Source organism: Triturus cristatus, chromosome 8, assembly GCF_964204655.1.
Source record: "Triturus cristatus chromosome 8, aTriCri1.1, whole genome shotgun sequence".
In the NCBI taxonomy this organism is placed as follows: domain Eukaryota; kingdom Metazoa; phylum Chordata; class Amphibia; order Caudata; family Salamandridae; genus Triturus; species Triturus cristatus.
In genome coordinates this window covers 1,552,567,153-1,552,711,331 of record NC_140591.1, presented here as the reverse complement: position 1 = coordinate 1,552,711,331, position 144,179 = coordinate 1,552,567,153, and the positions used below count along the sequence as shown (strand labels likewise).

At 47.0% G+C, this 144,179-nt stretch overlaps 1 protein-coding gene across 1 annotated transcript; it reads right to left on the bottom strand.

Annotated features, from left to right (window-relative positions):
• Positions 1 to 70,679: 70,679 nt before the first annotated feature.
• Positions 70,680 to 117,021, bottom strand: TAF10 (TATA-box binding protein associated factor 10). The gene is made up of 5 exons (XM_085623461.1): positions 116,632 to 117,021; positions 87,996 to 88,153; positions 87,488 to 87,552; positions 72,139 to 72,253; positions 70,680 to 71,492 (listed from the first exon to the last, which is right to left on the bottom strand). Exons 1-5 carry the CDS (start codon positions 116,870 to 116,872, stop codon positions 71,403 to 71,405), a joined length of 669 nt encoding a protein of 222 aa, XP_085479587.1. The 5' UTR covers positions 116,873 to 117,021; the 3' UTR covers positions 70,680 to 71,402.
• Between the last annotated feature and the right edge of the window lie 27,158 nt (positions 117,022 to 144,179).

Here is a 144,179-nt window from a genome sequence, read left to right as displayed (position 1 = left end):
GATCGGGCAAGGATGCCTTGGGGAGAGTGTATCGGTCCAATCTGTTCTGCTGCACGGGTTTGTTGCCTCTAGTGGATGACATAGTGCCTCGTTCAACTGTCTCAGGCACGTTGGTAATGAAAGGAAGTGACAATGCCAGTTCTCTGCACTCCCTCTGGGCGGCGGTGAAAATGGTTCCACCCTGCGCGGGGCTGCAGATGATGTCGTAGGGCTAATCGCGTCTTCCAGGAAGATGCCAGGCAGGCGACTGTGCTTGAGTCTCGCACGTCACGTACCTCCTGGTCTTTAGTGTAGGTTGCTGTGACTCTCACCTGAGGAGGTCTGGATTGTCGTAACAATATGACGTTGTACTGGAGGTGAAGTTATTGATCTCACCAGTGTAGTAAAGCCGAGCGTTCTTTAACTCCGGGTAGTCACGGGCCACTCTTTGCTCCAGCCCAGCAGCCCGTGAACAGCACTAGCAGACTATGCACTCCGGGATGTTGTGGCTATTTGGGTCTCACACCACACACAGCGTCCGTGTATCCGCGGCAGGCCTGGGGTTTTAGCCTACCGCATCATCTCCATTCCTATTGCCGTGTGATGCAGGGTGTAGCGGGTGCCTCCGTCCTCGTTGTGAGGCCACGTGGCCTCTGCCCCCCAGGCCTATTCTCAGTTGGTGACCTGTACTCGGGTATAACTTGGTGCAGAGCAGTGCGATGGACCCGGGATCCGTGACACGGCCAGCCGGAGCACGTGAGCACGTATGCCGCCTACGCTTCTACGCAAGGTCCCGGCGCACGCTCCCTCAATAGGCCACAGTCTTGGCATGCCGTTATCTGGGCCACTGAGCACTCTGCATAAACCGCCGTTTTGGGAGTAGGTGCCAGATGCCCTCCGGTAGATAAATTCTTTTTCTAGCTATGCAGACCCGGGGTTTGTGGCTCAGCCAGCCGGAGTACGTGGGCACACACGCCGCCTCTGCTTCCACGCGAGGTCCCGGCACACCCACCCTCAGTAGGCCGCAGTCTAGACGTGCCGTTATATCCGGGCAATCCGCAGAACCCGCCGTTTCGGGAGTAGGTACCGGATGCCTTCCGGTAGATGGATTCCCTTTCTGGGCTACGGATGAGTGTGTCGGATAGGCGGGGTAGGGTCGAGAGTAACAGAGCCTCGCTAGGCAGCGGCCATCGCGCTTCGCAGCTCAGCCATGCCCCCCCGAGCCAAACATTTTTGTCTACAATTTGTAGTCACCATTTGTAAGTGTGATTGAAAGACAGTTTTGAGGAGTTGGTGATATTTACCATTTTTAGGGGGAAGAATGATAACGCCTTTGATGAAGTAACCTGTTACTTCTGCGGAAGTTGATAGGTTCATGAAACGAGTGAGTACTATAGGAAAACTAACACCCAGAAGAATTCCAGCAGGAGACCATCTGATAATGACACTTTGGCTCTTGCCATATCTGCCAATGAAACAGGACTCTTCTTAAGGATATTTGGGGCAGCAAGTGGAGCAGGAGTGTTTGATAGGAAGTGATCCGAAAAATTCCTCTAACTTGAAAGTGGAAGAAGCATCTTCACTCTTGTATATGGACTTCACAGAATTCACTATTTGCATTCAGAATGGTTCTGTTTTCCAGCTGTTGCAATATATGCTTGTTTAATGGCAGATATTTTGCATCTATCATTCCTGGCATTCAAGTAATTTGCTCATACCGTCCCTGAGCAGTTCCCACCTTTGTAGTTCTCATCCTTGGTTTTCAGTAGAGCGTAGTCCACAACCCATGCACACTTTTGTTGAATTCCATTCTGGGATGTAGGAGTTCTTGTAATATGTAGGGTGACTTGCCTCAGCACAGACGTTCTCAATGTTATAAAAATCTTGAGTTGTGTTTCTTTTTTGGGACAATTTCTTTTGGCGGGCACAAAGGGGATAATTTACTCCGAAGGCTAGGCTCCGGAATGGACATGTCAGAGGGATCAACGAAACCAAAGAAATTACGAACAGTCAAAATTATACACCCAGACCTAAAAAAGTACTTAGGAGCCTCCTAGAAGATACCCTTAATTTACTAACCTGCTCCTGGTCTTTCCTCCCGAGTGTTCGGGAACCTAACCACAGCACCTGACCCCCGCGATATCAATAGACATTTCAATTGAATTTGCTTCAAAGCGATCAACATATTTTGTAGTAAGCATGGGAGCAGGGCACACCTAAAGATATTTTGGCAGTTTTTGAGTTAAAGACTGGGAATTGAGGGGCCAACTATGGAAGGTTGGATCAATACAGCCCTTTGGAGAAGGAGCTTCGAGGGCAGCTTTGTGATGGTAGTGCAGATGGAATCAGTTCAACAAGACAAAGCTCATCTGTCATTCCTGCCTTGACACTTCTGTCCATTCAGAATTGTTGTTCCATCCTGTGTCCAGTTCTTGCAAGGACAGCTGAGTCCACCAACAGTCAACGACGGCGAATCAACAGCGAGATTTATTTTTAATGTCTTCGTTGAGGTTTTCAAGAAACATCACTCATTTAACAGATCCATATTCAAAAAGAGCCCTCACACAATATGACACTAATGTTACATTAATATACTATACCTACGAGCAAGAATCAAAAACACGTTCTACTCTTACTTCATACTACACCAACGGCGCACACCAGACACAAATTCTGGAATGATCAACGACAAATCAATGCTCTAAGCCAAAAAGCTGGGGAAGGCTTTGAAACCTCAACAGCACATCCATCACCAGGGGCACTCCTACTTAAAATTACAGCTCCTTTTACACATTACAAAACTCTTGATCCCATCATTCACACACCACCACTACAGGCCATACAAATGACTGAGGGCCTGATCAAGATCCCGGCAGACGGGTTACTCCCTCACAACCATGATGGATATCCCATCCGTCAAAATAGAAATCCCATAGAATATAACGGTATTTACATTTCGGCGGATGGGATATGCGACCCTGTTGTGACTGGGTAACCCGTCCGCCAAGATCTACATCAGGCGCCAAGTGTTTGCAACTTCACCGTGGCATCTATATTTACGCACCAATCTATCCATGAGATATTAACTTAACACTTACCACATCCACAAACACACAGAATGGCATCACAGCCACATCATGAGAAAAGATGCCTCAAAACATAACAGCTATCCAAAGCCAAGAAACTGACAACCATACACCCAAGCAGAGTAAAGCAAACTGCAATGTCCTTTGGCACACACATCCATGAATGTAATGCCTTACATACATTCATAAAACTGTCTAGGAAGACACCATTCAACATAATGTACACTAAACTATACTGATGTCACAGAGCACTAGCAAGTATGACTTGCATCCAAACATTGCAAAACACACCCAAATGCAGTTTCATCAAACCTATCTGGATCTGGTGAACAATTACCCAGAACTGGGAGGAACGCAAAGATTTTGCATGCATTACAGCATCTTACAAATGTTAGTAAACAATGGCGTAGCATGGGTGCCATGTGCCCAGTACACCAAACACAGAAAAGGTGATGCGGGTAATGCTTGCAATAAGACTAGTCACTGGCAATCGCCTGGGTAGGACTCCAACCCATTGTTCTTTTGCCCCCCCCCCCCCGTGCCATCTCAGATTGGACCGAACCATATGCAAATCAGACTTAACCCTGTCCCAATGGGAACAATCCATCCTGAACTGCCAACCCAGATCCTCCCTGAACCGGAGCACACGCAACCAGAGACCAGGTTTGCACTGATTTGGGCTCCTCAATCAGATGTAGCTTGGTTCCAGTGGCACGGTGAGCCCGGGACCCAAGTCTGGGCATTCTCTTGGCCAGTTAGGGAGCTACATCAAACACACAAAAGATGATGGAAGGAATGCTTGCAATACGCCTAACCACATGCAATTGCACAGAGTAGCATTCTAACCCATCGTTCTTTTACACCCATGCCGCATCAGTTTAGACCCAGCCATATGCAAATCAGCCTTGACCCTCTTCCACTTGGAACAGTCCAGCCCAAACTCCCAGGCCACGTCCTCCTCCACCCGGAACACAAGCAATCCAAGACTGGTTTTGGCCTAAATGGTTCCAGTTTAGGGAAGATCTGGTCTTGCAGTTCGGGCTGGACTATTCCCGTTGAAGCAGGGTCAAGACTGATTTGCATATGGCTGGGTCCAAACTGAGTTGGCATGGTGTGCAAATGAATGATGGACTGGTATACCGGCCGAGTAATTACCAGTGGCTGAGTTTAATACAAGCTTTCCATCCGTCACTTTTGAGGTCGAGCCTGGGCAACGCATGCGCTGCTCTGCCAGGCATGCTGGATTAAGAGTATGGACTTGAGGCTCCGCCTACTCACCACCTATATTTTGAATTGGCTTATGTCATTGTCCTTGGTAAATGCTAACTTCTGATTCGTTAATAGTGGTGGTATTTACAGCCTGAGAGCACTATTTTCTTTAATGAGTTTCTCCTACTGCAGGCATCACACGCTTTCCTGCAACGGCGCCCGCTTTGCTTGCACAACTCACGGGACGCTGCGTGTTTCCTTTTGCTTCTGGAGGCAGCATGGGAAGGCTCTGCGGTCGCACAGCTGCGCCCCCTGGCTTTCGACTTCAAGCGCATTGAAAACAGGCCTGTAAAGAGCGCGATTGACCACACGCCTCTAAATCTCCGCTCTGTATCTCCGAGCGCCGCATTACTTATTTATATTTTTGTCCCGCTTTTATTATTGACTGCGTTTGATGGGCCATTCGTAAGTAGCTCATCTAGTGCAGCTTTTCACTGTGCATTCTGGGACTTGAAGTCCTGATTTTAGAATGGGATAATTAAGACTAAAAGTACCACAAAGAACAGCAAAAACCTCGTCTGGATGACCAACTCAAGATAATTTAGATCGTCTAAGAAATTAGATTAGAGGGTATGTCTCTGCTTCTAGTTGCTACTTTAGTCGCTTGTGTATTTTTAATACTGACAATATGTATGTTTGTTTTGCGTAAATATCACTCCCCCCTCTCCTCGGCACCCCCAAGTGACCCGCGTTCTATTGGGCTGAAGTTCGTTTCCCACCGTGACCCTGCAACATATTCATAGAGTCAAATGCACTCAAAATGTATTTAAAATAGATTAGCACGGACGATCAGCAGCACACATTTGACTGTAAATTATTATTTCTGGATTTATAGACAATCTTGGTTATTGAAAATAGGCATTCTCAGTACAAGGAGTGAAAACTAGATGCAAAGTGATGCAACGCTGCCACCCAGTGGCCTGCTTTAAAAATGGAACTCTCTCTTGGTAAGTATTTTTTTTAATCAAAAGTAAAAACTAAAATATTCATAAACCGGCTGCAAATGGTCTCGCATTTTCAAAACTTTGACCTATTGGTATTGAATATGACAATGCCTTTTAGTATTGCAGGTTTCCTAAACAAATAAAGGGCATTGTCATTTACAATGCCAATAGCTCAAAATCTCGCAAATGCGAGACCTATTGCATTGCAAATGCTTGTTTGTACAGTTCAATGGGCACTAATATAAGCATGTGAAATGCACCCTCCGATCTCCCTGTTGCTTAGTTCAAGCCTCAATAATTGGGGTGCAAATTCCCCAAACCCCTTGGCCTGGAGCCATTGCACCTACTGTACCACCAATAGCCATGCCCTGTTAGTAAGCACTATACACATGCATATAACACTTACTTATCCCTGCAGTTTCCCATCTCCTCACACCTTTTGCTGAGGAGCATCACCTTAGTTTCCATCCCCTCTACCTCTCATTCCCTGAGTGACATAACTTTGGTTTCTATCTCCTCTACTTCTCTTTTCTTAAGCAACATTTCATTGGTTTCCATCACCTCTATCTCTCCGTCTCTGAGAGATATCATGTTGATTTCCATCCCCTCTACCTCTTATTTCCCGAGTCACATCACTTTGGTTTCCATTATCTCTACCTCATATTCTCTGATTCCAAACACTTTAGTTTCCTTTACCTCTCCTCTACCAGTTTCTTACATTCATCTTGCAGCTTCTTCATTCAAGCTGCCACTTTAATGCATCTTCATTTTGCTCTTACTTTATCTTTCCCAGTTTCCTTTTCAGCTCACTTAAGTTTATTTCTTTCCCCTCCACTCTCTTTTTATTTCACAGATTTATGCCACTTATCCACCACTCTACCAGCTCTTTCCCATCACTAGACACCCTTTCTCACCTTCTTACCCACTTTGCACTGGGTAGTTCCATCACACTTCCCCTTTATTGTTTATCTCCTGCTCTCACATGGTTGCTCTGTTGTGGTTTCCATCACGTGCTCGTGTTCCTTTCTCAGGTTTTCTTATTCACTCTCTCAACCCTTCTAGCCCTCACTTCCTTTCCATGGTCTTTGTTCTGTTTAGTTGTTACTTCTTTTCTGTTTGTGTGTTTTCCTAGCTTTTTCCATTCTTTTTGTATTCAACATCTTGTTTTTCTTTGTTCCTTTGTCTCACTCTTTCACCCTTGCTGTTATACAGTTTTTAGTCTATGTACCACTTTATTTCTGTTACCTCTTCCTAACAGTTATTCCCATCCCTACCCTCCACCTTGTAGTTCTCGTCCATTAATTTACCTTTCCTCTCCATTTCACTTTTATTTCTTGCTCCTTCTATCTCAACTTTCTTTTTTATACCCTTTAATCATTTCCCTGCCCTCAATTGTCGTATGTTCTCTCTTCCTTTACCTGCATGCTCCCTTCTGTTTTTTTTATTCTTTGCCACCATGTTGATTTATTTGCTCCCATTCATCCTCATCAGGTCAAGTTATATAAGGTTGCATATGTTACCTCAACATTTGCAACACGTTGTATGTAGCAGCAAAGTAATAAATGGCACAGATTTCTGAGGGAATGCATACAGCACAGTCAGCAGCAGTGTATGTGTCAGAATTCCTTTCACAGTGCCTCAGGGCATGCAGGGGTTTCTGGGCACAACCATGAGGGTTGAGGCATTTTATCCCTAATGTCCTGGGGACCAACTTACAATGAATTCCAACTTGGCCAAATACCCCTTCTGCACTTAACTCTTAGGGTTGCGTGGTCTGAGCAGTCCAAAACTCCCTCAGGGTGGAGGTGTGGATACAGGGGGGTGAACACAGGCTCACAACTCAAAATGCCCGCACCAACAGCAATAAATCATTGTCCAGCCAAATACTCACTTTTATGAAAAAAAGGAAGCCTTTTATTTTCTACTGAAAATATATGACACTCCCAAACAATCACACAGTTCCCCCTGAGGTCAGGGCTCTAGTGTTTCTCTTGTGATTCCCTGTCCCGCTCCCTCTTCGTGTTAATGATCGTGGTTATTCCCCATTCACTATTAGTAACATCTAGGGTATGCCCCACTAGCAGACTGAGTATCAAGAGACCATTTTGACTCTATGTTACAGTCAACAGTGTTCCAGGGCAGCAGCGCTACTAGCAGCAAGTTCCCCTGGGGCCGCCAGGCCCGCAATCAGTCTTATCCGCACTGGCAGGCATGAAGGGTCTGAGGATCCACGGCGTGCCCTGTCGGCGGGCGCTCGAGTTTGTGTATGTCAGAAGTGAAAAGGCCCAAGAGGTTTGGTTGCTAAGAGGCATAAAAAGTGCTGCAAGTTAAGAAACATGATACCAAAGGGGATGATGGACGGAGCATTTGAGCAAATCAGACACTCACCCCCAGTCAACTGATCTGGGTTTAATCCATCATCATTCTTTAGCAAGTTAAGCCACATGGCATTCAGTAAATACGCTCCATGTCAACCGAATTTGCATGAATTCACAAACAAGCACAGGCAGCAGTAATGTAACCTCCTCTCACACAAAACAGGTTCCATATAGGCAGAAGCTGGGTCGGAGCTATCAGCTGTGCAGTAGGTGCAGTGGCACAGGGATGTAAGGGGACCACCGGACCCTGATTGCTAGATTTTCCTCCTCTACCAGCAGTCGGGCCATTTTCGTTACATGTACTAGAGCACATGGGGCCCTTGGAACACAGGGGCGCAGAAGCACCACAACCTTCCTTCACATAGAACCAGAACACCACACAAGGCAGCACTATAGGCCTCCCAGCACCCTCACACACGTCCTTCATGCACACAGAAGGGACACCATAGAGAGCAGCACTGCATGATCTCCAAACACAGGAAAAGGACAGCAAGATGTAATATGCCATGTCTTTAATAAAAGGGGGGACAGTACAAATAAAAATAAAGTAGAAAAATGATACACTTACGGTTAGGCTCCTAAGGAAGAGTTGTGTTAAAGCGCTATCTGGACCATTTGGTGAAGTCGCAGGTAATATCCACAGGAGATTAAAACTGGGTTGTGATCCAAAATGATGGCGGTAGATCCCCTTTGTACACTCACCAGAGTTCAGCAATTGTTTGCGTCGGAGCAGATACTAAGTCCTCATGTGAAGTTAGTGTGCGACAGTAAAAGGCCAATTTTCTGAAGTCCGAGTAGCCACGGCATCAGTGGTCCAGGAGAGCTTGGTTGTTCCTACTTCTGCAGAAGACATTTGGCCTTTATGAGACATCTTATGCCTGGGATGTTCTGCCAATTAGAGCCACATATGAATTACAGCCCCCTTAGGCAATGAAGTGCTCCTGAGGTAAGTCTGCAGTTGTCATTCACCTCCTTCCAGAGGAGTGGTTTTGTGAGGGTGTGCAAATGCTAAGGAGGATGAAGTATCGATCCTTTAGGTTGATCATCGCTCTGCCCTTCATCGCCCATCAGATGGGCACAGGGAGAAGAATTATTGTTCCATTGCTTTTCCCACTAGCCGCTGACCAGATCTAATTACCCCCTGCTTTGGCTTAAGCTTAGCAGAATAATAATTGAAGTGGTTCTTGTAAAAATGCAACATCTCACAATTTCTGAAGGTGTTTTTGAATTTCATGGCTCTTCTTTGGGTGACTGACCCCTTCAGATAGAACGCAAGAGACCTGTAAAATAGCAACCAGCCTCCTACCTCTAGGAGCGGGTGTTGGGACACGAGAAACTGATGCAGCAGCCATAAACTGGTTGACCCTCTTCCAAAAGACTTTAGAAAACCACAGAGGAAATCTCCCAGCATAAACTGGGCACAGTACAAACATGTATGATTACTCCTATAATCTGGACTCTCTCAGTCATAATGATACCTGAAACAGTTCATACCGTTTCAGGAAGCGTTGGCAAGCAATGCTGGATTCCTGAGCATGTGAAGAAGGTAAAGTGATATCACACAAGACATGGAGAGGCACAAGAGAAGGCAAACATGGAAGAAGAGATGGTACACAAGATAATGGAGACTACATTTCCCAGATTCAGAGCTGTAGCCCCAGCCACTGGAAGATCAACAAACCCAGATACACTTCCGGGTTAGAGTGAGCACAGAGTATTTATGTGTGAGTACCTCTAAGCTCCCTTATCTGGCAACAGTGGTTATAGTTATTCATAGTTACTTGAATTAGTGGACATATTCCTTCCCCTTTGTTGCTTTACACTCTTCACTTCTGCACAGAGCTCCTGTTTCCTCGCCTTTTGCGAGCCATCATCTGCCTCTTCACCTTTTGTGTTAGTTTTTCTTTCCCGCCCAGACTTCATCCCGCTGCTGCCGGGCTCTTTGGTTAAGACAGTTAAAGCACACCATCTGCTTGCACTGGGTGAGCCCCGATCTGTGGTATTTACATGTCATTTCTTCCTGCTGTGTGACCTCTTTAGTAATCCATGTTCTCTCACTCTTGGGTAGAGGCTTATCTTTGATAACTTGGACCTGAGATGCTGTGCATCAGGGCCCCACTTCAGATCTTCCAGTACCAACCTGGAGGAGTGTCTCTCTCCCTCTCACCTACTTCACCCTCTTTTTCCCTTGGCAGGGGTTTTCATCACCATCTAGAATTATTTATCTTGCAGTCATCTGATGTCTGCAACTTTTCAGATCCTGTCCAACATCAAATCAATATGCTCCCCTTCTGGAGAAGCTGCAATGCCTGGAGGGGGGGAGGGTGTGTGTATGTATATATAACATTAGTTATGTGCATCTTCCTCACTCACACTCATTCAACTGGTGTAACGCGTGCATACATTAACTAACTGTTGTTTGTGTAAACTAGGTTAGTGAACACGCCCTCACGATCTATGTTTGTCATTGTTCCCGTACAAAACATTCCTAAATGAAAGGCTACTGTCACTGGTGTGTGCCCGGAAAGGGCCACGTACAGGAGATTTCCTAAGTTTCAAAAGGAAATTATGACCTTTATGGAGAAAAGAAAAACTGGCATTGGTCTTTCACTGAGGTACCCTCGTATGGATAGAAGTGTGAGGAGAGTATCTTGTGAGAGATTTCTCATCTGCAGGTAACCTTCCATGGGCCCCATCTCAACCCCATAATCGGTAAACACACAAGCATTGGGGCTTTACAGTAAACATATTATTTATTCGTACTGTCCTCTACAAAACCTGGGAGTGAGGACTACCATATGGATCACCGATACTTCAGTGAACAAAATGGTTACTAGAGTGAAGGCAAAACACAACCCATTTATATTTCATCACATACCCCCAAATAATTCATCTAAAACCTACCTAATTTACTAATAGATAGCTACAGCTATGATTTTGCTGTAGCTATAGGCAATGTATAGTCACCGAATACCTTTATGCCTGAAGTCTGAGAATCGCCGGTGAGCATCCTTGTAGTAATCGCTACATATTTCCCAATAACCATTTCATACCTTTTTAATGCGAGCCTTGGCTGCACATGCGCAGCTCTGCGAGGCATGCGGAGTATGGACTTGAAGCCCCGCCCACTCTCTGCCCATATTTGTTATTGGCTTGTGTCATTGTCCTTCGTAAATGCTGGCTTCTGATTCATTAATTGGCTTGTTAGTCCCCTCCATAGTACTGCCTTGTCTTCATTTGTGACCTCCCACGAGGACTGGCCCTTTTACTTCGGTTGTTACATGATACGTCTTATTTAGTCTGTAGGCACTATTTTCTTTAATGAGTTTCTCCTCCTGCAGGCACAACCTGCAACATTCAGCACGCCATGCACGCTTTCACGGGCGCTTTTACAAAACAAGCATTAAAAATGCAATAGGTCTCACCCTCGTTTAAGTTAAAGCAATTCTGTTAGTAATTAGGTGGCTTTTTAGTTTTGCTTTTATTAGATTTTTTCAAACTGTCATGTACATAACATGCATATGTATGCATATATATGTATGCATGCATTTATATTTGTATTTATATAGACATGCAGATATATATATGTTTATATATGTATGTATATAAATATACACATATATATATATATAGCCACTCGCAATAGTGTGTTCTGCCTGAACTGACACCGTCACGCTACAGGAGTAGCTTCAACCACCTATTCTGTGCCCTGGGAGCCGCTGGGACGCCGGAATCAGCTGTGCAACAGCAGAGGAGGGAGAGGCGCAGGCCCCGGGACTGCGAGGACCAGCATCCAACTGCTCCAGCTGGTCCTCTTCCCGCGTGAGCCGCGCCCCCTCACACCGCCACGCCCCCAGCCAAAATCCTTCAACAACTCGCGGCACCCGCTTCGCGGGTGCCACTCGCAATAGTGTGTTCTGCCTGAACTGACACCGTCACGCTACAGGAGTAGCTTCAACCACCTATTCTGTGCCCTGGGAGCCGCTGGGACGCCGGAATCAGCTGTGCAACAGCAGAGGAGGGAGAGGCGCAGGCCCCGGGACTGCGAGGACCAGCATCCAACTGCTCCAGCTGGTCCTCTTCCCGCGTGAGCCGCGCCCCCTCACACCGCCACGCCCCCAGCCAAAATCCTTCAACAACTCGCGGCACCCGCTTCGCGGGTGCCACTCGCAATAGTGTGTTCTGCCTGAACTGACACCGTCACGCTACAGGAGTAGCTTCAACCACCTATTCTGTGCCCTGGGAGCCGCTGGGACGCCGGAATCAGCTGTGCAACAGCAGAGGAGGGAGAGGCGCAGGCCCCGGGACTGCGAGGACCAGCATCCAACTGCTCCAGCTGGTCCTCTTCCCGCGTGAGCCGCGCCCCCTCACACCGCCACGCCCCCAGCCAAAATCCTTCAACAACTCGCGGCACCCGCTTCGCGGGTGCCACTCGCAATAGTGTGTTCTGCCTGAACTGACACCGTCACGCTACAGGAGTAGCTTCAACCACCTATTCTGTGCCCTGGGAGCCGCTGGGACGCCGGAATCAGCTGTGCAACAGCAGAGGAGGGAGAGGCGCAGGCCCCGGGACTGCGAGGACCAGCATCCAACTGCTCCAGCTGGTCCTCTTCCCGCGTGAGCCGCGCCCCCTCACACCGCCACGCCCCCAGCCAAAATCCTTCAACAACTCGCGGCACCCGCTTCGCGGGTGCCACTCGCAATAGTGTGTTCTGCCTGAACTGACACCGTCACGCTACAGGAGTAGCTTCAACCACCTATTCTGTGCCCTGGGAGCCGCTGGGACGCCGGAATCAGCTGTGCAACAGCAGAGGAGGGAGAGGCGCAGGCCCCGGGACTGCGAGGACCAGCATCCAACTGCTCCAGCTGGTCCTCTTCCCGCGTGAGCCGCGCCCCCTCACACCGCCACGCCCCCAGCCAAAATCCTTCAACAACTCGCGGCACCCGCTTCGCGGGTGCCACTCGCAATAGTGTGTTCTGCCTGAACTGACACCGTCACGCTACAGGAGTAGCTTCAACCACCTATTCTGTGCCCTGGGAGCCGCTGGGACGCCGGAATCAGCTGTGCAACAGCAGAGGAGGGAGAGGCGCAGGCCCCGGGACTGCGAGGACCAGCATCCAACTGCTCCAGCTGGTCCTCTTCCCGCGTGAGCCGCGCCCCCTCACACCGCCACGCCCCCAGCCAAAATCCTTCAACAACTCGCGGCACCCGCTTCGCGGGTGCCACTCGCAATAGTGTGTTCTGCCTGAACTGACACCGTCACGCTACAGGAGTAGCTTCAACCACCTATTCTGTGCCCTGGGAGCCGCTGGGACGCCGGAATCAGCTGTGCAACAGCAGAGGAGGGAGAGGCGCAGGCCCCGGGACTGCGAGGACCAGCATCCAACTGCTCCAGCTGGTCCTCTTCCCGCGTGAGCCGCGCCCCCTCACACCGCCACGCCCCCAGCCAAAATCCTTCAACAACTCGCGGCACCCGCTTCGCGGGTGCCACTCGCAATAGTGTGTTCTGCCTGAACTGACACCGTCACGCTACAGGAGTAGCTTCAACCACCTATTCTGTGCCCTGGGAGCCGCTGGGACGCCGGAATCAGCTGTGCAACAGCAGAGGAGGGAGAGGCGCAGGCCCCGGGACTGCGAGGACCAGCATCCAACTGCTCCAGCTGGTCCTCTTCCCGCGTGAGCCGCGCCCCCTCACACCGCCACGCCCCCACAATTTACCATCCTTCAAAGAGCGCGCTCCGGACCGCGTAACGCGGGACGCGCGCGGGACGCAGCCCGGGGCGAAGACCGGGCAAAGAGCGGGCCGTTTGAGGCCGTTCGAGAACGTGAGAGCCCGGCCCGGCCCATCCTCCAAATCTTTGTTATCGAGAGCATCACATTGCAGGTACTTACTACTTCCGTGTCTTGCTTCTGCTAATTCTATAGCTGTCTCAGAAAACATCCCTTGTTCCTATCCCGGCAAAAATGAATACGAGATCCAGCAAGCATAAAAAATCAAAAAAAAACGGTATAGGAGAGAAATTGCTAGGCCCAATGGATGACTTTCTCGCAAAAGCCAATACATTCATAGACCAAAGTTTAAGTTTAATTGAGGGGAGGGTCTCAACAGAACTTGCAATGGCGCGCCGATCCTCAATGGGTCTATTGGCAAATGTGAGATCTCCGGTCATACAGCCTCGGATACCTCAAAGGGATACAGCTGCAAACAGACCTAGCCTCCCTAACACTGTAGACCTATCAGCCTCTCAACTCAGTATATCCCTTGCAGAAAGTGATCTAGAAAAAACCCCAAACATTTTTCTCGATCCAACCCCCGAAGAAGTAAGGCAAAAGAGAGGGAGGAGGGAGGGGGCTATAAAGAAAAGAACCGTTAGGAAAAACTTAAACCAAACTGAAAAAACCAAGCCAACCGATCATCCAACTTTGGTCGGAGATACAGATTCTCTCGAATTGCCCCATGATTCTGTCTCCTTAAATAAAAACGTGATAGAAATTCACCAGCCACCACATGCCCTCCAAGATATTACTACGCCAGATTCCCTAACCCCACCCCATCAAGGCAAAGAAAGAGACTTATCGAAACTAACTAAAGAAATAGCTTCCCTCTTAAATTCCTATATTCGTCCATTAGAAAGCAGACTGACCAACATCGAGAGTCAATTAATAAAGATCTCTGGCTCTATCAAATCTATATCCTCTCAAGCCCTTCTAAAACCAGCTTTAAATCCCACGACTGCTCCTCCGACACCTAATCAACCTGCAACTCTATCCCTTCCACACCCCAAAAAACAACCTTCACTAATACCCCCAATAGTACCAAACATCCGTAATCCACAAAACCCAATTCCCAAACCCTTGAATATTCCCACACAAAATAATCCCCAGGTTCTGTCATCGCCAAAAACGCCAAGCATTAGTATATCTGCCCCCAAAAATCTAGCTACAACAAATACGCAGCCATTAAAAATCAAAGGACCCCTGAAAGGGACCACTGAACAAAGACCCAACCTAAACATGCCACCTGAGGCGTGTCCATATGTGGTAGTCATGACAGGGGTTCCGGAGATTACAGGTGAGGGGACCGAACCAAACTGGTCATTGAAAAACAAGGTCCAGTATTGGTTGAATACAAATCGTCCGGTTCCCCCACCTTGGAAAGCAAGAATAGTTTCAGTCACTAGGACCTCGTGGGTGGGCCACAGAAAAAAAACTATTCGGGGAGACTGTGTCGTAATTACATTTGAGGACCCCACAATAGCTGAGTACATCTGCTCCTGGGAACATAGTAACACCACAGGGGTGATCACTATAAGATCGTTGTCTTACTTTTACCCAAAAAGACCTAGTAACAATAACATCTTACACGACACCGATAATATCTGGCGGAAACCCATTCCACAGCCCTGGGAATTAGAGTTCATCGGTCCAAATCTACCGCTACGACATTGTGACCCTCTCAACTCCTGGTGGCCTGTAAATCAGAATCTCCAGCAAAGAGAAGCCCCATGGCAGACTATGGGCCCACAAAATAGACCCAGAAATTGGGAGCAGTGGGAGAGACCGCCCCACCAATTACATGGACTTAACTACAGAGATACCATCAAGGGGCAAAACTGGTTAGGCATTCCGACCACGAATCGCTTCAGCGGTCTGGAAATGGTCGATTGACTAACGACTAATTCCTCGGAGTCCTCACAAATAACCCCGGCACCATCTATCCCTATTATAGCGGCTGCACAAACAGAAGCTATCGTTCCAGATTGTACCTCTTCACAGCTTTCTGTGATCTTTTGGAATGTGGCGGGTCTCCGAAACAAAATAGAGGACGGCTCTGCAGCAGATTTTTTGAAGGAGACACAAATCATCTGCTTACAAGAAACCTGGTCAACTACACCTATACATTTCGAGGGATACAAAACATTTACATCGCCTGCCCTCCCTAGTACTTCAGGTAGACCTAAAGGGGGATTGGCCATTTATCTAGCAAACACAATCTCTGACCTGAAGATTTCCAAGATAGACCTTCTTTCAAACTTTCAGCTCCTTACGCTCAAAATAGGGAAAAAGCTCTCCGTAATACTAATTAACATCTACAATAATCTAACGGATGACAACTTTTTGATTGTTCTTTCCCAAATACAAGGAAAAATAAATGAACATAGGCATCCCAACCAAATCAATGAATATGCTAACATAATTTGGGGTGGTGATTTTAACCTACATCCCTGCACCAAAAACGATATTTGTGGAATAGTGGATGAATTCGAGAACCCTTTACCCCACTTTATTCACTCAAGCGTGGGATCAGCCATGAATAAATTATTTTCCGAACTGGATTTGCAAATTATAAATCCCATGCATCAATCAAACAACAAAATGGAACCTACCTACAGAGGAAGGGGCTACAACACCACCGTTGACTACATAATAGCAACTGAATGCCTCAAAGAACAAATTAACAACTTTAAAATCCTGGAAAACACCTTGAGCGATCATTCCGCTTTGAAAATAAATTTTCAAACAAACCACCTAAGAACACATATGGCAAATATAGCAAAATCCTTAACACAGAACAGGATTGAATTGGGGAAAAAAAACGGATTTACCATAAAATGGGAAAAACTGGACCCCAATACCATTACAAAACAGTTAGTAGAATCCACTTACAACAACATCTTGATCTGCCTCGATCCACATGCAGGGATGCATGAAATCATCGAAAACTACAAGATAATAATAGAGCAAGTGAGAAAGCTACTAACCAAAACACCTAAACGAAACACCATAAGCTCTACAGGCTGGTTCAACCAAGATTGTACCAAGGCACATACCAAGCTGAAAAAAGCTCTCGGAAATCCACTCAGAGATATTACTAATATCCAATCTCTTCGACGGGAGTATAACATCGCCAGAAAAATCAGAAAAAAAGAATTGAAACAATCTTTGTGGAAGGCTTTGCACAAAAGTGCATTCCAGAAAAACAGCCAGGCATTCTGGAAAATAGTCAAATCCCCTCTGTTAATGGAAAACAATGGCCCAAAAATAGATGTGGCCATTGAAGAGGATGTGTGGGTAAATCATTTTTCAAAAATCTTTAAACTGACATCTACGAGCAAAGAACACCATTCCATTATCAACCCAGTTGTATATCCAATCTTAATGGAGGTAGAGCTCCAGGACATTGATACGGCCCTATCATTAAGTAAGAGTGGGAAAGCTCCAGGTCCTGATGGGGTCCCAGTAGATCTATTTAAACATCTTCCAGATCTCTGGGTACCAATTCTCACCAGAGTTTGCCTTGCAACAATGAAACTTGGGCTGTTAGAGTCATGGTCATCCTCTATCATGGTCCCAATCTTTAAGAAGGGGGACCGACAAGACCCTAAGTGTTACAGACCAATTTCGCTCCTTGACTCTGTGGGCAAACTGGTTGGCAGAGTCCTTCTCGAAAAGCTACAGCAATGGGTAGAAGACAAAAACATTCTATCAGACTTACAGTTCGGGTTCAGGGAGGGCTTTGGAACCGTCGAACAAGCCCTAAATCTAAGCCTGTTAATTTCAAAATATACCCATGCAAAACCTGGTTCCATCTATATGGTTTATGTGGACCTGTCCTCCGCATTCGACTGCGTCTCGCATGCAAGGCTCTGGTCACTGTTGAGAGAAATGGGGGTAGATCCCCCGCTTTTGGACTTTCTGAGAGAGCTATACAGTGAAGCCACGGCGAGAGTGAGGTATGGGACACAAGGAGAACTGACATCGCCCTTTAGGGTAGAGCGGGGTGTGAGACAAGGCTGCGTTCTTGCCCCCTTCCTCTTCTCTCTGTACACCAACGGCCTAGAAAAATCTATGCTGAGAGGAGGGAGAGACCTTCCAAGAGCAAAAGGTCGCCCGATCCCCGCTCTGCTCTACGCGGACGATGCAGTTATCCTAGCACGTACCCCCATTGAACTGCAGAAATCTCTATCAAAATATGCAGACTTCATGGGTGCCCTGGACCTCCATATAAATGTTAAAAAAACTTTTGTTATGGTAGTTGGCGGGTCAAGAAAAACAACAAAGCCCATCCTCTTAAAGGAACAAAGAATCGAAAAGACCTCACAGTACCCTTACCTAGGCATTATGATCGACGACTCCCTGAATTGGAAAGCGGCAGTTGAGGCCAGGAGACATCTTTTTAAACTAGCAATTATGACATTGATGAAATTCTCCAACAAACTGGGCAAAAGACCATCGGTAGAATTGTTACAGATCTATGTTGCAAAATGTCAAGCCACTGCTCTATATGGCGCAGGGCTCTGGGGACATGTACCCACCGGCCCTGTCCAAAAAGAGGAGAACATCTTCATGAGGTTCCTTTTATCAACTCCAAGAGGCACTTCCATCTATGCCTCACACATAGAACTTGGAATCCCATATATCGAAGACTTAATAAAAATCCAACCTATTTTGCTCTGGAGGCGAGTATGGGTATCAGAAAAAAATAGTCTGACTAAAACCATCTTACGCGACACTATGGATCTGGACCATGCTCACAAAATAGCCTGGCTCTCCTACGTAAGAGACTTTTTCTGCGATTTGGGCCTAGAAAAATACTACCAAATGCCGGAAAAAGTGAAGGAAATATCCAAAAGGGAATTGAAACTAGCTGCTTTGAGTCACCTGGAATCCCTTAGACTGACAACAGTGATTGCGAAAAAATCAGCCACTCATGCAATAATGACACAGCAGTCTCTGAAGATCCAGCTATATTTGACCATGGAGCTTACAACTTATGAAAAGATGCTCCTAACAAGGTTCAGAATGAATCTTTTTTTCAGACTAGTTACATTCCCGGAGAAAAACAACTGGAAAACCCAGATGGAACCATGTCCATGTGACGATCTTTCACAACAGTCTAATCTGCATACACTACTGTTTTGCAAATTCTTTCATTCCCATCGAAAAATTTGGTTATTTCCTTTATTAAAGAAATGGGGCTATAGACAATGTCGTCCTGCTATGCTGGCTCTTCAAACTTTGGACTCTGAATGTACAGTGTATCATGTATTGAATTTTTTAAAGTGTATTATGAGGCACAGAAAAAACTTGTAAAATAGTGAAATCATTTTTTACCTAACTTTTTACATGTTCTTTTTTTTTAACTGTTTTTCCAAACATATTTTTCTTAACAAATTTTATTGCGAACACTTGTTTGTCATGATATCTTTTATGGTTTTATAATGTCAAAAACCGAATAAAGATTATTATTATTATTATGTTCTCTCACTCTTGGGTAGAGGCTTATCTTTGATAACCTGGACCTGAGATGCTGTGCATCAGGGCCCCACTTCAGATCTTCCAGTACCAACCTGGAGGAGTGTCTCTCTCCCTCTCACCTACTTCACCCTCTTTTTCCCTTGGCAGGGGTTTTCATCACCATCTAGAATTATTTATCTTGCAGTCATCGGATGTCTGCAACTTTTCAGATCCTGTCCAACATCAAATCAATATGCTCCCCTTCTGGAGAAGCTGCAATGCCTGGAGGGGGGGAGGGTGTGTGTATGTATATATAACATTAGTTATGTGCATCTTCCTCACTCACACTCATTCAACTGGTGTAACGCGTGCATACATTAACTAACTGTTGTTTGTGTAAACTAGGTTAGTGAACACGCCCTCACGATCTAGGTTTGTCATTGTTCCCGTACAAAACATTCCTAAATGAAAGGCTACTGTCACTGGTGTGTGCCCGGAAAGGGCCACGTACAGGAGATTTCCCTAGTTTCAAAAGGAAATTATGACCTTTATGGAGAAAAGAAAAACTGGCATTGGTCTTTCACTGAGGTACCCTCGTATGGATAGAAGTGTGAGGAGAGTATCTTGTGAGAGATTTCTCATCTGCAGGTAACCTTCCATGGGCCCCATCTCAACCCCATAATCGGTAAACACACAAGCATTGGGGCTTTACAGTAAACATATTATTTATTCGTACTGTCCTCTACAAAACCTGGGAGTGAGGACTACCATATGGATCACCGATACTTCAGTGAACAAAATGGTTACTAGAGTGAAGGCAAAACACAACCCATTTATATTTCATCACATACCCCCAAATAATTCATCTAAAACCTACCTAATTTACTAATAGATAGCTACAGCTATGATTTTGCTGTAGCTATAGGCAATGTATAGTCACCGAATACCTTTATGCCTGAAGTCTGAGAATCGCCGGTGAGCATCCTTGTAGTAATCGCTACATATTTCCCAATAACCATTTCATACCTTTTTAATGCGAGCCTTGGCTGCACATGCGCAGCTCTGCGAGGCATGCGGAGTATGGACTTGAAGCCCCGCCCACTCTCTGCCCATATTTGTTATTGGCTTGTGTCATTGTCCTTCGTAAATGCTGGCTTCTGATTCATTAATTGGCTTGTTAGTCCCCTCCATAGTACTGCCTTGTCTTCATTTGTGACCTCCCACGAGGACTGGCCCTTTTACTTCGGTTGTTACATGATACGTCTTATTTAGTCTGTAGGCACTATTTTCTTTAATGAGTTTCTCCTCCTGCAGGCACAACCTGCAACATTCAGCACGCCATGCACGCTTTCACGGGCGCTTTTACAAAACAAGCATTAAAAATGCAATAGGTCTCACCCTCGTTTAAGTTAAAGCAATTCTGTTAGTAATTAGGTGGCTTTTTAGTTTTGCTTTTATTAGATTTTTTCAAACTGTCATGTACATAACATGCATATGTATGCATATATATGTATGCATGCATTTATATTTGTATTTATATAGACATGCAGATATATATATGTATGTATATAAATATACACATATATATATATATTCACTGAAAAAACCATAGGTTTCACACATGTTATAGTTAGCTGGACATTTTACTGATAAAAAACCAATGAAATTCCCCCGTTATAGTTAGTGCAGGCAACTATAACTCACGCGACCGCAATCCTCTGCTGATGCTAATACTGTATTTAGACACTTATTTGCCCATGTCTTCTTCCATTAAATTTTAGCTATACATATATTACAAATATTTTTTTTTTCATAACACACATATGTCATCAGCAGAGGATTGCGGTCGCGTGAGTTATAGTTGCCTGCACTAACTATAACGGGGGAATTTCATTGTTTTTTTATCAGTAAAATGTCCAGCTAACTATAACATGTGTGAAACCTATGTTTTTTTCAGTGAATTTGCAAGGTTTTTTAAATGCTAATTCCTAACTATAACGTGTGTGAAACCTATGGTTTTTTCAGTGAATTTGTACGGTTTTTTAAATGCTAAGTTACTTTACGCCATTCGTGGCGTGCGCGCCCACTTAACGCAGTTCGTTCCGTTCGCGCACCGTGCGCGCACAGTGAGCCCGCGGTGCGCATCACGCGCACCGCGCGCCCACTTTACGCAGTTAGTGCCATGCACGCTCGGTGGGCACGCGGTGCGCTACGCACACCGCGTGCCCACGTTACGCTGGATGTGCCATGTACGCACGATGCGCTTCGCGCACCGTGCGCACATGGAGGACATATTATGCGCTTAGTTGGAACAGGGATTCTTTTATTTTTCCTATATAGGTTATAAATGCCATGCACAAATGGTGCCCTTCGGCCACCATTTGCACACGGGGTGGGGAGACTGTGGATAATTATTTTTTTTAAAATAATTTTTACCGTACGCGTACGGTAAGCGTAATCGGGGATTTAAAAAAAAAAAAACAATTGCATTTTTGGCCTTGGGAGATCTTTGGGGACACCTTCATCAAGGCTAGATGGTTAGGAGCTGTCTAAACCGCCCCTTTACATGTTTTTTGCCTTTGTTTTTCCTCCCCCCCCCTCAGAGTGCGAGAGAGAAAATGGCGGCCGCCGCTTCCTGGTTTCGACCGATTCGAATGTTTACTAAGATCTAACAGCCAATCAGAATCGCGCTCGCGCACGTCACCGTACGCGTACGGTAAGCTTACCGTAAGCGCACTGTAAGCTGCCACAGATATATATATTGATTTAAATGCTATTTTCTCAGGAACTACTGAACAGATTTACACCAGACCTACAAAAGACACTTCCTTGACCTGAGGACTACCTCTCTGCCAAATTTCAAGTAACTCTGTTCAGCCGTTCGGGCTGTAGCTGTGTCTAAAGGTCCTATGGAAAAATGCATGGGAAAAACGCGTTTTGGGACCCCCCTTTTTTCTCAGCCCCCGCTTGACGAATCCCCCCGAGACTTTCAGGGTAGGAGCAGAGCGTAGCGCCCCACCTATTTTGAAAATTTCGCGAGGATTCGTCGACCAGCGCCAAAGTTATTCCAAATAGAATGTTGCGGATTTCCTATGGAAACAGGGTCCTAACTATAACTACCTACTGGCGACCGCCAGTAGGTAATATATAAATGCATATGCAGGCGCATATATGTGTATATATATATATGTGCATATGTGTGCACGTAGAGAGGTAGCGAGAGGTAGAGAGTAGTAGCGAGAGGTAGAGAGTAGTAGCGAGAGGTAGAGAGTAGTAGCGAGAGGTAGAGAGTAGTAGAGAGAGGAAGAGAGTAGTAGAGAGAGGAAGAGAGTAGAGGAAGAGAGTAGAGAGTGAGTATTAGAGAGTGAGTATTAGAGAGTGAGTATTAGAGAGTGAGTATTAGAGAGTGGAGTAGTAGAGAGAGGAGTAGAGAGAGAGGAGTAGAGAGTGAGGAGTAGAGAGTGAGGAGTAGAGAGTGAGGAGTAGAGAGTGAGGATTAGAGAGTGAGGAGTAGAGAGTGAGGAGTAGAGTGGTAGAGAGTGAGTGGTAGAGAGTGAGTGGTAGAGAGTGAGTGGTAGAGTGAGTAGTAGAGAGAGTAGAGTGTGAGTAGTAGCGCGTGAGTAGTAGCGCGTGAGTAGTAGCATGAGGAGTAGAGCATAGAGAGTAGTAGAGAGAGAGTAGTAGAGAGAGAGTAGTAGAGAGAGAGTAGTAGAGAGAGAGTAGTAGAGAGAGAGTAGTAGTAGAGGTAGATAGAGAGAGAAAGGCTCTGAAGATGAAACCACGCCTCTGTCTCCGAGGGACATCTGTGTCACTGCCCTAGGGTAGCAGCTCTAAAAGAAAAGAGCGGAAGTTAAAGCACAGCGAGGCCAAAAAAGGGAGGGGTAGGGCTGCTTAATGGATCGGGGAGGAGATGGGGGGGGGCTATTGTTTCACTGAGCACAACTGTGCCTTGGCTGTGGTTTAAATGATGCTGCTCGAGAGTAAACACAAAAGAAAAAAACGGGAGGAAGAGGGAGTAAAGATAACACAGACAACCGGAAGGGCGGGAGTAAAGACAACACGGAAAACGCGAGGGGTAGAGGGGTACAGGAGTAAAGACAAGACAAACAACAGGAAGGGGCGGGAAGAAATTGAACAGGGACAATGGGAGGTGGGGGTCTGTAAAGGCAACACAAACTACTACGGGGAGAGGGCCGGAGCAAAGTGAACACGGATAACGGGAGGGAGCAAAGTAAATGGGGACAGATAGCGCAACAGGAAAGTTACAATGCAAGCTGAGGCATGATGCAATTTAGCTGTGACCCGGAAGCATGTTAAAGGTCCAGCCAGGTGGTGAAGTCAACATCTAGCAAACGATTTTCTCAGTGCGCCCCTCTGAAGCAAGGTGCCCTGTGCCGGGGCCCAGCTTGCACATGGCCAGACACGTCTCTTGTGTCACACTTGCCATGGGACCCTTGCCAGCTGTTCAGGGGTGCATTCCTGCTCAGGCCGAGACCTAAAAATCCCCTTGAGGGTGAGGACAGAAATGGAGACCCCGACCCGCTTAAGGCCCTAGGTGCAGGTAGTAAAAAGTGCAAGCAGCAGCTCTAAAAGAAAAGAGCGGAAGTGAAAGCACAGCGAGGCCAAAAAAGGGAGGGGCAGGGCTGCTTAATGGATCGTGGAGGAGATGGGGGGGGGCTATTCTTTCACTGAGCATAACTGAAGAGCAAGAGTTATTTTCTGTAACCTTTGGGAAGTGGTGGTGCTGCCTGTACACAATATAATTGCACCTTTGCTGAGCGGCGCACACAGAGCATTTAACATGCACGTGTGTTGGTAAAGTTTCGCAGCCCCTTACCTCTGTTGGCGTCCTGGCGACTTCGAGCTGGGCTGGAGGGGGAAAGGAGCTCGCGAGGTAACGGAGCACCTCTAAACCCACCAGAAAGACGGTGCTTTGCGTACACCTGTTTCCGTAAGCCGCCCGCGTCCTCCCACGGCACGGGGTGCTTTGGAGATTGAGTCTCTGCCACTGCTCCTTGTATGAGCACCAGTAGCCCCCCCACCCGAGCCCCAGCACTAAAAAAAAAACAAGCATCGCGGCACAGACGTTTTACTTTTAATGTTAAAAGTAAAGCGCGGGTGCCGCGATTATACCCAAAGTAAAAAAAAATAAAAAGGGCCTGTCCAAGACTAGGTTCGTGATTTAGCGGAAAGCTGGGAGGACACAGACAACAAAAGAATCACTCCAGTAGCAGTTTATAGGACGCCGATCTCCCGACAGTAAACACAAACACAAACACAGGATATCCTGGCCTGGGCAGCAGCCGGCTCCTGTCATGAGCTCGGGCGGGTGGGCGAGAGCCTTTCATTTGCCGTCGGAAGATGAGTAACAAACAGGAAGGGCCCAACGACAACAATGGGTTAACTAGTATATTCGCTCGTTAATGACTGTCCTACTTTCTGATTCACACGCCTCCTTTCCCTATCTGAACTGAAGCCTATGGAGTCCGGAGTCCAGTACTGAGAACCCCATTCTCTGCCTCCGGAAGTGCACCGTCGCAGGGTGCACTTCCGCTGCAGGCGCATCTTCAGCCTGCCGTACTTGTAGTGCCTCAGTGTTATCCACGACTTCTGTTCTAAATCGCTTCCTTTTCAGTCTTAAATAGTCCCCATTTGCGTACGCAGATAACTATCGCCCCGTATTCTCTCACACACAGTCATGCAGTGGTGGTGAGTAATACAACAAAAATGCGCCATGATTCATTGTTGCGCGTTCATTAGTCCATACATCACATCCTTTGTGTGCTTAATTCTTGGCAGTAAAGGTGCGCCTAACTCGTCTTCAGCTGGAAAATTAGCAAGCCTTCAATAGAGGTTTTTTTTTCTGAAATCTGCATTTCTTTTGTATTGCCAAATAATTGTCGTCTTACTTGAAAAGGAATCCTACTGTCTCTTATTTTCACTATTTCACACGGCCCCCCATACATGCAGCAATCAGAAGTACAGTATCGCACTACTCTGGAGGTGGTTAAAAACAAGTCTGTAAGCGCTCGCCAGGCAGGCGCGGTTGACGTAGACTTTTCTCTTTTTCTGCAGTCCCACTTGGACGGCCTGCTTTCCTTCTGTAGTTAAAGGTTTCTTATCTTTATGGGGGCATGTGTTTGGCCCCATAAAGATAAGAAACCTTTTACTTCAGAAGGAAAGCAGGAGAGGCCGTCCAAGTGGGACGGCAGAAAAAGCCAAAAGTAAACGTCACAGAATGCTCTTTCCCAATGGCTGGCCACCGTTTAGCATAAACGGTGAAGCCAGCCAATGGGAAAGAGGGGCGGGGCTTAAAGCCCGTTACTGAAAGGTCATTAAAAACATAAAATCTCGCCAGCGAGACTGCGCTTGTGCGCAGCCCACGCAGGCGAGACCGAAAAAAACACATTTGTTTGTCAACTTCACAAGCAAATGCTTTTTTTGGTAAAAGCACCGCATACCACGCTTTCACTTTAATAGCGGCTGTGGAGTTTTCTTTAGATACAGCTCATCTAAAGGAAGGGGCGTGGCCGCTTAACGTGAAAGCGCAGCAGGGGGTGCTTGTAAACAAGCATTTGCAATGCAATAGGTCTTGCATTTTAGAAACTTTGACCTATTGGTATTGTAAATGACAATGCCTTTTATTATGGCGGGTTTTTTAAACACATACATAAAAAGGCAGTGTCATTTACAATGCCAATAGCTCAAAATCTCGCAATTGCGATGCCTAATGCATTGTAAAGGCTCGTTAATACATAGTGTCCTATAGAGTGGGGAGGGCCTCTCTGCTTGGCCCCTGTACGTATTACGCAGACGTAGACAGTGTCTATGTAATAGTTTCAGGAAGCACCTGGAAGTTGCCACTTAAGTATATGTTTGGGTTCTGTATCAGTGGAACTACAGAAGGTCATTTTATACCGATGCAGTTTCCTTGCAAATGTGTAATACTAAACGCTGCAGAGTGGGAAATTCCTTTCCCTGGCCTAATATGAGCAACAGAAAGACGTACAAATCAAGCACATTTGATTTTGTAAATTTGCATTATTCTACTAAACTCATGTTGCCACAGGCCTGTCTTCATGCCTACACGTTTATTCCAGTGTTTAACCCCTTCAGCGCTGGGCGAATTCCGCCGCGGTGCTGAAGGGTTCGAGCGCGGGCGGGCTCATGACGGAACGGTTCCGTCATGAGCACAGCTCAACCGTGGCTCATGACGGAACCGTTCCGTCATGAGCATGGAAGGGGTTAAAACAGGATCAGGTTAACATACAGCAAGGCCTGTTTTGTATGTAACATTATCAAAATAGATCAAAAGTATGACACACGTCACTGCTAAATAAATGAATAAATCTAAACGCAGCCAGCAGAATAGCAGCCCGGGAGCTGTCCTATTTCCATGATAACAGCTGTGCAGGGCTGATTAATCCTCTTACATTGCACAATCTCCATCAAGTTCTCCTACTTCTGATAAAATCCTGGAACCATTTCTGAACTGCGGCTGCACACTCTAACCATGAAAACGTCTTGGTGACGCAGCACTGGACTATCATTGAAACAAGGAGCATCAGTCGAATAATCTGCCCTTTTTTGACCAGCTTCCTGAAACTGCCCCTTAAACCACACAACCCAGGAAACAGTTTGAAGATTCCATGTTGTATTGGGACACTGCGACTAGCATAATGTGGATTTGTAAAGCGCGTGTTCACCCGTAGGCATCTTGGCTCTGAATAACAGATGTTTATTGTTACCCAATTCAATGGTACTCATTTTATCGACCTCAGAAACATGAAAGGCTGAGTGGACACGCGGGGATTTGAACCTGAGACCATGAGGTCAAACACAAGCCCCTGTAGTGGACCATTAGTCCAGTAAGCACCCGATCCCGGCTAGAATAATTAAATCACCTGTTTACTGCGGGGCGCCTGAGCAGTATCCCATGACATGAGTTTTCAGAACAAAAACAAATATAATCAAATAACAGGAGAAGAGTGTGAAGACTCTCCCAAACTCCACACTCTGGGAGACAACCAAGCGATGCTGGGGCAGTAGAAGTCACACCAGTAGCAATGTTGCTCTAAAGTAACATGAAAGTAGAGTTCAGATTGCCATGGTTTGTTGCTTGAAAATATACAACATACATTGACTTTATCAAAAGGAAAAATAGCCATTCCTGGCAGCCAAAAATCCATCGCAATGAGTCACATTTAATACTGTACAGGAATTCCTCGTTGCATACAGCTACTTCTCATATAGTAACACTTCCTTTACCTCTTGGAACATCACCAGTATCCCCTTCCTTGTTTTTGAGTCCACTGCTGCTGATAAACCACATGGGACTGTCGTAGAGAACAGAGTGAGTGCCTCTGCTGAAGATAAAGATTCTGCTTTGTTCTGCCATGGGGTATCCCAGATGGATAACTGGGGTACAGTAACGGTGTCTGGAAATAGGACCCGAAGTAGGTCTACACAGAGGGAAGCAGGCAAGAACCAGAAGACATCGCCAAACATACAGATCCCTGGGACCTGGAGTTTCTGCAGAGCACCCCTAGCATGGAAACCGGTGCAGAGGAGAGCACGGAAGGCTCCCTCTGGGAAAAGAGCCAACGGAAGGCTTCACGGCAGCTTTTTAAAGAGAAGTTTGCCCACTGCTATCCCCCCTTCTAAAACCCTATAAAACACCCCGTCCTCTACAAGCACACTCACCCCAACAACCTGCAAATCAGTTATAACCGTAATCCCCAGGGCAGGCAAGGACCCCACCAATTGTCCATCGTACCGCCTCATAACACCGTTTAATATTAATGTATACATCTTTACAGACTATTAGCATGCCGCCTAGGCCCCCACATGCAAGGATTGGAGGACACAGATCAAACAGGCTTTACCATTGAGAGGGGATGTTGTGATAAAACTAAATGCAAAATACATATCATCGATAAAGCAGACTAGTAAGGCACCCGTGTTCTTGTTCTCTGTCGAGGGTGAGACCGCCTTTGACCAGGATTATTGGTTGTTTCTGGTGGGTGCACTGGATAAATTAGGTTTTGGTCCTAGATTTCAAACCTGGATATTAAGCCGCTACTCCGGCTCGGTGGCGATGGTCAGAGTCAATGGCACCTTGTCATGATCATTTAATGCTCATAGGGGTGTCCGTTGACTCTACTTGCCCTATATCTGGTACCAATGCCAGAGATTATGACTAAATCCTAAAGATTACGGGGATACAAATAGAGAAGATACTAAAATTTACGCTTTATTGGTGTCGTACCACTTGACCATCATCACCGCTCCCATACACAAACGAGACCTGTTTGGTAGCATCTCTGGATTCAAAATGAATACTCAAAAAACCACAAATTTTAAGCATCAACACCACTCGGAGATTGGGAGATACTACACAGAAATTATTTACCCTTTCCTGGACACAAAACCACATCCACTATCTCTGCATAAAATGTGCCCCAGTACGGATAAGTTTTTCAAGTTTAAGTTTATTATGTTTTTGGCTCTCAAATGAGGGCCACATAAAATAAACACACAATTATACAACATTAATTACAATAAAATCACAAAAAAGACAGAAAAAAGGTAATACTTCATATTCACTGGTCGAACAGTCGTCTAACATTTCTCTATGTATCATTAATAAATATCTAAAAACCCTTTAAAAAAGTTAAAAATTCTGAAACAGAACATTTCATTTGGCGGACAATAAAGTGCATGGAAAAAAGTTTTTACATTTAAACTTCCTAATTGTAGACAAATAGGTTTTAACCATTAATAGCGCAATGAGCGTAGTGCGGGACAAATAAACAAGACATGATTACGATCCTGTACAGTATTATAACAAAGATTACATATTGGAGATACACCATACCATTTTGCAAAAAGGAGATTTAGTGGGAGCAAATCTTGTCTTAAAAGGTACCATAACCTACGGACTCTGTGGGGGATATTCCAGGTAAGGTATTGTTGTGCCAGCTTTGGTGTGTATGTGTTTAGGAGTAATTGCCTTTCTTTTTTTCCTTGTTGGGCAATCATATCCAATTTATAACTGAGTTCCCAAGATGCACTTTTTAATTTAGACTTTAGTTCAGAGGGAGTAAGTAAAAACAAAGTGCTTACATCCAACTCTAACAAAGTTACTGCTTTTCTAAAGTTTTTTTACTAACAGGGAAAACTCGTTAAAATTGCCCAGGAGCTCATTTTTAATGGCTTCCCGTAAGGAATCCGATTTACCTCTAGCTAAGCAAGCTACCCTCCTTACGAGGGCAATCAACCCCTGTACCCAACAACTTCGGAGTCCGAATTCCAGCCTGCATGAAGATACAGTGCAAGCTGTGTTAAAAGAAGAAATTCTTCTTAGTACCTTTCCTTCCATTTTATGCAAGAATCCCCAGTGTTTTAACTCCACTAATTCTAATCCGTACAGTAGAGTTGCAGGGATCTTTGCTCTAAATACATCCAAAAATAGTGTGAAATGTCTCTTCCCTGTAGCATTGTACAAGGAACATAACCCCATACCATGAGCCGATGCTTTACGCGAATTATGCTCAATGTGAGGTTTCTCACTTAGGTTTGCTGAAATTATTTTACCTAAGAAGATGTAGGTTTTAACCACCTCTAGTTTCTGTCCTCCTATGGCCCATCTATAGTTTTCAGACCTACATTTTTTCTTTCCAAAAATGCACATAATTTTACTTTTCGAAGCGTTAATCTTCATGTAATGTGCTTCTGCAAATTGATTTAATGTATGTAGGCGGTTAGACAAGCCCTTCGGGGTTAAATCTAATATGAGGATATCATCTGCATACATTAAAACAGATATTGATGATCCTCCAATTATCGGGGCTATCCCACCACACACTGAAATGGAAGTAGGTAGGTCTACCGTATATAGTGAAAACAATATAGGGGCCAGTATGCACCCTTGTTTCAACCCGTTCGGAGAAGGGATAGATTGAGAAAGACCCCTTTCTCCGCCTTGTAGTACCTTACACCATGTGTTCGAGTGAAGAGATTTTACAAGTTCAAGTAACTGTATTGGCATGCCTAATGTAGCAAGCTTTCTCCACAGCGTTGGACGATCTACCTTGTCGAACGCTGTGGAGAAATCGATAAATGCCGCATATATTCCACCACCTCGAACACGTACGTATTTATCAACGATCACCTGTAATGCTATTAAATTATCAACTGTAGCATGCTCTTTGCGAAATCCAGTTTGTTCCAAGGGTAAAATATCATTTAATTCTATCCATTCAGTAATTAAAATCAAAAGACATTTAGCAAAGATTTTTCCTATAGAGTCCAATAGAGCTATTAGACGATAATTCGCAGGATTATCCCGCTCTCCCTTTTTAAATATGGGAATTAATATACTTCCCCTCCAAGAGTTAGGGACTGATCTCGATAGGAAGCATGCATGAAACACTGGGAGAAGAATCCTACTCCAGGAAGTGACATCTTGCTTTATTATTGACATGGGCAACTCGTCTGGACCCATAGCTCCGGAAGCGCGCATACTCTTTATCACCGAAGCTATGGTTTTCTCGTCGGAAGCTCTATATTAGGCTCACTATTCGGGGCTAGGTCCCAGTTATCACCCTCAACACTGTTAGATGCGTACAAACTAGATATAAATAGTATCCAGACATCTTCAGCGATAGAGATGGGGATGGGGGAAGTTCTTGCACCACATCCCTTGCCTATTATGGACCAGAATTCTCTAGATTTATTAAAGGCCAATGCCTCTCTTAACCTAATCCAGAGAGAATCTTCTTTTTCTCTTTTTAATGTTGTTCTAAGTCTGGCCCTCCTTCTTCTTAGTAAGGCTAACTTATGCTCATTTTCCCTAGATCTACTAAGGTACTGTTGCCTCACAAGTTTATTTATTTCCTTATTTAAAGGTAGTAATATACTAGGAGGGAAGTGTAACTTCTTAGGGTTTCTTGATTTCTTAGCTGTCATGGTAAGCTTCTTCTTAAAAATTTCAAAGTGTGAGAATTCCCTACCCTGCCATTCATCTAATTCAAATAAAGTTTGGGCAAGAATATTTTGTACATCTTTCATAGTGGAAGGGTCTCAGAAGCACCTTCCAGACTTACAATGAATAGAAACACCTTTATTGATTAAAGACCAAGAGTCAGTATCTGGAGGTTGTAATGAGACAGTTATATTAATCACATTATGGTCGCTCAAGGAGGATTGAGAGATCATTATGTCTCGAATATAAGAGAATGTATCATAGTCCGTAATTACATAATCCAGGATGGATTCACCCCTAAATGACTTATGTGTAAATTTAGCGGGAATGTCAGAAGGCATCCTACCATTTACGATTAGCCCCTCTAAATAACTAAGTTCTTCAAGTAATATCTTTCCTCTTATATTAGTTTTTATTTTACTAGGAAAGATTGCTTGGGGTATATTATATGCTTCTTCCTTAAATTTGTTTGTAAACATATCTATACTTGAAGTGGACACTTTGCTATTTAAGTCACCCATGAGTAAGATATATGGGGGCTGATCAAGCTCTAATAATTGTTTTACATAGGAAAACATTCGCTTCAAGACAATGTTAAAAATATCTTCAGGTGGTATGTATGCATTTAAAATTACAAGAGAAGTCCGTCTACCTACAGACGCTAGATTATTGATAGTTATTGATTGAAAGAGATTACTAGTGTCCTTATAATGGGAAAATTGCCATTGTAATGAATTAGATAAAAAACAGGCAATTCCACCTTTCGCATGACCTTTTTTTGAGGGTATAGCGGCGGCCTCGAAGACAAAATAATCTTTCCCCCCATATAGGATATTTTTACACCATGTTTCCTGAATACATAGCACATCTGCGTTCAAGGAGAATAGATAATCAAGCTTCTCTGGGCAATTATATAATCCTGCTGCATTCCAAGATATGACTTTTAATTGTCTGTTAAAGATGTTGAAACAGTCTTGGATTATTCGATGTGTTATTAGATAAGACTCCTGGTAGCCAATTCCAATGTTGATTATCTTCTGTTAGAGGAATATCCGAATTCTCAGGGGGTGGGAGTACCTGAGAAACCATGCGTTTACCTCTAGAGACCCAGATCTTTAGATCTTTAATGTGGATGGACGGGTCTTCCTGCCGAAAACCCAACTTTGAAACTCCTTCTCTGGAGAAAATACGCTTTCCATTATTAAAAAAGGGTAACACGTCAATCCCTCTACGTTGGAATGTTTCCGCTTGTTGGAGGACAAGATTAGCAATTATTTTTTAACAGAATTTTACCCTTGCTCGTTGCCCATTTTCAAACCTTATTACTGAAACCAAATCAATATCACTTGACAAAATAAGTTTTAAGCTTTCAATATCCTTAAAGCAATTGAGCAACCATGATCTGTTCAAATTTAGGTCTGAATCAAATAAGGGAAGAAAATCCAGTGACAAGGTATCCACACATGGATTAAATTTTTTTAGAGGTGCAATAGTTAAATTTGTGGTCACATCAGCTGGGAGCCGAAAAATAGGTGCCGATGGATTAAGTACCCTTGTTACAGTAGGCATATTTCTTGTAACTTCATCCATTGGTGCCGGAGGCTCTATCTCATTAACCTCAGAACATAGGACTCCCCCATTCATAGTGCTGTCATCAAGGGGACCTTCTGCTATAGGGTTAGTGAAACAACCAGCAGCCTCATTAGAGGAAGTATCCAATAATAAACTATCTGGAGTTTCTATAACATCAAGTGCTTCTGTATTTACGTGCTTTTGAAAAATAATTTGCCTCTGTCTTTTCTTCTTATATTTGCGAACAGGTTTCCTATTTTTCCCTTTGTTCTTTCTACTTTTTTCTTTTACTATCCCCTTAGTCACTACGGTTCCTTCAGGTTCTTTTTTATCCTGATTAAAAATGGGAAAAAGTTCATTTCCAGCGGTTTGATTAACCTCTACCAAACTTTCTTCCTTCAAAGTCGGTTCCAAATCTTTCCTCCAATTTAAAGAGAATGGAGTAGGAGTCTTAGAGGGCTCATGAATATCTACTTTTAATGACATCCCCACTGGTACATTTTTTCTCAATGAATTATTGCTGTCAGGAACACTCTGGACAACAGGTTCAATAGGGGAAATAGACCCATTCTCAGCATTTTTAGCAATTAATACTTTCAATATCTCAGTAACTGAGCCCAAAATGCAGTCAGAACTCCCAACAAATTTACCCAATAAACATAATATGGAAGCCAATAAATGTTCAAGTGCTATCAGAGAATCAGAAATTGGTTTATCATTTTTTGAATATCCAGATGCAGTGAGAGAGCAGATACCTGATAAATTGAATTGCGGAGATTTCAAATCACTCTGCATTGAGGGAATATCATTGGATGTTATAGAAGGAGTGCTACTATATAACAGTAATCCTGATGGCGTTGCTCCATTTGGAGTTTTACTAGGTTCAGGCTGTTTCAAGATTCTCTCGTCCATATAGCGACCACACAATTCAAGATCGATACTGGATGGAATAGAGATTTCTTTTATATCCACCTCCTGATTTTCTGTGTCCTTAAGAGTATTAAGCTGAAGAACTTTCGAATTTGCTTTCATAAGATCAGAGTTGTCTCCTTTGGATAAACATACTGGGAGGTCTACATCTTTAGTCAGAGACCGGGTGGGCAAGTTTTTTTCCGTAGTTAGCACAGGATTAGTATCGTTCACTACTTCTAACTGCGGTTCCGTCATTGTTATCATCTCATCGTCAGTGATTATTGGAACTTCCATATATTTGTTCACTGGTTTTTCCCATAATTTCAACAACTGCATCTGTCCCTTAAGTTGTACGCTATTTTCATATTTATTCCTCAAGGGGTTGGATCTGGTTTTTATACATGACCTCCCCCCTAGGACTCTTCCAGAGCGTAATTTCTTTGCTGTCATTTTGTGTGGAAAATGACTAACCAAGCAGCAAGTTTTTTTTTATTTTTATTTTTTTTAAACGGAATATGTGAATGTTTTTAAATTTATATGAATAAAGAAACAGTTAATAAGATATGAATCCACGGAGAAAAAGAAGTAAATATGCGGCCAGTCAATAGATATATCTCCTTCACAGTTTACTCGCCTTCGATCACTGTCAGGACTTACTTAAAAAAATAAAAATAAATAACAGGGCCCTGCCCGGCCTACCTCGGCCACTGAGGGCCACAGAGGGCCCGCCCTTTGCCCGGGCTTCGCCCGGCGTCCCGCTCGCGTCCCGCAAGACGGTGGTGATGCTGCTTTTGAGCGCCTCCTGGCGCTAGCACATGACGCGGCAGGGCGCTGGGGCTTCTGGGGATTGTAGTGCAGTCCTCGCTCGTCTCCGCTCGGCGGCCCCGCTCAGTTGTCAGGCGAGCGAAGGGCGGCGGAAGACAAGCGGTAGGAGGTCCACGGGCAGAGAAATTATCCCCAGGCAGTAAGTGCACGAAAAATGGCAACACACGCTTCTACTGTTCAGCAGTCAGAAAAGTTTCCACCCACTCGATCGTGGTAATGCTGCTTGTGAGCGCCTCCTGGCGCTAGCACATGACGCGGCAGGGCGCTGGGGCTTCTGGGGATTGTAGTGCAGTCCTCGCTCGTCTCCGCTCGGCGGCCCCGCTTAGTTGTCAGGAGAGTGAAGGGCGGCGGAAGACAAGCGGTAGGAGGTCCACGGGCAGAGAAATTATCCCCAGGCAGTAAGTGCACGAAAAATGGCAACACACGCTTCTACTGTTCAGCAGTCAGAAAAGTTTCCACCCACTCGATCGTGGTAATGCTGCTTTTGAGCGCCTCCTGGCGCTAGCACATGACGCGGCAGGGCGCTGGGGCTTCTGGGGATTGTAGTGCAGTCCTCGCTCGTCTCCGCTCGGCGGCCCCGCTCAGTTGTCAGGAGAGCGAAGGGCGGCGGAAGACAAGCGGTAGGAGGTCCACGGGCAGAGAAATTATCCCCAGGCAGTAAGTGCACGAAAAATGGCAACACACGCTTCTACTGTTCAGCAGTCAGAAAAGTTTCCACCCACTCGATCGTGGTAATGCTGCTTTTGAGCGCCTCCTGACGCTAGCACATGACGCGGCAGGGCGCTGGGGCTTCTGGGGATTGTAGTGCAGTCCTCGCTCGTCTCCGCTCGGCGGCCCCGCTCAGTTGTCAGGAGAGCAAAGGGCGGCGGAAGACAAGCGGTAGGAGGTCCACGGGCAGAGAAATTATCCCCAGGCAGTAAGTGCACGAAAAATGGCAACACACGCTTCTACTGTTCAGCAGTCAGAAAAGTTTCCACCCACTCGATCGTGGTAATGCTGCTTTTGAGCGCCTCCTGGCGCTAGCACATGACGCGGCAGGGCGCTGGGGCTTCTGGGGATTGTAGTGCAGTCCTCGCTCGTCTCCGCTCGGCGGCCCCGCTCAGTTGTAGGGAGAGCGAAGGGCGGCGGAAGACAAGCGGTAGGAGGTCCACGGGCAGAGAAATTATCCCCAGGCAGTAAGTGCACGAAAAATGGCAACACACGCTTCTACTGTTCAGCAGTCAGAAAAGTTTCCACCCACTCGATCGTGGTAATGCTGCTTTTGAGCGCCTCCTGGCGCTAGCACATGACGCGGCAGGGCGCTGGGGCTTCTGGGGATTGTAGTGCAGTCCTCGCTCGTCTCCGCTCGTCGGCCCCGCTCAGTTGTCAGGAGAGCGAAGGGCGGCGGAAGACAAGCGGTAGGAGGTCCACGGGCAGAGAAAATATCCCCAGGCAGTAAGTGCACGAAAAATGGCAACACACGCTTCTACTGTTCAGCAGTCAGAAAAGTTTCCACCCACTCGATCGTGGTAATGCTGCTTTTGAGCGCCTCCTGGTGCTAGCACATGACGCGGCAGGGCGCTGGGGCTTCTGGGGATTGTAGTGCAGTCCTCGCTCGTCTCCGCTCGGCGGCCCCGCTCAGTTGTCAGGAGAGCGAAGGGCGGCGGAAGACAAGCGGTAGGAGGTCCACGGGCAGAGAAATTATCCCCAGGCAGTAAGTGCACGAAAAATGGCAACACACGCTTCTACTGTTCAGCAGTCAGAAAAGTTTCCACCCACTCGATCGTGGTAATGCTGCTTTTGAGCGCCTCCTGGCGCTAGCACATGACGCGGCAGGGCGCTGGGGCTTCTGGGGATTGTAGTGCAGTCCTCGCTCGTCTCCGCTCGGCGGCCCCGCTCAGTTGTCAGGAGAGCGAAGGGCGGCGGAAGACAAGCGGTAGGAGGTCCACGGGCAGAGAAATTATCCCCAGGCAGTAAGTGCACGAAAAATGGCAACACGCGCTTCTACTGTTCAGCAGTCAGAAAAGTTTCCACCCACTCGATCGTGGTAATGCTGCTTTTGAGCGCCTCCTGGCGCTAGCACATGACGCGGCAGGGCGCTGGGGCTTCTGGGGATTGTAGTGCAGTCCTCGCTCGTCTCCGCTCGGCGGCCCCGCTCAGTTGTCAGGAGAGCGAAGAGCGGCGGAAGACAAGCGGTAGGAGGTCCACGGGCAGAGAAATTATCCCCAGGCAGTAAGTGCACGAAAAATGGCAACACACGCTTCTACTGTTCAGCAGTCAGGAAAGTTTCCTGACTGCTGACAGTACGGATAAGATATCCTCTCAAAATTATGCAGAACTACTAGGGACAGCCCGCAGAGATCAAGAGAGCTGGCAAATGGGGGGGTATTGATCCGGCTGGGCTGCGTCGAGGCGGTCAAGATGACCTTGCTGGGGAGGGTGGTTTGGGGATTTCCCGCTTGATGCATTATTTCCTGGCACTAGAACTCTGACACATAGTAGATATCAGAGACGCACAGGTGCATTATGGACCAGGCACTTACAGGAGGGAATGTGTGCGAAGTCCAGGGACCTAACAACTTTTCCATCACTGATGATTCCTAGAACAGGCAATCCCAACCTCTCACCAACTAAGGAAAGGGTCTGCGTTACTGGGATGGCATGAAGCCAATTGCAAATGAGTGGGGGACTTCTATACTACAGAAGGCATCCAATCTTTTGAGCAACTAAAACACAACTGTGGCTTTCCAGAGAAAGAGCGTCTGCATTATTCCCAAATAAGGCACTGGATCATTCACCCATCAATCAAGAGCACAGCTAACAGACCTTTACCACAATTCGAAAAATGGGTCATTACAAAACATGATGACAAACAGCAGCTCTCTGGCAGTTATATGTTTCTACAGAAAGCGAGCCCTCAGCAAAAGCAAGCGGCTCAAAAGAGGTGAGAGGTGGAATAGGACCGTCCCTCTCAGAAAGAGTGCGAGGATCTCTATACCAGAGCACGGGTGTCCGCCGCAAGCCGCTCTTGTAAAGGAGTCCTACTGACAATGGTACTCTATTGGTACTACAAGCCAGAACAGGCTCACAATGGTCTCATGCAGACTGCTGGAGGGATGTGAAGATGTGGTCACGCTTCTGCCCTTACTGTGGAGGTGTTCCAAGCTGCACTGCTACCAGCAGGTGGTATTTTCGATCATCGGCGCCAAGTTGGACACAGATATCCCCCAGTTCCCTGCTTACATTCGATTGGGTGTTCCAAAAAGGCAGACGTTTCCCTTGAGGTCTTCAAGGGGCAGTGCTGTCACCAGGGCATTACTCGCTGCCAGACAATGCGGCATTGTTGGGGAAAGAGTAGGCATCAGAAAATGGGAGCTGGCTCCGTAGGCTTTGGGTATTGCTTGGGATGGGGAAAGCTCATGGCGGCTTTGGACTAGCGGGAGGCTCAGTTTGAAGGATCCTGGGGCGCTGCATTGAATTCCTATTGGCAGAGTTTAGAGCTCACCTGCCCCAGCTAGCTCATGATCCTCTGCATTAGTTTGTTTCCAAACATTTTCTAATAGAAATTTCTAGTGCTGAACGAGCATCCTCTGCATTGTGCAATCCCATCCTACTCATTAGGAAACCTACATATGAATCAGATAAGGCGGATGAAATGAAACCAAGGGACCAACAACTAAAGGCGAAACAAGGAGAATAATACAGGAGACAGATAACCAATCAGATGGGGGTGGAGCGAATATTCTGGGGTTATGCTGCTGCTTTCTTGTGATTCGAGGTTTATTCCTAATGAATCCAAGGTAGGCAGCAACACCCCACTGGTCAGTGGATGTAGGTGGGTGTATGTGATATTGCAACTCAATAATCAATAAAAAGATTTAAACCACAAAGAAGAGCACCGAGAGGGGCAAACAGCAGAGCAGGAACAAGCACTCTGAGATGCACAGAGGTCCATCTCAGGACTTCATTTTGTAGAACAGTTGTCCAGATTCATCTTGAAGGGCAAAGTAGTCATAAGGAACAATAGTGCAAGAGAGAGTACTCCATTAAAGGTCGGAAAGTACTTCAGTGGTTTGTATCATGCTCTCACTCATATAAAAACCTGGAAAGGAAGGAACCGTCCTTTGAAGAAAAGGACCACAGAAGAAAAGAATAGGAGTTCAATACTGCCTGAAGAAGCATCCAAGAGTCAAACTGCCAAGGACTGGATTCCCTAAGCCGGTCAGGTTTCCTTCTTAATTGCCCAAAGGGCGACTTTTTCCAGGAGTCACTGGTAAAACTGCAAATAATAGTACATGTGAAAGGTGTTGGATGTCTCCTTAAGATGGCCCCAGTTAGAAGGAAGAGGTCAGAAAGGCACACAAAAAAACTGCTTGGCAATCTTGTGGTTCTTGTTTGAAGATGAAGACTTTGTATATAAGTGGGTAAGCAAGGCAACAAACTCTCCCTGACATCACAGAAGAGGAAAGAGCCAAGCAAAGGCATCCAGCAGAAGAGTCAAAGGTGATTCAGGCTGAAGGGGAACATCAGAGACAAAAAAGTAGCACTTTGGCGATGAATGAGACAAAAAAACAACCACAGTGCTGCGATGTATCCATTACTCGATTATGTCTCCTTTAAATATGATTTAATCAGGAACTGACATCACAGGTGTTAGAAATGGCGATTTCTGGCTGGCTAAGGCGTGCGCCAAAGCCAGGCAGAAACCACCACTCTAGTCAGGGCAAGGAAGTTACAAGCTGTCAGGCCTATCCCAGAGGCAATGTGTAAAGCATTTGCGCACGCACACAGCAACAACATACCAGGCCCACCACAAAAGAAACTCCACACAAGGTTATATATAAAAATAGCCTTTGTATTATAACACATTAGAATAGTAAGCACATATTATACAGGGTGCCCCCTGGCACTAGGTCATATTTACAAGGGATTATTTACACCGACAGGGCCCACTGGACCACTGTCAGTACCATTACAAAGTGAACTTAGTAAATGTAGAACTTATCATAAACATAGAACACCACCAGTGACTACTGGTAATCACTGTACTTAGCATTGGCCTGTAACATAAACTACATTATGCACAGCATCACACCAGGCGCAAATTACCTTCTGCACCAGCCTCACCCTCATAAACACATGAGGAAATCATCTCACCAGTCTAAACGCATTGGACCCTAACCTCCTAAGTATAACTACATTAGGGAATAACTCACTAGCATAAACCATAATATGCGAACCAACCTCATAATCATAAAACACATTTAGAGGTATCAACACAGGTGCGTAAATCATTCTACAGGAATCACATTTTCTAGCACCCAAAATCACAGTAGGGCCTGGTGCCGTATAAACCTAACAATCCCCCTGGCCAACTGGCCATCCCAAAGGGGGGGGGGGGGGACTCTCCTGCCCTCTGTCCAAAAGTCAGGGCTGCTGCCAATGCAGCAACAGTCAAGGGTGCGCACATCGCTCAGGCCTAAACGTAGCAGCTGGCACTAATTGTTGCGCAGCTGGGGAAGACCTGGCACCTCTGTGCCACTTCTGTCCTTTTAAGGATTTGCGCCTAAACGGTGCAGCTGCCCACTACTTGCTGGGCAGCTGTGAACGTTATCAATGAGGCAGGGGCTCTCAATGGCCTGTGAAACACATTATGCCCCACGTGGGAGCCACATGGGGCTCTGTAGAGAAATTATGCCAAACGATGGAGCTACGCACGGGCTCTAAAAATAACTATATACCTAAGAACGTGGCAGCTGCCCTCTAGCAAGCGGGGCAGCTGAAATGGCCAGGTTGGAGCCACACACAGGCTTTTTAAACAAATAATCCCCCCAAGGGTTGGAGCCACACGAGGCTCTAAAATTATGCCGCATTGTTGGAGCGTCCTGCAATGGCGGGCCCGCTCAGAAAATGCTGTGGACATGTCCCCCCGCCCTGCCCTCACTCACTCACCGGGCTCCGGCGAAGGGGGACTCCTCCTCTTCTGTTGGCCCCATTCGGGCCTTTCAATGCGGCGGGACCAGCAGCACTCTTCTTACGGCACGGGGCTTCCCTCTTACTCCTGGGAGCCCCGCGCTGCCATCGGCGGCTTCTGCCGCCTTCCTACTTCACCCAGGCCCCACCTGGGACCCGGGACCTCTGCCGCGGTGCTCGGGGAGGCGGGGTAATGTAATGTAATGTAATGTAAAAGAGCATTTGTAGAGCGCAAACTGTCACTCCGCAAGGAGCCTCCTGGCGCTAAAAGGACTGAGTGAAGAAACTGAAATGGGAAGAATACCAGGGAAAACTAGATTAGTGCAAAGCAGAGGTCATCTGGACATTTGTAAACCCAGGTTTTAAGTGCTTTCCTGAACGACGTCTCTGATTGTTGCATACGTAGGTCAGACGGGAGTACGTTCCAAGCCTTAGAGCCAAGATAGGCGATCGTTTTTCCTCCTTTGGTGGCAAGTCTGAAGTGGGGTGGTCTTAGTAAATTGGCCGAAGAGGATCTGAGGGTCCTGGTAGTAATGTAGGGTGCGAAACGAGCAGCAAGATATCTGGGGCCTGTCCGGCGAGTGGCTTTAAAAGTGATCAGAAGCATCTTGAAGAGAATCCTTTTATGAATAGGGAGCCAATGCAAAGTGTTTAGAGCCGAGGATGCTGATGAAGTACGTGGGAGCCTGAGAACCAGGCGGGCCGCAGCGTTTTGTGTTATTTGTAGTCTTTTGATTGTGGATTTGTTAGCCCCGGCCAGCAGGCTGTTGCAATAGTCCAAGCGTGAGAGGACTAGGGCAACAGTTACAGATTTCCTGGCCGCCAAAGGGATCAGATCAAAGAATTTCTTCAAGGATCTTATTACACTGAAGCAAGTGCCTGCCGTGCCTAGAGCATGGGGGAGGAAGGATAAGAAAGAGTCAAACTTGACCCCCAAGTTTCTGGCCACCTTAACTGTATCTGGTGGGGGTGAAGTACCTTCCGGCCACCACTTGTTAGGGATGAAAGTAACATTCGTGCCAATGGGTAGAATTTCTGTTTTATCGGTGTTACATTGTAAATGATTGTTCTTCATCCACAGAATGACTTGAGAAAGGCATGATTGGAAATTGCTTTCGGCTTCATTATTGTTTTTGTCCAGGGAGACGATCATTTGAGTATCGTCGGCGTAAGAGGTGACTTCAATTCCGAATGATTTTATCAGGAATATGAGGGGGGCCATATAAACGTTAAACAACAGAGGGCTCAGGGAGGAGCCCTGAGGGACCCCTGTGGTGATAGTCTTCTCTGTGGAAAGGAAGGGACCTAGTGACACGGTTTGTCTGCGATTGGTGAGGAAGGATCTAATCCATGCCAGTACAGATCCCGTGATACCGCCGCGTTCGAGTCTAGCCAGAAGGATGTCGTGGGAAATGGTATCGAACGCGGCGGAAAGGTCCAGGAGGATTAGTACTGCTTTTTTTCCAGAGTCAGCAAGGGTCTTTAACACCTCTGTAATTTCTAGGAGGGCAGACTCCGTTGAGTGCCTAGGGCGAAAGCCAGATTGCTGAGAGTGGAGGATGTTATTTGATTCAAAGTGGAGGATGTAGGCTCCCGTCCTCCCCTCGGTCTCGGCTTCTTCCGGTCCCTCTTCTGGGACCGGGGCTTTGGCCAGCACCGTATGTCTCGCTCTTCCCCCGGGGCTCCCGAGGCTCTCAGCCGCTCAAGGGAGCTCCGCTGGGACGCGACGCAACTTCCTGCCACCGGCGAGGCACTGCCCCGGTCCGGGCGTCTCTTGCCTGGCTTCCGGATTTGCCGCGGCGGTGATTCCTTTGCAGCAATGCGGGGTGAGCACCCGCCAAAAATAGCATGAGAGCGGGGTGGGCACCCGCAGAAATTGAAGTAAAAGCGGGGTGAGCACCCGCATGAAATTAAAATAATCGTGGCATCAAGCGGGGTGGGCTCCCGCTACAGGCAGGATGTGGGAATCCCTACGCTGGGGATTCCCTCTGGAAACAAGGACGGCAGCTCGGCGCTGTGAAGCCCACGCTCTCCCTCAGCTGGGCAAGGCTTAAAAAGCAGAATAAAGTGCTCCTCAGGCGCTGGAAGACTATAGCAAGCCTTGGCAAAAGTAAAAATAAAGAGCAACTGGACCCAGCAGTCCTGGGCATCAAAGATGGAGCAAAACCACTCCCAGCAAAGGAAAGTCCTCCAGGCATCTAGGGGCAGGTCAGGGCCCCTGAGCCCCAGCAGCAGCACGCCCCTGGAAGTTTCAAGTCCAAAAACAAGAACATTTTCATGGGGTCACAGCCCCTTCTTTTATACAGCATTTTCCTTTGTTCTGCAACTATAGGGCAAGGGGAGAACCAGATACAACTGGTTCAGGAGCACTTTGTTTTGCTCAGCTCCCCTCTCTATTCACAGGACAGGCCAGGGACATCAGACGCACCACAGGAGGTGGAGCCAGCATTGTGAAGAGAAGGCCCAGCCCCATTCAGGTCCCAGGTGCAACTCCTCCCTCCCATCTACATGCAGATCTCTCCATTCACCACCAGGCAGACTCGCCCTGGCTCCTGGAATTTCCCAGCCCTCTCAGCTCCTGTCAGTCACAAGCCAGACAGGCAATTCACATTACACAGCACACAGAAATGCCAACTTCTAGAAGTGCCACTTCTCCACCAGTCACACTAAATCTGCGCACACCATTGCACAGCATTTATTCTCACAAGTTCTCACATACCAAATTCGCCCTTGCACTCCTCTCACATCAGGAACTACCATGGACACACATATCCTCCATGCATTCCTATGGGAGGGCAGGCCAGTCTCACTAAATGTAACACAGAGCGCACACACTTTACACTGGGATACAGTGCTAAAGTGCCTAGAGGCCTAAAACTACTAACAAAACATAGGGAAAAGGCCAGGATAAATGCAAAAAGTTTAGGGGTGAACCTGCCAAAAGGGCCAGGTCCAACACGACCCCCTTCCAGCCAAAACGCAGGATAGACCAATCATTCCCTTGATGGGCTTCCCTGCTTCAGGCGAGAAAACATGGACGCGGGCCCGCACTGCAGGGACACCCTCCGGTTCTATGCCACTCTGAATTCACGTTGTATGCTCTAATTAATAAAACAAAACAACAATAAAATAAAATAAAATTTAAAAAAATTAAAATTCGGGCCCAACTAGGCTACCCCACTGGTACTCCCTAGTTGTCCACGGCCAGGACCAGGCCCTAGGCCACCCAGATACCACTGGTCCTTGCCAAACCAGAGTGGGGGGCAGTAACCCCTGGCATACAATAAACATTCTCCACTCTCCCTCTCAGTGTAGTTCCAAACTACCACTGATCCTTCAACCTAGGGTCCGCACCCTCAGGCTGACCAGAGGTCACGGGCAAGAATACCCTACCTCTACTTCTGGGGTTCCGCACCCTCCCAGGGAAGTACCCACCAGAACACAACTATCCCACCAGTCCAGGACCTCTCTCCCTCAACTGGTCTACCACCTGGGATCCACAGCCACCGGATGCACTGGGGTCAGAGGCGAGGACTCCCTCCCTCTGCACCCCATTCCACTGTAGAGCAGGGTCTCTTCACTTAAGATGGACCCCACCTGCTCTCAGGACTACAGCTGCCCTCACGTCCAGATCCAGAAACACTGGCTACTGGCTCCCCAACCGAGGGACGTACCCTTTGGTCAGAACCAGGACTTCCTGAGGGTGACACATGCCTAGCGTGTCGTGTGACAGTCTGCCTGGTGCAGAGCTCATGACCTCCTGTCCCTCTGACAGTGCGCGAAGATGCCCCAGGACAGAAGTGGTGTCACCATGGTCACTCATTGGTGGCTCAGCCCTTCTGGCCGGCCCCTGACCCACTGGTTCCCACTGGGGACCCTCTCCCCCTCTCACCCCTCAAAACTGAACCTCTGCACACTCCACCTAGGAGTGGCACTGCTAGACACCAAAACTGATGGAGGCCTGACTTACAGACACTCCCTAAAACAAGCTCCAAAGACTCAAAAAGAATTTACACACTCCAGGTGTTGGTGCGACTTCGGAAAACAATTACTGGGACATTCTCCCCCAGTCAAGAGATCTGGGTTAAATCCATCGTTCTTTTGCCCACTACCCCACCCCAGTTTAGACATGGCCATATGCAAATCAGTCTTGACCCTGTGCCTCATGGGAACAGTCCAGCCCGAACTGCCAAGCCATGTCTTCCCTGGACCGGAATCAAGCATCCTACGACCGGTTTCTGGCTATCAGCCGTCATCAGCCAGGATAGCTTGACTCCAGTGGCGTAGTGAGCACGGGTCCCACGTCTGGGAATACCCATCCCACTTAGGGCGAAAAGCGTTACAACAAACAATTGATGGACGGAATGCTGACCATGCAGACATTCTCCCCCAGTCAAGAGATCTGGGTTAAATCCATCGTTCTTTTGCCCACTACCCCACCCCAGTTTAGACATGGCCATATGCAAATCAGTCTTGACCCTGTGCCTCATGGGAACAGTCCAGCCCGAACTGCCAAGCCAGGTCTTCCCTGGACCGGAATCAAGCATCCTAGGACCGGTTTCTGGCTATCAGCCGTCATCAGCCAGGATAGCTTGACTCCAGTGGCGTAGTGAGCAAGGGTCCCACGTCTGGGAAAACCCATCCCACTTAGGGCGAAAAGCGTTACAACAAACAATTGATGGACGGAATGCTGACAATGCAGACATTCTCCCCCAGTCAAGAGATCTGGGTTAAATCCATCGTTCTTTTGCCCACTACCCCACCCCAGTTTAGACATGGCCATATGCAAATCAGTCTTGACCCTGTGCCTCATGGGAACAGTCCAGCCCGAACTGCCAAGCCATGTCTTCCCTGGACCGGAATCAAGCATCCTAGGACCGGTTTCTGGCTATCAGCCGTCATCAGCCAGGATAGCTTGACTCCAGTGGCGTAGTGAGCACGGGTCCCACGTCTGGGAAAACCCATCCCACTTAGGGCGAAAAGCGTTACAACAGACTGAAGAACCTTTTAACACCATTTAACACTCAATCATCCAGTGCAACACAACATTCATTCACACTCCCCCCCCCCCCCCCCCCAATACTGGTGAGACAGCATCTTACTGCCCCTGAAACACAACCTGCACCTCACTCAACTGGCAACCAGGTAGTATACTCTGGGAACTGGGAATGGGACTTCTTGCACTGGACTACAAATTGCTGCCACCACTGGATCCCTACCCTCTTGGGGATACCAGAAAACTAAATTTTAAAAAAACTGCACTTTGGGGATAATCTACCCTCCCTAGCTAGTTACTCCGTGCCAATTAGGTTACCACTGTAGGCCAACCCCATAAATACCTATCTGCACAAGGGTAGTACAATACTCCTTCAGATTCTCTGGTTTCTGTCCTTGGCAGGACACCCAACTCATAGTGCAACAAGAAACACATTTCTAAAGAAATGACACTTAAAACAAACTTAGAACAATATTCTCTTTCCATGTGACTAAAATGCAGAGATTTGTAATGCAGCCAGTTGTCGCTGTGGTACTGCGCAAATGCAAGTCCTAATCCCACCGGGCTCTCCTGCCCTCTGTCCAAAAGTCAGGGCTGCTGCCAATGCAGCGACAGTCAAGGGTGCGCACTTGGCGCAGGCCTAAACGTAGCAGCTGGCACTAATTGCTGCGCAGCTGGGGAAGGCCTGGCACCTCTGTGCCACTTCTGTCCTTCTAAGGATTTGCGCCTAAACGGTGCAGCTGCCCACTACTTGCTGGGCAGCTGTGAAAGTTATCAATGAGGCAGGGGCTCTCGATGGCCTGTGAAACACATTATGCCCCACGTGGGAGCCACATGGGGCTCTGTAGAGAAATTATGCCAAACGATGGAGCTACGCACGGGCTCTAAAAATAACTATATCCCTAAAAACGTGGCAGCTGCCCTCTAGCAAGCGGGGCAGCTGAAATGGCAAGGTTAGAGCCACACACAGGCTTTTTGAACAAATAATGCCCCAAGGGTTGGAGCCACACGAGGCTCAAATTATGCCGCATGGTGGTGGAGTCGCTCTATGTGATCCTCCAGAAACTGGGAACTTTTCAGTACTTTCCAACTGTCCATGAGCCCCCTTGCGGGCTTGGATTTCTGCAGTGGAGGGAGTGGTGCCCCCTTAGTGCACTCTGGGGCTAAGGATGCTCTCCCATCTCACGAATCAGGGAACACGACTCTATAGTATTCAACACGCGCCTCAGTAAGGTAAATGCACACATTCATTTTGTGATTTTAAGCCAGCACACACCACGGGAAAGAACAAAAATATAAATTCAAGAACTGCAAGCATCATTGGCTTAAACCCCAGGGCCAGATGTAAATATTGCACAAGACCTGGGCTTCCAGGCAGTTCTGCTTATTCATTTCTGCAAATTAATAAAGAGACCTGAGCCAGATGTTGGCTTGGAACAAAGAGCCAAAGCTGAGTAATCGAACTATGTGGTCTGCTAATCATTCAATAAACATTATTTAAAAATTCAATAATAAAGACTTTTAAAAATAAAATACTATACATTAGTAATGGTTTGTTTCGAAACTCAAACTCCCCATACACTAACCACAATGTCATTGTGGAACACACCACACCGCGGTCCACAGATTTTCTCCGGAGGATACACAGGTGATAAGCGCTCGGTTGAACCCCTGCATTCACTTTCAGCAGAGTGTCGAGCACACTCGAGTACTATTCTGAAAGGGGGGGGGGGGGTCGGACCATTTTGAATTGGCCGCCAGTTTTAATCACTGCCATTGCAGCAGCGATTGAATATTGACGAGACACCCTTGACGAAGGGCTACTGTTACAGCCCGAAACGCATTGGGGCCTCCCCTAAAGCTGGTTTCGAAAGAACGTCAAGACTAGCTGACAAACAGAAACTAATGGACAAGAATCACGTCCTTGAAATTAAAGCGACTTCATCAAACACAGCACTACGCATGTTACATTATACAGGATTTCTGTTTTTAACACGATGTTTATGGATGATTGACATTCATTTTTTGAAGCTCATCTATTGTTCTAGGTACTTTTTAGGTCGAGGACTACCGGTCTGCCGAAGGCAGAACCGGAAGTCGAGATTTAATGTTTCCTAGAGTGGCTCCTTAGCCCGCCTCTCTTTTTGCCTCTCCTCCATTGGCTGGCTTCCTAAACGGAGGCCAGCCATTGGAGGAGAGAGCCGTCCCTCCAAATAGGCTCCGTCTTTTTCAGATTCGGGGGCGTGTTTTTTGCTGTTCTTTCCACTTTTTAGCCACGCCCTTTTCCGAACAGCAGGAACACGCCCTCGAATCCGAAAAAGTTTCGGAGCTTCCATCCGCCATTTTTTAGCAATCAACTGATCCTGCGCCGCCACTCTATGCCTGCTGTGCGGGGGCATCGGGAGATTGAAAGCGTGGAAATTATATCTTTCAATTGGAAATTTTAGTACCAAGGCAGGATTCGAACCCATAATCAAGGGTAAGACGGTAGTTCTTCCTAAGGCCACGTCGTCTAGTTACGTGGGGAAACGTAAGCTTAGACGCAAATAGCAGCAGCAACACCAACCAATTGGTGGCTGCCCGGGTAATTAGCATTCTCTTTCTTCACCGGTTTGCGACAGCCGCTTTAAACAAATTCTAGCAGCAGCAGTTCGGCTCGTTACTCCCTCTCCGAGTGTGGCTAGAAATGGAAGGTGAATGAGTAAAATCATAAACGAGTGAGAACGGACGATCGAGCGCGTTGTACTGTGAAAGGTCAGGGTGGGTGATGCATAGGTTGTCTGGCTGTGCAGGGCTCACATCAGGGGCATGTCCTGCGCTGCTGCACACTGTGTTGACGTCTACACGTGTCTGTGTGCACTCCAGTGGCGGATGCAATATACTGCATTCCACTCTATTTATGTTAGCGAACCGAGATAGCACATATGGTCGGTATTTATTTCAAACACCCGTGGCAACCGAAATGGCAGCGCAGCCTTGCACAACCCTGGTACGCAGGGCTTCTAAGAGCTGTATTAGCAGAGAAGTGGAAAGGGCGGAGGTCTCATCACGGCCCTGGAGGTGTGTAGAGGTGGCCCACTCTTAAGACTCCTCCTTGTGGGCCTCCTGGTTTGTCACTTTATACGCGGTGATGGCTCACAGTACGTTCTAACCAGAACCACACGCCGAGGCTGCCTCCTCCATGGGGACTATCTGCATTTTTAACGCATTCAGTGCCAAGCGACGTACATCGCCAGGTCACCAGGCACAGTGGCATGTTTAATAAGAAGTTGTCACAAGCAGGCGTGCCTGAGCAGTGTTGATGCCCATTATTGCCCAGATATGCTTGCTAGGGGCTCTAACTCTGAGAAATGTGCTGCTGCCTTCGGCCCTTGGCTTCTGCTGCGGTGTGGTGAAAGCAAAGGAATGCGGCAAGGGATGTACGGCTAGACGGGGGCCCACTGCTGTTAGTTAGGCACTTGTCTTGTCGCGACACCGGTTCTAATATTTGAGTAACGCCACGAAGCTGAAGTGTTTGGTTTTTAGGAGCTGTGTAAAACCGCAGTAGATTTTTTGTATGCGTTTGAAGAAGTTCGGACAGAAAGTTAGGTGCGAGGAAGTTTTCTAGCGCTCCCGCAGCTCCCCCATGTGGTAGTTTAAAAAATGGCCACATAACGGGCGAGTGAGCGTTCAACTACAGTCAAAAAGCCAAGCCAAGCTCAACGATGTAACCGTCACAAATCACTTCCATCGCTCTCTGGAGGCACATCGGCATTCAGTTTTCACTCATCATCTCTTTCACCCACCATTTCAGCAGTGGGTAATTGTCTAGTCGGCTTTTATCCAGCAAAAATACTCTTTCAAGTGGGGGCATCTGCTCCTTGGGCGTGATTAGAAAATGAAAGGCGCCTCCGTCTCTCCAGGACATAGCACTCAGAGGCGCCCTCGTGTTGCAAAGCTTATTGTACATTTCATTTTTCATCTTATTCGAAATTCGTGCCCTGTGGTTTCTCCCTCTCTGTATTCCTCCCACTTAAATGTGATGCACTCACACCGCATGCAGTGCAGGGACACGGCCCGAAGGTGCCTTCGCACAAACAAGGAACCGGTCAGATCGAGGGATGGGGGCACACCACAGCCCCACGGAAGGCCACTACAGAACTGGCTCTCTGCTCCAGGAGCGCCCTCAGCTCTGCGCCCCCCCTGCAGACTCCCTTTTACAGCTGGGAGCGCCATGGACTTCAGAGCCCGCGCCGTCAGCACAGCATCGCACTGAAGGCACGGGCGGGGCATTAACCCCCCTCTCCCAGGCGAGCCTGCGCCTCCCTTGTGTGAGGCCACCCTCCCATCCACTCCTGAAGCCTTGGTTGGAACTAGGCAAGGACCCTGCATCACGCCACTGCAGGTGTGTGCGTTTCTGGGGATGGGAAGCAGCACAGTAACACCATGCACAATGTGAACATGCCATTATGCAAATATAAATAACACCCCAACAACATGAATTTCAGCCTGCCACCCCATCAATGGTTAATATTCACAGCCGGGTGTATTTACTGCCTTCATAAATCCGAGTTAGTGAATATAGCCCCAATACTCACCCCGCCCCAAAAAACAGCAGAAACAGTCCTTGGCACCCAAGCAGTCCCCAATATCCTAGCAATTTACTATTCGGAAGGCCACCGTCAGCGTAATCGAATTTAAAAAGTTTGTGGGCACACGTCATTATATTTCAGATTTCATAATGTTTTCGAAAATTCTAATTCGCCATCACACTGTTTCGCTACCTCACTCTCTTTCACTACATAACTCTCTCTACCTCACTACTCCACTCTATCTCACTACCTCCCTATCTCACAACTTCTCTCTCAAAACATCACTACCTCACTCTCTAGCTCGCAACCTCACAACTTCACTCTCTCACTCACTACCTCAATCACTCTCTATCTCACTACCTCACTCTTTCTATCTCACTAACTCACTTTCACTCTCTCTTTCACTACCTCTCTCTCTATCTCACTACATCACAACATCACTCTTTGCTTATATATCACTACCTCACAACATCCCTCTCCCTCACTACCTCACTCTATCTCACTACCACACTCTCTATCTACCTCACTCTCTATCTACCTCACTCTCTCTCTCACTACCTCACTCTCTATTTCAATACCTCACTCTCTCTCTCTATCTCACTACCTCACTCTCTCTCTGCTAATGCAATAGGTATCACATATGCAAACAAAAAGCTAATGCCAATAGAAATGACTGCCATTTATTTAGGGATACAAAAATGATAAAAAAAATAATGAGCAATACCAATAGCTCTACCTATAATATTGCCGAGACCATTGCATTGTAAATGCTTGTTTTTACTTCAAACCGGGGACGTGGGTGAAGCCGCCTCACAAAGTGCACACAAAACTTAGCAAACTAGTTGACTATTGTTTACATTCGAATATTACTTACTCACAATATATTAGAGTGCAATACAACGCTTCATCTTTAACTTAGAGACAGAGGCAAGTCCGTTTGTCACCTGCTCTACTCAAACGGCCATTCAATATTTTTGGCTCGAGCCTAGAGTCAGCGCGCATGCGTTGCTCTGCGAGACTTGTAGTAGAGTATGAAATAAAATCCCTGCCCACTCTTTGCCTATATTGGTCATTGGCCTTCGTAAATGCTGGCTTCCGATTCGTACATAGGCTTGTTAGTCTCTCCTTAGTACCGCCTTGTTTTTACTTGTAACCTCCCATGACGACTGGCGCTTTTACTTCAGTTGTTACACGGTACGTGTTCTTAAGTCTTTAAGCACTATTTTCTTTATTGAGTTTCTCCTAACGCAGACACAATGAGCTCCTGGGGGTGGCACTCGCAGATTGTCCACCCCTGGGCAGCTTCGGGCGATTGGTATGCCCTGGACAGGTGGCGCGCATTCAGATTGGCCAGTGCCAGCGGCGCGAGCACCAAGAGCGCGAAATAACCGTTGCGCACTTGCTCCTGAGGGCGTTGAGGTAGGGGGTTTGTGAATTTGGCGTTTATATTGTGGTGTTCCTCGTTATTACTTCTTAGCGTTTACGAGCATGGAGGCAGCCACTTCCGTGTGTGAAGCGCTGCGCGTTGTGTGAGGCCGGGAGGGAAGACCTTATTGTACCCGGTGTTCTAGCTCAGGCTTGAGTAGGAATGGAGCGTAGGACGCGCAGGGCTGCAGGCGGCGTGTCGGTGGCAATGGCGGCTTGCATTTCGAGTGAGGGCTCCCCAACGCCTTCGCTCGGTGCGGGCAGTTTGCGGGCCGGTGCCTCAACTGTGGGCAGTAAGCAGCTGTCTCAGGCTCCTTCATTGAAGACGGCTCCCGGAACACTGAAAAGAGGGAGGGGCAGGCCACGCACGCGCGCAGCTCCTAGCCCTTCTCCGGTGCATGGCAAAACTATAAACGAGGATATGGCTGTTAACGAAGTCCCACAGGGGGTTGGAAATGAGAATACTCCACCTGGTGGCCTTTCAGAGCAATTACAATGCTCTGAACATGACAAACAACAAGTTTTGAGACAGAAACAGGATATTTTCATTTTTTTAAAACAGCAATTTAATAATAAAGGGTTGACAACAGATATCCAAGGATAGGTGTTTGTCCCCGATTATTTCTAGTGAAGGGGTTATTATGGTGCAGTCAGCGAATAAGTCATGTCTTTTAGACACCCAGATTTCACTTTCCAAGCAGACTAAAAATGAAGAACAGTTTATTTCAAGGCGGGCTGATGCGGAGGTTGGCGAGAACTGTTTTATTGACGCTACATACAGGACAATGGTTGGTCAGGCGCCCAGTACAATGGAGATGGAGCAAGAGGGGCAGTGGGTTTGGATACCAAAAGAAATTCATAATGAATCTAGATTATCCAAGCTGAAAGAAAGCAGACCGTACGTAGCTGCAAGTTCAAGCGTCTTGCAGCCCTCCGTGGGTGGGATGCTGCCAAGCACAAAAAGGGGCAATATGGTCACCTCGGTCAGGCCTCTAGCGTCCTGCAGCGTAAGAAGCAATGAGGACGGGGATTTTCAAGCAAAATTTCCCACGCCGTTGAATGCCAAAAGAGTCTCATTTTGCGCAAAGCAATTAATTGGAATGTGTACGATTGGGGTATAGGGGACAGGGAGCATCCTAGTAGTAGGAGTGGTGGAGTAGGCGATGTTGGGGTGCTAGGAACATTTTCAGTGGAATGCGATAATGACTCTTTAGAAGAAGGGGAAATTGAGGATGAGGGCGACCTGGTACACAATTTTCCCATTTCTTTTCGGGACGGGACGGGGGGGGGGGGGTGTTTATTAAAGATATCTCCAGAAATTATTTTTCGCAGGACAAGTCCAGTGAAGGCGCTCAGTGCGGAATCAAGTACCAGACCACACACTAAGGGGAGGAAGAAAATAATTTTGTCTGAAGAATGCACATCCACAAACCCAGGTGAGGCGCACACTAAATCTAATCGCAAGCGTTTCTGTGTTGACAAGAGCGTAGGAACAGAGTGGGGACATCCAAGGTCACATTGAAAGATGCAGCTAGTCAGGCGGTTAAAGATGCTGAAGCGTCAGTAGGCAAGTCTGATGTGGCGGCAAGTTCGGAAAAGGGTACAAAAGTAGAAAGTGACACATTAAATACATCAGGGTTGAAACGTTTACCTTATATGAGCTTGTCGATGCTATTGGGTGCTCATCTATCCAAAACTACAAAAGATAAAATATGGAAGGGAGATTTCATGGATGTGTTTAAACTCCTTCATAGAGAAATACAGGCAAAGGAGGGGTCAAGGGCGGAAGCGTGTGAGTTGGCAAGAAGACCGAGGGTGCCAACTAATATAGACAGCTGGACATCAGCTTTCCTTATTTTCGCGAGTGTATACTGCGAAAAGTTTCCTGTACGGTCAGTTGCAATTTTAAAATATTTGGACACTATAAGGAAAGCGGCTACAGAGTTTGGAGGGTATGCCTAGTTACACTATGATGAGGAGTTTTGCGCCAGACTAGTTCTAATCCCTGATAAGCCATGGGGTGAAGTAGATCATGAACTCTGGGTTCAATGGATGTACCCTCAAAGGCCTCCTCCATCCATGCATACCGCGAGTGGTTTAGCAGTTCCCATTCGGCCCTTTCAGAGCAGGCCCACCCTAGGGGGGGGTGTATTTGGAACAGACCACAAACCTTCGTCTCCGGCGCCTGCTGCAATTTTAATAAAGGATTCTGTGCGAAAATCCCCTGTAAATATAAACACGAGTGCTCCAGGTGCGGGGGGAAGCATGCTTTTACGCAATGTTTTGGGGAACAATCACATTGGGGAGGCAGTTAGCCAAACAGAGGAAGGGGTGGCGTGTTTCAATCTGGTAACAAGGGGTTCTACTCCAATTAACATAGATATTTTATGTAACTGGTTAAAATTCTATTCTGATACGCATAAAGCATCATTACTTGAATGGGGTTTCAGAGAAGGGTTCAAACTGAGATATCAAGGACCTAGATGTCGCAGATTTGCAGAAAATTTAAGGTCTGCAGATGAGTTTCCGCACATTGTAAGGAAGAAGTTGTTGACAGAGGTAAAGGAAGGCAGGATGGCAGGCCCTTCTGATGCATGGCCATTAGACCATCTCATTGTTTCTCCACTAGGCGTAGTCCCTAAGAAAGCAGAAGGGGAATTTAGGATGATACAACATCTCTCGTGGCCTCACGGTGCATCCGTTAACGATTTCATAGCGAAGGACTTCATGGTAAAGTTTGCTTCTGTAGATACGGCTTTGGGAATGATGAGACTTACAGGGGAGGATTCTGAACTAGTGAAATTTGACATTAAGTCAACTTTCAGGTTAATACCAGTTCACCCCTCTGATTTCTCACTGCTGGGTATCTATTTCGAAGACATTTTTTTTGTGGATAAGGCTCTCCCAATGGGTTGTGCGATACCATGCAGGCTCTTTAAATCATTTAGCTCATTTTTGAAGTGGTGTTTTTCTTTTCAAACAGGACATAGTGGTGTAACGCACTATCTTGATTTTTTTATTTATGGGAGCTGCAGGTTCTCAGCAATGCGGAAAGGCATTAAGAGATTTCGAAGCATTTGCACAAGATATGGGTGTTCCCCTAGCAGTAGACAAACAGAGGGTACTAGTTGCTGTTTAACATATCTCGGCATTGAAATCGATACACATAGGATGGAAGCCAGACTTCCTGGGAAAAAAGTACTCGAAATGACCAGACTATTGGAATATGCTACAAAAGCAGACAAATTGACATTGGTTGAAGTGCAATGTTTACTTGGTCATTTAAACTTCGCTTGCAGGGTTATACGTGCAGGCAGAGCATTTTGCAGGCGTCTGGGTTTTTCCATGTCAGGCATTCAACTTCCGCACCATAGGATCAGGGTAACTGCCAACATGCGGGCTGATTTTGAAGCATGGTTACGCTTTTTGAAAGATTTTAACTGTGTCACGATCTGGTTGTTAGACTAGGATTTTGTCTGGCAAATGCAGTTATTTTCAGATGCTTCTGGTGCTAATGGTTTCGGCTTATTTTGGGAGGGAAAGTGGTGTGCGGAGCATTGGCCAGACACGTGGATCACTGAAAAGAGAAGCATAGCTTTTCTGGAATTTTTTCCACCAATAGTTGCGTTGGCTATCTGGGGTCCAAAGTTGGCTAACAAAACAGTTGTGTTTAACGCGGATAATTAAACTGTAGTGGACTTAGTAAACGGTCAGAAAGTCAGAGATAAGCAGTTACTAAAGCGGTTACAAACCTTTATGCTAGGATGCTTACAATTTAATATTATTTTCAAAGCTAAACATATTGCGGGAGTGGCAAATAACATCGCAGATGCCCTATCTCGTTTTCAGTGGGAGAGATTCCGTGGTTTGGCGCCCGGAGCAGATCTTCGGAAGACTCCAGTCCCCAACGAGGTTTGGGATTTGGCCATTTGACTGCTCACCAACTCGAGAACTCGTTAGCAAAAAGCACCAAATTGGCATACAGAAGAGCTTGGCTGGAATTTTTAGATTCAGGTGCCAAGTATAGAGTTCCTAATGTGGCAGGATTACGTCAGCGTAGAGATGACAATTTCATTATGGGCAATATACAGAGGAGTATATCTTCCACAACAATAGCCGGAAAACTGGCTGGGGTGTCATTTTATGGGAAGTTTTTCTGGGACTACGAGCCCTCAGCCAGAGAGATTGGCAAGAGAATACTGCAGGGCAAAAGTGAAAAAGAGGGGTCAGTACAAAAGAGAGCCCATATCTTCAAAATTACTGTATAATGTAACATGCACTTTACGTGAGATTTGTTTTTCTTCGTTTGAATGTTGTTTGTTTAAATTGTGTACGATTTGGCTCTTTTTTTGAGCATTCAGGATTTCAGAGTTGCTGGGTACTGCTCACAATGAGGACCTCAAAGTTCGAAATGTTTCTCTGTTTAACTCATCTATATGTATTTTCTTGGAACGTTCTAAAACGGATAAAACAGGTAAAGGTTTAAGGGTGATTTTACAAAACATAGATGGACCATTGTGCCCCAAGTAAGCATGGTTAGATTTTCTGTTAGTGGGTGGTGCAACATCAGATTTTGTTTTCAGGCATCTAGATGGATCTCGGCTAAAAGCTTCCCAATTGCTGGCTATCCTGCGGAAATCTTTAAAGAAGGTGGGAAAAAACCCTCTCAATTTTGGTACGCATTCTTTCCGCATCGGTGCGGCTTCAGAAGCCGCCAGGTGGGGATTTTCCCTCAGTGACGTTAAGAAGCTAGGACGCTGGTCCTCTGATTGTTGTTTACGTTATATTAGAGAATTGGAATGCGATGCTCATACGTCAGGATACTAATTGTTTTTTCTTTTCAGGTTTGTTGGCAAATTGGCCACTGTCTCAACGACAAGTTTGGATTCTTGGACATTCTGTCATTAAATGGGTTGCTAAGCAAGCAGAGAAAGGTAAATGTTACTTACCAGTATGCATCTGTTCTTGGCATGTAGAGCTGCTGCAGTCACATTATTGCATTAGATCGCCGCCTAGTGTTGGGTCCGGATGTTGCACGTTGTTGTCTTGGAAGAGTCTTCGAGATCTCACGAGATAGGTGACTCCTCCCCTGGACTACAGTGCGCATGGACAGCTCCTCCATCGTCAGATTGTTTTTTCGCTATTGTGGCAAAGATGGAGGATAGTAATAGAAAGAAAAGGTGTCCATGTAAATGTATCTAAATAAGATAGTACTGCAACTGTGCCCAGCACCAGGGAGGAGGGTGGGCATGTGACTGCAGCAGCTCTACATGCCAAGAACAGATGCATACTGGTAAGTAGCATTTACCGTTGCGGCATATGAGCTGCTGCAGTCACATTATTGCATAGACTGTATAGCAGTTCCTCCTCTAGTGGTGGTTACTGGTGGCAGTTGCAGTAGTTTGGAAAAGTGTTTTAAGGACAGCCAGACCTACAGAAGCTTGTTGTTTGGCTTGCACATCAACACAATAGTGTTTAGTGAAGGTATGTATGGTAGACCATGTAGCTGCCTTACAAATGTGTTCCAAGGGGATATTCCCTAGAAAAGCCATGGATGCCCCCATTTTGCGCGTGGAATGTGCTCTTGGGGGAATAGTTAATGTGCGTTTAGCTTTTTGATAACATATTTGTATGCACTTAACTATCCATCTGGCTATTCCTGCCTTTGAGATAGGGTTACCCTTGTGAGGTTGACAGAAAGACACAAACAACTGTTTTGTCTTTCGAAATAGTTTAGTTCTGTCTATGTAGTAGAGTAGGGCCCTTCTGACATCCAGTGTGTGGAGTGCCCTTTCCGCTACTGACTGTGGTTTTTGAAAAAAGACAGTTAACTCAATTGATTGGTTAATGTGAAAACTAGTTATGACCTTAGGTAGGAATTTAGGGTTTGTCCTGAGAACTACCTTATTTTGGTGTATTTGCATGAAAGGTTCTTGAATTGTCAGTGCCTGCAATTCACTTACTCTTCTGAGCGAAGTAATTGCTATTAGGAAGGCCACCTTCCATGTTAGGAACTGTAATTCGCAAGAATGTAGAGGCTCAAAGGGTGGGCCCATAAGTCTAGTAAGTACAATGTTAAGATTCCAGACTGGGGAAGGTGGAGCTCTTGGAGGGATTATTCTTTTGAGCCCTTCCATAAACGCCTTAATAGGTGGTATGCGGAAGAGAGACATGTGTTGTCTGTTTTGAAGGTAGGCTGCAATAGCAGCTAGGTGTAATCTTATAGATGAATATGCTAGATTACATCTTTGTAAGTGTAGCAGATAACAAATTATGTTTTGGACAGAAGCGTCCAGAGGATTGATTTGATTATTTTGGCAGTAGATAACAAATCTTTTCCATTTGTTTGCATAACAGGCTCTGGTAGTGGGACGTCTTGCCTCTTTGATGATATTCATGCAATCAGGAGGCAGGTTAAGGTATCCGAACTCTAAGACTTCAGGAGCCAGATTGCTAGGTTCATTTGATTGGGGTCTGGGTGTTGTATCTCTCCATGGTTCTGTGTGAGTTGTGTTGGAGAGAGGTGTAGTCGTTGATGAGGGACGACAGAGTTCTAGGAGTGTCGTGTACCATGGTTGTCGTGCCCATGTGGGAGCAACCAGGATCATTGTAAGTGTTTGTTGCGTTAGTTTGCGCACCACTAATGGAATGAGTGGGGTTGGCGGAAAAGCGTATGCAAATCTGCCTGACCAGTTCATCCATATCGCATTGCCCTTCGACTGCGGGTGTGGGAACCTGGCGGCGAAGGATGGGCATTTTGCATTTTCTTTTGTGGCGAACAGATCTATGTCTGGGTGTCCCCATGCTTGAATGAAGGGGAGTAGGACCTCTGGGTGAAGTTCCCATTCGTGGATCTGTTGACTGTCTGCTCAATAGGTCTGCAATCTGGTTGTTCACTCCTGGGAGATGTTCTGCTAGAAGATGGATGTTTTGTGGAATGGCCCATCCCAATATGCTTTGCGCTAGGCGTGAAAGCTGCAGAGTGTGTCCCCCTCTGTTTCTGTATGTAGAACATTGCTGTCATATTGTCCGTCCGGACTAGGACAGTCTTGTTGGCTATGTGTTTTTGAAAGGCCTTCATTGCCTGAAATATTGCTAGTAATTCTAGGTAGTTTATGTGGTGTATCTTTTGGTGCGGTGTCCATAGACCTTGCACTGTATGTTGAAGGAGATGGGCTCCCCACCCTGTGAGTGATGCGTCTGTTGTCAACACTACCTGTGGAACTGGCTCTTGGAACAGTCGCCCTTTTGAAAGGTTTTGTGTGTTCCACCACTGCAGAGAGCGATGGGTACTACTGTCTACCAACACTAGGTCCTTTAGTTTCCCTTGAGCCTGGTTCCATTGTGTTGCTAGGCATTCCTGTATGGGACGCATTTGTAGCCGAGCATGTGGGACTATGAATATGCAAGATGCCATCATGCTTATGAGTTGCATAAACACCCTTGCTGGCAAGAGAGTCTGAGGTTGGAATCTTTGGATCAGAGCTTGAATGTTCTGTATCCTGGCTGGGGCTGGGGAAGCCTTTGCTACTGTGCAGTCTATTGTTGCTCCCAGATACTGCTGTATATGGGAGGGTTGTAGATGGGATTTGGGGTAGTTGAGGGAAAATCCCAGATTGTGTAATAGATGGATTGTGGTCACAGTGTGCTGCAGACATTGGTGATGTGATTTGGCCTTTATCAGCCAATCATCTAGATATGGAAACACGTGAATATGTTGTCTCCGTAGATGTGCTGCCACTACTGCTAAGCATTTTGTGAACACCCTTGGTGCTGTTGTCACCCCGAAGGGTAGGACTTTGAATTGGTAGTGCTGTCCCTGCACTACGAATCTGAGGTATTTCCTGTGCGCGGGATGAATGGGTATATGAAAGTATGCGTCTTTGAGATCTAGCGTGGCGAGAAAATCTCCGTGCTGTAGTAGTGGTAGTACTTGTTGAAGTGTGATCATGTGGAAATGATCTGAGTGTATGTAGTGATTGAGGGGACGAAGGTCGAGAATGGGCCTGAGGGAGCCGTCTTTTTTGGGGATTAGGAAATAGAAGGAGTAAACTCCTTTTCCCTGTTGCAGCAGGGGAACCGGTTCTATAGCGTGCTTTTGTAGCATCGCTAAGACCTCTTGTTGCAATAGTATGGTATGTTCCACTGACATTGGCCTGTGTTTGGGTGGTATGTTGGGCGGGGTAGATGTAAGTTCCAGACAGTAACCAGAATGGATAATTTGCTTCACCCACCTGTCTGTTGTGATGGATTCCCAGACAGGTAGGAACTGTGATAATCTGCCTCCGACTGGTGTTAAGTGGTCCGGAGGCAGGTGTAGGAGGTCACTGTTTGGGAGTGGTGGAGGTACGGTGGTTGTTGTTACCTCTGCCTTTAGTATTGTTTTCTCTATATCCTCCTCTGCCTTTTTGAAACGTGTTTTGAGAGGTAGTTTGGAAAGTTTGAGAGGTTTGTGTGGTATTCCCTCTCCCTGTACCTCTATAGGAGGATCTACGAAAGGAACGTTTGGATTGGTAAGACTGTAGTGCACCCATAGATTTGGCGGTGTCAGTGTCCTTTTTCATTTTGTCTAGTAGGACATCTGTTTCAGGCCCAAACAGGAAATCGTGGTTAAGGGGTTGATTGAGAATAGTGGTTTGCACCTCAGGTTTGAAACCTGATATGCAAAGCCAGGCGTGTCTTCTTAACATTACGCTTGTATTGACTGTTCTAGAGGCTGTGTCAGCTGCATCTAGAGCACACTTTATCGAGGCGTTAGTGATGAACTTTCCTTCTTGTAGAAGATCAGTTGCCTGTTGTTTATATGGGTCAGGGAGATGTTGTAGTAGCTCCTCTAGTTTGTCATAGTGTGCTCTGTCATATCTAGCTAACAATGCTTGTGTGTTAGCTATTCTCCAGGTGTTGGCTGCTTGTGAAGCCACCCTTTTCCCTGAGGCCTGCAGTAGTTTGGACTCTTTTTCTGGTGGTGCAGCATCGCCAGTGGTTTGTGAGTTTGCCCTCTTTCGTGCATTGGCAACTACTAGAGAGTCTAGCTGTAGTTGACCCTTGATGTATGTAGGGTCGGAGGGTGCTGCTCTATATTTCTTTTCCAGTCTAGGGTTGAGTATCCTAGCCCTAATGGGGTCTTTGAATATTTCTGGTGCATGTTTTAAAACTCCTTTGAGCATGGGTAGAGTGCGGGCACTTCTTCCTGTGGTTGGGAAGGTGTCCAGCAAGAAATCCTCTTCCAGAGGGTCAGCATGCATATCTACCCCGTGGAAACTAGCAGCCTTGTCCACTAACTGATGAAATGCAATAGTGTCATCAGGAGGGGATGGTTTTGAAGGGTATGGTGTGGGATCCAGAAGAGGTGTGTTATCTGGTGAATATGGGTATCCCCATGTGTCCAGGTTGGGATTTGGGTCATCAGGATCGTCATAAGGGTCCTGTGGATCATTATCTGGGTCCCCAACAGGCTGTGGAGGCATGGGGGGGGGGGGGGTGTATGGCACATAAGGTAGAATAGGAGAGAGGAGGAGGGGTGACAGGCCTAATAGGAGAAGTAGCAATGTCCTTCCTTTTTAGAGGAATAGGAGAGGGTAACGCAGGATGAATTTTCCTCTTGTGGAGCACCACATGACCTGTGTTAGGGTCTATGATGATTCTTTTCAGTTTTGGATCGACAGGATCCGGAAAAAACAGCTCCTCCTCTGTATTTGGTGGTTTCGGCACCGAAGATTTGTGTTTTTTGTTGGGAGTCGAAGGGTTTGTAGGTTTCGGCTTCGACCTATCTGGCTCGGGAACCTTCTTTTTGGTTGGTTCGTGAGTTTTGACTTAGACGTCCTTTTTCGGATCGACCGTTTTCTTGGGTTCGATCTGTTTTTTAGGCTCGGTGACCTTTTTGGAGTCGTTAGTCTTTTTCGGGTCGATTAACTTTTTCGGGTCGATATTTTTCTTGGGATCGACCTTTTTCGACTCGAGAAGCTTCGGCTCGACGTTTTTGGGAACGGTCGAGTCTTTCGGCGCCGGAGCCGGTGCCGTATGTGTTTCTCGCGCCGAAGGCATTTTTGGTGTAGGGAGATACGGTTTGCTCGGTCCCGAGCTACCGGAAGGATTTTCTGGTATCTTCGGAGCCGGGCCCGAGGGTGGGGCTTCCGAAGGGATATTTCGATCGTGACGAAGGCCTTGTGACGATGTCTTGACCGGAGCCTTATGTGGGGTGATTGGGGACACGGGCATCGGTACTCACGTGCTGCCCCGATGGGATTGGGTCATCTGAGTCCGATTCTTCGACTGTGACGAGTTGTAGATCGTCCTAGTCCTCGGCATCCGAGGGGTCGTCGAAGATATCGTCCGGTTCCGGTGCCGCTGCTTGCCGATGCATCGCTTGTCGATGGGCCCTTCGGTTCCTGATTGTCTTTTTGGAACGGAAGAGTGCGCAGGCTGAGCAGTCTTCTTCTCTATGCTCCGGAGATAGGCATCTGTTGCACACCGGGTGATGATCCGTGTGTGGGTATTTAGCACTACACTGGGGGCATTTTTTGAAGGGGGTCCTTTCCATGGGCCCGAGGCCCAAGTGGCGTCGATAGGCCCGGAGGCCTGCGTCGATGGAAATATGAGAAAATAAAGTCTCGTAAAGTTCTAGGGTATCGACCGGAGAGTAATCCCGTCGAGATACTTGGATTTGTCGTGAAGAAAGTTGAAGACTTCGGAGTCGAAGTTGGTGTCGCAGAAGTACATCTGAACCCGATGGCGGAAAAAAAAAATCTGACGATGGAGGAGCTGTGCATGCGCACTGTAGTCCAGGGGAGGAGTCACCTATCTCGTGAGATCTCGAAGACTCTTCCAAGACAACAACATGCAACATCCGGACCCAACACTAGGCGGCGATCTAATGCAATAATGTGACTGCAGCAGCTCATATGCCTCGAACAGACACTTTGGAAAGAATCTGGGGTTTATTTCTGAGAAAGTTCTAGTTTCATGGTTTGGGAAAAGTGGCATGAAGTGGGGTCAGCTACTGCCTCCAATGAACAAGCTCTCTTGTAAAAGTAGACCTGCAGTGGTGCGGATTCATCTTGGTGAAAATGACTTAGTGCAATTATAAGGTCTTGGGTTAATTATAGAAATGAAAACAGATCTTGAAATTTTATCAAAGACCTGGCCCAACACACAGCTTGTTTTAACGGCATTAATGCCACGAAGAATTTGGAGAGGTGCAGAGAGATTTACAGAAATCGAGAGAGCACAAAGAAAAGTGAATAGAGATCTACATCGTTTTTGTCATAGTGCTGGATTATATTGGTTGATTCACGAGTCAATCACAAAAGAAGACTATCAATTTTTTTTTTTTTTTTTTTTTTAGACATGACGGTGTTCACTTATCTTTTATTGGCAACAAAATTTATATTTTAAATATAAAAGATGGTTTCTAAGATTCTTCAGATTCAAACATGGTGTTAGGTATATGCTGTTTCAGCGACAGCATCACCGTTGTATAAACATTTTTCATGCATTTTGTCTCATGTTTCAATGCAAGTGCAACAACCAGCTCAAATTATGCACTGCCTCCAAGCCTTTCTGAGTTATGGTGGTCGGTGCCAGTTGTTTCTTGTTCCAAGATTTCACAATGTGGTTAGACACACACAAACTTAGCCTGTTTCATGAAGGATACTCTGAGGCTGTCACTCGTCAAATGAAACTCCTTAAACCGAAGGCACACACTATCGCCAACACACATAACACAAGGCTTTCGATCTGTATGGTATTCCCGGTGCTCATGTGCAGCGCCGGGTTGATTGTTTTTAAGTTGAGCCTAGCGGCAGCACGCATGCACTTCTCGCTCTGTGAGGCATGCTGTATTAGAAAATCCACTGGAAGACCCGCCCACTCTCCACCCATATTTGTCATTGGCATGTGTCACTGTCCTTAGTAAATGCTAACTTATGATTCGTAAGTAGACTTGTTAGTCCCTCCTTGTCTGAATTTGTTACAGCCCATAACAGGACCTTTTACTTGGCTTGTTACACTGTCTGTGTTATAATTCGGTGAGCACCATTTTGTTTGTTGACACTGATGTGGATAAGGACGGCTGCTTTTTGTATTTGCAGGGTGCTCACACAGGACAATGGCGGCCGATTTTCTAATAGAGCGCTATGTTATTGGAAATTTCTAGAGTGCACGTTCACCAACAGGTCTCTTGGCGCAGAGTTTCATTTGGAGTCACCGGTTAAGAAAGTCCATGTTTAACCGTGCGATTGGGTTAAAAGTCAGGTCTTTAGCTTTTCTCTGAATCACATAGGGTCTACTTCTATTCTCAAAGATGTAGGCAGAGAATTCCAGACTTGTAGACCCTGTATTGAGAAACGCGAGCCTCCTGTCCGTTTGCGTCTGAATCTAGGAACCACCAATAGATTCATAAGCATAGATCTTAGGGTGCTCAGTGGGGTGTATCTGTGAATACTAGAGGATATGTATTTGGGACCTGTGCCATGTATAGCTTTGAACAGGATGCATCCTGTTTTGAAGATGGAACGCTGCTCCACTGGATGCCAGTGGAGCTCCTTCAACAGTGGCCCAACGTGGTATCTTCTGCCTTGTTAATAAATGATTCTGGCGGCTTGATTTTGCATCAGCTGCAGACGGCAGTTCTGGTTGCACAGGAGGCCTAGATAAATAGCTATGCCGCCCTAACTTGCATGCTGAGCGCAGTGCTAGCTTTAGGGACACCGCGCTCAGTTAAAACATTTGTTTTTATTTTTTTTAAACTGATGTTGAGCGTGGTGCCCGCTTCAGAGACACCGCGCTGTTTGAATTGAATTTGAATTTAAAATTATTTATAGAGCGCACGTTCACCAGCGGTTTCATGGCGCTGCAACTAACAGGTAACTGGGCGAAGGAAGCCGAAGCTAAGTTAAAGGGAACAGACTGCTAATGAACTAGTTAAAAGATTTAGTAAACAAGTGAGCTTTGAGCTGTTTCCGGAATTGCGGATAAAGAGTTAAGGCTCTGAGCTCGAGAGGCAGGGAATTCCAGAAGAGTGGAGCAAGGGTCGCAAATTTCAATCCTCCCCATTTCTTCCTCCGGAACCGCGGGACTGTGAGAAGGGATTGAGTGGATGAGCGCAGGTCCCTGGAGGGAACATAGGGAATGATCTCAGATGAAATAAAAGCCGGGGCCCGTGCCCAGTCGTGCTTGGAAGGTGATGGAAGCCAGCTTAAACTGGACCCGCGCGCGGACAGGGAGCCAATGTAGGGACTTAAGGAGGGGAGTGACGTGGTGAAACTTTGGTAATTTAAACACCAGGCGCGCCGCCTGGTTTTGGATCTTCTGTAGACGCCTTAAGCTATATGCAGGTATACTTGCATATAAGGCGTTACCGTAATCCAGGCGGGAGATGACCATTGCCAAGGTGATCAGTTTCAAGGCGTCAAAAGAAAAAAAACGGGACACCTTGCGTATAGTGCGCAGTGAAAGAAAAGAAGAGGAAACCACAGAACTAATCTGGGAGTGAAGGGTGAGTTGAGAATTGAGATTAATGCCTAATGTTTTTACTGAGGTAGAGGGGACAGGTGGAGAACCAAGAGAAGGGGGCCAAAACAGAGAAGACCAGGGGCTGGATGCGCCACCCGTCAACACCAGTTCGGTCTTATCTGGGTTGAGTTTCAGATGGTTGTGGTTCATCCAGTCTCGGATATGAATCATGATGGATTGGAAGTTGAGAACAGAGGCGGGGGAAGAAGACAGATTAAAGACGAGTTGGAGGTCATCCGCATAATTAAATACGGTGACCTCCATTTGCTGCAGTGAGAAAATAAGAGGGGCGATATAAAGATTGAACTAGAGAGGTGAAAGGGAGGAGCCTTGGGGGACCCCGCACTGAACTTTCCGAAAGTCCGCAGAAAAGTCACCCAGGCGAACTGCCTGGGTGCGGTCCCTCAGGAAGGAGGATAACCATACCAGCGCGGTGCCCCCGATCCCCGCCGCCCTGGCACGGGAAAGCAAGATGGTGTGATCAACCGTGTCAAAAGCGGCTGAGAGATCGAGGAGAACCAAGGCCTGGGTCTGGTTAGTATCCATTCCCTCCCTGAGGTTGTCCAGGACCGAAAGGACTACGGACTCCGTAGAGTGTGCGGGGAGGAATCCAGCCTGGCAGGGGGCAAGAACCCCATACTTCTCCACAAAAGAGCTCAGAGCGCAGGTGACATGGCGCTCAAGTGCTTTCGCCAAAAAAGGCAGGAGAGAGATGGGGCGAAAGTTGGCAGGGACTGAGGGGTCTGCGCCCGGCTTCTTCAAGATGGGAACAATGACTGCTGTTTTAAGTGGATTGGGAACCACGCCCTGGGAGAGAGAACAATTGAGGAGGTGATGGGGAGGGTCTGGACAAGTAGTAAAGATGTGACGAAGGATGTGGGCTGGGCAAGGATCTAACGGAGAGCCAGATTTGACAAGGGAAATTATGGAGGTCAGGCATTCCTTGGTCAAGGAAGGGAAGGTGTTTCCATTTCTTTTTCACTTTGATACTGAGCGCGGCGCCCCCTTCAGTGACACCATGCTCAGTTTAAAAAAAAAAAATGAAACCGATGTTGAGCCGCCCCCTTCAGGGACACCGCACTTTTTTTTCTTCTTTTTTTACTTTAATTCGGAGCGCACGCCCGCTTCATGGACAGTGCGGTTTCATTTTTTTTAAAAACTTTAATAAATGAGCGCTGCGCCATCTTCAGGGACACCGTGTTCGGTTTCTGACAAGTGAATCTTCTACACGGTAAAAGGAAGAGATGGAGTCACCGGCCACAAGATTAAATTGGTATACACAAATTCGTACTGGAATTAAGGATAACATTGCTACGCCTATAAGAGCGAAATCTGCAGACAACAGCCCTAAGGAAGCCGTAATGCAATTTACCCACTGACTAAACACGTGCTGGCTGGCAGAAGAATCTGAATCCAATTAAAGAAAAGAATTGGAGACTATAAGAACGATAGGATGACACTTATTCATGTTCATATGTGATTGAGTGTGCTCTGAGATCGGTTTCATTAATGTGGAATACAGTTGGCAGGGGGCCCTGGTCCACAGGTGGCAGACGTGCAGGACGGCAGCGGAAGATGCATATGGTAGAAAAACTATATGTCCTTATTACATAGTTCAAACCCCAGCTCTATGAGCATTGCAAAACCAGAGAAAATCTGAAGCATAACCAAAAAGAGGTGGGCCTCGGCACAAGAGCCCAACTGCAAGTGACGATAGCTCAATGGCTTTCTTATGGATTGGTTTGCAAAAGAGGACTGGTGTATTTAAGCTCTAGAGGCCTTCAGAGGTTGATCAATGATTTGGAAACTAGGTAAGGATGGCACAGCTTGGCTCAGTTTTGAGTTGTTGGGTACCTTTATTTAAGTTATATCATCCTTTTTTCTTCAGTTTCCATATTCCAGTGGAAGCTCTATATCCGGTTTGTGATTGCAAGAAACTGGGGAGTTGGTTGACTGGGGAACAAGCACTGGTGAAGCAGCGACCACCATCCTTGTTTAAGTGGGGCACAAGCCACACCTAAATTAACCTGTGCTCAACCCTCTGGTAGCTTTGCACACAGCAGTCCGGTTTAACTTAAGAGTAAAGTATAATGTACTTGTGCAACACATCAAACAGTAACACATTGAAAACACACCACAAAAGGATCCCATACCAAAACAAGATCAAAACAAACAACAATACAATCAGTAGAACTGGAGATATGCAGGTTTAAAAATTTCAATGAAAATAGCGCCAAAAAGCACAAAGAGCCAACTGTGAAGATCTGATCACGCTGGACATGGAAAAAGTCACAAGTTCAGGCCTACCGCAGTGGAGCTACAGGGACCCAGTTAGGCCTGCTGAACACAGTACCTTAATTCTAGGTTTACGGAGCGTTGCGAGATCTGCAAAGACGTGCTGCAGAGTATGGCGATGCATAGGTTCCGAGGAGCTGTGAGGCTGCGATGCGAAGACTGGCATCATCGTTGAGGCTGCATTCAACGAGGAATGTGGGGGCCTGCACAGAGGAAGCGTTGCACATTGGTGGTTCCGAAGAGACTACAAAGGCAATGCAGATCTTTGTGACTGGTCCAAACCACGTACCAGCGGCAATGAGTCTGTTCAGCTCAAGGTTGTGCAGTGCAGCGGAGGAGACGGGCCGTTTCAACTGGGTCCACAGAGGCAGGCAGAGCACATTAGGCCCACTTCCCAGAATCCAGTACTGGAGTAACACTACTTGGCAGGGTGGACTCAAAGATGGCAAAGTCAGGGTGCTGGGATCTCGATTGTTGGAGCCTTCTGCCCCAGGGTCCCAAGTCAGGAGGACAGCCAAATAGCCCTTGGAGTCACCCTGGTGGTTCTGGGTTTAACAGATGTAGGTCCAGTCCTTCTCAAGGAGGCAAGAGGGCATCAGGCAGTAGGTCCACACATCAGTGCAGCAAGTGCTTCAGCAGCACAGCAGTCTATCATCTTGGCTCAGTAGCCACAGGTCCAGAAGTGTACTGAAGAAGTAGTGTCTGAGGTTCATTATTTAATACCTGGTGCTCTTCCTCTGGAAGGTGGGGGAAGCTTCTAGAAATTCCCTTCGAAGTCCCCAGGCATTCCACTTTCTCTGTCCTGGCTCCAAACTAACTAGAGGGGGAATGAAGCCCTTTGTGTGGAGGGAGACACAGCTTACTCAAGCGTAAGTGGGCCTGTGCCTAGCTCATCCCTTCCTTCCTTCCTTCCTGCCAGTGATGGCCCATTCAGACACAATTAAACACTATTGTGTGTGGCTGTCTAGGAGGAATACACAAAGCCAAACTGTCAACTACACCCAGTCATGTGGTCCAGAGACAGGCTGCAGTTATTAAATCGCTAAAGCAGGATAATACCAACTTTAAGTGGCATAATCAATTAATTTATCAATCAGGGGTTTGTAAAGTGCGGCTACTCACTCATGAGGGTCTCAGGGTAGGGGGGTGGGAGCGGGGGCACTTGTCCCTGTTGATTTTAACTTAAGTTATGAGTTTCTATAACATTTCCAAAGACAACAAACATGAACTAGTTACCTGTTCCCGTTTGGAAAATACAGCTTATTAAATGTAATAAAGTAACTCAAATGTTATCCTATGGGAGAGGTAGGCTCTTTCACAACCAGGACATGTAAAACTTGTCCTACGTTTTAGATACATTGCACCCTGCCTTCTGGGCCTACACTAGGAGTGACTTACATGTATGTGTTAAAAAGGAAGGTTTTGACCTGGCAAAAGTTTTATTTTACGACATGACAGAGAATGTCCTGAAGCACACCTTGTATATTTCACATTACTGTAATAATATCCTCTTTTTTCAATTTTGCGTGCAGCACCCGTAAATTGTGCACCGTTCCTTTCACACCTTGACATAATATTCTGAGAGGTGGTGGCCCGCTGAAGTAGTCCAATTTATATCATATTTATTTCCTTCCTTTTAAACGAGGAAGGTTTTGCTAAAACCGAAATGCATGGAGTAAAGGAAATGTACCGAATCTGGTGGATGTTTGTAAATTCAATATATATTCATGTATAGGCCTGGATGGGCAATACATGGAGTTTAAAAATCAAAAATGCCACGAATTACATCATTACAAAATGGATAAAACATGTTTAAAAGGAAGGAAATAAATATGATAAAAACTGGACTACTATAGTGGGTGAGTATTAATTTGGAAATAACTGTGCATATGCTATGCAACCCACGCGTGACCTGCTAACACAGCGGGCCACCACCTCTCAAAAGGTTTATTTTGCCAGGTTGAAATGGTAGTTTAAACTTGCACACACAGAATGCAATTGCAGGCCAGAGACATGTTCCAAGAGCTACTTAAGTGGGTGGCACTATCAGGGCTGCAGGCCCACTAGTAGCATTTAATTTACAGGCCCTGGGCAAAGGTAGTGCCACTTAACTAGGGACTTACAAGTAAATTTAATAGGTCAATTGGGTATAATCCAGTGTTGCCATGTTTTCAGGAGTGAGCACATGCACTTCGGCACTGGTTAACAGTTGCAAAGTGTGAAGTCCTAAGGCCAGCAAAAAACGAGATTAGCAAAAAGAAGGGTAGAAAGGAAAAAAGTTTGGGGAATACCACCATACGGCGGACTGGTCTAACAGTGATAAATACCAGATCCATCCAGGTATACAAGAGCTATACCTCCCCTCCATGAACTGATAATGAGAGGCTCTCTGCATTCTGACAGGTAATTTTCTCGAAAGAGAAACTGCAGCATCAGCAGTGTAGAAACGGTGCTAGAAATAAAGTTTATGGTATCCCATAAATGGGTTCAACTGAAAGAGAACAGGGTTATGAGGGGCACTATTGTGCGGAGAGGAGCCAATGACAGTTGGCGTCTGCATTATTTTTATTTATTTTATTTTTTTACAAACTGTCCCCACATTAATAAGCAGCAAGGTAAAATGTGATTGCAATGCTGTCCTACTTTAATTGGTCACAAACAGTCTGCATTTTGAGATAGCTGAGGGGGGGTTAAGCAGGTCTTTAAATGGGTTGAAAAGATGAGGGGTCCAAGGAAAACCTGTGCCTCAGTCATACTCCTACCTCCCTAGTCCTCCTGGGCTGCTTTCTGGTCCTCCTCCTCAGCCTCCTGGTCTTGGAGGCTTGTCCTTTTCCCCCACAAGTCATGGTTCTAAACTGGACCTCCTTGTCTCTCTCTCCATCCTGGTCCTTCTCCTCCTCATCACCGCCCTACTGGTCCTCCACTTTGTGCTCTCCTCTTCCTGCTTCTTTCGGTCCTCCTCCAAGTACAGTTCCTAATCCTCAATCTCCCGGTCTTCCTCATTCTGTTCATGGTACTCCTCTTGGTCGCAATTAGTCTTTTTGGTCTTGGAACAGGGTTTTTTTTTAATCCTTCTCCTGACATTTGTCCTGAAGTAACTGGTCTCCCTGGCCATGGTCTTCATAGTTCCTCAGTCCTCCTTGTCCTTTAGGTCCCGGTCACCAGACCCTGGCCTTCTTTGCCATAAATTCCTGGTGCTCCTGGTGTAGTTCTAGCTCCTCCTGGCCTTAATCCTACTGATGCAGATCCTTCTGGTGCTTTGTTCATAGTCCTGGGTAGCATGATCCTAGTACTCAGGGCCTCCTATAATTGTCTTTCTGGCCCTTGGCCAATATAATGTACTGGTTGCATTCACGTAATGCATACCTAAACCATATCAGTGCAAGTCTTTTTTAGGCATTTCTGGAACATGTGGGTGATATATTGGGTTGGTGGTAACCAAATAATGGTAAAAAGAAAATTATAGATGGTGGCACTCCACATTGCTAGATATTAATCTAGTAAAATCGCACTATGCAGAGCTCCAAAATAACTTTGGTAACTATAAAACAACAAGCAAATGGGTTTGCCATAAAAATACCAATATAGAAAAGCTAACGGGTTATATTTTAAATCTAGTATGGTCATATATCAAGGACTATTTTAGGCCACATTCTCTAGTGTGAAAAAAACAACCATAGCAAGCGAAGCACAATACAGAATACAACATACTTTGCCTAAGAGGAAAAGGAATAAAAGTAGCATAAAAAGTAGTCTTTATTTTACAGGTTAAGTGATATGAAAATTCAGCTTTGATTTGTACGCAATATAAAAATTTACATCCAACTGAATTATTTTTCTGATCACTTGGCACACAAAACATATTTGACAACAAAAAATTAAGCTCAATCTGAACTAAAGATCATATAATTTACAATGATAGGAGAAGTGGAGGTTCTACTTTGTTTATGTTTTATAGTAGAAGAAAACGGCAATGTCTTAGATTAACTGAACACCTCCAAACTTCCCTTCCTCTAGGTTTAATCAGAGGACACCACACGCACATCATCCTCAATGCTTCCCTGATAGTTGCTGCTACATCACAGTTGACTCTTACCAGTATATTGCTAACATCCAAACTAGCATTTATAACTTAAATGAAGTAACTGTCCAGGCTCCAGTGTTGTCCCTCTCTCAGAATTAGGGTTTAGTCTCCCGAAAATCCAGGGCATGGGCCCCTCCAGCAGGCACGCATAAGCAACAGTCAAGCTGAACTGGGTAGAAGTGTATAACTTCCACTATGATCGTCTAATCGCATAACTAATAGTTGCCTAGAAACTAAAATCCATGCCTACAACCTTCTTGAATTCAAGTGCTGAAAGCCCACCATGCCTCAGCAGCAGCAACAGCGGGCCGGTGTCTACTTGAAGCAGATCGGAGAAGGCTACCGCTCTTGGAACATTTGTGAGCTGGACAGAGCATTTAGGTAAAATAATGAGGCTTCTTCACATTAATTCCATACTCTGATAACGCTGGGGCCAAATCTTCCATGGTGAGTGTGTATTTTTTATCCTGAATAAGAGACAATAGTGAAGGGATTGTAAATGATCAGCAAAAACAAAATTCAGAAGGCAATATGTTACATAGATGCAGGTGCACAGTGAGAAGCATTAATTATAGTAAAATGAATACTGTGGGCAGAGAATACAGAAATTCAAAGGCTTTCACATAATCTCCCCGAAGTGAGGATATTCAAAGATACACACAGCGAACAGTGTTATTAAATAGCACACTAGTAAATGTTGTCAATGCTCTTCAGACCAAGTATAGAGATAAATATACACAGCAGTCATGATATCGCTACAAATTTGTTTTCTTCATTTGTGCATGCCATGGAGACCTGAGCCTATATAGAAGGCTGGTGTGTTGCAGCTGCAACGGTTTCTTGGAGTTAGGGGTTGAGATTAGAAAGCAGTTATGTGAAAACCACAAGCTAGCACAGGTACACTAGGGCCATAGAGGCATTTGTTAGTAATAACAAGACATCCAATTGAATTGCCAGAACCATAACTAATAAGTAAGGGGTGAACATATTATGGTGGGAAATATCGAAAGGTCTTTCGGATCACGACCGCAAATCTTAACTCTAGCTTCTAATAATTTAACAATATTAAGGGCCAAATTTACTCTTTTAGACACGAGACGTGTCTGTACATACCTTGCTTTTGTTGCGAGAGCTAACCGAGGCTGTTCCCTTCATCTTGCAATGTTGTAAGGCATCATTGGCAATATCCGAAATGAACTTCTGGGCAGCCAAAGATATTAAGCGAATTCTATAGAAAACAATAGCAAATACTTGGAATAAATTCAAAAACTGTCTCAAATTTCTCAAAACAAAAAAAATATCAATTTTATACACTGGCGTATTAGAAGAGAGGCTAGCTAACAGTTTTCTAGACCTAGGCGGAGTTAAATTGGAGGGACTGACAGGTTCATGATTAGAAGTGTTTACAGACAATTTAAAAGCTAGATACTGGGGCGGACAGGCTCTTCTTCACATTTACTCCGTCAGGACAGCTTCTCTCTCACTTCTTTCTAGCAGTCCAACTGTGTATCGCGCAGATGTAAAAACAACCCCAGGCATCCTCACTTAACATGTGGTGGGGGAGTGTGTGGAACCTCTATGCTATGGAGAAACTCACAGCTATTGTGAGTGACAGGGTGGTCAAATTCTATACAACATGGCGACCATTCACCACTTACATAAGGCGATAACATTGAATGGGCTGCTTACACCTGACAATGTCCAAAACACTACGGGCCTCAGATTTGTGGGTGATGTCTTCCTCCATCACAGAGGATGACCCGGCCTGACTAACGATTGCCAGGTCTAATATCGATATGACCCCTCCTGGCTACGTTGGTGCTAAGAATTGCTGTATATTTTGTATAAAAAGTAATGTTCAAGACTGGCTGAGGAGAGATCTAGCAACACGTTCTGAACTGGAGGACATGGACCATTGCTAGATAGATCATGTCATGTTATTCTGGGGTGTGGCTGAATACCAATTGCCTCCCAATAATATCTTTCAAGGATGTACAAGATGACTCTGCACATTTGCGTCCTGTTTCCTTAACCCAAAATGTTAAGGTTGTTAAAAAATAAAGCTAGATACTAATTCAATCTGTCAAATTTTTCTAGTGCACATCAGTTGACCACTTGTAGGTTGCAGCAGTATGCAGCTTAAGGAAATGTGAAAGATTCAGTTCTCACAAGCAGCTATCCAGCTGGACTGGAAGTAGTAACAATATTACTTCTGCAACACCTCCTTGTCCCAGTCTTTACAAAATGAATTGGGGCGCCTCCCCCACAGGAACTACATGACTTGCCTAAAAGAAAATGAACAACCTACCCTATCACCAGCAGAATCTCCTTAGGCTCCACCCAGGAATGGTCGCATAAACGGTCTCCTGTCATGAAAGTGGTTTTTGTATCTGCATCCCACAGACATTACAGGACCCATGGCTAGGCCTGGTCTTTTATCTAGCTCCATTTACCTACTTCTGTTTTTTTAATACACATTCAAGTACAGGGTGTCATCTTGAAGTAACTGTCTCTGGGGAAGTGCAAGTAAGGTTCTCCAACTGTTAAAGCCTGGATTTCACTTAACGCATCTCGCTGATGCGATGGCTAGTATAGTTGTGGTGTTCCAGGTGAATCATTGTATATCCTTCAGTGGATTAGATTTAAAGGCTTGGACACCAACTCAAAAAGACCAGTATTGTGTTCCCTCATTGCTGGAGGGGTCTTGGTGACAGGTACACTCTGAATAGACCTTTTAAGAACTCTATAACAATTCTAAAGGACCTAAGTAATGGCTCATTTGGGAGTGCTGTAATGTGAGCTTGCCATCAGATTAACGTTTATTGAAGCATGTTTCAGACCTCATTTAGCCAGTGCCAACAGGTAAGACATGGTGGGCTTGGAGTGTGAAAGGAGAATTAAGACTATGCATTACCACATCATGCCTAGAAGCAGCCGTCCATACGGGTGAAGGTGCAACACCCACTCACTTTTTTCCAGAGAAGAGTCTGTCAAGCGGAGCAAAAGTCATCCTGACAGAATATCTTCTTGTTCAGGTCAGGCAGCCAGGAGCTAGATATGCACTAAATGCACAGACTATGGACTGCCAGAGCCGAACTAGGCCAGGCTGAGAATTTCACAGCCCTGTGGCCGTGACAACCTCAGCCTGGCAAAAGTGCCTCAACGCCCTCTCCCTCGCGACGAGGGAGAGCTTCACAGATTGCCTTGGACCTGGGCACTTCAGTTTTAAGTCATGAATTGCCCAGGACAGAGTCAATCAATGACAACTTGCCACAGAGTGGGATGGGGTCAGCAAGTCCCACTAGCCTATTTCACTCAGTGACAAGTGAGGAACCGTTGCCTCCTCTCACTGGCAGACCCAAAGTCAGTCAATGAGAGAAGGCCGAAGTTCCAACCCTCCTGGAACCTCCACGGCTTTCCTTTGAGAGCGGTAGGGCAAGTAAGCTTTTTATTTTTGAATGATTGGTGTGTGCATGTATGAATTTTACGAGTGAATGTTGTGAATTGGTGTGTGTGCGTGTATTTGTGAATGCATGGTTGTGAATGAGTATGTGTGCATGTGTGGCTCACCCACCCTCTTCCCTGGCAAATTTACAAACAGACACTGCCTAGAAGGCACTTTCCGCGATGTACTTTGACTTCACTCTCCAAAGCTTGGCAAGCCGGATGATGAAGCAGCAAGTATGGTATTTTGGATATATAATTGTTCTTCTTGTATCTACGGCTGCTCCCAAGAACTGTAGTCATTGAGACAGTGTCAAGAAGAATCTGCTTACGTTCACCTTGAACAGCTAAAGCAAGCTGTAACAAAGCGTCTTGTAGATGGCAAAACAAGCATTGTGCCATCCAATTGTCCAGATATTGATAGGTCTGGTGCTCTAGATGTCAGAAATGAGCCACTACTGAGGTGGACATTCGGACAAAACTGAAAGGACTACAAGCTTCCTAGAATCTTAGGAAAATGCAATGTTTTCTGTGAATTGGTATGTGGAAATAAGCATCCTTGAGATCTAACAATGTCATGTGCTCGTTATTTATAATAAACTGTAGCCCCTCTTACGGTGTTACCATTCGGAAAGATTGTTTTCTTTTGTAGCCCTCTTCCTTGTAAACAAGTACCTGATATAGAACCAGACAATTTTATGTTTTAGGACAGGCTGTATGGCTCCTTTTTGTAGCTGCTAACAAACTTAAGTGCTTGGGTTCAACTTGTTTGAGGGGTTGTGTTGGACGCTGAATGAAGTCTACCTTATGGCCACTGAATGACATCACACACCCACTTGTCGTGGACTATTTCTGCACGCTTGTTGTAAAGTATAGGAAATTTGCCCACTTCAGAGCCCAAAATCACACATGGTCTGAAGACAATAGCCAGTGCCTTCGAGTTGTCAATGAGATCTAGCGTCCTGAACCTTTGGCACTAGGTTGAGGCTTTACTGTAAGTTTGGGTGTGGAATGATCTATATGCTGACTACTGTTGAGGGATAAAGTATTAACAATAGTGTTGAGGGTGGTATGATGGGTATCCGTATGGCTGGTGTAACCCGCGGTCTGGGTACCTTTTTTTTCTGCCATGAAAGGATTGTGGCCTTCATAAAGTCCCCAACGAAGGGGCACCAGAATGCACCAATCACAACTATAGCCCTGGTACCCTCCAAGACAGGCTATATTTACCGAGGGGCTCTGATGTGCATATTTTTGTTATATTGAGTTTATAGCTGCCAAATGGTCCAATACCTGTGTGACACCTTCAGCCTGTCCTGGCATTTTAGCCAACAGTACTTTGCAGGAAGCGGGATACACTGGTGTCTAAGAAGCTTAGATTGGCTGAAAATAGGATGAGGACACGTGAAACCTATGCATTTTCTATGCAAAATAAGTTTCTAAAACAAGTGCCTGTAGTTACAGTTTGGTAGGGACCGAGGAACACCTGCTTTTTATAATGTGGAGATTCTATGTGAAGGGAGAACTAACTGCAGAGCGACCCTGACCACTGCTCTCCTGCCTAAATGGCTTTCGGCTGGAAGCAGTTATTAATCAACGGAGATAGGCAGGAAGCAGGAACAATAAGGATTATGTTACTTACCCTGTAAGCATCTGTTCTTGACATGTAGTGCTTTAGATTCACGTGTTGCATTCGCCTGCCATCTAGTGTTGGGTCCGAATGTGTGCAAGTTTTTTTTTGCCCAAAGAAGTCTTTCCAGTCACATGGTAAAGTGACTGCTCCTCTTGGTGATAATGTCCATCAACGCCATTGTTCGATTGTTTTCCCGTAGGCGGATGAGAAGGAATTAGGAGTAAGTATCAGTAAAGAGATGTCCATGAATATGAAAAAGATAAAAGAAACTGCAACGGCCACATGTGTCTGGGAAGGAGGGTAGGTGCATGTGAATCTACAGCACTACATGCCAAGAAAAGATGCTTACAGGGTAAGTAACAATCCGTTTGAGGCATGTGTGGCTGTTGATACACATGCTTTGTACAGACTGTAAAGCAGTGCTCTCCAAAAGCCGTGACTAACCTGTGGATGTTGCAGTTGCTTGGAAAAGAGTACGTAGCACTGCCTGACCTATCTTAGCTTGGTGGCTTGCTAGAACATCCACACAATAATGTTGAGTCAGTGTGGCACAGACCATGTAGCTGCCTTACATCTGTCAGCTATTGGCATAATGCCAGGGAAAGCTGTGGAAGCCCCCATTTTACAAGTAGAGTGTTCTTTAGGGGGAGTGTAGGTAAAGTACAATTAGCATTGGCGTAACGTTTTAATACATTTAACTGTCCATCAAAAAATGTTGATTACAAAGAAATGGGCGAAACTCTGGCAGCGATGGGAAGAATACAGGGGTTTAGGGAGGGTATCGTCTGGTTAGGTGGGGAGGTTGCAGGGGCTGAGTGAATTGGACTGTTGAACTCCAAAGGGACCATTAATGCAACATGTCTTTGCATAGTAGTATGTGTATGCCATTGGAAATGCACTCAACCCAATGTAGGATTACGATCATGTTTATGAATGCTGACTATGGTTTAATGAAAAGAAGTTTAAAAAAAAAATGCCAGATTAGGAAATGGCCTTTCCTTTGTGAGGGGGCTAAAAAGCAACAAATAACTGTTTGGTTGGAATGAAATCTTTGGTTCTGTCAATGTAATACATTAGAGCTCTTTTAACAACTAGTGTATGAAGATCCCTTTCTGCAACTGAGTCTAGTTGAGGAAAGAAAACGGGTAACAACTGATTTGTTAAGGTGGAAAGGGGAGACCACATAATTTCAAGGACTTTTGGGTTGGAGCGAAGGACGACCTTACCCCTGTGTAGATGGATGAAAGGTTCTTATAAGGTTAGTGCCTGGAGCTCACAGACACGCCCAATATAAGTAATGCCACTTAAAAAGGTGACCTTCCAATAGAAATTGTAGGGAACAATTAAGTAATGGTTGAAAAGTTGAACTCATAACGCTGGTGAGAACAATGATAATATTCCATGTAGGTACATGTGGAACTCTGGGTGGAATCATTCATTTTAAAGCCTTCCATAAAGGCTTTAATAACTGGCATTTTGAACAAAGTTATGTGTTGCCTGTTTTGGAGATAGACACCCACTGCAGCCAAATGTAAGCATATTGAAGTGAAGGCAAGGCCAGAGTTTTGTCCATGGAGAAGGTAGCAAACAAACAGTTGCATTTAATGGATCGATGTGTTTATTATGGCAGTAAAAGGCAAATCGCTTCCATCTAGCTACATAGCATGCTCTAGTTGTAGGCCTACAAACTTCTTTGTGAACTGTCATACATTCAGGTGGGAGATTGAGGTAACCGAACTCTATGACCACAGGAGACAAATCACAAGGTTGAGTTCCCTTGGATTTGGATGCCTGATTTCTCCATGGTTCTAAGTGAGAGGGTCCGGGTTGAAGTGAAGCTTCTTGTGGGGAACAATTGAGAGTATGAGTAGTGTTGTGAAACAGGGTCGACAAGCCCAAGTGGAAGCTACTAGAATGAGGGTGAGACATTTGCCTGAGCTTTTGAACCAGAAACGGAAGAAGGAGAAGTGGAAAAGCATAGGGAAATATCCCTGACCAGTTGATCCATAGAGCACTGCCCTTGGATAGCAGTGTGGGAACCTGGAGGCGAAGTTTGGGCATTTTGCATCGCCTGTAAACAGCTATATATGTTGAAACCCCAATTGTGAAAGTATGGAAGGATGACTCTGGGTGGAGTTTCCACTCGTTGACTTGATGCTGAATCCTGCTGAGGAGGTTGGCAAAGTCATTGTTTGTTCCTGGGAGGTGTTCCGCTAACAGCTGGATATTGTGATGTATCGCCCAATGCCAAATAGTTGGAGGTAGGCATCATAACTGCAGAGAATCAGTCGTGCCCACCCAGCCCCCCTTTTGTACCTAGGACATGGCTATCGTATTGTCCATCTGGACTAAGACAACCAAGCCTACAAGGTGAGGAAAGAAAGATTTCAATGCTAGGTGAACAGCTTGAAGCTCAACGTAGTAGAAGTGGAAACCTTTGTGTTCAGTGTCACAGAAACTCTGAACTGCGAGATCCTGTAGGGGAGTCCCCATCCTGTGAGGGAGGAGTCTGCTGTGAGAATGATTTGTGGAACGGGGTCGAGGAATGGCACCATTTTAATAAGTTGTGTGTTCCACTACAGCAGAGAGCGAGGAGTCTGGCTGTCTATCAACACTAGATCTCCTAACTGACCCTGCGACAAAGACCACTGGCGTGCTAGACATTCCTGCAGGGGATGCATGTGTAATCATGGATGTGGTACTATGGCGATGCCAGAGGCCATCATACCCAGCAGAGACATAACTGTTTTGACTGTCACTTGTTAGTGTTTGGAAAGGTTTAATCCTCGCTAAACTGGGATAGGCTAACCCCATGTGTGTGTTTAGAATGGCCCCTAGATACGGCTGGACCGGTTAAGGATGAAGACAGGATTTTTGTACTCTGATGGTAAACCCTAGTTGATGGAGTAGGTCTATAGTGACCCGAGTGTGTGGGTGACACAGAGGAAGGGTGCTGGCTTTGATAAGCCAATAGTCCTGATAAGGAAAGGCATGGATGTTTTGTCTGTGTAGATGTGCTGCTAACACTGCTAAGCATTTGGTGAACACTCGGGGTGCAGTTGTCACCCCAAAAGGGAGAACTGATCATCTTTGCCAGCTATGACAAACCTGAGGTATTTGTAGTGGTGCTGGGTGGACTGGAATGTGAAATCAGGCGTCCTTTGAGTCTAGTGCTGACAAAGTCATCTTGCTGGAGAAGTGGGAAAACATCTTGAAGTATGTCTTTCTGGAAATGCTCCGACAGGATGCAATGATTTAAGGTCCTTAGACTTCAAATGGGCCTTAATAAACGGTCTTTTATTGGGGATGAGAAAGTACAGGGAGCATACCCCTGTTGTTGAAGAGGGACGGGTTCCATTGCTTCTTTGAGCAAGAGAGCTTAAACTTCCTGTTAGAGCACTGTTTGATAATTCAGAGAGAGTTTGTGAGTGTGACGTGGAATGTTTGGAGGTGTGGTGAGAAGCTCCTGACAATAACCATGTTGGATAATGTCCAACACCCATTTTTCCAATTTTATGGATCGCCAGGTGGGGAGAAACTGTTGTAATCAACCCAGACAGGTGTTACATGATCAGGGGAAGGAGAAGAGAGTCACTGTTTTGTGGTGGGTGTGGCAACACACGAGGAAGCACTTCTACCATGACTGTTGAAGTTATTACCCCTATACGTGCCCCTATAATCGCCTCATGAAGGGGAGCTGGGACTCTGTGGGTGATGTGATGCATCGGAAGATGCTACTTTCTACCCTGCGCTATAGGAGCAGCAGCGAAAAGAGTCACGGGAGTGGGTGCTCAGAGAACACCCACGGACTTGGCAACTTCAGTGTCCTTCATCTTTTCTAAGTGCTTGGTCCACTTGTGGGCCAAAGAGGTGCTCCTTGTCAAAGGGGACATCTAGAAGTGTTTGCTGGACTTCTGGCTTCAAACCAGATATACGCAGCCAAGCATGTCTGCGTAACACACTGACCCCTGGCAGCTGTATCGGCGGAGTCTAGAGACCACCTAATGGGGGTATTGGAAAAGAATCTGCCCGCTGCAATGAGTACCTGCCCTCTGCTAAGAGTACCTGCCCTCTGCTAAGAGTTCCTGCCCTCTTTTCCTATGTTCTTCTGGGAGGTACTGGAGGAGTGCTTCCATCTCATCTCAGTGGGCATGATCATACCTGGCAAACAGGCCTTGTGTATTAGCAATCCGCCAGTAATTTGCAGAACGAGCCGCTTCTCGTTTTCCTGAAGCATCAATGAGCTTAGACTTTATCAGGAGGTGGCGTCTCAGCTGTGGTTTGTGAATTAGCCCTCTTACCGGCACAACTAGTGAATCAGGGGTGACTGAGGGAGTGGCTTTGTATTGGTCGACCTTGGGAGTGATAAGGTGCTCGCGCAGGGTCTTTAAAGATGTCAGAGTGATGCATCATACCTTTTAACATAGGGAGGTACTGGGCAGCCCTATGTCTACTGGATATAGTTTCAGAGAGAAATCCTCCTCCATTGGATCTTTATAGAGCGGGACCTGGTGGTATGCTGCAGCCCTGCTGACGAGCTTCTGATATGATGTGGTGTCATTAGGAGGCAACGGTTTGGAAGGGTACAGGTCGAGATCTGTCCCCCCTGGGCAGGGGGGAGTGGGGCGCGAAAACTAACATCATAATCTGGCCAGGGATCTGGAGGCTGTGTTGCATCTTAAGAATCATCCGCCCTCCTCCATGGTCACCTGTGAAGGAATAAAGAGACCCCTGTGGCGTAAAATCTAGGAGCATCACCCCAAGAATGAGGTGGAGAGGGTGAAGGTGGTGGAATGAAGGGTGGAGGCGGCTGTGGTGGAGAAGCAGATGGAGGAGGATACAAGGGAGTAGTGGCCTGGTCTATCTTCCTTTTATTTTTTATATAAAAACAAGCACCAGCAAGTCTATTGCTTCTTCAAAAGAAAGGTGGTGCTTTGATGGAGGTGGCACTGACACCACAGTCTTGGCTAAGATGCGGCCAGTCCAGGCCTGTATATGTAGTGTTTGGCATGGATCGAGCCGTTCCACGTTGACTGGAGGATTGGTTCAACTGGAGTAGCGGGAGGCAATTTCGATGCCGGCGTCAAAATATTTGGCGCCAAGAGTGGTTTCGGTTCCGAAGATGAAGAGGGTCGGTTTGGTGGGGAAGCCGCTGGCTTCGGTTGTGGTTCCGTTGCTGAGCCCAAGGCATCCATAGCAGCTGTTCGGTGCCGACAACCGCCTGCTGGCAGTGATGGCCTGGGAGCTTTATTTTCAGTTAGAACCAAATGTTTTTCGGGTGGCAGGACGGGGATGTTAGTACTCTTGGTACCTGACCCAGTGAAGGTCCTGCATCTGGAGGTCGATCGCTAAGTCGGAGCCAGAGTCTTCAACAGAAAAAGTAAAATGCCTTTTTTGCCTGGGTTGTAGAAATGCTGAGGGCACCGTCCGACACACAATATGGCAGTGTACCGCGCTCGAGGTTTTGACGGGGAGTGGTTGCATGCCTCTCTGAGGTGCTGGGGTGGGATATTTCACTTTCGCCACATCTCGCCATTCTACATATCACGGAGGGGATGGGGGTAATAGCTACACACGTCATTTATTACACCTGGGTATCACCTTGGCAAAACGCAACATTGCCAAGGCTTTGATGGCCGCATCCCCTCCTTTAGTAGAGGTATGGACTTCTGTATGGGACTGGAGATTCCAATATTCAAAGGCGCCGGGTGCCCCCCTGTACTGCTCGATTTTCCCGGCCTTCCGGTGTTATAGAGCGATCCATATGACTTCAGTCTCTTTCCATCCAAGTCTAAGGACTGGAGTAGTGAATAGGGCCTGTCTATTAGACACTTTTGACACAATCCCGTGCTCCTACCCATAGCTCAGGGCCTACACACATAGCCTAGGGGATAGATTCGGTAGCCTTGAGGATAACTTGCCCTATAGTGAGGGTATTTCATAGAGCTGTGTTGAATTCAGGCCTGGTAGGCCTTAAACGGGAGAGATATTATTCACTTCGACATGATCCTGTGTCCTTCCCCATAGATCAGGGTTTGCATACATATCCTAGGGGATAGATTCGTTAGCATTAGGGGTAATCTGTTCTGTAGTGAGGGTATCTAATGGAGCTGTGCTGCATTCAGGCCTGGTAGGCCTTAAACGGGAGAGACTCCATCTTTCCTCCTGCTCTGGCAGCTTGGGAAGTTTCTAGGTCATAGGCAGTGTTTTAGTTATGAGGTGTTATTCGCTCGGAGAGAACCGGTTCAGGCCGGCCCTTATCGAAGGATTGTATTTTTCTTCATGCCGAAGACACTACATCAGGCCGGCCGGCTGGGAAAGTGTCCTTGGTGCGGGGAGGTACAGGAATTTGGTGGGCGGCAGGTTTCGAGCTGGAAATTTCCATGAGAGAATGCACATCTATATTAGTGAAAGTCTGAGGCAGACACTTGCACTTGCTTCTAGACCATAGGCGGCATCTGGCCGTTAGCAGAAAAGCTATTACTTATTCCAAGGAAGACGGATGACGAACTCGAATCTAAAGAGGACAGAGTAGCCGACAGGGAAGAGGTTCCAGTGACTCGGAGAGGGAGAAGGGAGCAGACCCACAACTGTAGAGGGGTGACTTCCAGGCGAAGCCGAGGCATAGACGAGAAGGGAACCTAGATGACCATTGAGCACGGGCTACGTACCATAAAGGTGAAGTCGACCCCTTTTTCTTTAGAGTATACAACTTAACCTTTCACTTTCCTTGCAGGTTGTCTATATATATAATGTATTCTGCGAATGTGCATGTGGCATTTAAATAAAGTATTTAGCTTGTTGTACGTTAGCATGTGTTGTGTACTTTTGTACAGGAGGATAGCCTATTCTTTAGTCAGAGTTGCCTTAAAATGAACAGAGGTTAATCCTGGTCAGGTAAGTGGTAACTGGATGAGGGGGAAAACAAGCCCCTCGAACTAGAGAACAGGTTGTGCTCAACTAATAGTCTTTGTGTGATCTGATATATGGTAATCCCGATTCCCCTGTTGTGTACCACAGTAATAATAGGATGAGCTCGTGCTAAGGCTGCCGTGTAGGTAGGAGATTCTGGACCCGACTGAGGTCGCGAGACTGTGTGTGTTGCTGCCGAATGGGTAGGAGATTCTGGACCTGACTGAGGTCGCGAGACTGTATGTAGCTACCGGATGGGTAGGAGATTCTGGACCTGACTGAGGTCGCGAGACTGTGTGTGTTGCTGCCGAATGGGTAGGAGATTCTGGACCTGACTGAGGTCGCGAGACTGTGTGTGTTGCTGCCGAATGGGTAGGAGATTCTGGACCTGACTGAGGTCGCGAGACTGTGTGTGTTGCTGCCGAATGGGTAGGAGATTCTGGACCTGACTGAGGTCGCGAGACTGTGTGTGTTGCTGCCGAATGGGTAGGAGATTCTGGACCTGACTGAGGTCGCGAGACTGTGTGTGTTGCTACCGAATGGGTAGGAGATTCTGGGCCTGACTGAGGCCGCGAGATCGTGTGTGTCGCTACCGGATGGGTAGGAGATTCTGGACCTGACTGAGGTCGCGAGACTGTGGGTGCTGAGATTGCGAGGCTGTGAGGTCTTGATATATATATATAATAGGAATTCCCTGTCCTTAGGTGGTACATATATATGTGCTTATTTAGGTGTAAAAAGGCCCTAGGGAGGGGGTAACGTTCTGTTTTGGGTCAGAAGGGCTCTGTAGAGCAGATTCTACCCAATCCAAAAACCAAAGCAGAACACCCCCAGAAACACCCCAAGATCTGGAGGAGATGGGCGGACTACTGTGGTCTGTATCTGGAGCCCATCCCCATACAACATCAATCACAGATCTATTGAGATGAAACGATGGTGCAGAGCTATACTGCGACATGAATTTATAATCTCTTGGTGGGGTGGGTGGGACCGGCTTATAACAGAATGTGGAATTTGTATATGGCACCATTTTATATCTGGTTAGCTGTTAAATTATTTTTTGATTCTCGATTGTCCAATCTTGACTTGATACAAGTCTACATCAGTGATGTAACTTTCTTTTATATTGTATCATCCCAAACCCAACACTCTTCAGGGTTTTTACGGCGGTTGACAAAATGTGTTGTGGAAAAAAAAAATACAAGCAGGGAAAACAATCAGAAATTGTGTTTCAGTGGCAGTAAATACATAAAAAACCCTCAACATGAAAATCAGCCAGAGGCAACTAAATGCGGATGTATGTTGGCTGTAATAACTTTTATATGTTCACAGCTAACAATGTAGCTAATGACAGCACTGTACTGTGCAAAATACTCTTTCTACACAATACAGGTTTTATTGTCTTCCCCATTAGGCATTGGCAAACCTTGGTCCCTGTGACAGGTTTTGAAAAACACTGTAGAAGGTACATGAATAATTTTCAAGTGCAAAGAGCCATCAGCGTAGTGTTTAGAGAGATAGGAGAGGCCTTCACTTGTCTCAAAATTTCATAAAACTTTGGAGAGTTTGAGATTTGGAAGCAAAGAGAAAAGCTGTAACCTACCGTGGGTCCAGAAAATTTAGCCTGCCTTTGATTAAGCCATGCTCCCAAGACTTGAGTAGAACTGGTCACACCAGTTTCCACACTAAGCTCTGGTCTGGGGGTAACTGTTATCTACAGAGAGGATTGGGGCAGCATGCTCTCTGCGGATGCCTGAAGAGTGGGGAGCCTGAGAAGAGCTTACACCTAGTGCAAGCTACCGTTCTGTGGAACTGAAAAGGATAAGCCACCACATCTAGCTCTCTTAAAACGTGGGACCACTATCAGTCGAGCCTTTCCCGAGAGGAGGGCCCTGCCAGGGTAATAGAGCTGGATTCTCATATTTTGATAGTGTGGTACTACTCCGTGCAGGGCGCAGTGGGCTAGCAATAAAGCTTTGAAAGGGATTCTTTTACTAACTGGTAATCAGTGGAGCAGTTTTAAGTATGAGGAATTTGGGCTGCAACAAGAGAGACTGAAAAGGAGGCCCGCCGCCGAATTCTGCATTACTCACTGTCATTGAATCAGAAAAGCTGGAAGAACCAAAAATAAACGTGGGAGTAATCTACTCCAGATAGATTAGATGCCTGAACAACAATGTTTTGGGCTTCCCAGTAAGGAAAAGACAAGACTTTGAAGTTTCACAGCCTACATTATCCAAAAACACACTTGTGTGTTGCTTACAAAGAGAGTTAACATGATAAACTTAGTGACACTGAACTGGCGTTTTGAGAACAGGTTTAAAGTAAGTAAACAACAATACAACATATAACATTCTATGCATACGTATTCATACGGGAGCAATATACAACCACAGAGGATCAACTGCCCAGGTTTGACTTTCAAATGCAAAATCTAGGTGCCCTTCCTGACATAGGTGTTTTCATTTTTAGATTTCTTTTGGACTATTGCAATGCAAAAAATAATTTAACCCCATGTGTTGCTGTATTATTTCTTATAGGGTATGTCTTTGAGTGAATGCCTGTGTAATTTTCTTCATTTGTACCCTTTTCCCTTATTAGATATTTGGAATTTTACTTAGTTTGTTGTGGACATTGCAAGTTCTTCGGTTCGATCTTTAAATAGCTGTATGGCCCTTTGTTGTGCACCCTGCCCACATACTTTCTCTGGTATTTAACTAATCGTTCAAGCTCTTGCTTAAGCAAATATGCTTTGAGTATTACTCTCAGCAGTGAGAAAGTTTAGCCACCACTCACAACAAAACTCGGCCTCGTATTCGCCAGGGACAATGTCTTACAAGAACTACGCTGACAGGAAACACAGATTTGCAACAGTACGATTGCCTGTCAAAACATGTGGTGCTGGAATGTAATGCAAATTAAAGCAGTGATAATGGAAAATAAAGTACTGAGTCGAGACCAGTATGCCCCACTGGATCGGAGCAGTACATGTTCCAAGAACAACTGGGGTAGCAGAACATCTCCATAAAAACCTCAGCCAACAGAAAATCTTGGATCATGCCAAGTGTTAAATGTTTCCTGAAATATACAACGACTTTATTTCAATTACCCATTCTCTCAATGGCAGGAGAATTGAAGAGAAGAGAGAGCTTGAGGGCAAGAGGACAGAGGGGAGTAAGAGTGTAACTGGAACAGGAGGAATCACTTGCAAATGCCCACTGCACTATACCGGTCACGGTCTATATATGCACTAAAAAGCACACAAAAAAACATTATAGGAGGTTTTCATGGCAGCTCAAAGAAACAGTTCAGAACAAACTTCTTGGAATCATGGGAATCATTGTGATTCGAAAATAAGATGATGCAAAAGCTTGGCTGGATGGGGTACCATCATCTGGAACACACTAATAGCTCAAAGAGCGGGGATGCTATTTTAGATCATGCCATTACAGAATAAAAAGCTGGTGACCACATGCTAGGTTATAAACACAGCTGACTATAAGGAGCTAGAGGCTAAGGCTGGTAAATAAGCTAGGACTAAAAAAACAGCTGAATACAGCAGTGAAACAAATTGCAGAATGAAGTGTATAGAAGAAGGTGGCGCATGGACCAGAGGAGGCAGAACAGGAGAAGGGATCAAGTGAGAGGCAGGTGCCGACCGATAGGAGAAGAGGGGCAGCACTTCTGGTGTCAGTTGGGGGTAATCAGTTGCCTCGCAACCTCTTCGCTGTAGGGCTCCCGATGCCAAATAGTTTGTTCCCATGTTCGCGGCCCTTCACGTTTGCTGCATCTCCCTCTCCCCTGAACCATTTCTAGATTATTCAGCTGAGCCGTTTCAAGATTCCACTGTATTACGACTTGCATGTTTAGTTCTCAAAGTCTGGTGACATTCTGCGTGTGTGTTAGCTACTGTGCTCTGGAGTCCAGGGAGGGTTCCTGTAGCTCTCTGGGTTGATCACCTGCCCAGTTATTGGAGCATCAGATAAACACGCGCGGTTACTGAATCATTTAGAAACAAGCTTGATTGCCTGTGGCGATACCTTAATGCATCTATGCTTTAAGATCGCCCTTCTAAGAAGCCACAAGAAAGCTCTGGGGATTAGATTGGATGTGCAGCGATGCAAGACCAGATCAAAGGAAACCACTTCCAGTTCTCTCTCTCCTTCCTAATCCTGACCCCAATTTCTCCTCGGGTGAGAGCGAACGCAACAGTTACCAATCTCTGTGCGCCACAACCTCGCTCTTCATCTTTTAACGCGTGACACTGAAACAGAACCAGCTACTTTTTCTACATCAGACATCAGATAAAGGGAATTCTAGCATGAAGTGCAGAAACTGCAGCGTTCACTTCAAGAGCTGGAGAATAGCAAAACCCGCTTATGCCCTTAAATGTCCTCCCCCCAAGTTCTACAGGGGAATTTGATAAATCGAAAGGTTTTTATTCCCCACTTTAGGACAGATTTATTTACTCACATGCGAGGGTCAGATGCCTCAAAACCAGCACGATTGAGGTAATATCCAGTTACTGCATCTGGAATCTGTCAGTGAGAAATGAGAAACCAATTACTGAAACCTCTTCAAATGTGAGCAGCACACAAACATACGACGGCACTTAACACAAATGATCTTCACACAGAGAAAAGACATCTTTCAAGTTTTCATTTGAGATAGAATCAATCATGCACGTGAATGGCAATCCCGAAACTGAAAGGTTGAACAACGCTCAATTTTGTTTCCTGACAGGTCTTAGTCATTTCTAAGCTTAATACAGATTTTTTTTTAATTGATAGTAATGGAAGCTCACATCAAAAAGATAAACATTGACAAAGGTGCAACTTGATCCCAAGTGAGTTATATAGCTTCCATATCTTCGAGCTAGACCTAGATAGCCAAACTGTACGTGGCGCAAGAGCGCAGCCACCATTCGCTTAACCAGCCTGAATATTAATAGTTAAACATTTAGTAGTAAGATGAGACTTACTGTGGGCGTGTAATCCTCCAACTGCATCAGAAAGTCGACTAATGGAGTAGTGGAAAGAACAGGTTTAACATCTCCATTTGCTGCGCCTGGAGGCATGTAAACTCCATTGGACATGGATCCTTCAGATGGCGCAGCAGCTACTGCTGCAGACACGGGTACTGGGAAAGAAACCGACCAATTAGTCTAACAAAAAATATCCAGCAGAATCTCCTGGTGGCAAAAACGAATCACAAGACAAGATGCAGACTACGGGACACGTGTCCACTTCCTTCAAAGCACCAAAGGGTTGCATTGTGGGTGCCATGTTCAAATTACAAGTACTGCAATTTCTTTTGTATTGAGGAAATACATTTTAAATGGTAGAAATTTCCTCAATACAAAAAATAAATCCCCTAGCATGCAGAAATCCCCATCGCTCTCATGGTGGAGGCAAACAGGAAAAACAAGCATTGAAAATGCAATAGGCCTCGCGTCGCCTATGATTAAGTTAAAGCCATTTGATTTGCTAATGGTATTGTATAGCCAAGCAAATGGCTTTAACTTAATAAAAGGCAAGACTTATTGCATTTTTAATGCTTGTTCTTGACTGTTGGCACAACTTACTGGATTTTACCAGCTGGGCTTAGAAGACAGCCCAGTTAGTTCTTTTAACGAATCCTCTAACCAAACACCGGACAGTGCTCCCCTGTTTAATTTACTTCTGCAGATAGGTCTGCATTTCTTCTATGTGATTAGCACCAAGACATTTGCAAATAAATATGTGATTGACATGTTGCAATGTTTACGTCAGACTATCGTGTTCAGAAATATCCCATGGCATATATATTGCCACCTAATGTTTCCGAAAATATCCTCCCATTGGGTGTAGATTTAACCAGTGGTGTAACACAAAATGTTGGGGCCTCCTGCAGACTGATCAGGGGCCCCGGTCATAGCCCACTGATAATCATTGACTTTGGTCTGAATGCTCCCTAACCCATGAAGGGTTGGGGACCCCCTAGAGCCCGTGTTACGCCCCTGGATATAACTGCTCATTACGCGTTCATAGTTGGTGGACGACATAAGCTTAGTTGAGCATGCAATGCAGTGTCACGAAGGGCAGGCTGCAGAGACGGTGTGTTCAAGCGAACACGGTTCGTGTGCAATGCGGTCAGAAGACATACGACGTGTTCCAGGTCTAACCTTTCCTTGTGACGCAGAAGTGATGCCCGAACAGGCGCCGGGTTCGCCTAATGGCATAAGTGTGCAGAAAGCTGCAAACGCAGCTTTTAGTGTACCTTTTACGCTTGTTCTCCTGTTTCCTTGGTCAAAATGTAGACTTGCAATAAAATAAAGTCCTTCAGGCTAGCTGCGCTAGAGGGAGTAGGAAGAACGCGCCGGTTTGTGATGCTCTATGCATCGGTTGATGCACAGGCATCCTGCACAGCACATATACCGAGCAGACGAATGTTCCTCACACCATTAGTGCACGCTAATTCATAGCAGAAATATGACGTGTGTGGTGGGCAAACAGCATGCACAAGCAAAGCAATACATCCAAAAGGTACGACCTATTGACTTTTCCAATGCTTGTTTAACTGAAGTTCTCATTTGATCTTCTAGATTTGAATATGATGAGACAAGCCTCACCAAATCGAGTGTATAGGTTCAGTCCCTGGGTTGGAAGCATCCCCTGACACCCGGTCTGATGTGTGTAGCTTTCATAAGTCCATGGGCACCAGGGCCCGAGGCACGAGAGGCACACAAGGAACAATTAGGTCCACTTTAACTACCCATCCAGATGTTATGAAGTCCATTTTCCTTGTATGAATTATGGTCCAATGCACTTTTGTTAAAACTATTTCATTGTCAGATACTGGGAGCTGGCAATATAAAGTTTAAAAGTAAACAGTCGATTCACTGTCAAGCAGCCCAAACGTATCCTAGGATACATTTCATATACTACCGAAAATGTGCAGGACATGCTGGTCTGTAAGACATAGGTTGAGTGCAGTTAAGTCGAAGATATTGTTTCTTCACACCAGCAGACACAATACGGTTTACATTATACCAAACTCCAGTATGGTGATGTATTGGGTTTCTCGAGGAGCCATTATTAATGTTGGGGACTATCTCACATGATCCATAACTCAGCAATTAGTAGAGCAGCCACCAGTGCATGCCAACCATGCGGAAGAACAAGAGTCAAGCCATCATTCAACCTAGGAAGCTGATTGGCTGAAGGACCTAGATGTGTTTTATAGGTGTGGGTTTCTCTGTGGGGAGTACACATTTCAACACCATCTGCCCTCTAAGACAAGCAAGGCAACCAGCTGGTCAAAAGACACTTAATACCGGTCACTTCCGTTTCAGACATTTGGCTGGGGAGGCAAAATACTTTACCTCCAGAAAACCAAAGAGTGGTTCTTTCCCAAACTAAATATTAAGGTTAACACGCATTTACAATGCAATGGTCTCGGCATTGTTAAAGTTAGAGCTATTGGCATTGCTCATGACATTTTTGTTTTGAAACGGCATTGTTATTTACAATGTCAATAGCTTAATCACTCTCAAATGCGAGACCCATTGTATTTGCACCCACACACAGAGCCACCCACACAAATAGAGCCACCCACACACAGAGCCACCCACAGAGAGCAACCCAAACACAAATAGAGCCACCCACAGAGCCACCTACACACACAGAGTTATTAAAAGGTGTTTATGATGGCGTGACAATCGTCTGCTCTAAATACACAAACACACCCGGTATAGCCATTCGCCGCAAAGCACGCATATAAACACACATCCTTACGAACACACTAATATGCATAGATGAGTGCCCACACAAACCCAATGCCCACACTCTGGAAACTCATACGAATGAAGAGGTACACACAAACACGCACCCGCGAGTGAATAGGCACACACACGCACACAGACATGAATAGGCATGAACACATACACCCGTACAAACACACTAATCTGTATAGATGAGTGCCCACACAGACAATGCAAACACACACGAAGAGGCACACATACACACGAATGAAGAGGCCCACACGGATACGCGAGTAAATAGGCACACACACCAACACAGACATGAATAGGCACTAACACATACACACACATCTGTACAAACACACTAATATGTATAGATTAGTGCCCACACAAACACAATGCACACTCTGGCAAACACATACAAAGAGGCGCACAAACACGTACAGGCGAGTGAATAGGTGCGCACACCACACAAACACACAGCCCACAGACATGAAGAGGCACAAACACACGCTTACAGACATTTAGCAGTTTTTTGACACGCTCCTACAGAGTATACAGAGTAGGAAAGTGGACGCACAAGTCGATCAATAAAAATGCAAGTTCTCCAGACAATGCACACCATAAAAAGGCTAGCTGGGAAGACATTTATTGGTGACTGCGTTATCAACACACAGATCTGTTCTATGAAAGGCAAAGCCCATTCATAACGTCTATTTGTTTAACGACTATTAATTATTCAAGCGCCTTCCTCCCTCCCCTTTTAATATTTAATTCGGCTGCACCCCCATTAAGTCAGACGTGTCTTTAACATGCAGTGCTTACTCGGAGATTAAGGAAGCGCTGCCTTTATAAGTCCACTCACTTCATTTATATGAAGCAGAGGTCGGGGAAGCGGTCCACAAATCTGAGGCTAGTGCTTTCGAAAGGGCCGGGCCCTTCCTGGCCCTGCACCCTGGATTCTTTCCGTTCTCTTTCATTCAAAAATGCGCCTGCTGTCTCGGGTGTCACCAGAGCTGTTTCAGCAACCCGACCTGCAAGCTAGGGTGACCAACTGGCATTGGTGCAAATTCAGGACGGTGAGTGTAAAAATTCAGGACAAAGGGTCACAATTCAGGACACAAATTCAGGACAGGAGGTCAAAATTCAGGACAAAACTTCAGGACAAAGTTTTACAGACACATCAGGAGGAGGTCGCACAATAGTATATAAGTAAGCCCAGCCATATCCAAACATATTCAACCATTTGCAAACCTATCCATCATGTATCCTTCCATCTATCATTTCACTCATCCATCCCTTCATCCATCCTTTCACTCATCTATCCATTATCCATCCATCCTTTCACCCTATCCATCTGTACACTCATCCATCCACTCTTCTACCCATCCATTCGCTCATCCATCCAGCCATTTACCCTTTCACCCATCCAGCCATCCTTTCACTTACTCATCCATCCATCCACCCAGTCACTCATCTTTCCACCCACCCATCCACACATCCATCCATCCATCCATCTACTCATTCACTCATGAATCCATCCATTGACCCTATCACTCATCCATTTATCCTTTCACTCCTTCACTCATCTATTAATCCTTTTTTCCATCTACCCTCCCTTTCACTCACTCATCCATCCTTACATCCACCCTTTCACTCATCCATCCATTCACCCTTGCACTTATCAATCCATCCATCATTTCACTCATCCATCCACCCTTTTACCCATCCAGCTACCCTTCCACCCATACATCCAGCTATTTACCTTCTCTCATCCATCCTTCCACTCACTCATCAATCCATCCATCTCCTCTCATTATCCATCTATTCAATCATCCATTCACCCTTTCACTAATTCATCCAGCCATCCACCCATCCCTTCACTTACTCGCCCACCTTTTCATATTAATTTTGAGCTGAGCCTTTTTGAGAAGAGGCCCATCAAGAACTTCACCCTCGCTGCGGGAGCCATTCCAGGACTGGGACAGAAGCCACCCAGGGCAGAGACAGGATCCACCAAAGGGGGGACAGGAGGGGGTGTACGGGGGTGTACGGGACAGGAGCCACCACAGGGGGGGGGGGGGGACAGGAGTCACCACATGGGGGACAGGAGCCATTACTGGGGGGGGGGGGGGGGGGGGGGGGGGGGGAGACAGGATCCACCAGGGTGGGCACAGGGGGTGGGCATTCAGTAATCTAGTATCATCTCGGTCTCATCAGGGTGGGGTAGGGCTCCTAACCCCCTCCTGGACAAGAGAACGAGAGGACAGGCTCTCAATGTTAGTTTTGCCCCCCCCCCTGTGATGTACAGCACTTAAAGGAGATACTCCAAGAGAACTGATTTATTGTCCTCCATACGTTGTTAATCAGTGTGGGTGCGATTGTGCCATTTCTTTATTTTATTACATTATAGACTGCATGTTTGAAGAACCAGTGTTTGCTTACAATTTAGTAACAGTAATTAAGCTCTGTGAAGAGAACCGCGTGCTGCCTTGGGGTAATCAGGGCCGGTCCTAGGATGTTTGGGGCCCTGGGCAGAAAGGGAATGTGCGTGGCCCCTCTAAATTGCAGAGACATGACGCATTCAGGGCTGTGTGCATCTGAATAGATGCCCCTGAAGCTACAGCCCCTCCCTCTCAGTCATCTTCAAGCACCTCTTAACAGCTCATCAAGGGCTGAAGGTGTGAGGGTTGCCATCCCGCTGTGCCTCTCCAATGCTGCTGGGTATCTGAGCTTTGGTACTGCATCGGAGTCCGTTACACCCGACCTCAGCAGCATCGGAGTCAAGCAGGGAGGTGGGGGGAAGCTGTGCCGGCTTTAGGGTGGTGCGACCGGTGCCCGGTTAACATTACGGACAAATGGCGTCCGTTAAAGAATCCTTCACGGACAACGGACGGACGGACGAAATTACGGACTGTCCGTGAAATTTACGGACGGTTGGTCACCCTACTGCAAGCCCCTTCAAACACTGCACCTTTCACTGGCAAATCCCGGTCAGGGAGACTATTTTCCACAAAACAGATGACGCGGCTAGGAGTGTGAAGAGAAACTTGGCGCTCTTTGCAGGGCTCGCGCTTACAGAGTAGGGCTGGCAGTGACGTGTGATGATAACGTGTCATAGCTTTAAATGCCCTCGCGCTGCCCCGTGAGAGGCAGCTGGAGAGGCACAGACTGAGGGCCTACCACCGCAGAACGGCAACAGTCGGCATGACGCAGATAGTGCGCGACAATGTCCACCAGTCACAGGTGGGGACTGGAGAGGTGCCAGACAGGGCGCGGCATTGGGGAAAGATGTGGACACAGGACTTGGTGATACCCATCCAATGACAGGGGTAAATAAATGCAGCAAGAGCCTGGCACCGCCCACCCAGTGACCGGGGAAAGAGGCGCAGAGAGGTCAGGCAGGGCCTGTCACTGCTCTTCCAGTGACAGCGGAAAAAATAAGCATAAATATGACTTGGCGCTGCCCGGGTGAAATGAAGTGCAGACAGGGCATGCACTGCCCACCCAATGACCGGAAAAGAAGTGCAGACAGGGTATTGCACTGCCGTGCAGTGCATAATGCATATATGTCTTTGCTTCGTTGTGTCCATTGTGCACCTCTGGCCAGATTCATACTTATGAAAGTGCACACCTTTTCCTTTTTATGTTATTGTGTAAAACAAGTATGTTCTGTGTACTAGTCTGCACTGTGTACAGCGGATACAGTGTGTAATATATATATATATATATATATATATATATATATCAAAGCTCAAAGTACCCAACGTACAAGGAGCACTCGGGCCTCAGCTGCTCACAAGAAGCCTTAGTAGGTAAGCACGCCTCCACCACCACGATTCCTTTCACTGTTTAAGCTGCCCTGGATGCCTGACGCGTTTCGAAGTGTCCCCACTTCTCTTCAGAGGCTTTGGCAGTTTAGAAAAAGCGCTTAAGGCACCTCCCTCTTAATTGCATGGATGCACGCCCTGGATGGGCTTGTGGGACTTGTAGTGCCTTACGATGCGCAAATGTTCAGCTGGCGATATTTTAAGCCCACAGATGGGCCTCGCTGAGTGTGATGCGTGCAAGATCCATACGCTGCTGCCCCATGGTATCGGCCCATTGTATAGGACCGCATGGCCCCCGGTTCTCTCAGGGTGGTGCTCCTCCCGCGGCAGGGTCACCGCGTGAATATCAAAGCTCAAAGTACCCAACGTACAAGGAGCACTCGGGCCTCAGCTGCTCACAAGAAGCCTTAGTAGGTAAGCACGCCTCCACCACCACGATTCCTTTCACTGTTTAAGCTGCCCTGGATGCCTGACGCGTTTCGAAGTGTCCCCACTTCTCTTCAGAGGCTTTGGCAGTTTAGAAAAAACGCTTAAGGCACCTCCCTCTTAATTGCATGGATGTACGTTGGGTACTTTGAGCTTTGATATTCACGCGGTGACCCTGCCGCGGGAGGAGCACCACCCTGAGAGAACCGGGGGCCATGCGGTCCTATACAATGGGCCGATACCATGGGGCAGCAGCGTATGGATCTTGCACGCATCACACTCAGCGAGGCCCATCTGTGGGCTTAAAATATCGCCAGCTGAACATTTGCGCATCGTAAGGCACTACAAGTCCCACAAGCCCATCCAGGGCGTGCATCCATGCAATTAAGAGGGAGGTGCCTTAAGCGCTTTTTCTAAACTGCCAAAGCCTCTGAAGAGAAGTGGGGACACTTCGAAACGCGTCAGGCATCCAGGGCAGCTTAAACAGTGAAAGGAATCGTGGTGGTGGAGGCGTGCTTACCTACTAAGGCTTCTTGTGAGCAGCTGAGGCCCGAGTGCTCCTTGTACGTTGGGTACTTTGAGCTTTGATATATATATATATATATATATATATATATATATATATGTTCGGAATGTGTACAACAGTCTGTTTGCTGCTCTGTCCGTGGGTGTTTGTTTATGCACCCACACACAAATAGGCTCTATATACAATCGTGAATTGGGTGAATATATATGTAACGTGTAGAACTATACCGGTGATCATTCTCACTGTACAAATCTGTATATTTATTTAAATAGATCCTGCAAAGCGTGCATGTAATGTACGTAATGTGTGCAAGATACCACCATGCTCACTATACACAGTTGTATGTTTCTATATGCATGATTCTGCTATGCATGTTCGTACCGTGTGCAACATAGCATGCTCATTGAACACATCCCTATGTTAATATATACAGTAATCTGCTTTGTACATGTGAGTAAGTGACACAGAGGACACTTATTTGTCACACTTTCTTTGTATTCACTTAATAGAGACGACAGTCACTGGATTGTTGTGAACGGGACGTGCGCATTTTGCAGAGGTGGCATCTTGAGGTGCTAGGCGCGGTCACGGGGTCACAAAGGAAGGGCGCATCCACACAGCGATGGGCGATGTTTATGATCAAAACAGGAAGAAGGACCGGAAAGGGAAGATGGACTAGAGGGCGCGAGGGATACTTAGGCAAGGGAGGTGTGTGGAAGGGGGGTGGGGGGTGCGAATGGGGGTAGAGAAGGAAACAAGTGCTGGGACTGACTAGCAAGCGGGGAGGGGAGGCAGTGAAAGGACAGAGCCACTGAAAGCAAAGAGAGGGAGGACTGGCGTGTGCAGGAAGGAAAGGCTCGGAGAGCTCGGATTTTTATTTTATTGTTTGCAGTCTTAGATAGCGCGGATTTGATCCCAGGGCATTAGGGCGCTTTCGATGACATTACACAAAGTCAAATTATTATTTTTTATGTTTAAAACGTTTTTTATTGAGACAAAACAAACCATGGGGGAGGGGGATAGGAGGCAGGATACATGGAATACAGTCAAAGAAGAAGGGATGCATCTCCAGAGGGTTGGCAATAGGTGGCGCGGTGGCTCAGAGGGAAGAACACAGTAACTGAACGCTAGAATTACAAGCTGTGGAATCCCACGCGCGTATCCGACACCCCAAAGCTGAGCAAGAGCATCCCCCCCCCATCAGCACCTCAACAGAACACAATCCCCCCCCCTCCCATCCCCCATCCTCCCAGTAACAAAAACAACAACCCTCCCCCCTCCCCCCCGTCCTATGGTCCCGCATCAAAGCAGCCCTAACCAGGAAGCCCCGCACCCCCCCCCCACCCCGGGGGTCCCCACCTCACATGTAAGCTAGTCCGCCGGGGTCACCGGCGGCCTCAGCCTGAGAAGCCTAAGGTACCTCGGGCAGGTGAGCTCCCGGAATTCAGTGGACAGCAGCGCTAGAAAGGGTTGCCATAGCTCTTCAAATTGGTCTATCTCCCCCGCAACCGTGAGCGACAGCTTCTCCATCCCCAGCACATGCCAGAGCCTATGCAACCAACCGGTGATGGAGGGGACGGTGGATGTGCGCCAGTGGATTAGAATGTTCTGAACCGCAGACCCCAGCGCTATTGCAATCTGCCTACCCCTGCGGGACTTCAGTGGGTACATTAGGTCATTGGGGAGGCCCAGCAGGACATACGCCGGGAGTCGCGGCAGCTCTATCCCAAAGTGCTCATCCACCTCGTCCAAGACTTCTTTCCAGTAGGCGGTCAGCACTGGGCAATCCCATAGAATGTGTGTAAGGGTACCTTCCTGCCCGCAGCTCCGCCAGCACCCCTTGTCAGTGTGTTTATGCATTTCATACAGTCTCTCCGGGGTGTAGTACCAGTATGTGGACACCTTAGTGAATGTCTCCGTAAGGCCCGTGTGATATGCAGAGTGCCGAGCCCGATACGCAATTTGGTCCCATTCCTTGTGGCTGAGTGTCCTACCCAATTCCCTGTGCCAACGCTCCCTCCCCGGGTTGTAGTAGTGAAACGGCGGGGGTTGTAGGTGTTTATACAGATCAGTGATCAGTTTAGCGTCGGAGGTCCGAGTAGCCAACCACCGCTCGTACGGTGTAATTGGACGGGCAGCGGTGGCACGCACCTGAGGCTGGAGGGCCCAATGCCGAACTTGCATGTAGCGCAGTCTGTCCAGCTCCGTCAGGCCGAACTCCTGGCGGAGTTGCTGAAAAGGAACCACGCCTTCCGGGCCATAGATCTGGAAGAGTGCCCTGCAGCCCGCCCGTACCCAGTGGGAGAAAACCCCCGGCTCCATCCCTGGGGAGAAGTCCGGGTTGCCCGCAATGGGCGTGAGCGGCGAAGGGAAGGTGGTGAGGCCCCGGGTTTCGCAGACCGCGTCCCACACACGCAGGGGGACCCGCGTAACAAAGGAAGCGTAAAGATTAGGGGGGCGATGCGTGCGGCGCAAGAATGGAACCTCTTGTAAGGTGCGGCCCGCCACTGCCTGGTCTTGAAAAAGCCAATGTTTGTCGGACTCCCACCTGCTCCACTCCACCAGATAGCGAAGCTGTGCCGCCTGAAAGTACTTACGGAGGTCCGGAATGCCGAGACCCCCCGCTTCCGGAGCAAGCGTGGAGAGGACCCTCTTCATGCGCGGCCTGCGGCCCTGCCAGACAAAGCGGGAGATGTCAGCCTGCATTTGTCGGATCCAGCCCACCGGGGGTTGGAGCGGAAGGGCTCGGAAAAGATATAGTATCTGGGGCAGCACCGTCATTTTGACCGCCGCGATTCGCCCCAGCCAGGACAGCAGGCCTTTGTTCCATCGGCCAAGCTCGTCCTTGATCTTCCTGCTGAGGGAGGCATAATTGGCCGTAACCATCTCCGATAATGTAGGCGCCAGCAGAATCCCCAGATACGGCACCGTGGACGAGGACCACTGCATGGGGAAGAGCCGTTGAAGATCCCTCCTGGTTTCCGCAGCCAGGGACACGTCTAATGCCATCGACTTGCTCATATTCATTTTGAAGCCGGCCACCCCCGCAAAGGCGTCCAACTCTCGGAGGCAAGCAGGCAGCGACCTCCTAGGGTCGTCCAAAGTCAGCAGGACATCATCCGCGTAGAGACTGACGGTGTGGACGTACTGGCCCATCCGGACCCCGACAGCATCCGGATTATTACGGATCCTCTGAGCGAACGGCTCCATGTAGAGGGCAAACAGGAGCGGCGAGAGAGGGCAGCCCTGCCGCGTGCCGCGCTCGATGGCGAAGCCACCAGAGCTACACCCGTTTACCCGCACCGACGCTGAAGGATGCTTATAGCAATTAAATACCATGGTGCGGAACTTATCGCCGATTCCCAGTTTTGTGAGGACCCGCTCAAGATACGGCCAGTGAACTCTGTCGAAGGCCTTCTCCGCATCAACGGACAACAACATCCGCTCCCCCGAGATCCTTGAGGCCTTCTCCAGAACATGCGTCACCCTCTTGGTGTTGTCAACCGTCTGTCTACCGGGCACAAAACCAGCCTGGTCCGCCTCCACCAGATCGGGGAGGTGTGGACCCAGCCTGGATGCGAGAATCCCCGTGTACAACTTGAGGTCGACATTTAGGAGCGAGATGGGCCGGTACGAGCCGCAGAGGGCCCGGTCCTTCTCAGGCTTCGGGATTACCGCGACCGTCGCCCTCAGGAGATCCGGAGGGATGGCTCCCGGTTCGGAGAAGGAGTTAAACAGCCGCGTAAGGACAGGGGCCACGGTCGTGCAGAAAGTCTTGTAGAATAGCGACGTGTACCCGTCCGGGCCCGGGGCCTTGCCATGTTTCAGCCGCGCGATAGCCGAAATCACTTCCTCCACATGGATGTCCCGCTCCAGGTGGTCAGCCTGAGCCGGGTCCAGTACCGGGAGGGTCACCGACTCCAAATAGCTATCGGCATCCCGTGGCGAGGAGGGCTCCTCAGCATACAGCGCCTCGTAGAAGCCGCGGAAAGTCTCCGCTACCTCCGCGTCCCCGGAGACAACCCCCCCCGTCCGCACCCACCAGTTCTTTCACCACGCTGCGCTGTTGCGCGACCCGGAGCCGGTGTGCTAGGAGCTTGCCACATCTGTCCCCCCCAGTGTAGTAGGCATGTTTCAAGCGTAAGGCGGCGTACTCCGCCCTGTCAAGATCCAGAGCCGAGAGGAGCTTCCTCGCTGCCTTCAATTGCCTCCATACCCTCGGCGCTCCCGTACGACGGTGGACCTGCTCAAGCTCCCGGACTTGAGCTGTCAACTCATCCCTCTTCAGTTGCCGCTCCTTATTCTCGGCTGCAGAGATAGAGATGAATTCCCCCCGTAGGACGGCCTTCAGTGCCGCCCACTGTGTCGCCTGCGAAGTGTCAGTGTTGCTGTTGAGTGAGATAGTCCTGTATGACCTCCCCGACGCGTTGTACCACCGATTTTTTGTGTAGAAGTGTGTCCCGGAGGCGCCACGCCCCCCGAGAGGGGGAGGCCGCCGGCCACCGGAAAACGCCGGTGACTGGAGAGTGGTCAGACAGGGTCAGGACCCCGATGTCCGCCGCCGTGGCAGCGGCACGCATCGGTCCACTCACCAGGAGGTAGTCCAGCCGTGAGTAGGTGCGGTGTGCGTGCGAGAAGAAAGAGTAGTCCCTATCCGTGGGGTGCAGGGAGCGCCAGAGATCGTGCAAGTCCATTTCCGCAATCCGGGCCTTCCCAGCCTGGGACAGTTCCCCCGTCTGCGGAAAGCGCTGCGCCGATCTGTCCATCCCAGAGTCAAAGACAATGTTGAGGTCTCCGCCCAAGATAATGTGTCGGTCTGGGGAAGCAGTGACATCCACCAGCGCGGAATCCAGGAAGCGCTCTTGATGCTCGTTTGGGCTATAAACGGAGCCAACCGTAAATGCTATGCCTCCCAGGCGCATGCGATACGCAAGGAGCCTCCCCTTCTGTTCAGCACACTTATGCAACACCTCCCCCCGAAAGGAGCTCGCTAGGAGAATGGCCACCCCCGCTGTCTTGTTCGCTGCCGAGGAAAAGAACTGGGTGGGGAACTTAGCAGAGCGCATCCTATGGCAGTCTCGGGGCAATAAGTGTGTCTCCTGCAAAAGGCAAATGTCCGCCTGTGTCCCCTCCAGCAACGACAGGATCGCTCTGCGCTTCACCGGGTTATTCAGACCCTGAACATTAAGGGTCACTACCTTTAGGCCCGGCATTCCTCGCAGGGATCGGGAGCGCCATGCAATGGGTAGGGAATCAGCGGGTGGGGCGCGCGGGGCCGCAGCGCGGGACAAGCCAAAACAAAGCGGGCATAGACAACATCGGACGGGACCTTCCCAACCCCAAAACAACCCCCTCCCCCACCCAAAACCCAACCTCGGCAACTAGCCCTCCCCAAACTCAAACACCCCATAGTCTCAGTCAAGCCCCAAAACGGGCAAGTCCGTAGAAAAGAGCAAAGTGGACGTCCAGCCACTTACCTCCACCCGCTCCCCCCAACCCCCCCGCCCCGTGCCAAGCATGTTAAGAAGCTAAAGACATCTCCCCCCGGAGTGTGTGTTAGGCCGTCAAGGCCACGCTAGAGGAGCCGGTCGAGTCCCCGGCCGCCGCCCTCAGGGCGTCAGCCCTGTCCGCCCTAATGGTAGGGGAGTCCGGGCGCCCTGCACTGGTCGCTGAGCGCCGCCTCGTTGACCTCCGCCGATTCCGTCCTTCCGAGGACCTCCACGACGGCGTAGCTCCCTCCTCCTCCGCTGCCGTGAGCCCCAGGACACCACAAATGTCTTGCAAGGAGCGTAGCTGGTGTAATACTCCGTTCCACCGAAAAATCAGGCGGAAGGGGTGACCCCAAGAGTACGGCGTCTCATGCTCGCGCAAAAAGTCAGTGGCAATCCTAAAGGACCTGCGTTTCTGCAGAGTGATGGCGGAGAGGTCCTGGTAAAGCGCCACCGGCCGATCCCGAAAGGTCAGGGGCTGTTTCCTGCGGGCTTCAGCCATGATACGCTCCTTTAGTGGAAAGTCGGGCAGGAAGGCCAGAATGTCCGGTGGGGGTGCCGATGGCTGGCGCTGACGGCCAACCCTATGCGCCCTGTCGATGCTGATGGGAAAGTCCGTGGCCTCCCCCAGGATCTCTCGGAACAGGGCCCGCAGGTAGCCCCCCAGATCGGACCCCTCATCCGCAGTCGGCACGCCACGCACTCGGATGTTGTTCCTCCGAGATCTGTTCTCAAGGTCCTCAGAGTGGGCCTGGAGCTCCACACACTGTTCCCGGAGGCGAAGAACGTCCTGCTGGAGATGGACTATCTCCTCCGCTCGCTGTTGGCCCTCCGTCTCCGCCGCTTCCACACGCTCACCTAGGCCCTCCACCTCTCTGCGCACTTCACGGACCTCGCTGGCCACCTCCCGCTTCAGTGCCTGGAAGTCCTCCCTGAGGGAGCTAAACAGTTCCTCCATAAAGGCCCTCGTGACGGGTGGCTCCCCTCCAGTCACATCTGCCGGAGCCCGGGAGGGCCCCGGTGAGGGCTGTGTCCTGTCCCGCAAGTGCTGGGCCCTGCCAAGCATGTCCGGCAGAGTACGGTCCCCTTTCTTCGGGCCTCCTTTTCCAGACATCGCCAGCTCCGCAGTCGGGCACTGATCCAGGCGCCCCAGGGATGCTCAGCCGCCGGCAAGCACTCGGCCCGGGTATCCCCCACAAGTGAGGTCGCTGCGTCACAGGTGACAAAATGGCGGCCTAGTCCGGTCACCGTCAGCCGCAAGAGCTAGCGTGAGACAACCAAGGGGGCCGCAAAGGAGGGGTCCCAACAGCTCATCCCTCCGGTAGTCAATCCAGTAATAGCGGGAGGTCGCCCGCAGCCAGCAGCCAGGACTCCCGCGGAGGCCGCCACCACTGCTCCTTCGGGGACAAAATGGCGGCCGGTCGGAGCAAGCCAAAACGACTAGGCCCGGCGACACCTCCGGGGCCTCCGAGGCACCCCGCAGTAAAATAAGTTCCACCCCCGGCCCCCGATTGTCACGCACAGGGGGCCAGATGGTCCGACCCCATCAGAGAGTCCGCCGTACCTCGGCTAGGGGTCAGGGCTTCCGCAGTGCAAGGTGTCGCCATCACCAGTCCGAGTGCCGGGGCACCCGTCCCAAGCCTTCCACACCGTCGGGCCCCTTCCCGCCAGGCTCCTTCAGTCACCGTCGAGCGGCGGGCCAGATCCCCTCCAGACCGCAACTTTCAGCACCAGGCCCAACCGAGGCGCCCGGACAGCTCTCCAATACGCTCCGCCCCTCGGGCTCGCCGCCGTCGTTCCTTGATCTCGGGCGAACTTTTGGGGGGGGTTTCCCCGGGGCGATCCGGACAAAAACAGCACCGGTGTATGCCCCTGATGTTCCGCCACGCTCCTCTCCCGCGCCGAGCCTCAGCGGGGGGAGAGAAGCATAAGAAAAGGGCTTTAGCTTGGCCGGGCCGGAGGAGCTACGGGAGGAAGCGTCCGCTCACCCCGCCATCTTGGCCACGCCCCCAAATTATTATTTTTTAAAACACCTGGAGATTAAGTGATTTGCCCAGAATCACAGGATGTCGAGGATAGGGCAGCGAGAGCCATGAACACCGCCGCCTTTCTCCGAGGTCAAGCAGAAATGCCTCGGAGAAACGCAGCGGCATTTTCAGATTCGGGGGCGTGTTTTTCTTTCTCTCCTCTTGCCATTGGCTGGAATGTTTACATTCCAGAGGAGAGAAAGAAAGTAAAAAAACACGCCCCCGAATCCGAAAAAGGACGAGGCTTAAACGGACAGACGCACCTCTCCTCCAAAGGCTGGCCTCCGTTTAGGAAGCCAGCCTAAACGACCCAGCCAGGATTCGACCCCGTGCTAGATCTGCAGGGAGATCCAAAAGATTCTTAAAAGATAATATGTTGAAGGCATATGTCACTGAAAAAGATAATTATCAAAGCCTGGAAAATTAGGAGCAGATTGCTTTGAAAAACAATAGTGAAAATGAGTCACTGCTTGATCTTGCAAATATCTCATTCCTCTAATTAAGGCTTTACGGGGGATAAAAATGCAGGTTACTGGGTTCATATTAATTGATGAGGTGCCTAGTTTAGGCTAGAATGGGGAGACAGACACGATCCAGGGCACTAGACCAATTGCAAAGCGACAGATGAAACTACACAACCACCGAGGATTTATAGAAAATTTAGAACACCATAACCTTTTCTTAAAGATACAGTTTATAGTGCCGGCTTGAAAATAAAATGCAGATAGACTGGACACCCCCTGAGAAAGATCTGGCACCCTCAACGCCGAGGAATAACGAATGCAGACTAAGAAAGCCACTCAGAAGTCAGTGAAGAGCTTCCTTGAAACTACAGAAAATAGTGGTGGACTCCACAAACCGGTGGTAATTTAACTTCCTGCAACATTATGGCACTAACAAAAGCGGACTTTATACTTTGTGCTTCCTTATGCTATTTCCACCCAAATAATCTTTTGAAATTCATATCTTTGATTCCCCTGAATGTTTTTTTTTTCCATTTTGGTGTCTCTATTATATTTAACTATTTTTCTAATTCGTTGGGTATTTTTATTGCTTTTTTATTTAGACTAAATTACCATTTTAGGATTGCAGAAATACTTAACACATTACCTCTAAATTAAGCCTATCTAATCTGTGCCATACCTACTAGGGGGTTGAGTTCAGTTTTATTTAGTGACTGTAGTGGTTCACCCTCACAAGGATTGTGATTATTACTTACCCGCCTCAACTAATAATCCAAATTCTCACAGCAGCCATTAGGCTATCAAAGGGGATCGTCTCAACATGCACCTATCAAACCTCCTGCTCCATGTGAGAACATCAAAAATGTAATGGGAAAACTTCAGAAGCCATGACTGTATACTTTGAAGGTAGTTACCCACTCTCATTCCATCCCAGACTCATCAGCAGAGAATGTTGCCAAAAAAAAAAAAAGGGGGAGGTGGTTTCCTGGAATCCTTTCTCTCCCCCAAAACATCGGATATTCTCTGTCAACCGTGACTCCATCAAAAATTTTACTTTGCACAATCTGAGGAATCCGTAAAAGCTTACACTGATTCTCCCTGGGGGGTGTTGCTTACCAGGCACCTTGAAAAACAACCCATCTGGTTAGGAGCCCCACCTCAACACTTCCTTTTCCACTAACTTGAAGATAATGCACATCAAATGTCCTTTATAGAAACATGTACTTGACGTGGTGATTGATCTAATTTCAGATAAATTGTGATGGGCACCTTCCTGGTAAAGTTGATATGGAAAGTAGTATTCAAGCAAATTAACACTGTTCTTGAAAAGAAGGTCTTTGCTAATTTTCAAACTGAATTCCAGTTAGCAAGCAGTACAAAATTATCCCTCATGGTGATGTAGGATGATCGCAATAAAACAGTGACCGATCGCCTCTTCCAAAGACTTTTGCTTTGACATAGTCCACCTAATTATAGGAACAGCCCCATCACCTCTTAAGAATATGAACGTAATCATGGACACCGATCCCAGAAATTCCAAATATCAACTAGGCATCCAAATCCCTATACCCTTAGCATCCGGATAAGAAATGTCTCCTGTCGAGTTCTGCATCAGGTCCAATCGCCCTAATCCTACCCTGCCTACTTCATGCCAATTCCTCCAGCCCTTCAAGCTCTATGCCAAGAGTCAGTACCTAGGAGCATCAACTTCTGTGAAAATTGCACTGCACAGATTGTCTGTTCATGTTACTGTTAGAGTTTTCGAAAATGCCAATGCATCAATTACCTTCACAGAAAGAACTTTTTCACCTTTTGTGAAATTTATGTTTGAAAGGCAGTTCTGCTGAAAGTACTTTAGTATTATAAAATCACAGAAAGAACCTCTGGTAAACCTCTGCTTATTATGCCAAGGTTCAGAAAGTCCCAACGCAGTGAATCATTCTTTTCATTAAAGAAAGAGAAAAGGCATCACAGTGTATCCTAAACTGGAAACAAACTCCCTTCAACCATGTTGAACTTCAAAGAGCTTTAAAGACGCAGTTATTAAACCGTCACCCCACTATCCCCCTCTACCCATCAAATGATCAGTTTGGATTAAGAACAGCAAGCATTTTACAAAAATAAAACTGTATTGCCCCTTTTTATATGAATATATGTTATACAAGTCCCACCTGGCGTGGAGCTCTAATCCACAGGAACAGAGTTCTTTTATTTTGATTAGCTGTGTGTTCGATTTCCTCTCTGAGATGGTCAGCTTTTGAGATGGCCTCCATAGACATAAGTGGAGGCTATGTGGTGTGCTATATGTAAACAGCCTCCAGAGTCCCACACGCTCTAGTAATAGAAGCTCAATGTGGTCAGCTATTTGTATCCAATTTAACAATCGCATCCTGCAGGATCCAATGCCTAAAGTTGTCAGCAAGGACCTCATCTCTTGGGTGCTCTCTGGATACCATCAGGTATTTACAGCATGGAGGAAGCAGACAGGTAGAGTGTACAAGTTTTACTTCCATCTAATGCCGGCAATACTTCTAAGGTCCATGTTAAGGCAATTCCTCCTCTCAAAGTCTATGGCACAACATTCAAAACAATTCATCAGCAGAATGCCAACACCAAACAGTGGCTGGCAAGCACTCAATCAAAGAATATAAACAAAGGAACAATGATGATAACACCTTTCTCAAACTATCGGGCAAAATAAAAAAATAAAAGACACCAATCATTAAAGAACACATTCTGAAAGAAATGCATCAGCCTGCATTATACGTGCCTAGCTAAATTGGATGAAGTATCATCTGCATTACACTCGTTATCAAATGATACCAAGGGCCAGATGAGTAGTCTATACGTTGCAAAGGAGCAATTTGCATTTCCAAGCATTGGCCACCATCACCGCATGCGGTAAGGTTTGTTACAATTCTGTCTGCATAAATGTCAAATCCCAGCTGCCAAAATTGTACCATAGGAGTACCCGATATTCCAAGGTGGGCTTTGTGGGTCATCAATAATCAACAAGCATACACACCAATGAAGGTGCATGCAGGTCTCTCTTCCAATGAGAGTTTATCTTTTGCATTCAAAATTGACATTTTTAATAGATGCTTGCAGTTCTTTTCAGTCATCTGTTACATAACTTTTCACTTGCAGAAACAATACTTTGCTGTTCTTCTCCACCCATCTGTCCTCATTAAAGTCACAAGACAAAAAAACATCCCAAATTGTTCCTCATCACACCCCATTCAGTGGCGTTTGAGTTTATTTGCCACGAATGTCCCGTGGTCCAGTTTTAATGTGGCTCTGCAAATCAGGCCTCTCAGCAGGAGACTCTCGGGGTAGCGAGAGCAACCAGCCACAGGGTACTCAGGGAAGTGGGGTGGAGTGAGGGGGGAATTGGGGGTCTGCAAGAGCTCAGATCAACAATCAGACAATATACTGTCCATGGCCAGTGCTTATCTTTTTAGAATAGAAAGTATTTTTAATTAGGACAATATTAAATACTACACACTTGAATCAATCCATTATACATGCTTGTTGTTATACGTTGTGCTAATCAAGTTACTACACCACAGCCATTTTCCTCCCTTTGCTTTCCTGCTTCACTGAAACTTATAGAAAGGAGAATGTAGGGATTAGGCTCAGGAGCAGATTGATCAAAGTTCTATTGGATCTGTTAACCAACTCAGTTTAAAGTCTTTTGAATGGTTTTAAGTTCTGACAATCTCAGGAGGAGCAGTGGTTTTACCAGTGTGCCTCTCATTCTCTCGTCTATAGGTGCAGGTATGCCCCAGGGTTACCTGCATTCTCTCAGCAGCCACCCAAGCTGTGAAAAGGAGCGCCGTTTCTGCCCATTCAGAGCAGACTCCTGGACTTGTTAACTGCAGTAACAGCTCTCCGAAGGACGATCTCCATGGACTTTGCTCATGCAGACTCCAGTGATGGCACCAGTCTTCAATAGTGGCAGAGCTTGGGTCGCTGTGAACTGGTGCTTCAGCTGGCAGTGCTTTGGTTCACAAGTTGCCATCATTAGCATCAGTCACTAAGTTCAGTTTGCTGTCGTTTTCACAAAGACACTTTCACTAATACTGTACAGAGATCAGAGGACTCCTCAGCACAGGTCACTCCTAGATCACTTTCTCAATTTCCTCCAGGTGTGCCTCATGCTGGCAACGCTATCCCTTCCTCAACAGTCTGTACCTTTGCAGGCCAGGTAGTCCACCCTCTCTTAGCAGGAAAGCTGGCTTCTTCAGGTAGATCCTCAGCTTCTTCAGCAGAAAGAAATAGGTTCAGGTGATGTGTCCTCGCCTCTGGGGGCTGGCCGTCAGATGTAAGCCCCAGTTATGCACAGTTCTTCAACAACTCTTCGGAGTGTGAAGATTCTTACTTGGTCAAGAACTTGAAACTGGAACCCACTTTCATACACATTTTCTAGACAGGTGACATGGATCCACTGTCTCGAACCTGAGAAACAGTTTTGGGTGGTTCTCTTTCAAGTGTCCTTCTCAGGCTGCCTTCCAGACACAGCCTTTATGTAAAGTGATATTTCTTACAGCAGATGGCACTGGAACTGTCTCCAAGTAGGAGCAACCACAACATGGTCACAAGGAAATGTGAGTTTCTGCGCCTGGCTTCCTAAACCAGTAATCATGGTCAGAAAAGGGTGTGGCCTAGAAACTTGCTTACCTTGAACAACAAACTGCAATCCCCACAGTCAGCCTTACGGTTTCTCTCTGATTTTCAGGAGGTACTGGCCACACTTACGGTCAATAACTCTTCCATCCTATTATTGGGAGACTTTAATTTTTGGCCTTCAGATCCAGCGGAATGTCCGTCCTCAAGAGAGTTCTCAGATACCCTTCAATCCCTCAATTTTGTGTCACATGTTCATTCTCCCACTCATGTCAAAGGACACATCTTAGATCAGATTTGGTCCTTGAACTGTCCGGTGGACTCCTTGTCCATCTCACCCTGCACCTGGTCTGACCATCATTTGATTTCGTTTACCCTTCCCATTAACCCTACTGTTAGGCCCCCGCTCCCAAAGAATGTTTGGGTCCACTCATGGAGCAGAGTGGATCCGGAGAATCTATCCGCATTACTAACCTCTTCCTACCCTACCCTACAAGGCCTATCCACCCTCTCTCAGGCCGTTGCCATTGAACATTGGCTCTCCTCAGGCTGTGATTCCATTGCCCCGCTGAAGCGGGTGACTTCAAAGCGGGAGAAGGATGCAAACTTGTGGTTTAACGAGGATCTTAAGACCATCAAACTAGCGGTACGCCGAGCGTGCCTGGAGGAGGAATTATTGTCCCTTACTCAGATCTGAGTTTACCACTATCCTGGCTCAATATAAGAAGGCCATCTTGGCTGCAAAAACGGCCTACTTTTCCTCAAAGATTCTTGCAGCTGAGAATCAACCGAGGGAAATTCTCGATTGTCCACAATTTGGCATTCTCCGATAGGACATCTCTTAAGCCCTCCCCTTCCCAGGACCTTTGTCACTCTTTAAATAATTTCTTTATTGAGAAGATTGCTATTATTAAAGCCAACATTCCCTCACCCCCCCTCACTTTTGTTGACCCTCAGTGTCCTCCACCTAAGGGACAACTCGATGCCCTTCCCCTCCTGACTAAGAAATCCTTGACCTCGATAATTCCCCTAGTTAAATCCGGCTCTCCATTGGACACTTGCCCCGCGCACATCCTTCGCCACATTTATACAACTTGTCCAGACCCCCTTCTTCACTTCCTCAACAGTTCTCTTTCCCAGGGGGTTGTAGCCAATTCACTGAAAACAGCTGTTATTGTTCCCATCTTAAAGAAGCCCGGCGCTGACCCTTCGGTCCCCACCAATTATCGCCCCATCTCCCTCCTACCATTTCCGGCTAAGGTGCTCGAACGCCCTGTTACCAGTTCTTTGAGCACTTTTGTGGAGGAGTATGGGGTTTTGACTCCCCGCCAGGCCGGCTTCCGCCCCGCACACTCTACGGAGTCCGTAGTACTCTCGGTCCTTGACAACCTCAGAGAGGGAATGGACACCAACCAGGCCCAGGCTTTGGTCCTCCTCGATCTCTCAGCCGCCTTTGACACGGTTGACCACACCATCTTGCTTTCCCGTGTCAGGGCGGCGGGGATCGGGGGTACCGCCCTGGTGTGGTTATCCTCCTTCCTGAGGAACCGCACCCAGGCTATTCGCCTGGGTGACTTTTCTGCGGACTTCCGGAAAGTTCAGTGCGGGGTTCCCCAAGGTTCCTCCCTTTCACCTCTTTTGTTTAACCTCTATATTGCCCCCCTTATTTTTTCGTTGCAGCAAATGGAGGTCAGCGTATACAATTATGCGGATGACCTCCAACTTGTTTTCAATCTCTCTTCTTCTTCTGCTTCCATCTTAAATTTCCAGTCCATTATGATTTTTATCCGGGACTGGATGAACCACAACCACTTGAAACTTAACCCGGACAAGACCGAGTTGGTGTTGACGGGTGGTTCCTCCAGTCCCTGGTCTCCACTTTTTTGGCCCCCTTCCCTTGGTTCTTCCCCGGTCCCTTCTACCTCAGTTAAAACTTTAGGTATCAAACTTAATTCTCAGCTCACTCTTCACTCCCAGGTTAGCTCTGTGGTGTCTTCTTCTTTTCTGTCACTACGCACTATCCGCAAGGTATCCCGCTTTTTCTCCTTTGATGCCTTAAAATTGATCATCTTGGCGATGGTTATCTCCCTCCTGGATTATGGCAACGCCCTATATGCAGGTATACCTGCATATAGTTTAAGGCGTTTGCAGTTGATCCAGAACCAGGCGGCACAGTTGGTGTTCAATCTTCCAAAATCCCATCACGTAACATCCCTTCTCAAATCCTTACACTGGCTCCCTGTCCGTGAACGCGTCCAGTTTAAGCTTGCTTCTATCATCTTTCAAGCACGACTGGGCGCGGCTCCGGCCTTTATTTCATCTGAGATCGTTCCCTACGTTCCAACTAGGGAACTACGCTCATCCACGCAATCCCTGCTGTCAGTCTCCCATTTCCGGAGGAAGAAGTGGGGAGGATCGAAGTTTGCGACCCTTGCCCCAGTCCTGTGGAATTCCCTGCCTTTAGAGCTTAGATCTCTAACTTTCTACCCCCAATTCCGGAAAAAGCTCAAAGCTCATCTATTTGCTAAATTTTTTAACTAGATCATTTGCTGTTTTTGTCTTCTTTTTATTATTTTCTGCTATTTCTACTCTGGGGATCTGTCTGTTGCAGCGCCATGAAACCGCTGGTGAAAGTGCGCTATATAAATATTTTTAAACTCCAACTCACTCCTCCGCTCTATCAAATGAAATTGCTCAAGAAGATCCAATTAGCAGCACCTTTCCAACAAAATGCATCCCCTGTCTCCATCCTTTTAGCTTCAGTGTCTGACTCAAACATCTAGCCACAGGAATGCAAGCAATACACTTCCAACACCTGATGAAGGTATCCTCACCTTGTGCTATGCTAAACCAGAGGCATACAAAATAAACCCTGCTGGCATCCGTACTTAGACTCACACAGTCCCATCAAACATGAGTCAGGCTACATGAAGGATGTCAGAGCAAGGGCTTGGGTCACACATATCTTCATAACGGTGTCACTAGGTAATGCTCTTCTTGACACATAAAAAAGGTTTAGTCACACTATACTTTATAAAACATTGTACAATGCCACCATTGCTTTACGTGGTAAACCCAGCCATGGACAGGAGCAGGCTACTCACTATGAGAACATGTCCTCAACCTCACATTAACAAGAAAAGGTCTTGGTTTCTACTAGCATGCATGGTTAGCATGATGCCAGGGTCAAAATGAAAGTCAGGATACGAGATTCACATGGAGTCAGGTACTCAGCACAGGGGAACCCACTTGAATACCACGCAGGGCACATTTCCCTACCAACATTCCTGCTTCCACATGCTTTTGCACTGTTCCCACTGAACCGTCATATGGCAGTCATTGATAATAAGCTACAATGACTAGTGGGGTGTGAATCCCGGGTACAAATCCCTCTGTTTACAGTATCCCTCTAAGTACAAGCATATAAATAATCAGTTTGAGGTCAACGCGTAGATAGAAATTGGCCTCACAGATTTACAGTCTGAATTTTTCTGCCAACCACACTCAAATTCGAGACGCATACTGCTCGGTTACAAAGTAATAATTTTGTTCAACTTCACGTACCCATTAAGCAAAAGCAATGTGTTTTACACCTTCTCCTTTTAGAGCCAGTACTACACCCAAGTCATAATTTCTGACACTTGATGAGATAGTGCATTGCATTCTGGAGATAAACAGCTGCTGCAGGAACAATGCTTCAAAATGGATTTTTTAAATAATTAAAACCTTTTGATTTGTTGTTGTTACCATTCGACTTGTTATGCATCTTAATGAAAACCCTAGGTCCGTTTAAAAGAGACATTCTGAGGCATCAAGTGCCTCAATACCATAATAGTTGGTGGTCTAGAAATGTCAACCAGCGTCCACCAACACAGGCCAAACGCTCCAGAGTGCCAGGATCACAGAAATGTAATTGCATTTGCACAACCCTGGAGACCAGGTCTTGTTTGGTGATACACGCCTGGCACTGAAAATGTGCTCCTTGCTGCCAAACATCTTTTTGGGGATGTGTATATCCTCATTGCAAACACTCTTCCCTAGGGCTGCACCTGCCATTCCTCTATATGCCCCCCTGAAACAACATCATCCCTACTTCGGTCTTCTGTCCCTGCACTTACCTCCCTTCCATATGCTTCTAGACAACAACTTCCTGATGGCCCACTGGAAATTCTCCCAACCACAGGCCTCGAGAAATCTACCTGTCCACTCGCTATGGAGAGTCAGATTTTATTAGGGCGAGCTATTTTTAAGGATTACTGGCCCATTCTGGCCACGCCGACGAAGATAAGGTCTTCTGTTCACTCACAAAGTGAATGACCTATAAAGATGCCCTTAAATCTTGTTTTTAGCTAGTCACATTTTATCTCCGAGTTCAGAGACAGAGGTCAAACGTCCGTTTCGGTCTTCCAACAATTAACTTTTAATTCAGAGAAATAAAAGTAGAGGATGTTGTATAGTGAACTGTCTGACAATGTTTCTGTACAAAAAGTGTTAAATGAAAGGCTGTAAGATGTCAGGTTTTTTTTCTCTAACATTTAAATAGCTAATACGTGAACTGTACAAACATCTCAAATTAGATTTCATTAGATATAAAAGCACATTTTATTTGTTATTCTATGTGATGAAAACAAGATTTTAATAGGATGAAAACAAATCAGACTACTTTGTTATGTGCAATTGATAAACATTTTTGCTGAAACCCATTCCATAGTAGAATGTTTATACACTATGTAGTTTTATCAGTAAAACTGCATGTTAGTGCAAAAGATTATGGCCATTTCAATTGAAAATATGCTGTCTGTAAAAGACAGTGCACATGCACATCATGCTTTAGTAGTAGATTTAATAAAAGGTAATTTTTACAAATGAACTGAGAAATATTCTTCCCCCGCCTTGATTGCAATGCTATTAGTAAACCAAGAGGCAAGTCAGGATCATGTGCACTCTATATGTGAGCTAGATTTTTTATCGTATATGGAGCAAGCGATTACTCTATTAAATCAAATGAGGTTTTTTTGTACAGCAGAAATGCTGAACTCACATCTGAAGGTGCTCTTGTGATAATGAAGAAAAAGGAGTCTCTGTAAAATAAAATATTTGCCTATGATCACACACTTTGAGACCATTTTACGGGTCAAGTACATTACAGTTAGGTCGAGTTAATTATTCAAGTTACTAGATCTGCAAGTCTAGTAACATTTTTATGATTTTCCGAGGCCTGAACCTTCCTTTCAGGCATCTGTATGCCCCTCCGACCGTCCTCATTCTAGCTGTCCTCTTGCCATTGAATTATTTACCCCACCAACCTCCCCACTCAGGTTCCGCTTTGGCACTCACAGTGCCCTCAACCCGCTTGTTCCCAGAGGCCAGCATAAGTTCTCCTTTCATCCTGTGGCTAGGCCACTGCATGCAGTCTTAGACAATAACCCAGACATATTGCCTTTATCAATGGACGCTACAATAGGTTGATAACTAACTAAACATTAAAGTTTGGTATTGGAACAGCCTCAAGACCTCCACCTTCTCCCTTAGGGAAATTTGGAACAGCCTCAAGACCTCCACCTTCTCCCTTAGGGAAATTCAAAACTGGGCGAGAAACAGTAAACTTAAGGTGTTGCCTATCTCTAAACAAAGAACCAGTGAAGCGGTCTAGCGGCCAAGAATATCAGATACCATGTAAAATTGCTCCTAAGCATCAAGCATTTCCTCCTGAAACAAGACTTTAAAAAAGCCCCAGTTATTCCATGCATAGACAATAGAAACTGGTTGGATTGCCTAATTTTCGCCTAGCTGCCTTGAAAAGGCTCATCCATTTGGCAGGGTGTCCGACCTCCACGACACAAAGATTTCAGAGCAGTTCATCGGTCCTTTCATGACTAGTTTAGCTCCCTGTCACTTTCCTGGCAATTAAGACCGCGTGCATCACCTACAAGACGATTCACATAAAAAAAATAAGTAAAAAGAAATACTAGTCTCAAAATCTTCAGCACTTTGGCAGAAACGTTAAAACACAGACTCTGATCAAGCTGCACACTGGCTGAATGAGAAAGTCTTTCGCCCTAAAATAATTATACTCTGGAAACGCGCCAAACATCTGGAACATTATGCCAACACATATCCGAAATGATAGGTCAATCTCCGCTATTTAAAGAGCACAGCAACATCTAAAACACCTTTCAAAATCTGTACCTACAGTATCTAATATCCACAAACCTACACGATTAAGACTTGAATACTTGTCCAAACAAACTCCCGTTTTTAGGTCTCGCCTAGCAACGCAGCGCATGTGGTGCTCACTTGCGAGATCTATTGTCGTGGATTTCCCTTACGAAGCAGGGGTGGAAGCTCCACCCATGCTTCTAATTGGCGCGGGTCCAAAATACGGGGTTTTCATAGGAAGGGAGGCATGTTTTGTTTCCTCCCCGTCTCCTTTTTGTTGTGCCTGCCCGGAAAGGAGCTGTGCAGGCGCACTGCGTCTCTTTTGCTAGCGCACGGCTGCATGCGTACTTTCGGATTCACAATGGCTGTCAGCAACGCTTCATTTCTCGTCTCGCACCGCTGCTCTGCCCGACTACCTTCCTCTCTCGCTCCGGGTGTCCACCTCTTGCTGTAAGGAAGGCACGTAAGTGCAAGTTCACGCTGTTTCTTGTTCCAATTAATAGCACAGGAATTATTCCAAGCACACGCCTCATGTGACTAAGCAGCCACGGGGCCGTTGCCAATGTCTCAGGCTTTATAGCGTTGCTTCCCCTGCCAGCCGCCTTTCGGAGCTGGCCGCGCTCTAACACAGGCAACAGCAGGCGGCTGAATCCCGGAACTGCTCATTCGAAACCAATTAATAAAGCTCCCCGATCAACCCTGTGACGTTCCCACAGGATCAGGGCCAGCAGACCCGTCCAGAGCTACAGAGCAGCCACCAAATGCCTTAAAAATGTAAACATATCACATACTCTGGAAGGGCCGCGGGAACGAAAGGCATCACACACACCTTAAGAGCAGCCCGTGCTGTCCCCGCCCCATGCTGCACTTAAACCCTGAACTGCACTCCACGATTCTACTGCACTGCACTCCTGCCCGCCACCTCGGCATCACACCCCACCCCTGCTCTGAACTCCACCCTTGTACTGCACTCTAACCCACAACTGTACTCAAGCAATGTACTGCACTCCACCCATCCACTGCAGTGCACTACTGCCCTTCACCCCTGCACTACACTCTAGCCCTGCACTCAGACACTGTACTGCACTCCAAAGTTTCTCTTAAAAAAATCAAAAGGCTATATATGAAGTAATCAGTTAAGAAACAGCCCTTTCAAACTGCCTGCCTTCTACCGTGCTATTTATTTAAACTTCTACATTTTATTTCTTTGTTCCGATAGCAAGTCAAAACTCCGTCATATATTAGAACATAGCATCTACAGGAATGGGTAGGGTTAAAAAATACAGTTAGCCACACTCTGCGGTCTTACATAGAATAATACAGCTAACCAGACTTCATAGGGTTGGATAGCAGCGCTGTCACACAGGTGATGGAAACCTTACAGGTTCAAGCAGTGATAGTATACCATCTACACAAAAATATCCTCTACGGAGGAAGACGATCGCTGGCATTCCGGGTGATATTAGGTTCACCAAGCACTCTGACTACGAGACTGCACAGGGCTTCAAAGCATAGCCCTGTGCAGTCATGTGTTTGTTATGTCAATCACTCCCTCTCCCCCGAAGCAGTCACCTACACTAAGGGCAGCAGCGGACTGTTATTACATACCGCGTCTCTGCTGTCCCCTCGGCTCCATACTTATAGGTGCATCGCGAACAAAATAGGCAGACAGCCGAGCCCACAGCGGGGCAGTGCCTTACTGCACTACAGCTCAACTCTGGGGTGTTAAGAGCAGGCGGCACACAAGGCTAGGGGGCACCGTGCAGAGCAATGATTCCAAGCAGCCAGCCCAGCTGACATCTGCAAAGGTCCATTTTCATCCTCCCCTTTATGTGAATACCTAATCGCAACCCAACTCAAAGGCAACATATGTATTCAGTTTCCTTCGTCCAGCAACACAAAGAGGAGCCTGTTTTGTAGCTGGCAAAATTTAAACACAGGCTTTCAAACTGTTGACAGTCTTCATTAGTCAAATGACCCGTTTTTCACGTGTGGTGTGAAACATCCTTCAGTAATACTTATGGGGGCCTCCGAAGCTAGTGTAAAAGGAATACCATTACCATTTACAACGCCAATAGCTCTAACTTTCACCAATGCGAGACCTCTTACATTACAAATGCGTGTTATTACCTGTACCCGAGTTGTTGATAAACTACCTTGTCTGAAGACCGGAAAACCACAACGTTATTGACATCTGAAGGGCAGAACCAAATGCCTGGTAACTCTCAAATCCCCCCGAGATCTCCCTTCTATCTACACCATGGTGTCATCCCCTGTGACCTGCCACAGGGCACTCACCACCCCCTTTGACCTGCCCCAGGGAACTCACTGCTCGCTCTCCGCTCCCCCGTTTCTCTCCCTGGAGGGAGACCGCTGCCGGGTCCTGCCACTGCCCCTGGTGCTGCGGATCCAGCTCCACTGCCCCCCACAGGCCCGGGTGTGCCGCTGGAGGTAGGTGGGCCGGGGACGCCCAAGGCGGAGGGGCTGGGTTTGGTTTCTTGGATGGGGGCAGGCACGGCGCTCGGCGGCTCCGGTTGCTCTCCCACCCCGCCGGGGGCAGCGGTGCTCATGGTGGACGAGGTGGGTCAATACACGTCTCGCCCTCTACAACTGGGTCGGCTGCCGGCAGCCAGTGAGAGACCTCGTACACAGAAAGCTGTGACAGCGCGCGCTCAGGCACGATACGGCGCAGACATTAAGACGAACAGTCCTCTTGAGCAATCTCAGATTCCTATTGGTCAGAAACGGTCGTTTCCCGACAGCCTGTGCTTTTAGACTCTGACGTCAAAGGGCTGCGCGGTGGTATTGTTTATGGGCGGGACTAAAATGTTTTCCTGTCACATTAAACTATGAGCTATGAAAACAAAGGGAGGACTATTGGCTGAGTCTCTATTTGACATGTTCGCTCGAGAAAATCACGTGACCTTCAATAATGGCTATCAAATATGCTATGCCATAGAGAACATATTTGAAATACTCATATGTTAGTTTTGGGCATTGATTGGAACTTAGTTTGGGAGTGGGATTGCTGTCGTACCTACATCGTGCAATCGACCGTTGTAGGGGGATAATGGAAGTAAAAACGAAGAAAGTGAATTTCCCCTTTAACCATACAGCCCAACATTTTTACAACTGGGAAGAGGGAGATTTTGGGAAAAAAATAGGGGAAGTATTTTTTTCACATTGATATATAGTGAAGCAGATGTAACACCTCAGGCCCCGGACAGGGGTGCACAGGCCTAGGCCGTATAGCAGAGCACATACAAGGCACGTCCACACAGTTACTCGGTCCGTGCCGTCAGCCACGTGCGCTGACGTCACCCTTTATTAAGTACTCCCTGGTCTGCACCTAGCCCAGGGAGGTGCATGCAAAACATTGTATGGTAGTGGCCGGGTGGCTCACCACATCCCATCCAACCTGGCAAAACGAAAATAAACTGTTTGCACCATAACACAGCCAGTCATATGGCAACGGCTGGGTAACCTCACCCGTGTCTCTAATACGGCATTACACTTGTCCAGCCGCCCTCCACTGAGTCTTACCGCACAAAGTCCCGCAGCCTGGTGTTCGGCACTGGATTGTTGCGAAAGTCATAACGATGATGTTGGCTCCTCCCTTCTCCGTACTCGACCCTTTCCTGAGAGCTGTCACCTCGAGGCACAGTTTCACTTGTCTCGGCCATCTTGAGCGGACTTTCCGGGGTCGCTCCCATTGTCTGGCTTCTGCTCCCCGGCACTTCTGCTTCCTCCTCTCTCCACATTTCCACCTCGAGTTCCGTCACAGGCGTCCTCGGCCTGGTGACTTTCTTGAATCAGGAGACGTTGCGGGTTATGCATTGGTGTTCTTTTTCGGCCACTACCAGAGTCCCTTGGACCCGCACCACTCTCCACGGGTCAGGCTCAAAAGGTGTGCGGAACTTAGACCCCGGGTGTCAATCCTTTCCCACCACATAATCCCCGACCTGAATGTCGGCCGGTTGGGCCCCTCTTTTCTGGCTAGCCCGATCATTGTTGTTTTTGCGGCGGCCCTGGGATTGTTCCACATCTATAACTGCCGGGGTGCATGATTCACTGCTGGGTATTCCATCCCTCACCGCTCTCTTCAGCAGGAGGTCATGGGGAGCACATTTCGTTGTGCAATGTGGTGTTTGGCGGTAAGCTCTTAGGAACTGATGTAAACAGGTTTCTAGATTGACACCCTGTGCTACTCCGATCCGTAGGGCCTTGTTCAGTGTCCTCATAAACCTTTCGACATCTCCATTGGTCTGCGGCCATAGTGGCTTTATTTTATGGTGTCAGATGCCATTTTGTCCGAGGAATTCCTGAAACCTTTCCCCTTGGAACGGCGGTCCATTATCTGTATGGATCTCCACTGGCAGCCCCAGCAATGCAAATGTCTTTTCCAGGGCAGGCTGTAAACATTCAAATGCCGTCGATGCCACCAAATCCACTATCGGGAACTTCGAATGGCTGTCCACCAACACTGCCATTTGCCGGCCATCAGGGAAACTCCCAAAGTCCAAACTAACTCGTTCCCATGGTGACACGCTGGGCCCTTCGATGACAATTGGAGCTTCCGGGGATCAGCCCCGTTATGATGCATGCATGGCATCGCCGGACCTTGTCTTCCACCATCCGATCTACACCCGGGAACCATACTTTTGTCCTCAGACGAGCTTTGGTCTTCTCGATTCCCTGGTGTCCCTGGTGCGCTAACTCGATCGTGCGCTCTCGGAGAACGGCAGGTATTACGATCCGCGACCCCTGCAGGATTGTTCCGTTTCCTGCTATGCTCAGCTCTCCTCGACACCTCCACATGCTCTCGCAGTATTCCTTCTCATCGGCCGACCTTCGCTCGTTCCCACTAAGGAACCACTTCCATTGGTGATCTTGTAGCGTGCGGCCCACCCTTTGTAAGCACTCATCTTCAGCCGACACCTTCCGGATGTCTTCCAATAGCAGCGCTTGTGGACGAGCATCTTCCAGCAACTGCTTCAAGAAGATTTCAGCACCCTCGTCCACCTCCGGCCCTTGTGCTCCACTCAGAGCCAGCGGATGCCTCGACAGATAATCGGCGGGGTTGCTTGCTCCTGGACGGTAGACCACCTCAAACTGATACTGCTGGATCTGGACGGCCCACCTTTCGATGCGCGGTGGTCTGCTTCATGCCGTTCCCGCAAAGAGGGGTACCAGCGGTTTGTGGTCAGTCACAATGGTGAAACGGTGACCACAGAGGTATATGTGAAAATGTTGACACGCCCACCGGATGGCCAGTGCTTCCCTCTCAATCTGCGCGTATCTGGTCTCCACAGCTGTGAGCGACCGACTGGAATAAGCAATGGGTACCCACTCATCCTGATCTGACCTCTGCAGAAGTACAGCTCCCAACCCTACGGGGCTGGCATCTACTATCACTTCCGTGGCTGCTCCCGGCTGAAAATATGCCACTGTGGCCCCTTTTAGTAGGGCTTTCTTCACATCAGCAAATGCTTGGGCCTCCTTGGCTGTCCACTGCCAGGGAGTGTCTTTTTTTGTTAGTTGCCGCAAAGGTTCCGAAAGGGTGGCCAGTCATGGAATGAATCAGCCGCAGTAGTTGGCCATCCCCAAGAAGCTTCTCACTTCCGACGGCATCTGAGGGATGGCCGCCGTTCTAATGGCTTCTACCTTGAACGGATCCACCTGTAATCCTTTGGCCAAGAATCGGTATCTGAAAAATTCAACATCCGTGGCATAGAATTTGCATTTTGCTTGATGCAGCGTTAGGCCTTGTTCCACCAGACGCCTCAGAGTGGCTCTCAGCCTCACGTGGTGCTCCTCTAGTGACTTCGAGAAGACCAGGATATCATCGCTCACATTGATAACTCCCACCAAACCGGACAGTGCTTCTCTCACAGCCTCTTGGAATACCTCGGCCGGCGAGGACACCCCAAAGCTCAGTCTCTTGAAACGGCGCAGTGCTACATGGGTGGAGAACGTCGTGATGTACCTGCTTTCTTCCGCCAACATCAGTTGATGGTATCCCAAGTTCAAGTCTACTTTCGAAAACTACTGCGCCCCATCTGAATCAGTCATAATCTCATCAATAGTTGGAGTGATGTGCCTCTCACAGCGAATGGCTTTGTTCAGCAGCCGCATATCCACACACAGCTGGATGGCCCCTGGCTGCTTCGGTTTGGAGGCTATCACCAAGGGGGACACCCACGGCGTGGGTCCCGACACCTTTTCGATGACTCCTTCCCTCTCTAACCGATCTAACTCCGCTTCCACCAAGGGTCTGAGATGGAACGGTACCCTCCGGTGAAGAAGCGCTACAGGCTGGACTGACTCGTCGATGTGGAGTTGTACCTCCACTCCTTTCAGGCATCCAAGTCTTCTGAACAGCTCAGGGAATTCCTCCAGGATTTAGTCCGCCTGGGATTGATGTATATGCCAAGCAAATGTCACTAGTTCTAGATCTTCAGCAGTGTGACAACCTAACAACGACCCTGCTCGGTCACAGGTAACATAGAACTGGGTGGCTGTGACTCTGTCTTTGTATTTTACTTCCGCGTCGACCACTCCTTGTAGCGGAATCGGAGTAACGCCTCCATATGTCAAAATCCGGGCTGCCGTCGGCATCAGACGGGGCCTCGGCTTGAGTTTCTTGTACTGACCCGCATCCAGTATGTTAACAGACGCCCCTGTGTCAATCAGCGCCCTTATGCAGGACTCTCCAATCCATACGTGGCAGGTAGGGGGTGGTCTCTTGGTGGCGTTCACTCCTCGGATGTGGGAAATCACGAACACGTCTTCCTCTTCATCCTCCGTCGTTGACGACTGTTGCCAACGACTGTCCACCTCTCCTTCTTCCTGCACCTTCTTGGCTGACTTGGTGGGCCTCAACTCCTGAGGTCTGCTGTCGCCCTGTAATTTACCCCTCTGGCATACTTTAGCGAAATGTCCATACTTGTTGCAATTCAGACACTGCCTCCCTTGTGCAGGGTATACTCTTGGTACAAAAAACAATGGTCCTGGACCTTAATTTATCAATGGTGGGCTGTAAGTCCTTACTTAGTGATATCATTCAAATATTGTGAGCTAAAGGAGATCAATTTAGGTAGCTCTCAGTATTGAATACAATGTTAATCATAAAGTCAAACATGCAACAAACCAACATCAAAAATTCATATTACGTTTATTCTTTTTATAGTTTTCTTTAAACAGTTATTTTCATCAAGGTTGCTCCAAGAGGAATGTGCAAATAGTAAGGGTGCTTGAGTATGAAAAAGTGAAAGGAAAGAAAAAGTATTCAAGAGATTGTGACATAAAATACTTAAAGGAGTTAGACACTAGACTGGTTGTCAATCACCGTCCAAGAAGAAGCCTGGTCACGTTTATCAAATTATGCAAAAAATGAGTTAAACAATTGCAAAATCCATTAGAAACCAATTCTAATATAGCACGTGGGAAAAACAGCATATCCCAGGCTCATGTATGTAGGGCGTCGACGTTTCGATCTGTCTTAGTGGCCTAAAGAGGGAATTTGAACCTTGGCCTTGCGGATCTTCATCAGGACTGTGGGGGCAACCTAGATAGGTGCTGGGCCTTGTCGAGTGCCTAAAATTAATGAAAGGTAGAATAAGGATGTTGCATAGGGCTACTTAATTGGTTTCCACTTAATGGGCCCTTGAGAAGCTTACCCGCTATCATGCGTGAGGCGATATCTCTTTGTTTACGGTACATGTGGGATGAGCATCATGCTTCTTGAATCCACTTGTGAAGTACCACTAGGTGGGTGTTTAATCAATGGCTGCAAAATTAAAAAGCATGGCTATTAATTGCCATACAAAATCCCACTCGTGTTGGATTAATAAAGGAGGCGAAAATTAAGATTTACCTTAATTTAGTGGTCCCAATCCACCTATAATCATTTTCTTGTAGTCACAGCTGGGATGGATGCCAAACTGAAATTAATATATAATACAGCGTAGTTAGATTTAAAGGTTACGCCGAAGGATGTATTTAAGGAGGTGGGGATTGAGGTGGTGGATGTTTTACCTGAGGCCACTATAATCCGGCAGACGTCCGAAACGCGATTATATATTTCTCTGCCACTTTGGATCCAGTGGCTTCAGCTTTACCTAGCTGTTTAAAAGCAATAGCTGCTTGTGTGAGTTTGGAGCAAAGTGAATCAATTGTGATGGAACATCCAGTTAAAGTCTATGTGCCACACGAGAACTCGAACACACCACCTCACTCCTAGTCGGATGACTAAGTATGAAAGAGTGATTTTGGGAGCAGGGCATGTGACAGTGATAAGGTGCACAATGATGAATCCTGCCACCTTGTTCCTAGATCCATGTTGTGAAGAGGTGAAAGATGAAGAAGATCATGATTGTTTGGATGTGACTGAAATGTGTATAAAACCTTGTCTGGACATAAAATAAGTTCCTTTGATGGAATCAGAACATGTATTGTTTGTGGATGGGTCATGTCTGAGGACAGAAAAAGGAGGCCTAAGTGCTGCTTATACTGTATGTAAAATGTCAGGAGTTATTGAAGCATCCTGTTTAAGAGGAGTCAAGTCTGCACAAGTAGCCGAATTGGTGGCCTTAACAAAGGCATGTAAAATTGGGAAAAATTGGAGAGTAACAATATTTACGGACAGCCAGTATGGGTTTGGGGTTGTGCACGACTGTGGCCAGCTCTGGATGCAGAGGGGATTTCTGACTTCTTCAGGATCTCTTATCAGAAACAGTAAAAATGTGAAAGAATTGCTGGAAGCATTACAATTGCCAAAAGAAATAGCAGTGGTCAAATGTGCTGCACACCAGTCAGGAAATGACTATGTGACGGCGGGCAATAGATAGGCCGACCAAATTGCTCAATAGTGTGCAATAAACGAGTCAGCAATCAATAAGAAAATGGAAAATGTTGAAACCAGCTGCCAACTGATGTTTTTCTCAGCATTAGAAACATGGGATGAGATCAGACAATTGCAGGAAGAAGCTGAAGAGAGAGAAAAAGACATTTGGATATGGTCAGGTTGTACAAAAAGGACAGAAGATGAAGTGTGGGTGTACTTAGGTAGCAGACCAGTCATGCCAGACTGCTTGCTTTCCTAAATGGTAAGAGTATACCATGGAGCAACACATATAGGTAGAGATTCAATGATTAGTCTGTTCAGACAGAGTTGGTATAATCCGAAGTTTAGGGTAGTCGCAGAGAGCCTTTGCCCACAATGCTTAATCTGTCAGCAGCAAAACCCAGGAAGGAAGACAGTGGTTAGCTGGGGAAAGATTGGAAAGGCAGAAGGACCCTTCACCAGGTTGCAGTTAGATTTTATTGAGTTACCACCTTGCAACTGATTGAAATATGTATTGGTCATAGTGTGTTTGTTTTCGAGATGGGTGGAGGCATACCCTACTAGGAGAAATGACAGTTTGACATTTGCACAATTATTGCTGAGGGAATTGATACCGAGATTCAGTTTTCCAGTGACTTTGGAATCAGATAGAGGACCTCATTTTACTCATGAGATAATCAGATTAATCTGTGCTGCATTTGACATTGAACAAAAACTGCACTGTGCTTATCGTCCAGAGGCTTCTGGAGTAGTTGAACAGCTTAATGGCACAATCAAATCAATATTAGGGAAGGTGTGTGCATCCACAATACTGAAATGGCCAGATGCACTACCTCTTGTACTAATGGGTCTCAGAAGCATCCCTGACAGAAAAACAGGATTGAGCCCACACGAAATCCTGATGGGAAGGGCAATGAGACAAGTATGAATTCCTGGAATTAAATTGATGAATATAACTGATGATCTGGTATTGGACCATTGCAAAGGATTGGCTGATCTGGTGCGTTCTGTCTCTCATCAGGTTGGAGAACATGCAGTTGCAGGGCAGCCAAGTCAAGCGCATGACTTGAATCCTGGAGATTGGGTGTTAGTGAAGAAACACACCCAGGTGGGATAAACCACGACAAGTCATACTGGTCACTACAACAGCAGTAAAGCGTGCAGGTTTACCCAATTGGATTCATGCTAGCCATAACAGAAGAGTACCAAGTCCACCTGAAGAGCAAGAGCAGCAACTGAATGAACTGGCTGAACGTCAGAAGCTGAAGGTGGTGAAGCTGAAGAATATATAGGGATAGATTCCGACAGACAAATAGATGAAGAGCAACCCAGTACAAGTCAAGAAGACTGGATAGCAGTGATTGAAATTCCTGAAGTTGTTACCAAGACAAGAAGAAGTAATCTAGAGAGACAGGAAAGTAGAAAGGAAAAGAACGGGAAAGAAGAACACACTCAGGAAGAAATCAACAAAGCTATCGAGACTCCTGAGCAGGGACAGATAGAAGAAGAAGAAGAAGTCAGGCAGAAGAAAAGCAAACAAAAGTAAGACCTGAACAGGACCAGATAGGGGTAGAAGAACAGGTTCAGGCAGAAGGAAAACAAATTACAGTAAGACCTGAACAGGACCAGTTAGAAGTAGAAGAACAAAATACAGAAAATACAGAACAAAGACAATCAGAGAGTGAAGGAGAACTAGAGCAAATTGTGCCTAGACAAAGTGAAAACAAAGGAACGTTAGAGAAAGACGGAGAAGGTGAAAGTGCAGTTCAAGTCAAAAGAATTAGAAAAGGTGACAATTGGCCAGGAGGAGTTAAGAGACTAAAATATTATTTAAGGAAAACAAGTAAGAATCCAGAGCAAGTAAATGAGGTTTCAAGTCAAACTGAACCAAAGAAGTCATTAGCAAAATCCACACGAAGAAGTCCTAGATTGAAAATTTTGAACAGGAAACATAAGGCTCCTGAGTGGACCTATATCATACTCAAAGAGTTTGAAAATTTAGATTTACCTGAAGAATCAGAGCGAGCCTCTGTCAGTCAGATTGAGGAAAGCAAATTAAAGCCACCTTCAAATAAGATCACATATTTTACTTTGCATTCATTAAGAAAGAAAAGAGAAAAAGGATATTTCCTTTGTTTGAAAATGGCAGAAGTTAATGTCACTGAACAATCGAAACGAGGTTGTAAACGAAAATGTTTTAGAGCTTGTTTGTGTAGTACTTCATTAGTAATATTTACATGGTTATTACTAACAGCGGTAGTACCTTTATTAATGGTAGCTAATACTAAAAACAATACAGTCACTAATGAGAGAGTAGATAGTAATACAGAAAGAACTAAAAGTGAATTAGAATAAGTAGATGAAGCTATGTATCTTCATGATGGATCTAATAATGATTCTTCTTTAAATGTGTTTACTAAGTTGTTGTTTCAGTATGTAGATGTAACGCCCTGAACGTCTCAGGATCGTTTAACAGACACGACAATGAGGACGCAACCACTTGTGAAGGGTTAGTTCTTTTAATGAAGGCAAATAAAATACAAAGAACAAACAAAAGTTATAGTCACTGGAATCCTCCAGGCTAAGTACGTTACCAGCCCACAGCACGGATGGTCCTAACCGTCCTCTGCATATACGCCGATCCCGGCGTATGCCAACAGAGGGCAGAAATGAAATGGCCGACAATGCCAATCGGTAGGCTGTGAGGGGCACGAAGAGTGTTGGGGAGAATCGAGGAGTCAGGGAAACACCCAGCCGGGGTCTCTACCTGAAGGGAGCAGCCGCTCAACCTCTTCCTCAGACTGCACCGGGACGCGGAGTCACCTCCTGGTGATGCGTCACCGATACCCCAATCACAAGCACGAAGACTGAACCGAGAGCAGCCGCTCGATCGATCGATCCTGTGGACTTCCGAGTCTGTAACGCAGCAAACACCTCCTGGTGTGCGTTACAGCTGGCAGTCCCTGTGTCTCTGGTCGGGCTGGGAGTTACGACTCCAACCAGCAAAAGCGCCACTGCGCTTGGACTCAGCCGAGTCAAAAAGCGAAGCTCAATGGTTGACCGGTAGAGCTTCCGGGTCCTTCACAGGTGACGATGGGGCAAGACACGGCCCAGGGAGTAACGACTCGACCTACCTCCGTTCTTGCCTTACTGGAGCACCACTCCGGAACACTGCTCTTCACGAAGCAGGTACGTCGGTGTAAACACAATATCCGACAGCCTTGTACCTCCCGGTTCCTCCCTTTATAGGGCGTGTTTTCCTTGAGTTATGTAACAGCTCTCCTGTTTACATAAGGGCGTGTTTCCCTTGAGTTATGTAACAGCTCTCCTGTTTACATAAGGGCGTGTTTCCCTTGAGTTATGTAACAGCTCTCCTGTTTACATAACCTCTCAACCGCTAAGCATCCTGGGAGATGTAGTCCGTTTTCGCTGGTTACCGTTTTCCTCCCCTCGTATGACAGGAATTCTTGACAGTACATCCTCCCTCTCAGCGGCTCCCCACGGGTCCAGCGCTGGCAGGAAAACGCCGATGGAACAAGGAGACCAAGCGCGGAGCATGAACCCCTTCAGCCGGTTCCCATGAATGCTCCTCCGGGCCATAGCCTTTCCACGCAACCAGGTACCACAGCTTCCCCCTGCGCCATTTGGACGCCCGTATGCCTGACACTTCATACTCCACCTCCGACTCCACGCATACCGGCCTAGGTGTCCCAGACGGCTTGGAGGGTGCTGGTTTGAGCAATGATACATGAAAGACAGGGTGTATCCGCAATGACTGGGGCAAGCACACCTTCACGTTCACGGGACCCATACACTTGGTAATTCGATAGGGGCCCATGTACTTGGGATGGAACACACTGTTCTTTCGAAACCTCATGTTTCTTGTGGATATCCAGACGTAGTCTCCAGTGCGGTACAGTGGCCCGGGCCTTCTCTTCCTATCTGCCGCAGCCTTGTATCTTCTCTTGGCCTCTATTAGGACAGCCCTTGAGCGCATCAACGTGTCTTTTATGTGTGCCACCCTGTCCGCTGTGGCGGGAATCCTGTCCTCTCTGAACGGATGTAGAAATGGCAAGAACCTGGGATGTTGGCCATAGTTGCTATAGAACGGAGATGACTGTGTGGAGCTGTGAGTGGCGTTGTTATAGGCTATCTCTGCAACCCATAGCAAGTCGACCCATTCTTCCCTGCCCTGGTCCACAAAACATCGCAGATACTGTTTGAGCGTTTGGTTCAGGCGCTCGGTTTGGCCGTCCGTTTGAGGGTGGTAGCTGGTGGACAGGGCGGTCTTAACATGCAGCGCAGTGCACCAAGTCTTCCAGAATTGCGCAGTAAACTGCGACCCCCGGTCCGACACGATCACCCCAGGTAATCCATGCAGTCGTACCACATTCTTTAGGAGTAGTGACGCCAATTCCCCGGCCGTAGGGACTCTCTTGCAGGGGATGAAGTGCCCCATTTTCGTCAAGTAATCCACCACCACCAGTATTGCCGTCATCCCCTGGTCTACCGGTAGGCCCACCACGAAGTCCAGTGATATGCTATCCCATGGTCTATCCGGGGTCGGAAGTGGATGTAAGAGCCCTTGGGTTCGGCCATGGTCGGCCTTCATGGTAGCACACGTAGGACACTCCTGTCCCCACCTCCTGACATCCACTCTCATGGTTGGCCACCAGAAATGCCGTCCCATGCTAGCCACCGTTTTTTCAAAGCCCAAATGACCTGCGCATGGAGAGTCATGGCACCAGATGAATGCTTGTTTCCTTAGCCTAGGCGTGGGTATCAATAGGCACCTGCCCTTCAGGGGTATCCCGTCCTTCAGCTGCCATTCTCTGTGACTGAGGAGCCACCTCCGCCATGCGAATGACCTGATCCCTCTCTTTATTCCCCTCAGGAAAGTATCCGGTTGGATAACCCCCAATACCATCCTCGGGGAAATGATGGAACGCTCGGTTGCAGGCAATGGTTCCTTAACTGCAGATTGACGGGACAGGGCGTCCGCCTTCCGGTTTTCCGTCCCCGGCCGATATGTGATGCGGAAGTTGAACCCCGCAAAGAAGATCATCCACCGCAGCTGCCTGGGAGAAAGGTGTCTAGTGGCCGTCATGAACTGTAGGTTCCGATGGTCCGTGTACACCGATACCACATGTCTTGCCCCCATCAACCAATGCCTCCATTCGGTGAAGGCGTCCTTGATTGCGAGAAGCTCCTTCTCCGCAATATGGTAGTTGCGTTCGGCGTCGTTGAGTTTGCGGGACATGTACGCAACGGGATGAAGCACCCCTGTGTCATGGTTGCGTTGGGACAAGATAGCCCCCAGCGCCACATCCGACGCGTCCGCTTCCACCACGTAGGGGAGATCCGGATCGGGGTGAGCCAACACCGGCGCCTTACCAAAGGCGCTTTTCAGGGCCTCAAAGGCTTTGTTCGCTTCAGGGGACCAGACAAACTCCTTGGACTTCCTCAGTAGCTGTGTGATTGGGGCCACCACTCCTGAAAATCCATCTATAAACCGCCTGTAAAAGTTGGCGAAGCCAATGAAACTTTGGACGTCCTTCACGCTTTGGGGCACCGGCCATTCTTTCACCGCCTTGATCTTTCGTTCTGCCATCTCCTGTCCCTCTGGACTCAGCATCACTCCGAGGAATTCCACGGATGTGACGTGGAAGTCACACTTGCTGAGTTTACAAAACAGCATGTTTTCCCTCAGCTTTTGGAGCACAGCTTTGACGTGGTGTACGTGCTCCTCCACACTGGACGAATAGATGAGGATGTCGTCGATATATACGACCACGTAGATATCCAACTCCTCTCTGAATACCTCATTCAAAAAGTACTGAAAGGCTGCCGGGGCGTTGCACAGACCGAACGGCATGACGAGGTACTCAAAAAGGCCGAACCTGGTCTTAAAGGCGGTCTTCCACTCGTCTCCGTCCCTCATGCGCACCAGATGGTATGCCCCTTTCAAATCCAACTTGGTGTAGATACGAGCTTTCTTGACCTGTTCCAGAAGTACACTGATGAGAGGCAAGGGGTACCGATTTTTTATGGTTATCGCATTCAATGCCCTAAAGTCCACACAGGCTCTCAGCTCCCCATTAGCCTTCGGGATGAAGAAGAGTGGCGAGGCGGCCGGAGACTTGGACGGGCGGATGAATCCTAGCTGGAGGAGTTTATCCAGGTACCCCCGGAGATGCACGTTTTCAGGCTCCGTCAGGGCATACAGCCTGCCGCTGGGAACGCTGGCCCCTGGCACCAGGTCGATCTGGCAGTCAAACTGTCTATGTGGTGGTAGCACTTCCGCCTTCACCTCATCAAATACATCCTCAAAACTGTGATAAGCCTGGGGGAGAGCCACATCCTTTTCTGCCGCTGTAGCCACCGTCTGACTCCCGCTCTCATCTGCGTCAAGGGATTCCGTTCTTATTCCACAATGCAGGATGCAATACGGTGACGTCATTTTGATGCGATGTGTTGGCCAATCCACAAAGGGGTTGTGTTTCTGTAGCCACGGCAATCCCAATATGACGCCATATTGGGGCGCTCGGATGATGTTAAAATCGATTTGTTCCAAATGGTTCCTCCCATATCTCATCGGAAGGACCCCCGTGTGCTGTCCGATGGGCCCCGTCACCAATCGCCTTCCGTCTACCGCATAGACGTCTTCGGGTACTGCTTTGGGAAGAAGCACTAGCCCTAGCCTGCATGCCTCGTTGTGGTCCATAAACATGCCAGTGGCCCCTGAATCCACCATGGCCACAACGGGTATCCACTGGTCATGCACTCCCACGTGCACCGTGATAAACAGGTGTCGTTGTCCCTTAGTGACCGAGTTGGAAAGTGAAGGGATGGATGAGTGACTCCGAGATGCCCCTTCTCTGGTCTTGGAGTCCTCTAGTTTTCCGCCGGTATGTCCACCACGGCTGTTACCGACCGGTTGGCCCGATAACGTGACGTCTTCGGTTTGGCAGGGCATTCACGTACGTAGTGGCCTTTTTTGCCACAATATAGACACAATCCTTGTTTACGGCGTGACTCTTTCTCCGTGGCTGTGAGGCTCGCTCGTATTGCGCTGATGTCCATGGGTTCTCCCTTGGATGCGGTGGAAGTTTCAGGACTTCCCACCGTCACATAGGATGGAAGGGATTTTCCTTTTCTCCCATGATCCCCCTTTCTTTCACTTAGCCTATGTTCCAGCCGTAATACCAGGTTGATAAGGCCCTCACATGTCTTGGGTTGAGGGTCAATATGAGCCACGGCGTCCTTGAGCTCATCGCACAGCCCTTGATGGAAGAGCGCCGTCTGTTTAGCAACAGGCCACTTGGTTTCCGCAACCAGCCTTCGGAACGCGTTGAGATACTGCACCAGGTCGTTGGATCCCTGTCTCAACTCAAGCATTTCACGGTCCGCCGTGTACGAGTCAGCCCTTCTGTCGAATACCTTCAGGAATTCCTCGCGAAAAGCACCCCAATCACATAAGAGGGGGTCGTCCCTGCTCACCAGAGGTACGGCCCATTGTGCCGCGTTTCCAGCCAAATAGGATATAAGGAAAGCCACACGAGCCTGACTCGTGGGGAACGCCTTTGGTTTGCACGATAAATGTAGCGCCACTTGTGTGAGGAATACCTGCACTGTGTTAGGATCCCCACTGTACCTCTCTGGTGTTGCCAAGGGGATGGCTACCGGCATTTCCACTACTACCGCAGGGGTCTGGTTCGTGAGGGAGGTGCTGGGCGTGAGCGGGTCCAATTGGATAGCATCCAGTCTGGCTTTTACATCGGCTGTTTCTTGCCTAGAGGCAGCCACTTCAACTTGCATGGCCGCTAAAGCAGCCAGCACATCATCAAGTGTTGCCATGTCTGTTATCGACCGGGAGACAGTTAGTGTTATTAGTGTCGGATATTTTGTAACGCCCTGAACGTCTCAGGATCGTTTAACAGACACGACAATGAGGACGCAACCACTTGTGAAGGGTTAGTTCTTTTAATGAAGGCAAATAAAATACAAAGAACAAACAAAAGTTATAGTCACTGGAATCCTCCAGGCTAAGTACGTTACCAGCCCACAGCACGGATGGTCCTAACCGTCCTCTGCATATACGCCGATCCCGGCGTATGCCAACAGAGGGCAGAAATGAAATGGCCGACAATGCCAATCGGTAGGCTGTGAGGGGCACGAAGAGTGTTGGGGAGAATCGAGGAGTCAGGGAAACACCCAGCCGGGGTCTCTACCTGAAGGGAGCAGCCGCTCAACCTCTTCCTCAGACTGCACCGGGACGCGGAGTCACCTCCTGGTGATGCGTCACCGATACCCCAATCACAAGCACGAAGACTGAACCGAGAGCAGCCGCTCGATCGATCGATCCTGTGGACTTCCGAGTCTGTAACGCAGCAAACACCTCCTGGTGTGCGTTACAGCTGGCAGTCCCTGTGTCTCTGGTCGGGCTGGGAGTTACGACTCCAACCAGCAAAAGCGCCACTGCGCTTGGACTCAGCCGAGTCAAAAAGCGAAGCTCAATGGTTGACCGGTAGAGCTTCCGGGTCCTTCACAGGTGACGATGGGGCAAGACACGGCCCAGGGAGTAACGACTCGACCTACCTCCGTTCTTGCCTTACTGGAGCACCACTCCGGAACACTGCTCTTCACGAAGCAGGTACGTCGGTGTAAACACAATATCCGACAGCCTTGTACCTCCCGGTTCCTCCCTTTATAGGGCGTGTTTTCCTTGAGTTATGTAACAGCTCTCCTGTTTACATAAGGGCGTGTTTCCCTTGAGTTATGTAACAGCTCTCCTGTTTACATAAGGGCGTGTTTCCCTTGAGTTATGTAACAGCTCTCCTGTTTACATAACCTCTCAACCGCTAAGCATCCTGGGAGATGTAGTCCGTTTTCGCTGGTTACCGTTTTCCTCCCCTCGTATGACAGGAATTCTTGACAGTAGATACAATGGAAATTAGTGATTATTATGTCTGCATGAAATTACCCGCATCAGTATCAGAAGGGGTTACTTATCACCATAATCCTTTAACATATGGTGTGTCATGTAGTGTATTAGCAAGTGTATTTCATGTAATTGGAAAGTTACAGTATTTTTATTCTAATATAGACGTAGTATTTACAGAATTACCTATCCGAAAGAATATGAATCCAGTATCTAGTAGTAAGGATGCACAGTTCATGGGTGAATTCTTTTTAACAATGAGCCCAATAGATATAGTACAGGCACACAAGAATAATCTAACATGTATATTACGTAAAGAAGAAAAGGAATTTCTTAATTTAGTTGAAGAAAGGAGACAGGATTTTAAAAGAAAGCTGCTGAACAGAAAACCCATGTACCTCCATGGGTTGGGAAAGAGGGAATTTATGTAAAGAGCGAGGCTCATGCTGCGATGTCATTAGACTTTGTGAAGAAGGGGAAATTTTGTCTCTATAGGTTAAGGACAGAGTATAATAACATTTTCATTGGTTGCAGTGATTGTGAACACGACTTCCTAATCATAGGGAGATGGGGACTAAAATGGGGAACTGATCCTGTAATTCCAGGCATCTATTATGTATGCAGAAATAATGCGTTTTATAGACTACCTGCCAGGTGGTATGGTAGCTGTTACTTTGGAATAGTATTTCCAAAAATGTATCATGTGGACAGAACCAATGGAGTCAATGAAATATCTAATGGACTAGCACGGATTAAGAGGGCTAGCTTTCGCAAATAGTGGGTGATATATTTGGTGCACTGATACCCTCAGTTAGAGTAGTTCTGAACTCGCACAAAATTAGTAACTTGTCAACAGTAGTCTATCAACTGATACTGCTGGAGGATTCTTAATGTTTAATACAGAAATGGTTGCAATGAGATCTCTGGTTTTACAAAATCGTCTTGCTTTTGATATTTTATTGGCTAAAGAAGGAGTCGTCTGTGGAATGTTGAAAGTTCAACATTGTTGCACGTACATACAGGATAAAAGTAAAGAAATTAAAGGGCATATTAATATTACAAGAATTCATGAAGATTTGACCCAACTGGAGGATGACGGTGTAAGGGAAATACTAACAAAGAGTATTACTGCAATAGGGAATTGGTTTTCTGAATTTGGAAAGAGTTTCCAAGGATAAATAATAATACTAATTGTTATAATAGTAACAATAGTATTAAGAATAATGATCACATGCAAGTGTTGCAAGGGTAAGGGAAAAATGAAAATACATGATGGAAAAGGAAAGAAGAGAAAGAGAGAATATGAGGAAATTCAGCTGGAAGAGATGAAAGGGAAGTTATAGAAAAGAATGAAAGAATTAGAAGGAAAAGAAGTAAAGGATGAAAATATAAAAGAAAAGGAGCAAAACTGAGAGTGGTTGATGTCGGCATCTGGTTGGGATGGGTAATTTTGTGATGGCTCAAAAATGCCATCAGAGAGGGGATTGATGGAGCAAGGTCTCGAAGAACAGAGACTTGCGCTGATGCAATCCGCTCGTTTAACTCACTAATAAGTTATTAACAGAGTTTTGTGGATACTAATACACATCTACATGAACACTTTTGGGTTAGCGAAGCTTGCGTATGGATGTACTAACGCAGATAACATTGAAGAAGGACTAATACCGCATTGAACGGGAAATCTGTTTTGCGCATGCGTCAACTACCTCTACGTAGTATGACGAGGTAACGCTTGGAGGGAAATTCTAGCGCATGAGCAGAATCTATTAACATGGAGGCTTGAAGACTCGAATGTATGGCACCTGCTTAGCTGAAATTAGAGCACGCTATTTTTACTAATGCTAATGCGGGAATAAGCCTGATAAATGAAATGGGATAGAGTAGAGGTGGGTGGTATACAGTGCAAACACTTATTTTGATAAAATTAAAATCTGTCTTTTGACTTTTATCATTAGTGCATATTTGGGCCTTTCTTGCATAACTAAATGAGCAGAATGATGCGAAGTCTGCACATGCCCACTGAATGAAGTCATGAAGGTCAATGACAGAACAGTTGAACGGAAGCCAAAATCATCGAGTGCCACAGCCTGGGAACGGATGGGGCAGAGTTCAGCAATGAAATGTTCTATTCATTGTAATGTTTTAATGTTACCATATGGATACATGTAGTATATGGGAATAAAAATTATGAATAAAAAGTAAGGGGTTGGGTTTGCGTACAATAGTCTGACTGAATTTTGGGACATGTAAGTATAGTGTTATGAAGACCTTCCTTTGCTGAACCAATTAAATTTCATATTTTCCCGATATTGAAACATTAATGGGTGGAACATGCAGAACGAAAGGTATAATTAAGATAGTTTTAGTTAGTTAGTCAGAGCAGAACTGAACGCTGTGAGCGGAGACATGCTGAATGCTGGGGAGAGAAGCTGATGCTGTATTGCTGATAAAGAATCGATTGCAGAACCTGAAGCAGAACTTTCTATCCTAATTTAATTGAGTTAGATTCAAAGATTGCAGAAGAATCTCGAGGAGGAAGAGAGTGTCAGAGAAGGGTGCGGCGCAACCGTCTGTATCTTAGAGAGGGTAACTTTCCTGTCTTGATTCCTGTCCAAAAGTCTTTGTCTCCTGAATCTATCATAGGGGACCCCCACCAGCCCTTTGGCCAGGGGGTTGGGCTTCCACACCATCCTTGGTAAATATAATTTTCTGTTATTTGCTAAATGTTTTGATCTTTTCTCTCTGTCTATTCCCTTTCCGGCATTGATTATTGCTTGAGTCAGAGATAAATGTATTGTGTTTATTGATTGAATTTTCTCTCCTATGAATGATGGTGACTGCACTGTATTGAGAGTGTTCACATGCACCTCAAATTTTAGATAAAGTTTTGAAAACTTCTTGAGTCTGTGGTGATTTACTTAAAAGTATAGAAAAGTTAGTTAATGTTAATTATCGCCATCAACTAGTTTCAACTAATGGTCCATTGACCAGAGGAAAGTACTTATTGCTCTGCGAAGGGTTAGTTGAAAATTGAATTAACGTATTGAATAAAGTAATCCTAAACAGGTTGTGACATTTTTAATAAAACTTGAAACCACACCAGCGGTTTATCCATGTTTGTGAGTTTATGGGCCAAGGTGAGTATATGGTAGTGTAGTATCTGTTGTTGGTGAACCGCTGGACCACAACGAGTCATGAGGATAGAATTTCGCTTTATGAGGACGATATACTGTTATATATGGCCTCTCCAGCGTCTACCCTTCATCGTATTCTTCACATCTTCCGTATATTTGGCGAGCATTCCGGGTACACAATAAATTTGTCTAAGTCACAACTATACCCAGTACAGGGCCCGCCTCCGCGTGTACCAAGAGACTATGATATCCCTGTGGCACTAGAAGGCTTCCGATATTTAGGAATCTTTATAACGACAAACCCAACCCGTTTTTATGAAACTAATTTGAAATGCCCCTTGACGCGTTTCCACACGGACGTAAAACACTGGCGTTTCCTTCCTTTGACCCTTCTGGGACGGGCCACCCTCTTCAAAATGTTGGCATTGCCTCACTTTCTCTATGTTATGCAAAACACTCCTATTAAGATTACCGACTCCTACTTTTCTATTATTGATGGTGCGTACGCACCTTGCTATGGGAAATACGAGCACCGCACATTGCAATGCAGAAACTATCGGCGGGGGGTGTGTAGGAAAGTGGATTTCTGTTGCAGTAACCCCCCCCCCCAGTTTTTGCCAGACTACTGATTCACTTTTACTTGTGTGCCCTGGGTCCCTGCAAATCAGGTTCCCAGGACCTGTGTCCTTTCCCGAAAACAAACTCACTTGGCATCTCTGGCCACAGGTCAGCCCCTGGTAAAGGGTACCACAGGTACCCAGGGTACTGTGACCCGAGAAGGCCTCTAAGGACTGCAGCACTTATTGTGCCACCCTTAGAGGTCCTGTACCACTACACTCACACACTGCCTTTGCAGGCTGCATGTTTTGGTGCAGAACACAGTGAAGAGTCGACATGGCACACATCCCTGTGTGCCATGCCTACAACCCACTGCCCTGGCATAGATCAGTCACCCCACTAGATGGGTGCACCATACCAGTGGTGAGGGTACAGGTGCATGAGCCCTGTACCCCTACAGTGTCTAAGTCCATTCTTAGACATTGTAAGTGCCATGCTGCCATTAAGAGTATATGGTGCTGGGAGTTTGTCATTACGAACTCCACAGCACCATAATGGCTAAACAGAAAACTGAGAAGTTTGGTATCAAACTTCTCAGCACATTAAACCCACATTGATGCCAGTGTGGGATTTAATGAAAAATGCACACAGAGGGCATCTCAGAGAGGCCCCCTGAAAACGAACCCACCTGTAGTGTCCCGACTGAGTGGCTGCTTAGGCTGCCATCAACAGACATGTTTCTGGACCCCTGGGTCGAGAGCCTGCTGCTCTCGGGGGCCTGAAACAATGCACATCCTGGGACGAGGTGCCAAGTCTCCTCCCCAGGATGGGCAGGGTTCACAAAGGGGAAGCCTCAAAGGCATGCTACCTTTGTGAGCTTCCCCAGACCACTTGCTGCTATCAGCAACTGGTCCCCACTGGTTCTGCCTCCGACTTTGGGCGGGAGAACCGGCGGGAAAAAACAAGTGAGGAAGACAGGTGTGCCCACCTCTGCCAACTCCACCCCTCAGGTGGGGGAGGTGAGGTGAGGATGTTGGGACCCAACCAACCAGGGACAGGCTTGTTCCCCCTCCCACTGGAGGGTGGCACTATAGGGAGTGTACCCACCCCAGGGAAGGGACCCATTGGTCCATTCCCTCTACATACCTGTAAAGCCCCTAAATCTAGTTTTTAGGGGGCACCCTGAACCTTGCTTCCTCAGATCCAGCCTGACAACAAGAAGAAAAGAAGAAGGACCGAACAGCCGTGCAGCCAGCTAACAAGAGGAAGACGCCCACTGACTTGGCCCCAGCCCTACAGGCCTGTCCCCCCTCGAATCTGCAGTGTGTCCTGCAGCCAGCAACCTCAAAAACCCCGGAGGACCTGTCTGCCTTCACTTTCAAAGACTGCTTCTCCCGTAAACACCAGATTTGTTCAACAGCAACCTCTGGCAGCAGCCGGAAACCGCGAATCTAGCCCGCTCTGCACCCTCCGAACCCGGCCCGAACTAGAGTGGAAAAACACCACGAGAAGGTCACCCCGGTGATCCCGAACCGAGATGTGTCGACCCCTGGCCTGCCTCAAGCCTCCAGCCGATGCCTGCAGTCTAAATCCAGAAGGCCCCCCTAACCGCGACCAGAAGCTGGTAAGAAGATCCGACCCCAAAAGGCACCCCTGCACCCGACGCCCCACGGCTTTTTGTGACCAAACCAACGCTGCCTAACAAACCCCTAACTTCCCAACTTACCTCTCGAAGTGGTGGTCGCACCCAGAAGTCCTTCGTCTCCCTTCCTGCAGTGCTTTTGCAAACCAGAGGTTCTCCATTGAAAACAACAGGGCGCCCAACGTCAAAACAGCACTCTGCACCCGGCCGCCTCAGTGCCACTGAAGGTGCACCTTTTGTGCTACTTTGTCTTCCCATTTGCCCTGACCTAAACCCTAGGAGCTTTGCTCCCACAACCCAGTGGCCTGCTTGCCAGCAGCCACCAACCGGAGGCCCCCTATCCCCCATTGGATAACATTGGGCCTCAACACTCTGCACCCGGCCGCCCTAGTGCCGCTGATGGTGTAACAAGAGTGCATCACTGACCCTGGGAGACCCGTGCGTCTAACACCAGAACCTTAGCTCCCACAGTCGATAACTTACCTTTGAACCGATAACCTGTTTTTCATCCATAGGATAACATTCACAATTTTCTTCCAAAAAGTGTGGAGTTTTGAAATAAAAATATTGTTTAAAAATCGCACGAATAACCAAGACGTATTTACTACCTGTTTGCAGGAAATGTCCCAGTGCTGAATCTAGGTATCCAGCACTGAGTTAGAAAAGTAACGTAAAAAGCAATTTACCTGTAATTTACTGAAAAAGCCTATTCATTTCAATGTACTCTATTTGCTTAGTTTTACAACCTACTGCATCCCCTGTAAATCAAACAAAGTACAATGCCTATGAAATTTTCAAACGGTTCTACATTCAGCAACTTATTACTGTAAAGTATTTAATGCTTACCTGTGCCAGGCTTGCTTGGTTCTAAAAATAAAACAACAGTATATTTTTTATACAAAAACAATTGGTTTGGAGTTTAGTCCTTGAGTGTGTGAATTCATTTGCTAACTGAGTGTGCCCATCAAATGCCTAAATTACAACAAGTGTTCCTATAGTTCCTCAAAAAAGAGAGGGAATGGTGTCAACAAAGAGGCTGACATAAGTTAGTAGCACCGTGTAGACCTAATTGGAAAATCCATATGTCGGATTTGAATGCCCTCACACACCCTTGCAGGTGTCATGCTTCATCATTTGGGCTGCTCCTCGTCGGGCCGGCGGTGCAATGCCCGACGGGCTCCCTCGAAGGGGCACTTTGGCGGAGATCTTTAATCCGACTGCCGTAAAGGTGAAGTGCGGGTATGGGGCCTGGTAGTTGTAGATATGCGGTAATGTGATTAAAAGGAGGTAAGGAGTGTCCGGATGAAAACAAATTTTATTCTAGTGGCCTCCTACCTGGGATTAAAAACGTGTGTACATAGCACTCATCCGGGTTCAATGTCCCTGATTAGAGTTCGGTCAACATGTTTCTCGCTGTGAGTATCTCTACTCGCGATTCTTCAGGACCTTTCTACAACAAATATATAATATCTACAATGTGTGGACCTATTTAGGTTATGGTTGTAAAAGGGTCGACAATTATAGACTCTATACCTGTCGGTGTCAGGAACCTAATCGGTCATTTCCCTGTCATCAACAGTACTCGGTGGACTGTACAAGGGATCGTATTCCTCAACGTTATAGGAATAACTGCTTCCCAGGACGAGCGCGTTCACCTACCCTCTCCACCGAGTCCATCAAATGCCTAACACTGCCCTCTGATACTGCTTTACTGATCGACCACTCTACAACAAATAGAGAGTAAGGTTCTATCTAACTTTAACCTCTGCCTACCACTGGGGTAACCTGTACTCTATACACACTATACCTCATTTTGGTGTAGTATATATAGAGCCAGTTTCCTTCAGGGTGGTATGATGGGGGAATTGCGCTGCCTGACCTTAGGCTATATTACCAGGCATCTTAACTGGTGGTGGTTAATAGTTGGGCCCACGGGGACTGGGGAGACCCGAGTCTCCGTACAGACTGGTGGCTCATGGGGCAAGGCAGATACAACAAATCACTATACACAAACCCCAGGAAATTGGGTCTCGCTGGACCGACAGCACGCACCATTGAAACTTGGCATACGGTCAATAAAAAACAGGGCTGGCATAACAAAATTACACGTGCAACCCCACTCTTGGAACTTGAGCAATTGGGCCGTTTGAGCGCTTGCCCCGGATTCGATAAGTGGGACCTGATTGGTATTTCAACGGTGGGGAACATGTGGAATTCCAAGGGGCTGGCCACCTTTGCCGATCTACAGAGCGAATATGACCTTGCACAATCCGAAACATTTAGATATCTACAGATCAGCCATGCGCTTAAAACTGCAGTGCCGGGGGGTGGTCCACTTCATGAGGCTTTCCCACTGGAGGACAGGTTGATGCTCGACCCCATGGTTAGGAAGGCCATATCCCTCACATATAAGAATTAATAAATAACCGCCCGGATCTTTTAATGCGCTTACGGCAACACTGGGTTGCAGATTCGGGTGAGCTGAAAGAGGATGATTGGCGGGATGCCTTAGCCTCCCCTCGGGAGGCGGCCATCCCCATGCGACTGCCACTCGTCCAGCTCAAGACCCTGCACCGAGTCTATCTCGCTGCTGAGGTCTTGGTTAAGATGGGCAGGAGGGTTGATTCTTACTGCCTCCGACAGTGTCGTCAGGACGGGACTTTCTTCCAGGCCAACTGGGAGTGTCCAGTTGCCCAAATATATTGGAAGACTGTCGCTGAGAAAATGGAGTGTGCGGGGGTGGGGAGAAATTGATGGCAACCCTGAAACTATGCCTGTTAAATATATGGGAGGACACGGACCAAGACATCATGGGTTTCATTGGGATGGGCCCTTGCAAAATGAAACATCGCACAAAAATAAGGTGTGGGGGAAACACCAACTATCAGAGACTGGGCTGCCGACATGGATTCTCTGATTGCAGAGAAAGACGTTTTCAAGCAAAAAGGGTGTCCTATAAAATGGGAATCTAAATGGGCTGCGTGGAACACACACAGGGGTGAAATATGCCTGTCCCCTACTGTGGAACTACAAAACAGTAAGGCTAGATGGTGAGGATTATCAAATGGTGTGGAGGGGTCGCTGGAATGAAGACTCACTGTCACATCAAACCTATGTAAAACAACCTATGTAAATCTTGTATCTCACTGTATATTATTGGTGAACTGCATTGCTGTGCTTTTTGTAATGTTGCTAAATAAAAACAGTTTAAAAAAAAGAATTCTATTAAGGACACAGAGACAAGAATTATGCATCTCTTTCCTGTAGTGCAAAATTGCAGTAGCCAATCAAAATGTTTGAAAGTACAACTACATTTCCCATGAACACAAGAACATGCCATAACATAGTCCATCAATCACTATGCAAGTGCCCCTCCAAATATGACAGACACCACCTCACTGGCTCTTTCTATGCAGAACTCTAGCTTTGTAAACACCCAAAGTCTCATAGAATGTTCAATTCACAGAGACAAGAATTCTTGCAAAAATTGTTGTACCTAACCTAATTATCACACTCCACAAAGCAAAGGTAATCAAAGTTTTTGTAGTCAATATGTATCGACTCATCAATTACACCAGTAAGACAATACCAATGGGTGGGATAATCATTGTCTCTGTGTTATAATTGAACATTCTTGACGCAATAGTTAGAAATCTTTCTATTCTATCGCAGGACCGAAGGCTCAGAGTATACTAGTTTAAAGCTGACCCACAACAACAGAAGCAACATCTTCATTAGGTTTAAAATAAAACTTCTGAAAAGTAGATTCCACTGACCAATCCACTGTTCTCATAATATCTTCTAGTCTGAAAGCCAAGCATAAGCTTTTGATGCCATTACACCTTGTGTTGGGTGCGCCCCAAAAATTGAAATATAAATAGCTGCTTCAGATAAGAGCCATCATGCCCATCTGGTCAGAGTTGCTGAAGCCACTGGGCTTAAAGATTTCTGGAGCACAATTAACAATTGACCTCTACCATCCTCTGTAAGCTCTCTGGTACTATCATCATACTTTTTCAAATGCTGTACAACACAAAGTTTCTTATTTAGGAAATGCAGGATAAGCAATGCAACATGAATTTGCCTTTGTACGTTTAAAACCAAGTATCCATCTGGGAAAAAACACTCTACCTGGCCAATCCAGGGCTCTCACATTGGAAACCCCACTACGGGAGATGAGGCTTAACAACATAGCTAACTTGGCTGACAATTGCTTCCTCGATAAATAACTTTTATTCGGGCCACTTTCTAGGAACTTTAAAACCACATTAAGAGCTCATATTGTGATCTCATATTATGGTGTACCTAGGTTGAGGAGTACTGGAAAATCTAACTATCCTCATCATTTTGCACACTAACAGGTGTTCTCCTGTTGTTTGCTATAAATAGGGAAATTCCCTGCCATAATGGTAGAAAGAAAATTATTTACTGATAAGCATTCCTGTGCTGCCAGTTCAAACACAAAAATTTAAAACCATGTGCAATCCTGCCTCCCATGGGGTCCTTAATCTATTTATTGAACTAACAAACCCATGATTTCCAGTCTGAAGAATATTCCTTATGTGTGTCGTATGAACAAGACGGTTTCATGTAAAGGGGAACCTGTTGCAAAAGTCATTGCACTTGCCATCAATTCCTGAAATTCTCCAAGCCATGAGTGTCAGGATCACTGATTGTACAAGCAGCTTTGTTTGACCCAACAAGGCCCTGGGGAGATTTGGAAAGACTGGAATATTTTCCAGAGAATCACAAGTTATCTTCAAGAGCACCGAAAACCAAGGTTGCACTCTACACAAAGGAGTCACCAGGATCAACTCTGCCCTCTGTCTCCTCACCTGAGCTGTGACTCTCAGAATCATTAGGATAGGTGAAACGCCCAATGAAAATTCCCCCAACCAATCTTGTAGGAAAGTATTCATGACTCTCGCCAGTGGATCTGGTCCCCAACTGAAGAATTCCTCTAGTTGTTTATGCAACCTGGGTGAGAAAAGTTCTCCCTAAATGGACCCCACATCCAATTCAATGAGTGAAACACTTGCAGATGTAACCTGCAGTAGCTGTTGTCTGTCAAGTACCTGGAGTTCCAATACGTGATGAGATTTCTTTGACCTGGAATGTAGTCTGACACCACCGAAATGTGATGTTGAAGGCAAAAGTGCCAAAATTTCTTTTCTATCACTGTTAACATTCGCTATTTCATGCCACCGAGATTGTTGATCACAATGCAGAGATGTTGTCCATCACCAGGAGAAAACAACAACTCACCTTCTGCAGTAATTAGATTCTGATGGTAAAAGAATCCACCAACAGCTCCAAACAATTTATGTGAAGGTTCAGTTTCTCCCTTGACTATCTGCCCCCCCCCCCCATTCCCCTGCCCCTGGTGGACAATGAACCGCACAGGGCTCCCCAACTCCATCTGCGGACATCCAATTCTATTACCTTCATCTGACTGCCAAAAATGACCCTGCCTTTCCAAGCCTCCATGTGCTCCAGCCACCACTTCAGCTCTGTAGCCTCCTTACCTGACAGCTTCACCTGGTCTGCATAGGGCAGACCCCTGCGAAGGTGCTGGATTTTCAGTTCCTGAAGGGCCCTGTAATGCAGGGTGCCCGGGAAAATCTCTTGGATCAAAGATGCCAAAAGGCCTACAATCATGGCCACAAAACACAGTGCTAAACTCTGATTGGTCTGGGCTGACCTCAGTTCCTTCTTGATGCTGAGTATCTTTGGTAGAGAGAGCAGTAACTGAACTTTCATTCAATCTGCTTGAAATCCAATAAACTCTATATTCGAGGTCGGAGTCACTACCGATCTTGGCATTGATCACTAAGCTCAATTCCTGTGACACCTGGATTGTCCAGGATAAATACAGTTTGACTGTGCCTTCATCTTGAGCTAGAATAATCAATCATCCAAATAAACTATCACTTATACTCCCTTGGTTTAGAGAGACTCTACTGCTAGCTTCATTATGTTTCATGAAACACCATGGGGCCGCTGAAAGGCCGAACAGTAATACCTGAAACTCGTAGCAACAAGACCCATACTGGAACTGAAAGAAGCATCTGTGTGGAGCAAAAATCGGAACGGTGAGGTAGGCATCCTTCAAATCCAACCTCACCTTCCAAACATGTTGACTTAAGAGGTCTCTCAAAAGAGGGCTATCCCCCATCTTGAAATGGTGATATAAGATCCAATCATTGAATTACTGCAAATTTAACTCCAACCTGCAACCTTCTCCTTTTTTCCTTACCTGGGAGAAATCCCTAGGATGGAGTTCAGTGTGACATATCGCCTCCTTGGCCAATAAATTCAGAATCTCTGAAACTATAAAAGCATCTGTGTGGAGCAAAAATCGGAACGGTGAGGTAGGCATCCTTCAAATCCAACCTCACCTTCCAAACATGTTGACTTAAGAGGGCTCTCAAAAGAGGGCTATCCCCCATCTTGAAATGGTGATATAAGATCCAATCATTGAATTACTGCAAATTTAACTCCAACCTGCAACCTTCTCCTTTTTTCCTTACCTGGTAGAAATCCCTATGATGGAGTTCAGTGTGACATATCGCCTCCTTGGCCAATAAATTCAGAATCTCTGAAACTATAAGACTTTGTTCTTGTAGGGAAAAATGTAATTGTCTGAGATGCAACATAAAACATGAGTTTGGAACCCTAAACAGTCTCCACCACCCTTGCATCCTGCGTTACCATCTGCCAATTTTGTACTGAATGGAACATTCTGCCCCCCAAAATC

What these genes read in the sequence shown, in the direction of transcription:
- TAF10 (XM_085623461.1), bottom strand. Translation starts at nt 116,872, where the DNA reads ATGAGCACCGCTGCCCCCGGCGGGGTGGGAGAGCAACCGGAGCCGCCG. An exon ending in TGGAGGATTACACGCCCACA is followed by an intron (nt 87,553 to 87,995) that starts GTAAGTCTCATC and finishes TCTCACTGACAG; the next exon opens with ATTCCAGATGCAGTAACTGG. An exon ending in GCTCTCGCAACAAAAGCAAG is followed by an intron (nt 71,493 to 72,138) that starts GTATGTACAGAC and finishes TCTCTTATTCAG; the next exon opens with GATAAAAAATACACACTCAC.